General features: G+C 42.8%; 5 protein-coding genes across 13 annotated transcripts; 4 read left to right on the top strand and 1 right to left on the bottom strand.

Annotated features, from left to right (window-relative positions):
* The first annotated feature begins 8,827 nt into the window (after positions 1 to 8,827).
* Positions 8,828 to 12,117, top strand: natd1. 4 transcript variants are annotated; one of them, XM_021624354.2, is made up of 4 exons: positions 8,828 to 9,111; positions 9,881 to 9,999; positions 10,220 to 10,294; positions 10,761 to 12,117. In XM_021624354.2, exons 1-4 carry the CDS (start codon positions 8,988 to 8,990, stop codon positions 10,878 to 10,880), a joined length of 438 nt encoding a protein of 145 aa, XP_021480029.1. In that variant the 5' UTR covers positions 8,828 to 8,987; the 3' UTR covers positions 10,881 to 12,117. The 4 variants fall into 4 exon arrangements, with proteins under 4 accessions (XP_021480029.1, XP_021480031.1, XP_036793824.1 ...); XM_036937929.1 differs by having other exon boundaries at positions 8,834 to 9,084; XM_021624356.2 differs by lacking the exon at positions 10,220 to 10,294 and having other exon boundaries at positions 8,830 to 9,084.
* Positions 12,118 to 12,786: 669 nt separating this feature from the next.
* tmem11 (transmembrane protein 11) lies at positions 12,787 to 15,348 on the top strand. 3 transcript variants are annotated; one of them, XM_021624353.2, is made up of 2 exons: positions 12,787 to 12,909; positions 14,345 to 15,348. In XM_021624353.2, exons 1-2 carry the CDS (start codon positions 12,863 to 12,865, stop codon positions 14,859 to 14,861), a joined length of 564 nt encoding a protein of 187 aa, XP_021480028.1. In that variant the 5' UTR covers positions 12,787 to 12,862; the 3' UTR covers positions 14,862 to 15,348. The 3 variants fall into 3 exon arrangements, with proteins under 3 accessions (XP_021480028.1, XP_021480027.1, XP_036793823.1); XM_021624352.2 differs by having other exon boundaries at positions 12,866 to 12,959; XM_036937928.1 differs by lacking the exon at positions 12,787 to 12,909 and adding an exon at positions 12,994 to 13,660.
* A 1,691-nt stretch (positions 15,349 to 17,039) lies between these two features.
* dhrs7b (dehydrogenase/reductase (SDR family) member 7B) lies at positions 17,040 to 25,348 on the top strand. Of its 2 annotated transcripts, none has more exons than XM_021624350.2 (7): positions 17,040 to 17,160; positions 23,152 to 23,351; positions 23,546 to 23,664; positions 23,886 to 24,099; positions 24,246 to 24,338; positions 24,558 to 24,710; positions 24,815 to 25,348. In XM_021624350.2, the coding sequence occupies exons 2-7, from the start codon at positions 23,201 to 23,203 to the stop codon at positions 25,018 to 25,020; spliced, it is 936 nt and encodes a 311-aa protein (XP_021480025.1). In that variant the 5' UTR covers positions 17,040 to 17,160; positions 23,152 to 23,200; the 3' UTR covers positions 25,021 to 25,348. The 2 variants fall into 2 exon arrangements, with proteins under 2 accessions (XP_021480025.1, XP_021480024.1); XM_021624349.2 differs by lacking the exon at positions 17,040 to 17,160 and adding an exon at positions 17,270 to 17,490.
* An 18,545-nt stretch (positions 25,349 to 43,893) lies between these two features.
* On the bottom strand, positions 43,894 to 97,318 carry cramp1 (cramped chromatin regulator homolog 1). Of its 3 annotated transcripts, none has more exons than XM_036937925.1 (20): positions 97,088 to 97,318; positions 95,030 to 95,400; positions 92,607 to 92,812; positions 77,220 to 77,373; positions 76,666 to 76,749; positions 76,266 to 76,314; positions 74,534 to 74,619; positions 74,157 to 74,280; positions 71,431 to 71,512; positions 70,018 to 71,166; positions 69,370 to 69,544; positions 66,300 to 66,463; positions 62,674 to 62,748; positions 62,474 to 62,555; positions 62,064 to 62,174; positions 55,587 to 55,753; positions 55,177 to 55,369; positions 54,895 to 55,059; positions 50,705 to 50,850; positions 43,894 to 45,296 (listed from the first exon to the last, which is right to left on the bottom strand). In XM_036937925.1, the coding sequence occupies exons 2-20, from the start codon at positions 95,397 to 95,399 to the stop codon at positions 45,183 to 45,185; spliced, it is 3,696 nt and encodes a 1,231-aa protein (XP_036793820.1). In that variant the 5' UTR covers position 95,400; positions 97,088 to 97,318; the 3' UTR covers positions 43,894 to 45,182. The 3 variants fall into 3 exon arrangements, with proteins under 3 accessions (XP_036793820.1, XP_036793821.1, XP_036793819.1); XM_036937926.1 differs by lacking the exon at positions 97,088 to 97,318 and adding an exon at positions 96,775 to 97,060; XM_036937924.1 differs by lacking the exon at positions 97,088 to 97,318 and adding an exon at positions 95,773 to 96,758.
* Positions 97,319 to 98,736: 1,418 nt separating this feature from the next.
* Positions 98,737 to 122,156, top strand: jpt2 (Jupiter microtubule associated homolog 2). Its single transcript, XM_021624348.2, has 5 exons — positions 98,737 to 98,891; positions 111,163 to 111,311; positions 119,275 to 119,420; positions 119,538 to 119,586; positions 119,817 to 122,156. The coding sequence occupies exons 1-5, from the start codon at positions 98,836 to 98,838 to the stop codon at positions 120,053 to 120,055; spliced, it is 639 nt and encodes a 212-aa protein (XP_021480023.1). The 5' UTR covers positions 98,737 to 98,835; the 3' UTR covers positions 120,056 to 122,156.
* Positions 122,157 to 135,784: the final 13,628 nt, after the last annotated feature.

The following is a 135,784-nucleotide window of genomic DNA, read 5'->3' as shown; positions in this document are numbered from 1 at the left end:
AAACACTGGAGTTGCAGTAATTAACATTTACCAACAGATGGCATCACTGTGCCATCTTACACCCATAACATCTCCTTTTTATAAAATAGGACAGGAGCTGTCAATTCCCTAACAAAACAAACCTAGTAATAATTTCCAACATGAAAATAAAACTAAACTGTTCAAGTAAGAACTTATCACATTTTGATACTCTCTTCACTTTTATCTCTGTCTGTCAACAATCCCTAATGGGAATCCTACCAATTAATTATTTTTGGTGGCTGGGACAGACGCCCGCAGCGTGAAAAGACAGGGGGCTTGTCTGCGAGGACTGCGGGTTCCCGCACAGGGGTGTCACCTGACTGTCTAAGGGGGGTATTGATGGGCGAGGGAGCGGCAGACCTGTGATCCCCTGGCTCTTTCCCCCTGTGCCTCAGGCCCCATGTGACTTGCTGGGGTTCCATCTTTTGTCATGCGACCCCTATGACCATCAGGGTTCTGAGTAGACGCTGGCTCAGCAATCCGAAGGTAAACCCTGTTACGACGGTACAGTGATTCATTCACTTCGACCAAGTAGGAGCGTGGTGCCACTTTCTGTACAAAGGGTCCGAGTCTCCAGAGGCCCCTGGTAGTGGCTTCATTCGCACCGTTTCACCCACCCTGAGCTCAGGTAAGTCTTTTGCTGAATTGTCGTAGGTGAACTTGGAAATCTGTCTTCTGTGACGTAACTTTACCAGCACGTCTGTCACCACACATGGCTCCAGGAGAGTGCTGGCTACTGGCGCCGTGCCAGGAGAGTGCTGGCTTAAGCGCTGTGCCATGAGGCGTTGGGCCGGGCTGCTTTCCATACCTTCTGTCAGGGTATTGCGCCACTGCACGATTGCTTTCCAGGCATCTTTACCCTCTCGTAGAGCTTTTTTGCAGAGGTTCTTTGCGATTTTGACTACCGACTCCGCCTTCCCATTAGCTTTTGGGTGTCATGGTAATGAGGTGATGTGCTCGAATTCCCATTCTGCAGCAAATTTTCAGAACTCAAATCCGGAGAATTGGGGTGCATTATCTGAAATTACCCTATCTGGCTGGCCATAGCGGGCAAACTGAGCCTTGCAGCGTTTGATCGTTGTCTCTGCTGAGAGGTCGGGGAGGAGGTCAATCTCCCAGAAGTCTGAGTAATGATCGACTACCAGAAGAAAGTCTTTGCCACTGTGCTGGAAGAGATCTAGACTTACTATCTGCCAGGGGGGGCATCGGTAGCTTGTGGGACATCATCATCTCTCTGTTGCTCAATGGCATATTCATTGCAGATTGTGCATTTTATGACATAGTGTTTGATTTCACTCTGCATTCCTGGCCAATACAGTGTGTCACATGCTTTTCTGTAACAGGCCTCACCTCCTATGTGACTTGAGTGCAACATCGCCAACATCTCAGGGCGCAGAGACCAGGGAATAACGACTCTCTGACCATTGATTATTATTCAATTTTGAACACTGAGCTCCTCTTTGACTGGCCAATATTCTCTGACGGCTAAAGCAGTTTCTTCCTTGCAGTCGGGCCAGCCCATCAGAATCACAGACCTCAATTCCTGGAGTTGCTCGTCCCTGTCTATGTGCTGTCTGATTTGTATAAGGCGCTGATCCGTAACATTGAGGTAGTCAGCTTGGTTGATGTGCTCAACATCCACTTGCTCTGTTTGTAAGCTGCACACTGCGTGTTGTTCATGCATGGAGCGTGTGCCTGATGCAGTAGCCCTGCTGAGCGTGTCACTCACATACATCTCTGGCCCTGGCTTATACACCACCTTGAGGTTGTAGTTTTGTTGGGCCAGTAGCATGCTCTGCAGTCTTTTAGGGGCATTCAGGAGAGGCTTGCTGAATATAGCAATAAGGGGCTTGTGATCTGCGGTAATATTGTCGCGCCCGTACAGGTAGTGGTGGAAGCGTTGGCATGCAACAATGCTGAGGCACTCCTTCTCTATCTGGGCATAGTTCTACTCTGTTGGAGTGAGTGCCCGAGTGGCGAATGCCACAGGCTGGCCCTCCTGCACGAGGCAACAGCCAAGTCTATACTGGCTTGAGTCACTCTGAATCATGACAGGAGTGCTGCACTGCCTTCATGACAGATGGGGGGGGGGGGGGGGCCTTAGCTTGACCTGTCTGCATCTGACCATCAGGGCCAGCAGCTTGGCGTCATGGTCACATTCTGCCTCCTCATCACTGTCCCCACAGCCCACTACGAGGATGCCATCTGCTATGGGTTCCACACCACTGAGTCCCATCAACAGCTTGTGCCGTCTCTGCTGATACACATCTGGAGCCACAGAGACACCAACCATCTCTTCCACGGAGCTTCAACCACCTCTTCCTGCCCCAGGGTGTCCAAAAGGTAGTCATGTAGCTGCTGGGCTCGTTGAGCTTGCACTGCAGGAAGGCATCTCTGGCATCCATGAGCGTGAAGACTCTGGCCTTCGGGAGCTTGTAAAGAACATTCTCCAACGTGGTGATAATGTAATGTGAACGTCGCAGAGCCCGGTTGAGATGTTTAGGATCAATGCATATCCGTACCTTGTCTGGTTTCTTGACAATAACCATATTACTTATCCAGTCTGTAGGCTCTGTGACGGATATGATGTGGCTATCTGCTTCGTATTTGTCAAGCTGAGCCTTCGTAGCTGCTTTCATGGCCGCTGGTACATTGCGGGGTGCACACGGGACAGACTGGATTGCTGCGTCCAACTCAAAGTGGACTTCGCCGGGAACTGACTCGACTGGTGCGTTGAAGACATCATGGTACTTGCTTAGGAGTGTCTCCTTGCTCAGGGGCCCAGCATGGACTTTGTATATAATCTTAAGATCAGCTGGGATGGTGAAGTTAATTAGCCCAAGGTGCTCGCATGTAAAAACCTGGCAGTAATGACTGTTGACTAGCCTTAACTATTTCAAACTCAAGGGTGTGTTTCTGGCCACGTAAAACACACTCTTTAACAAACTCTGTCACAAACAGGCCTAAAGAGGTCATGAACTGGCCTGAATACAGTTTCAGCTTGGTGCCACTCTGTGTGAGTTTGTCTCTGGGCACGAGCATCCTTTTGTCTTTAAGGCTCATAACGTTACATGTGGCCCCTGAATCTAGTTGGCATTGCTGTGTTTTTTTATTAAGTAGCAGAGTGACAAACCACTTTTTTTCTTTTGCCCTCACTGCCCCTATGCACTCGCTAGCATATACATCATCTGTGCTGTTATTCCCTTCATCTGTGTTTGTTTCAATGGAGTGCACTTACCCTCCTTTCTCTTGCTTTTCATGCAGACCCGTGCGAAGTGATTTGCTGTACCACAGGATTTGCATATTTTTCCATAGGCTGGGCAGTGTTCTTTTCCCCGTCCATGAGAAATGTAACAATATCGGCACTTATTGGGGTTGTCTACTGCAGAGTTGGCTGTAGTATTAGCATTAGCTGTGGCAAAGGGGATCTTCTTTACTGGCTGCCTGAATGTAGCATTGACATTTTCCTTTCTAGCTCCATGGACCTTATCTGTATATCAGTAATCGGCGTGTCTCCACTGCCAAGACCAGCGTCAGGTCACGTTCTCTGCAAACGTCTGCACGTGCCCTCATCAGTTATGAAAACACTATCTTATCTCTGATCAGTTCATCTCAAATTTGCCCCGATGGCCACCAATTTTTCAACCCTTGCATTGGTCAGCCTGTTGCGTGCTTTGGTGTATGTGTTCCCAAACAAGGACCAGTTGCGCTCTTAGGCGGCTGATATTGGTGGGATTTGGAGGATGGGGGCAACAGGGGAAAGAGCCTCAGATCCACAAAGTCCCTTCCACCAGGTGGCTGATAAGATATGTTGGCACGACTGCAATATTGCATCTCCATCCCAAAGCCCTTGCTTGGAAGTGTACTTTGCCAGACTGCCAAGGACCTTACCCTCATCCAGGCCAAGGTGGCGAGACACGGCAGTGATGACACCTTAAGACTTGTTGATCTCTGAACCAGACAGAATGCTCTTGCCAGCATACTTGGGGTCCAACATGTACGCTGCGGCATGTATGGGATCCAGGCAGAAGTCTTCATGCTTTTTGATGTATTTCAGAACTGCAGTTTCCTCTGCTTGGAGCAACAGTGAAGTGGGCAGGGCAGTACTGATTTATTCTCTTACATCCGAGAGCAGAGTCTGAACATCAGACAGGATGGCATTGTCTACCTCAATCCGTGCAATGGCTACTGCTATACGTTTCAGGAGTTTCAGGCTGCTTACCACTCTCTCCCAAAATACATAATCCAGGAGGATCCTCTTGATGGAGCTGTCCATATCGGCAGACTCCAAGAAATGGCCATATAACAGAGACTCCTTCCCCTCCAGGAGAATGTCAAACAAGATGATAACACCACCCCAACGGGTGTTGCTGGGCAGCTTCAATGTGGTGCTCTTATTCTTCTCACTTTGAGCAGCACAGACAATGGGTGTGATGTGAGGGTAGGACTCCTCCACTTTAGACCAAGCACACTTCATTTTCACAGCATTGTCTGTCACCAGTGCAAATACCTTCTGTGGTCCAAGGTCATTGATGACTGCCTTCAGCTCATCTGCAATGTAGAGACCGGTGTGTCTGTTGACCCTTGTGTCTGTGCTCTTAAAGAGTACTGGTTGAGGGGTGGAGATGATGTAGTTAATTATTCCTTGCTCACGAACATTCAACCACCCATCAGAGATGATTGCAATACAGTCTGCTTTCTCTGTGATTTGCTTGACCTTCACTTGAACTCTGTGGAACTCTGCATCCAGCAAAATAGTAAAACAATCAGGTCTGGTTGAAGGGGTGTGTGCTGGGCGAAGAACATTCAGAAATCTCTTCCAAGGCCTCCCGGGTGGCGCAGTGGTTAAGGGCACTGTACTGCAGCGCCAGCTGTGCCACCAGAGACTCTGGGTTCGCGCCCAGGCTCTGTCGTAACCGGCTGCGACCGGGAGGTCCGTGGGGCGACGCACAATTGGCCTAGCTTCGCCCGGGTTAGGGAGGGTTTGGCCGGTAGGGAAATCCTTGTCTCATCGCGCACCAGCGACTCCTGTGGCGGGCTGGGCGCAGTGCGCACTAACCAAGGTTGCCAGGTGCACGGTGTTTCCTCCGACACATTGGTGCGGCTGGCTTCCGGGTTGGATGGCGCTGTGTTAAGAAGCAGTGAGGCTTGGTTGGGTTGTGTATCGGAGGACGCATGACTTTCAACCTTTGTCTCTCCCGAGCCCGTACGGGAGTTGTAGCGATGAGACAAGATAGTAGCTACTAAAAACAATTGGATAGCACGAAATTGGGGAGAAAAAGGGGTACAATTTTAAAAAAGAAGAAAAAAAAGAAGAAATCTCTTCCAATACACATTGCCTGTGAGCATCCAAGGTGAACCAGTTGCATACACAGCTCGAGCAAGACATCCATCAGTATTTCTCTGACTACGTTCCTCCATTGAGTCAAAAAAACTTATGATTGCTGGAGCGAGCTGTTGCTATCGTTAAGGTGTCTGATTCATCATTTTCACCTCGAATAGAAGTAGAGGGACTTTTGTCAGAGGTTGCTTGTTGTGAGCGAGCGCTGGGGGAACTTTATGGACATTGCCATCTTTGCTGCATCTTTGTTGAATTCTTCACATATGATTTGGCACAGTATTTGCAAATGTACACATAATTTCCTTCTACATTAGCTGCAGTGCAATGTCTCTACACATCAGATAGTGCCCGTGGCATTTTCCTGTAAAGATTAGAAAAAAATTAGTAAAATAAAACAAATACAATTCCATGTACAGATAAATAGTTAAGCAGTTAGATTAAACAACTCCTTTGTCAGATAAATGTTTTAAAATGAAACATGTATGGTAGCAGGCTCAAGCAAACTAAAACCCACATGGTAGCAAAAACTAACTAGCAGAAGTTAACAAATGAGAAATTATTGAAATACACTTTGCTGTAGGCTACTATTTACTAGTTATAACCAGCCAGCTGTATGTTGATAGTGTAGTCGTTCAGCCACGTCTACGTGAAGCATAAGATATTACCGATTTTAATGTCCCGTTGGTAGTTCAATCTGTAGTGAACAATGGGCAAAACTCCACAAATACAGATGTGCCAAGCGTGTAGCGTCATACCCAAGAAGACTCGATGCTTTAATCACTGGGAAAGGTGCTTCAACAAAGTGCTGAGTAAAGGTTCTGAATACTTATGAATGTGATATTTCAGGTTGTTTTTTTTATATACATTTTCTAAAATGTCTAAATACCTATTTTTGCTTTGTCGTTATGGGGTATTGAGGATTTTAAAAAATCCATTTTACAATAAGGCTGTGACGTAACGAAATGTGAAAAAAGTCCAGCGTGCATGGGACAGAGAAGCTGTGGAGGGGCTTGGCTGATGAAGAGTACCTGTACTTCATTGAGGCGCATGTGCTGACAGGGAAGTCTAATGTTGCCTCACCAGGTCTTATTGGGCCACCCGAGACCATCGGTGGTGACCCCCTCACCCTGTATGACAGCGTGAATGGTAAATGGTCACTAGGCCCTACCTGAATATCTGATCATCTGCAACAACAGAAAACTTCAACCCGTTAGTTTGGATAACAATGAAGTCCTATGAAGTCATTTTGTTTTAAAAGAGCGATATAGATCTTAATTTCGTTCAGTGATTGTCTACTCTATAGTCTATGCAGGAAAACTGGATTTGATACACCAATTTGTGAAATTCTGACATATTTGCATCACATGTACTGTATATTGTTTTTTGCCATGGTTTAGTTTCTGCCTCGGTGATAGCCCTAAGCTTCAGTTTATAGCCAACAAATGTTAGTGCAGTTTGAATGAGTATGTTATGAATTTAAAGTGGGTTTACATGTATATTGAATAAAAATATAAACGCAACATGCAACAATTTCAAAGATTTGATTGAGTTAAAGTTCATATATGGAAATCAGTCAATTGAAATAAATTCATTAGGCCTGAATCTAGGGATTTCACATGACTGGGAATACAGATATGCATCTGTTGGTCACAGATAAAAAAAGTAGGGGGATGGATCAGAAAACCAGTCAGTATCTGGTGCGACTACCATCTGCCTCATGCAGCGCGACACATCTCCTTCGCATAGAGTTGATTAGCCTGTTGATTGTGGCCTGTGGAATGTTGTCCCACTCCTCTTCAATGGCTGTGCGAAGTTGCTGGATATTGTCAGGAACTGGAACACTATGTTGTACACATCGATCCAGAACATCCCAAACATGCTCAATGGGTGAGTATGCAGGTCATAAATAATTTTAGACTGCAGAATGTGCCTTATTGTGCTAAACAATAAATACTGTAACTGTTTACATTTTGATACTGCCATCAAGTACATCAATAATTAAAACATGATTTTAGTTTTAACCAGACTGTTTTCACTCTATTCTAGGTGTTCCTCAACCCAACAGCAAACTATGTGATACAAGTTGTCTACACACTTTCTGTTCAGATGAAGCCAATGCTTCCATGCAAAAGAGGTTTTGACATTCAAATCCACTCAATGTCTACATACTTAATATGATCAGATCTACATATGTATATATGCAAGAGTTCAGGTGGGCCTTCGCGCTTCAGCAAACAAAGGAAAGGAGGGGTGCTCAATAACAATGACAAAAATCATGAGAAGGGCTTGTGTTTGATATCGTTCCATTCACGCCATTACACTCCATTTCAGCCATTATTATGAGCCTTCCTCCCCTCATCAGCCTCCACTGCTGTACAGGTGACGAACAGGTGACTGACGTTACTACGTCAAGCGGAGGTCTTCTTCACAGTGACCTGATCATTGCACTTATCTCCTATTTATAGCCTAGTGGCCCATTGAGACACAACAATGTAAGAAAATAATGACAATATGTTTCAAGGTAAATTAACAATTGTTGCACCTAATAATACTAATAATAAGATAATGTGTCTCGTTAATCAATAGGCCGTGTCAAAATATACATAGGTGATATTTGGGTATCTGTGAATCCGGAGACAGAGACCCAAAAAATCAAGGCAACATTATAGAGACGAGGACAGTGAAAAATCATAGTTTAGCCCTGAGGATCCACAGTTGGCTACACCAACATACTGACTCAACTCCAGCCACTTTAATAATGGAAAAATGTATGTAATAATAAATGTATCACTAGCCACTTTAAACAATGCCACTTTATATAATGTTTACATACCCTACATTACTCATCTCATATGTTTTTACTGTATTCGATACCATCTACTGGATCTTGCCATCTTGATGTAATGTATCACTACAATGCCACTTTTATATGTTCAAATCAAATCAAATTTTATTTGTCACATACACATGGTTAGCAGATGTTAATGCGAGTGTAGCGAAATGCTTGTGCTTCTAGTTCCGACAATGCAGTAATAACCAACAAGTAATCTAACTAACAATTCCAAAACTACTTACATACCCTACATTACTCATCTCATATGTATATACTATACTCTATACCATCCACTGCATCTTTTCTATGCCGTTCTATACCATCACTCATTCATATATTTTTTAATGTACATATTCTTATTCATTCATTTACACTTGTGTGTAGAAGGTAGTTGTTGCGAAATTGTTAGGTTAAAGTTTTTCTTGGTAAGCGCTTCTCATGTGTGTGTTTGTCAGATATCTGCAAATGTTGAATTAAGCCAAGTGTTTAACCTTGATCGAATGAATCCCATGAATATGTGATACATTAACTGATTATTGATGACAAGATAAACGGATTATGCGCATCTCAACTACAATGTAGGCGGCCTGGAACACGGCCATTCTCAAATGAAGAATCGCAGCAATCATTGGTCCGCTCAGACCATGTGATCTACAGTAGACTTCCTTGGAGGATGATGGAGTGTTTTGCTGGATATTGATTCTTCCTAGTTTGAGGTGGCTGTGATCTAATCGCTTTGAGATCCATTTCACCTCAATCAAATACGTTTTGGCGAAAGGAAGACGAAAGACCATGGCCCAGGCTACACAGATGAATGTCCCCGAAATCAACACTCCGATAACAGTAGAACACGATAAAAAGAAGCGACAGTTTACCATACGACTAAATGGTAATGTAACGTTAGCTACGCGAAATCGTACGTGTTTTCCCTTTTATCAATTGTTTACCAAAGAGTGTGGTTAAACTAGTTAGCTAACCAACTTTTTCATAGCGCAAAAGAGTCTTACCTGATTGCAGTCGTACTGTGATTTAGATACGGAACGTACTTTTTCCTAATGGTCGTTGTAAACAAACGGACAAAAAGCTACTAGCAAGAACTCAAGTGGCATAGCCAAGGATTTGTAGCATTAGCCAACTGGGAAAATTCTTAGCTTCCTGGCATTGAGCGGTTGAATTGAATGCTCTTGCTGTCACGCATCTAACATGGTGTTGTTCTTCTCAATTAGTTTGCTAGTTTGTGCATGCACATTCGCTCAAAAAAAAACTTCTGATTTGAAAGAATCTGCTTAACTTTCTCTAAAAACCCAATTCCTCATTTATCTGCCCGCATCCCTATATTTGATAGATCTTTATTTGAGGTCTGATGGAGAATCAGACTGATGTGTACATACCTTTTAATAGTCGCGCAAGGTGTAAGCCCTACTTATTTAGCATATAATTGCACCCTTTTAAATTCGGAGCGGCAGGTAGCCTAGAGCGTTGGGCCAGTAACTGAAAGGTTGCTGGATCGAATCCCCAAGCTGTCGTTCTGCCCCTGAACAAGGCAGTTGTTATGAACCCACTGTTCCCCGGTAGGCTGTCATTGTGAATAAGAATTTGTTCTTAACTGACTTGCCTAGTTAAATAAAGGTTACATTTAAACTTTTTTTTTTTTTTAAAGGTAACCCTTTTCTCTTTGGTTCCAGGCTCTCATGACCGTGCGGTCCTCTTGTACGAGTATGTCGGGAAGAAGACTGTGGACCTGCAGCATACGGAGGTTCCAGACGCCTACAGAGGGAGAGGCATTGCGAAGCACCTGGCCAAGGTTCGGCAGTCTGACAATATGGAATGGAACCATAGCCCAATGCAAAATACACCCTCACTCCTATTATGTCCCTAGATCTTTTTAACATTTATCTGTGCCTTTCAGATAAGCAATGGGAGTCCATAGGTCTCAATATTACTGGTTAGGCATTTGAGCCCATGGCCTTGTCCAAAAACAACTCATAATGCTACCCATCATTTGCTATAACACAATTCTGCAGGAGGACCTTCTTGCAATCTGGACCTGTGCAGCTCACTCTGTGTATGGAGAGAAGTCTTTGTACCTCTTTAACCCAGTAAGAGACAGTAAATACAGTTTCCTAAGCTGTCAGCTGATAAACTGCTTTCATTGGACATTTTGGACTCTCCCATCTAGTTCTCTTTATAACAGCTGCATGGCAATATGAATGTTGCTTGTAATTCTGAAAATCCAAGCATTGGCCTGTTTATTCAGTCTAGGCAGTGCTTTGCCAGATGAGTTCAGCTCAGAGCGCTGGTGGGTAATATCAAGGGAACAGTTATGGTAGAGATAAGAGGAAGAAGGAAATTAAAACATGGTTTGCTTGAAGATCTGTGTAGACCGGAACGTTAATATTTTTAAATCTTTATATAAAATATAATAGAGCAAGTGTCTCACCTTTTATCTGCAGTCCATGATTACTGCATGTAATTAAAATAAAACCAGAGTGACACAGGCAGTTACTTTAAACTCAAGCTACAAAACAACTCCTAAATTAAATGGCAATGTTCTGTTGATTGCAGGCTGCCATGGATTTTGTGGTGGAAGAGGATCTGAAGGCTCACCTTACCTGCTGGTACATCCAGAAATACATCAAAGAGAATCCCCAACCTCAATACCTGGAGCACATCCACCCCATGTGATCCCATGACAGAGAGGAGTGGAGAGAGACTGAGGTAGAAAGCATGGCCTCATGCTTTTGATTTGGAGGACTTTGTGCTGTTTTTTTTTGGGGGGGGGGGGGGTGTAAGGGAGAGGGAAACCATACTATAGCTATCTCTACAGACATAAAGACTCCCTGTTGGAGAGCAGTGGTAGAGGAACTGTCCGAGTGCCATTGACATTACTCATGGCCTGTCCTCCATGGGAATGGACATCAGTGTGTGTGTGTGTAAAGAAAAAAGGAATGTTGTAGAGTCTTGCTGTCTTATTGTATATACAGTGGCAAGACTGAATGCAGGATTCCTGTTTATGTACTGTAAGAAGCAATGTCTCATCACACTTTGGCCGTATTGCTTTCACTTATCCTGTCTTGGCTGGTCATTTGAAGAGGAGTGAACAACGGCAGGAGGAAAGGAACAGCTTTCTGGAGTGGAATGCAATCCTGATCATTCAGGATGTTTGTCCTCTTGTCAAAACCATCAAGACAAACAGCTGTTCATCAGGACCTTGATTAGCTGAATCAGGAGTGTTAGAGCAGCATTGGCGCAATAGTGTGCACATACAATAGCTCTCCAGGAGGGTGGACCACACCTGGTTTACTTTAGACCATCAACTTGCGGGCTATATCCCCTACATGCAGTCAGCCTGTCGTAGGCTAGTGAGGCACTTCCCTCTATTCCTGCCCAAGACTATCTGTCCCCATGTTCATCAGGACAACCACTCTTCAGTAGGCCTACCCTTCACCTTAAATGTTACTGTACAGAAAGCTGCTGTGCTATCTGACATGAGACATTGCCATAGAACCTTCATTGACCGTGGGGGTAATCTTCTACTGTCTGTAAAAGCACTAATTCAGGGCTGTTCTACAACAGTTTAAATCTTGTGTGGCATTTTCTCTATACAGTTTACAAGCATGGCTTAAGAAAACAAAACAAAATTCCAATATCAAGTAACAGGTTGTATTTTTCATTTGCTGAGTATCTTAAACTACAGTAGGGATTCTCTCTGGCTTTGACCTAGGTGAGATGTACTATTTACTAGGTGACTGAATGCATACTGGTCAGGAAGGCAGTAAAACTGATGACACAGTCTTCAGGGGATGGCTCTGTAGGCCTACTGTCTGACAGAGATGGGTATAAAGTCTGCAGACAGTCTGATTATTTACCATATCTCTCTTGTTTTAAATTAAATAATACCTTATTTGACTAATCATTGAAACATTGATTTACAATCATTTAGACGTGCCTTATACATTTTAAAGTAGTTTCCTAGTATACTTCACCTCTGAGCTGCAGAATACCAATGTGATAACATTTTAAAGGTGCACTTTATGCAATTAATCTATTGACAAGGGAGGCAGGGAGCATACTAATGGATTGCACATGTTACCGTGGTTTGCACTGGCTTGGCACAGGGTTACAACACACTTCCCAGTCTAGTGTTCTACACCGTGTGTGCGATAAGCCAGATAAACTCACTAGAGAAGCTTGGATAGGACAGGACACAATATGGGTAAGTATAGCAACCTGAGGCAGGTAAATATCACCCCCACTTCAGTGTGACAGTCCGTTGCATTGAAGTGTGAGTGTAGCCCATAATAGCTAGTGGAACAATTTACCTGCTGCGCAACCTGGCTATAGAATGGTTTATCCTACTCTTGATTCCCATAGTGTTGTCCTTGCTTGTGATTGGTCATTTCTCAACTGTTAAAAAACATAAACATGATGTGTACATTTTGTATTACAGTTTACGTCAAAATGTACTAGTGTAGTAAATTGAACTGACCTCTATATTTACATGGTATAAATAATGAGTGGTACGTCCTACATGCATTCAATTAATTATGGGAAATGTATTACGACAAAGTACATTAAGTCGTCCTCGCAGTGTATTGCAAGCATAACATACACTACACATCCTAGATTGCACTGCGTCCACAGCAGTCGTATATTGGTTCTCCAAGATGGCGTCGTTGGGAAGGAGGCGCGGTGTCCCAGTCAACAGGGAGAGGTCAGTTTGACTCAATCATTGCCATATCACGACTGTTTTTTGTGTACAAGGTCTGTTTTATGATACCTACACGTTCACTATTCCAACATATGGCCTTTAAAAGCAAAATGCAGCTGTCACTCCCGAATTCCTTCCTCCATAATTGCTAATGTGATGTTTTGATTAGCATGTTTGCTATCGTCGCTAACCTCAATAGCCTGTTCATCAAAGCTTCAAAGTCAAGTTCTGGATAGGTTAGCCATCCCAACTAAAATAGTGTGAAAACATGCCGTAACGTTACAAAGTAGATATACTAGCACATATCAAACATATCGGTCGTATAACACAATACTAACGTTTTTTTCATCGCCGCTTGTAATTTATGTACTAGCTACTTTTCAGAGCAGCTAGCTTCCAAACAGCGGTAGAGCTGACCAATGTAACGTTATGAACTGCCGTTATGCAAAGCTGCGTCCAATACAGCACAGCAGCAGCTCCCATGTTATACGTAGCTAATATAGATGTTACTGGAATTTTGAAAGTTGTGAATGATCAACATGCTCACTAACCCAGAGTTTTATTTACGTTAGCTAGCTAACAGTTAGCTACTTGACGGGTGCGTTCGTAAATTCGCTCTGGAGTGTCTGACTCAGCCAGGGTGAATTTACGAACGCAGCCTTATTTAGCATGCCGTGTTAATCTTGTTGGGGAGCTAGCTAGCGCTCTTGCGCGTGGCAAAATGTTTGCAAAGTGAGAGATTCGAGTTTTACACGTGAGTTATTTCCACTTGATATAGCTACATTTAGTTTTCTCCTGCATATTGTTTATATTGTCCATAGCTACGTTAACGTTCCCAGGCACAGTCCCTGGTTCGTATCCAGGCTGTATCACATCCGGCCGTGATTGAGAGTCCCATAGGGTAGGCCATCATTGTAAATAAGAGTTTGTTCTTATTAACTGACTTGCCGAGTTAAATAAAGTTATCACCATAGCTTATTACTAACAGGCTACTTGAGTGACTGACGACTAGTTAGTGAACTCTTGAGAATTCTAAACATGAGAAAATACCCTACTTTACCTTTGATTCAACAGCTCATATTTATGTCAAACATGCACAGGCAACACATGTCAAAGTTCCACAAAAGTGTCTTGTTTTTACCACAGTGAGCTGAAAAAACAGGTGTTGTGCACTAATCTGATATCAAGGTCATGGACTATAATGTAAAAAAAATGTTTTTTGTAAAAGTAGTTGTTCCCCTTATTTCTTCACAAGTGGTACTCATCTGTACATCATCATTAAAAACTGGTGCAACCACTTGCCTTAGGCCCCGAAGCTGCACAATTGCTATGAAGCTTGGAAAATAATTGGGAATTTAATATTGTGATTCTCTTCCTTTTCCATCTACTTTCTAATCCCTTCTCTCTCCCTCATTATCTCATCTCTCTCTGTACACAGGGGAGTGATGGCGGCAACGGACTGCTACATCGTTCACGAGATCTACAACGGGGAGAATGCGCAGGACCAGTTTGAGTATGAGCTGGAGCAGGCACTGGAGGCCCAGTACAAGTACATTGTGATCGAGCCCACACGCATTGGCGACGAGACGGCCCGCTGGATCGCCGTGGGCAACTGCCTGCACAAGACGGCCGTCCTGTCGGGCACCGCCTGCCTCCTGACGCCGCTCTCGCTGCCGCCTGAGTACTCGCGCTACGTGGCACTGCCCGCTGGTGCCCTCAGCGTGGCCTGCTCCGCCCTCTACGGAATCTCCTGGCAGTTCGATCCCTGCTGCAAGTACCAGGTGGAGTACGATAGCCAAAAACTCTCGCGGCTGCCCCTGCACACACTCACCTCCTCCACGCCAGTGGTTCTGGTGCGCAGGGACGACATCCACAGAAAGAGACTCCACAACACGATAGCGCTGGCCGCCCTGGCCTACTGCGCCAAGAAGATCTACGAACTCTATGTGGTATGAGCATACTCTGAAGAGGGTTAAACAAATAAAATAAAAAATAAAATGTAAAAAAATATAGCGGGAAAAGAAAGAATCCACCCAGTAGTAGGCCAAGTGGAAGCTGAGTCGAGGGTTTGCCCCTAACCCCCTCCACCCCACCTCACTTGCGCGGGCGCTTACTTTTGGGCTGTTTGATGGATCAGAGGGATATAGTTCAAACTAGAAGGAATTATTTTTCCCTTATTTTCTTTACTTGTAAGTGACATCACCAGTGCACTTATCCATATGGTACCCTTGCGCCTCTTCCCAATCCCTGTACCCCTCTCAATACACTAAGTTAGGGCACAAGGGTAGCTAAGTAAAAAGATTTAGACTGAATTGTGTTGCAGTTGAAACGGACAGGCTTAAGTATTACCAACATGTCTATTCCTTGTAGTTTTACTGTACCCCTTTCTTGCTGATCAGTATGTCACCCTTTCATTAAACATTAGGATATTTCAAACTCTCATTTCTGTATTTTGTTTTTCATTAAACAAATTTTACACCATGTCTTGAATCACAAAGGCAATAGCATTACCTTTGTTTTCAGACTTGTCTTTCTAGGTTTACTCAGTTTTTGGAACAAAGTCAAGACCTTTAAACATACTTGTTTGGCCATCCCTCAACAGTCAGTTGTTAAGGACAAAACAGATCAACACAAACATAGGACTTGCTGCGCATGGCCGATTTCCTTTTTGTTCCTTTCCCAACATTGTGTTTCTGTTTTGTCCTTTACACACATGCAGTTATGGGCAAAAATACTGTCCAGATGGAGCTCTTTGTGGGATTGTTAGACACTTAATGGGGACTTTCTGAGTGTAGGAGTGGGTTGTGTATGTAAGGGACATATACACTGAGTGTACCAAAAATTAAGAACTCCTGCTCGTTTCATGACAGACTAACCAGGTGAAAGCTATAATCCCTTATTGTTGTCACTTGTTAAATCCACTTCAATCAGTGTAGATGAAGGGGAGGCGACAGGTTAAAGGCTGTTGTTTAAGCCTTGTGACAATTGAGACATGGATTGTGAGCCATTGATTGGTGAATGGGCAAGACAGAATATTTAAGTGCCTTTGAATAGGGTATCGTAGTAGGACCCTGGCACACCTGTTTGTGTCAAGAACTGCAATGCTGGTGGGGTTTCCCATGTGTATCAAGAATGGTCCCACCACCTAAAGGACATCCAGCCAACTGTGGGAAGCATTGGAGTCAGCATGTATTAGGAAGGTGTTCCTAATGTTTGGAGTACACAGTGTTTATGGAGTCCCAAATGTTGCAAGTAGTCTTCTTGTGGTGTTTTTTAATCTTAAAAATCAGGTTGTTTGCTATGTAAAATAGAACATGACAACCTTGTGTACACACAACTTAGCCAGGTTACAAGAAAATTATCATTCATAGTTTTATATTTTAAATAAATTAAAAATCGCACTAAAGAGAGCAACATTAAATTTAGTGTGTCTAACCATTATGGTTTACCTGTATTTTATTTTGACTATTATTTGAAATTGTAAGGCTTTGCAGCTTGATGGGGGCCTGATTAGCCAAATACCTGTTTGGCAATCATCAATACAGGGCAACTTACCCTGTTTGCCTGTGTTTTCTTTCACATTGCTGCTTTGCAATATATTATACAAAATTAACAATGAACAACCTGGAAAGTCTTTCTTGGGACTGCAGTTAAAATACTTAGAACATGTACAATGTTTCTTTCTAGTAATTGTGCTAGCTTATTACCTCCAGCTCTAACTTTGGATCATCTTGATATGCATTTGAGAGTCATCAGTTGAGAATGGTGTGATACCAGAGAAAAGTCCCAAGTCGGTGGACAATCTCTCTCTCTCCAGCAGGTGGCGTATTGTCGTTTTGCACACCAAGCAAGGAGTTTTTATATGGAGGGCAATGAGTGTCGAATTTGGTCAACAAAAAATGAATGGCTTATTTCCTACGTGACGTTTATTTGATGAAATATAAGTTTCGTAATGCTTAAATTGTTACGAGTGTACTGATATAAGTAGGACACGTGACTTCCCGGCAATTCCGATATAAAGTGTTTTTTCTCAAGAGTTGTCTACGCATATTCATGACATGAGGCTATAGCATACAGGCAGTTGACGTCAACAACCCTAATCGAATATTCAAAACAAGATTACAATAATGAGATGTATCCACCAATCCAAAGAAAGGATAGAAGGTTGCTAGACAGCCCGCTGTGTTTTTTTTTTAGCTGTTCTGCATCGTGGACAACGACTACCATTGTTAAGGCGGAGAGACACGTAATCTTGTCAGTATATCCATAATCTTTGGTGACGCGTGGCAGTGACAGATACATATGTGTTGAGTTGAAACTATTGTAAACTAAAGAAATATAACCTGTTTCCACTGGTTAAAAACGGAATACCCCGGGTTAGCAATAATGCGCACTGATTGACAGCCTACACGTGATTGGCAGAAATACTTCCAACGTCACATACAACTGATTGGCTGGAATGAAACTTTCCTAGCTGCTTCCGGGTTACTTTCTATTGTCGGTGTTCAGATTTGAACAAAGATTACTATCAAATATTATCATCAAACCTTTATGTTGACGACGATTCAAACGGACAGGTGTCAGGTGTGTAAAGTTTTCGGCATAGCTACATAAGATATTTGCGGCACTTTGGTTAGTCATGTTGAGTTTATTAGCCATCTGTCAGTAGCTGCAGGCTCATATTTTAGAAAGAAGACTTGGTTGTGGAATATTTAAAATTATTTAGCAACTAATGTGTTAACTAGTGACTGATTCTTCTGTATTTAATGTGAGGGTTCTGCCTTGTAGCAAAGTAAACTAGCTAGAGGACCAAACTGTGTGTCATTGTATACGGTCGGAACATAACAGCAGCTGTTATTGTTGTGTGCTTCTTTTTATTTAGCCAGCAGATCCGCTTACTTATAGCTGCATTTGTGTCGATCCGCGCTCTAAAGCATGTGTGTGTAACGCATGCTGGAACGAATCTTGGACCTGCGTGAGTAGGGGGTGCAAGGTCCCCAATTTACAATTGGCTCATTCATCCCCGATAACTATTCCACGGGTCGTTGCTGTAAATGAGAATGTATTCTCAGTCAATTTACCTGGTAAAATGAAGAAAAAAAGATAAAGATTATACCAGGTATTGTGAGTCACGTGGAACTTTTTTTGCCCGTGTAAACAAGCTTGCTCCCTAACATGATGATATAGTGTGTGTTTTTACTAATCACACCCAGAAACTTTTTTAGGTGTTGTGAAAGCAAAACGTTTTGTGTAGAATTCAAACAAATACTCCAGGAAACCGAACCAGGGTAAAACATGTAATATGTGAAAACGCCCTAAGACATAGCGGAGCCGGCGGAAAACGAACCTCAACCCTGGGATGAGAAATGCATTGTACTCCGAATCAGTGGAGGCTCCTCACAGGAGGAAGGGGAGGACCATCCTCCTCAGTGAATTTCATAAAAATAGTGAAACAATAAAGTTATCCTCTTCAGATAAAACTATAATAAATATATTTAACCAAATAATTGATTAAAACGCACTGTTTCCAATTAAGTTCTACAGTAGCCTCAACAGCACTCTAGTGTAGCACCATGGTGTAGCCGGAGGACAGCTCGTTTCTGTCCTCCTCTGGGTACATTGACTTAAATGCAAAACCTAGGAGGGTAATGGTTCTTACCCCCTTCCATGGACAGACACATGAATTAAAACAACTTCTGGAGGACTTCCTCCAAACTATCAGAGCTCTTGCAGCATAACTGGCATGTTGTCCACCCAATCAAAGGATAAGATAATTAATCTAGTACTGAACGCATAAGCTACAGCTAGCTAGCACTACAGTGCATACAATGTGGTGAGTAGTTGACTCAAAGAGAGCGAAAGACAATAGTTGAACAGTTTTGAACAAATTAATTTCTTAAAAATGAAGAAGCAATAGAGAGAACTAGCTATTTGTTGTATTTTTTGCACTTTCACTTGTGCAGCTAACTCAAACAGAGAGGGATGCTATGTTAGCTAGCTGGCTATGGCTATCCAACACTGGAACTCTTCAATGTCAAGGTAATCTTTTGGTTTTATTAATTTATTGCCACAGGGGGCCCACCGGCGTAACTGCAACTGCTTGCTAACTGTACACTGTATTGCATGATTGTAGCGGGTTTACTAACGCGTTAGTTCTAGTAACTATGTTGACTATGACGTTTGCTAATATGGGGACAACGATGTAGGCTGTGTGTAGTGCTTATGAAGGTTTGGCTTGGAAATTATTATTTTTTTGCCTGGTCACAGACAGCTGATGTGTTGTGCACTGAAGTCCACAGGCGAAGGGAAAAGGTGTTATGAGAGCGCGTAGATGTGATCATGCTGTTTGCATGTGGCTGCTATGAAAGTGAACTGTGTTAGCATGTGATCGGGGGTATTCATTCTGACGATTCTGTTGTTGAAATGTTTCTTAAACAGGGATAAACATACCTGAATTTGTCCAATAAACTTTTGTTTGCAACTGTTGGGACTAATGATTACACCCTAGATCAAGCTAGATGCAGGCAAGAGTGTGCAAGGCGGAATTGAATGTGTCACTGTCTGTCACCTTGATTACTTACATTTCTCTCGACCTGTGAACCTACGTTATAAACTTTCATTCATAGGCTAGGTTGTAGCAACCTCATGATGGGTATAGGGAAAATGTTACAATCATTTAGTAGCCTAAACCTATCGATGTTACATTGAGCTCAGGGAATGGAATATGAATGACAGTCATCCAATGTGCTGTAATAGATATAAGGCCATGCTTGTTAAAAAAAAAAAAGTGTTCTCCCTCAAATAACCAAATTCAACCTAGCAAATTTCAGATTTATATGAAATTGTTTGACTACAGAAGTAGCAAAACTGTACTTCAAATCTATGCTACTCCCCCACTCTTAACATACTGCTTTGACTAGTTGGGCCCAAGCTTGCTGTACAACATTAAAACACATTCAGTCTGTCTGCAAACAGGCTCTCAAAGTCTTGATAGGAAGCCCAATAGCCATCATCACTGTTACATCCTCAGAAAGCAGGAGCTCCTGAGTTGGAAAAATCTTGTGCAATACACCGACGCATGTCTTGTATTCAAGATCCTAAATGGCCTGGCTCCCCCTCCACTCAGTACTTTTGTTAAACAGAGAACCCAAACATGGCAGCAGATCCACAAGGTCTGCCGTGAGAGGTGACTGTATAGTTCCCTTAAGGAAAAGCACTTTAGTCAATCTGCTTTCTCTGTGAGAGCTTCTCATGTTTGGAATACCCTGCCATCAGACACACAACTGCACCACCTATCACACATTCACAAACAACATGAAGACATGGCTAAAGGACAATCAGACTTTTGAACATAATCGCTAGTTGTGTATTGCTACTTTCCATGTTGTCTGTAGCTTGTTAGGTGTGGAAACACTTTGCTTTTATGGATTTTGTCTTGTTGCTTTTTGTGCTACGTTGCTTGGTGTGCATGCAACGTCTTGCCTGTCCTATGTTGCTCTGCTTGTGCTCACTGCTCATTAATTGTTTATTGTTTTTAATAACCTACCCAGGGACTGTGGTTGAAAATTTACCGTTTTTTACCGAAATGTTGATTAATGTGCGCACTCTGTAAAAATAAACTCAAACTCATCTTAAACTGCACCGACTGCCACTGCTCCAAATTGTCCCATTAGCCCATCTGAATAGAATAGACCCCCTTTTTACTGTGACACAATTTACAGAAAATGGCGTCCCCAATATGAAAAAACTATTGGACTTAAGCTGATTGGCCCCTCTTTAAGGGCTGCAGATGAGCAATGATGCTACTTGGGGTGTAAACTCTGTGTATTTGGAAATCAATCAAATTGTATTGTGCCAAATACAAAAGGTGTAGACTTTACAGTGAAATGCTTATTTACAAGCTCATTCCTAACAGTGCACAGTTAAAAAGTAGGACAAATATTTTCTAAATAAAAACACAATAAAAACCATAACGAGTACCGGTACCGAGTCAATGTGCAGGAGCACGGGGTATTTGAGGTATGTACATGTGGGTAGGGGTAAAAGTGACAAGGCAATCAGGATAATAAAGAGGGTAGCAGCAGCGTATGTGTGTGGTGTCAATATGCATGCGTGTGTGTTGGAGTGACAGTGTAGTGTATGTGAGGGTAGAATCTAGTGGGTGTGAAGAGCCAGTGCAAGGAAGTCAGTCCAAAACAATTAAGATACATAAATAATAAAGGGGGTCAGTGTAAATTGTCCGGGTAGCCATTTGATTAACTGTTCAGCAGTCTTATGGCTTGGGGGTAGAAGCTGTTCAGGTGCCTTTTGGTCACAGTTTTGGTGCTCCGGCACCGCTTGCCGTGCAGTAGCAGAGAGAAAAGTCTATAACTTGGGTGGCTGGAGTCTAACAATTTTCAGGGCCTTCCTGACACCGCCTGGTATAGAGGCCATGGATGGCAGGGCGTTTGGCCCCAGTGATGTACTGGGCCGTACGCACTACCCTCTGTAGCACCTTGCGTATGGATGCCGAGCAGTTGCCATACCAGGCGGTGATGGAGGCTGTCAAGATGCTCTCAATAGTGCAGCTGTATAACATTTAAATTATCTGAGGGTCAATGCCAAATCTTTTCAGCCTGCTGAGGGGAAGAGGCATTATTGTTCCCTCTTCACGACTGTGTTGGTGTGTATGGACCATGATAGGTCCTGAGTGATGTGGACGTCAAGGAACTTGACGATCTCGACCCCCCCCCCCCCCCCCCCCCCCCCCCCCCGTCAATGTGAATGGGGGTGTGTTCAGCCCTCCATTTCCTGTAGTCCTCAATAATCTCCTTTGTCTTGCCCACGTTGAGGTTGTTGTCCTGGCACCACAATGCCAAGTCTCTGACCTCCCCCTATAGGCTGTCTCATCGTCGTTGGTGATCAGACCTACCACCGTCGTGTCGCAAACTCATGGGTTAACAGGGAGTGCAGGAGGGAACTGAGCATGCACCCAAGTGGCATGCACCCAGTGCGTTACTGATATTTCTTGTTTAGAGTTTTTGCTTGTAAGCAGGAATCAGTAGGAAAGAGTTATGGTCTGATTTGCCAAATGGAGAGCTTTGTATGGAGTCTGTGTGTGTAGTAAAGGCGATCTAGAGGTTTTTATCCCTCTAGTTGCACAGGTGACATGCTGGTAAAAATGAGGTAAAACGGATTTCAATTTTCCTGAATTAAAATTACCGGCCACTAGGAGAACCACCCCTGGATGAGCATTCTCTTGTTTGCTTATGGCCCTATACAGCTTGTTGAGTGTGGTCTTAGTGCCAGCATTGGTTTGCAATGGTAAATACACAATGAAAAATATAGATCAAAAACTCTTAGTAAATAGAAGTGCTCCTGAGTACAATGGGACCCCCCCCCCCCCCCCCCCACACACACACACACACAATATGAAAAATGTGCTGAACATCATGCAATACCAATGGGCTAATTAACAAGTGTTTTCTAAATTTGATTATCATATTATTATTGTTATTACTATTAATAGAAGTATTGTAAAAAAAATAACATTTACTGTTACCATAACTATCTAGTAATCATTACTTTTAATGCTGTTAAACGTCAATGCAATATTATTATTTGCGCTATAAAGGCGATTAACTTAATTCCTTTTTTCATATTGTTAAACAAAATTCTAAGTCCGCTTACATTTCCTCATAAAATGTTACGAATTTCGACCATTTGTATAATTCTTTACCACCTTCATTGTGGGACTTTTATTTTGAAGGGAAATCTAAGGTCACAGCCTTATCACAGCGTTTCATAATGTACTATTATTGGCCTTATTCTGTTTTTGTTGTATTTTTTACTGAAGCGTACTAAGACAAAAGAAACATGACACAGTGTGTACATAACACATTAGTGCAGGACATTTAGAAATGGATTAAAATGCTGGAATTAAACAATGCAAAAAAATGCGTTCATTAAGGAAATAGACGCCTGGCTCAAATAGAAGTCGGTCTCTAATTAGCGCCTGTTGTGTTCAGTGATTTAAGCAAATAAACGCTTGCGCTATTAAAGAAAAGTTTTACAGTATTTGAATTTGGTGGGCAATGATTTCTGCTGATCCTCACAGGTTGGCAGCCTCTAAAATGATGCTATTTTCTACACAGTTCACTACTTCTGACCAGATTCCGATCAAAAGTAGTGCACTATATAGAAAATAGGGTGCCATTTGGGAAGCAGCTTGGAAATCCTGAAGAGAAGTGGTTGTGTGTTGTCCAGGCAGGGTAAACTGATTTGGACCGGACCACCCGACCCTATCATCCCAGCCATGGAGCGTGTAATGGGCGGAGTGGTGCCGCTGGTCCTGGGTGGGCTGGGGTTGGTGCTGCTCTACCGGCTGCTCCAGAGGCTCCAACAGGGGGCTACCATCCAGGACACTGTAGTGGTCATCACTGGAGCCAGCTCTGGCCTGGGGAGAGGTGAGTGTTATTTTGGATTAGAAAATGTAATGTCCTCAATGAGGCAGTTTCGCAGCATACACAATGTAGGCTACATGGACTTCATGGCTACATGAATCACAAAAATAAAATAAAAAAAACATTCTCAAAGGTTCTAGGTACTAGTTCAAAGTGAACTATACCTTTTAAATTAGTGTGTGTGTGTTGTGTTGCAGAGTGTGCTCGGGTGTTCCATGCTGCCAAAGCAAGGCTGGTTCTGTGTGGCCGGGACGGAGCCAGGCTACAGGACGTAGTTCAGGAGCTCATAGCCACTGCAGCAGACAGCCAGCAGCAGGTATGGAGACACATACTTACTCACTTCGCATCTCCTCTTCCTCCACTGGGCTGACATGAAAACATAAGATAAGGGAGTTGGATACTAGAAATTTGCCTTCACCAGTTCAGCTTTTTTACATCATGTCAGATGAAGGAAAGGAGACAGGGGAGAGAGGAACATTTGACTATTGAGACACCCCTTGAATTCTTATGACATGTCTGTGATGTCATCACCGGCAGACGTACACCCCCTGTATGGTGATCTTTGACCTGTCCGACACAGCGGAGGTGGTTGCCATGGCCGCAAAGGAGATCCTGAGTTGCTACGGCCACGTGGACGTCCTCATCAACAACGCCGGCATCAGTCACCGCGGCAACATCCTGGAGACGCACATCTCCGTACAGAGGGACGTCATGGACACCAACTACTTTGGGCCCATAGCTCTAACTCAAGGTAAAGGTTATGATCACCCGATTTCCAAATGTACTCTCTCTGTGGTCAAATGACAAATGCCATTCATGTCTTGAGCTCATGTAGTCTCTTGATTTCTCTCCACTCTCAACTTTTTTTGTTTTCTCCATCCCTCTCTCCAACTGTAGCCCTTCTGCCCTCCATGGTTCGCCGGCACAGTGGACACGTAGTGGTCATCAGTAGTGTCCAGGGGAAGATTGCTATCCCCTACAGATCAGCTTGTGAGTAATGTAGAGATAGTGATGCCAACCCTATAACTGAGGTTAAATAATTATCCATGAAATCACATTTTGACATTTTGATCTTTTGGAAAATGTGTAACATAACAAATCTACAAACATTTCCAAAGGAAGGTGAAACGGGTATTATTTCCACCTGCAAATAGCTCTGTCAGTGATATCTGTACTAGTAAAGGAATAAAAACAATGTGTTTTGAGCAGATGCTGCCTCCAAACACGCCACCCAGGCCTACTTTGACTGTCTGAGGGCTGAGATGGAGCGCTACAATATCCAGGTGACAGTGGTCAGCCCTGGCTACATCAGAACCAACCTGTCTCTTAACGCTGTCACGTGTGATGGCTCCAAATATGGAGGTAATGGAGAGGAATTAACTGGCCACTCTTTCTCTGCCCTTCCCCTCCCCCTCTGTAATTACATTAGTCATCTATTTATTTCTCTCCTTTCTACTCTGGTGAAGTCCTGGATGAGACAACAGCTTTAGGGCGGGAACCGAAAGATGTGGCCCAAGTGGTCCTGAAGGCTGTCCATCACAGGAGTAAAGAGGTCCTTTTGGCTGGGCCCCTGCCCACTCTGGCCATCTACATTCGCACCCTGTGGCCAGCCCTCTTCTTCAAAGTCATGGCCTCTCGGGCCCGCAAGGAGCAGAAATCCAAAGATGAGTGAGAAGTTGTAGAGGATGTGGCAAAACTATGGGAATGGATAAATTGATTAATGCACACTAACTTGCAAATTAAAAAGTTGTTTTGTTTTAAAGCCACAGTGTGATGTGTAGTGTTTCATTAGATGAAATAACTGAAAATCTTACAAACTGCTTCAACTTCAAGGTTAACATCTTGCGAAGTGTTCAGGGTAGATCACATTAACAATTATGATATTGATGTGTAATAACATTTCATAGCGACCTGAACATTGAGTACATTTCATTTGTTGAAATGATTAGCTTTGGAGTTTGTTCATGATCATTTGTGAATTAAACAAAAATACAGATGATCAATTTGATGTCGTTGTGTGCCCCTGAGCTATACCACCATTACTGGCTTAGCTCATAGACCTGTTAGAAAACTCAGTTGCTCTGTCATCTGAGTTCTTCATTAGTGAATACTGTATTATGTGATGGTTATTGTTTTTGAACAAATATGTTGATGGTGCAGATATAGTATAGACATTCAGGGATTGTTTCTAATAACCTTATTTCTCTCAAATAATATTTATTTGTGGCCTCAGGTATACAAACACATTACAATTATAAACAGGACAGGGTGAAAACATGTACAGAAGCCTAATACAATATACTACGTGGTAACACATGCTGACTGAGAATTTCAATTTACATTAATACAGAACAATTTGAGTGAACATTGATCAAAAGCATCTTCAAAAAAATCCAACAAGAAATGTAAACATTTCTGGAGCATATGACGAGTGTCAGTCCAGCGATTTTCTCAGAATGTTCTTGTAATGTAACGTTTCTAGAAGTTCTATTTTACATTAAAGCTGCAATATGTAACTTTTTGGGGCGACCTGAAAAGCATCCTCCATTCGCTAATTAAGTGCATAGATGACATGTCTTTTTTTTCACTGCCCCGAGACAGGTGCATGATAATGGGCCATTCTAAATCAAAACTAATTTCACTAATTATTTATTATATGCAAAGACAAGATTAAATTATGGGTGAGAATATCACTTGTGAATGATGCCCAGCGTGTGCAGTAACGCAAGAAACAGCACATGCCTTTTTTGCGGCTTTTTGAAATCATAGTTGCACACCTCGCGCAAGAAACAGCACATGCCTTTTTGCGGCTTTTTGAAATCATAGTTGCACACCTCACGCAAGAAACAGCACATGCCTTTTTGCGGCTTTTTGAAATCATAGTTGCACACCTCGCGCAAGAAACAGCACATGCCTTTTTGCGGCTTTTTGAAATCATAGTTGCACACCTCACGCAAGAAACGGCACATGCCTTTTTGCGGCTTTTTGAAATCATAGTTGCACACCTCACGCAAGAAACAGCACATGCCTTTTTGCGGCTTTTTGAAATCATAGTTGCACACCTCGCGCAAGAAACAGCACATGCCTTTTTGCGGCTTTTTGAAATCATAGTTGCACACCTCGCGCAAGAAACAGCACATGCCTTTTTTGCGACTTTTTGAAATCATAGTTGCACACGTAGGCCCATAGGCCTATATGTTCTGATAAGGTTTGGATCACAACTAAAAAGTGTCCAAATAACTTAAATTAAGCCTCTTTACAATCGATGTAGAGCTTAACTGGCATACATAGGCAGCACGTGAGTTTCAAGTTTGGGGAAGAAAGAAAAAATATGCACCTTTATGCATGTAATGCTTTATTATAGTCACATTTGCGGTCACTTTTGAGAACAGCTAATTGATTGCATTTTGGAACATTCGCTCTTATAGCGCATTGCTGTGCTTATGTGAAGAAATAGCCTAATAGTTTATCAACATTTTAAGCCAAACGTTCTGATAGGTTGCATCAGCCTAATTGCTTTTAGGTTTGATGCGAGTGGTATTAATTTGGGATCTATCACATGTTCTTGCACAGAATAGGTCAACCTTTGTACTATGGGCGATAGTAGATTGACATAGGCTAGTGCTTTTGCTGTTTGTTAGGCCTACTCATCTTATGTGGACCGTTCTAACATCTTCAAAACACTCCTCGGAATTCGATGAAGGACGCACGCTGTTGCATCCCCAATGTGTCTGTATTCACTTGTAGCCTACTTCAGAGTTGAGATGGCTGTGAGAAGGACCCGATCACATGAAGGGCATTGGCTAATAAGAATTGAGATATCTGAGAGAGCCATGTGAGTGAGAGGTGCTTCGGAGCAAGGCTGCTGGGAGAAGGGAATTCTTATTATTATACAGTGCCTTGCGAAAGTATTCGGCCCCCTTGAACTTTGCGACCTTTTGCCACATTTCAGGCTTCAAACATAAAGATATAAAACTGCATTTTTTGGTGAAGAATCAACAACAAGTGGGACACAATCATGAAGTGGAACGACATTTATTGGATATTTCAAACTTTTTTTAACAAATCAAAAACTGAAAAATTGGGCCTGCAAAATTATTCAGCCCCTTTACTTTCAGTGCAGCAAACTCTCTCCAGAAGTTCAGTGAGGATCTCTGAATGATCCAATGTTGACCTAAATGACTAATGATGATAAATACAATCCACCTGTGTGTAATCAAGTCTCCGTATAAATGCACCTGCACTGTGATAGTCTCAGAGGTCCGTTAAAAGCGCAGAGAGCATCATGAAGAACAAGGAACACACCAGGCAGGTCCGAGATACTGTTGTGAAGAAGTTTAAAGCCGGATTTGGATACAAAAAGATTTCCCAAGCTTTAAACATCCCAAGGAGCACTGTGCAAGCGATAATATTGAAATGGAAGGAGTATCAGACCACTGCAAATCTACCACGACCTGGCCGTCCCTCTAAACTTTCATCTCATACAAGGAGAAGACTGATCAGAGATGCAGCCAAGAGGCCCATGATCACTCTGGATGAACTGCAGAGATATACAGCTGAGGTGGGAGACTCTGTCCATAGGACAACAATCAGTCGTATATTGCACAAATCTGGCCTTTTATGGAAGAGTGGCAAGAAGAAAGCCATTTCTTAAAGATATCCATAAAAAGTGTCGTTTAAAGTTTGCCACAAGCCACCTGGGAGACACACCAAACATGTGGAAGAAGGTGCTCTGGTCAGATGAAACCAAAATTGAACTTTTTGGCAACAATGCAAAACGTTATGTTTGGCGTAAAAGCAACACAGCTGAACACACCATCCCCACTGTCAAACATGGTGGTGGCAGCATCATGGTTTGGGCCTGCTTTTCTTCAGCAGGGACAGGGAAGATGGTTAAAATTGATGGGAAGATGGATGGAGCCAAATACAAATACAATTCCATTCTGGAAGAAAACCTGATGGAGTCTGCAAAAGACCTGAGACTGGGACGGAGATTTGTCTTCCAACAAGACAATGATCCAAAACATAAAGCAAAATCTACAATGGAATGGTTCAAAAATAAACATATCCAGGTGTTAGAATGGCCAAGTCAAAGTCCAGACCTGAATCCAATCGAGAATCCGTGGAAAGAACTGAAAACTGCTGTTCACAAATGCTCTCCATCCAACCTCACTGAGCTCGAGCTGTTTTGCAAGGTCGAATGGGAAAAAATGTCAGTCTCTCGATGTGCAAAACTGATAGACATACCCCAAGCGACTTACAGCTGTACTCGCAGCAAAAGGTGGCGCTACAAAGTATGAAATATAAAAGTTTGAAATATCCAATAAATGTTCGTTCCACTTCATGATTGTGTCCCACTTGTTGTTGATTCTTCACAAAAAAAATACAGTTTTATATCTTTATGTTTGAAGCCTGAAATGTGGCAAAAGGTCGCAAAGTTCAAGGGGGCCGAATACTTTCGCAAGGCACTGTATATGGCAGACCAATCCAAACTCTTTTTTTAGGCATGTCCAGCCCACTCGTTGTCTTAGCCAATCATGGCTAGCGGGAAGGTTGCTGTCCTTTTCTCTGGCTAAACCAACTAGGCACATAATTTAACGATTTTATTCGTATTTACAGATGACATACACATTTGATATTAAGGCACATGAAAGTTCACATGTTCGAGAAGGCATTTCTGCCAAAAAGAAAACTTTTTTTTTTTTAAATCGAAATGAGTTAACGTTCAAATGGCTCTCCTGTGAAGTCATGACTTGCAACATATGCCTAGATACTCTGCCACCAGTCGACCCAGCGAGCCAGCACACCAGTCCATTCAGCAGTCCGCCCAGGTTCAGCAATGCCTGTTTTGTCCCTCCCGGATAAATATGACAGAACCCCATCTAAATGCCATGGCTTCCTACTCCAGTGCTCCCTCTATTTTGCACACCAGATGGGAGTCCCCACCACCGAGAGGTACAGAGTTGCTATGGTTATTTCTCTGCTGACTGGGCGGGCGTTGGAGTTGGCAACGGAAGTCTGGGAGAGTAGGAGCTGGCTTCGTATGAGGGGTTCATGGCTCTGTTCAGAGGTATCTTTGATCATCCACTGAAGGGCAGAGAGGGGGGTGAGCGCCTACTCCAACTACAGCAGGATGACCAGACCACTGCCGAGTACGCGCTCACCTTCCAGACAGTAGCAGCATCCTGCGGATGGAATGAGACTGCGCTCCGTATACTATTCAGAAGACTGGGCGAGGAGGTCCAGACGGAACTGGCATGTCGAGGCGACAACCTCTCTATGGTCGCACACATTGCGATGGCCATCCGTCTGGATAACCTATTTCGGAAGCGTCGGTACCCTCATCTCTTCTCTCCCTCAGTGAACACTCTGTATCAGAGCCTGAACCCATGGAGGTAGGGGTCACACGCCTCCCCGTGGCGGAGCGAAGCAGATGGAAACAGCTGGGTCTCTATTGTGGTCAAGGAGGGCACCAGCTTCAGCAGTGTCTGATACATGCCAACTCAGGATCCACAAGAGCAGAGGAACGGTCATGTGACCTTACACCTCCTGGGGCAGGTGTGAGTATCCCATCTTCATCACTTTCTGCCGAACCCTTTTTAGTGTCGATCACACTAGCAGACTAGACTGTCCTTCGGGTACTGTTTCTACAGCGCTAGTGAATTCTGGTGTCGCGGGGAACTTTACTGACCAGACCCTTGGCTCCTCTCTTAACATCACCTCATACCCGCTCTCCTCTCCGTTTCTGGTTCAAGCCCTTGATAAATCGGCCACTAGGATTCGGGACCATCACACACACATCACCACACCACTCACCCACACCGTGCAGTCCATCCATCAGGAGAACATTCCCTTCATCATTAGTGCACCAGCTCACATGATCATCCTCGGCCTCCCATGGCTCCAACTCCCACCATCTCATGGTCGAGGATGAAAATCAGACTGGGCACCCGAATGCCGGAGGACCTGCTTTCCCGTCCCCTGTGGTTCCATGTCAATTGAGAGTCCTGTGGTTGCCCCTCAGCCCAACATACCGGAGGTATACCTGGACCTGCGGGAGCTATTTTCCAAAACCCTGTCTCCCTCCTCGTCGCCCCTGGGACTGGGACATCGACCTGCTTGCAGGCTCTGCGCCCCGTGCAGATGCATCTACCCTCTGTTGGTGGCCGAAACCAATGCCATGGGGGAGTACATCCATGAGGCGCTCCAACAAGGTTTCATCCGCACGTCCACCTCGCCTGCGTCTGCAGGCTTCTTCTTCGTGGCGAAGGATGGAGAATTACACCTTGTGTATTGATTACAGAGGACTGAATGAGATGACCACCAAGTACCGATACCCTCTCACGTTGGTGCCGGCAGCTATCGAACAGCTCTGCGGAGCCCGACTCTTTACCAAATTGGACCTGCGGTGTACATACAATCTCATCCGCATCCGGGAGGGAGATGACTGGAAGACAGCTTTCAGCATAATGTCTGGTCACTACGAGTACTTGGTGATACCTTTCGGCTTAGCAAATGCTCCGTCAGTATTCCAGGCATTCGCCAACGAGGTGTTCCGGGACATGCTCGGATGCCAGGTGGTCGTGTATATCGACGACATCCTGGTCTACTCGGCTTCCTTGAAGCATCGCTCATGTCCGAGTAGTCCTGGAACGCCTTCTGGCCAACCAACTATACAGTGGAAAGAAAAGGTATGTGAACCCTTTGGAAATACCTGGATTTCTGCATAAATTGATCATCATTTTATGATATTCATCTAGGTCACAACAATAGACAGTCTGCTTAACTAAACAAACAATTATGTGTTCATGTATTTATTGAACACACTGTAAACATTCACAGTGTAGGGTGGGAAAAGTATGTGAACCCTTGGATTTAATAACGGGTTGACCCTCCTTTGGCAGCAATAACCTCAACCAAACATTTTCTGTAGTTGCAGATCAGACCTGCACAACGGCCAGGATACATTTTGGACCATTCCTCTTTACAAAACTGTTTCAGTTCAGAAATATTCTTGGGATGTCTGGTGTGAACTGCTCTCTTGAGGTCATGTTACAGCATCTCAAATCGGGTTGAGGTCAGGACTCTGACTGGGTCACTCCAAAGGCGTATTTTCTTCTGTTGAAGCCATTCTGTTGATTTAGTTTTGGGTTGTTGCCCTGTTGCATCACCCAACTTCTGCTGAGCTTCATTTGGCAGACAGCCTTACATTCTGCTGCAAAATGTCTTGATAAACATGGGAATTCATTTTTCTGTCTGATAGCAAGCTGTCCAGGCCCTGAGGCAGCAAAACAGCCCCAAACCGTTATGCTCCCTCCACCATACTTTACAGTTGGGATGAGGTTTTGAAGTTTTTTTTCTCCACACACTGTTCCTTCCAAATAACTCAACTGTAATTCCATCTGTCCACAGAATATTTTGCCAGTAGCTCTGTGGAACATCCAGGTGCACTTCTGCAAACTTCAGACTTTCAGCAATGGGTTTTATTGGACAGCAGTGGCTTCTTCCATTGTGTCCTCCCATGAACACCATTCTTGTTTAGTGTTTTACGTATCGTAGACTCGTCAGAGATGTTGGCATGTTCCAGAGATTTCTGTAAGTCTTTAGCTAGGCTTCTTCTTAACCTCATTGAGCATTCTGCTCTGTGCTCTTGCAGTCATCTTTGCAGGACGGCCAGTCCTAGTGAGTAGCAACAGTGCTGAACTTTCTCCATTTAGACAATTTGTCTTACCGTGGATTGATACTTTTGTAACCCTTTCCAGCTTTATGCAAGTCAACAATTCTTAATCTTAGGTCCTCTCATCTCTTTCGTTCGAGGCAAGGTTCACATCACGCAATGCTTCTTCTGAATAGCAAACTCGCATGTTGTGAGTTTTTTTTTTACAGGGCAAGGAAGCTCTAACCAACAGCTCCAATTTCATATCATTGATTGGATTCCAGGTTTGCTGACTCCTATTAGCTTTTGGAGAAGTTCACATACTTTTTCCAACCTACACTGTGAATGTTTAAAATATGTATTTAATATAGACAAGACAAATTCAATAATTTGTGTTTAGTTCAAGTACACCGTCTATTGTTGTGACTTAGATGAAGATTAGATCAAATTTGCTGACAAATTTATGCAGAAATCAGGGTAATTCCAAAGGGTTTAACATACTTTTTTACACTGTACTGTAAGTTGTGGCAGAACTGAAATTATTTGGGTAATATAGATAAGATGTCTTATCTGCACCATATAATATACTTTTTATTAGAATGTATCCCTTCGGACTCTGGTGTTGGCAGTTGCACTTCTTCCCTCAGCTGGGTCTCAGAGAGAGGGGAGGTCAGGCTTGTCTTTCACATGTCCCTGGTGCTATGCAGAATATCAGAAAGGGAAGAGGACAGGAGGGAACATTGTCTTCATATGTGAATGTCTTTACCTATTCTTTAAATGTGAAGGGATGATGTGATTAATGGGGAACCAATTACTTGTCTTCATGTCTGTGTGCCAGTCACTCCCTCCTTTGGCGTTGGGGGAGATAAGGTTTGAGACAACAGATGTGTGTGATAGTGTCTGGAACCATTGTATGTCATCACTGATGTTGCACTTATCCTGGGATAGTGTATGACCTAGATGCTCACTCCCCTCAGTGAGCATGTCCAGGTGTGTGGTCAAGAAGGGTTTTTACTTGAGATGGGAGTATCTGGAGTTGACAATAGATTTATGCCAGTGGATGAGTTGGTATTGCTGTGCTATGAAGTATCAGGAACGAGATCGGAACCTTGTCTTAGGGGCCAAACTGATAATTTATAGCGAATGCTACGGGATAATCCTTTCTCATTTAAAAAGTCTCACCTTGTGACTCGTTCCAAACATCTGGTTTGTTATGTTGACTTGGGGGTGGATCTTTGCTATAAAAGATCTCAGTAGCCTTTGTTGTCGCTCTCAACGAATCATCTGAGGGTGATTCTTCGACCAGCCATCGCTATTGCAAAGCTCTCACTAATAAAGATTCAGTATAACTCTGACTTGTGTAATATGTTCGCTCCTCATTTGATAATAAAGAAATTAACCACCACATTGTCAAGGCAGAGAAGTGACAATTTCATCAGGAAGCTGTGTCCTTTCTAGGCTACCAGATCAGCCTGCAAGGAGTGATGGACATTAAGGTAGATGCGGTCAGATCATGGCCAGTCCCAACTACCATTAAGGGCTTACAACGGTTTTTGGGATTTGCCTCTCCTCTCTCATCAAGGGTGGTCCCTGTAGGTTGGGCTGGAGTCCAGCAGCTGACAAGGCCTTCCGCCTACAGAAGGGACGTTTCACCTTCGCCCCAATGCTCAAAACACCCAGATCCTACACTACCCTTTGTGGTGGAGGTGGATGCTTCAGAGGTGGGTGTGGAGCTGTCCTGTCTCAACGACAAGGTAATCCACAAATTGTATCCTTGTGTGTATTAGTTTCTTAAAGTAATGTCTCCTGCAGAGCAATTATTACGTCGGCGATCGAGAGCTCCTGGCGGTGAAGTTGGCATTAGGAGTGGAGACACTGGCTGGAGGGTGCCAAGGACCCATTCGTCATCCTCACCGATCATCGGAACCTGGAGAATATATGGACAGGACAGCGAGGTAGCTGAACCCGCGGCAAGCAAGTTTGGCCCTTTTTCTTTGCTAGATTTGACTTCACGCTGACCTATCGCCCAGGTTGAAAGAACACCATCTCTACGATTCGGGAAAGGTTCCTGTCCTCAATACACCTATCATTCCTTCCTCTCAAGGATTTTGGTGGTTGTGGATAGATTCTCCAAATCCTGTCGTTTAATCCCTCTCTCTGGTCTCTCTACTGCTCTCCAGGTCGCTGAGGCACTGTTCCAGCAGGTCTTTGGCATTATGGCCTTCCGGAGGACAGTCTCCGACCGTGTCCCCAAATTTACATCAAGGGTATGGAGATCCTTCATGGAGTAGCTCGGGGTCACTGTCAGCCTCACTTCCAGGTATATGCCTCAGTCTAATGAGCATGTGGAGAGGATGAACCAGGAGCTGGGGAGGTTCCTGAGGAGCCACTGCCAGGACAGGCATTGTACAACGAACCACGGCGGAGTTCGCCAACAGATCAAATCAAATCAAATGTATTTAAAAAAGTGTGCCCATGTCAGTTCTGAGCCCTAATGCTAGCAGTAGCAGAGCTAGGGAGTTGATCCCCCTCTAGTGCTGTAAGTAGCAAGCAAAGATATAAAATATTATTTCATCTGCAATTTCACCATGTTAAGTCTAATATTTAATTGTTGCATGTAAATAGGCTCACAATAGCCTTCCTAGTTTCTTTGTTTAGTTCAGGCTATACTCAAACCCAACACCCCAACCCTGAGCACTCCATTCTGCCACCTCTGGTCTCTTGGTCCTCCCACCCCTATGGGTGGACAGCTCCCACTCAGCCCAGTCCAAGCCCATCTTTCTCAAACATCTGAAACCCTACCTCTTCAAAGAGTATCTTAAATAATCCTACAGGAGCCCCCCTTTTCACCCTGACAAAAATAATGCCCTTCATGAACACTCACACTTTACTTTCTTCCACCCTTACTAGCTCTGACTTTGCTGATAGCTACTTTATGGAAAGATGTACTTACCATGACTGTGATATGTGGCTGTCCCACCTAGCTATCTTAAGCTGAATGCACTAAGTCGCTCTGGATAGGAGGGTCTAAATTACTAAAATGTAAATGTATTTTTTTAAATTCATCACGGCATTCAGTTCAATGGTACTCTGCCATGTGAATGAGTTAAATAAACTTGTTTAGGTGAACATTTGAGTCTTGGTGATCTGTCCTGCACAGGAAGTTACTTGGTGCTGGACTGACATGTCGACTTACGACTACAGCAACTGTAGGCTTTATATTTATATTATATAGCATACAAAAGGTGTTCATAAGCACTAATGGTTGCTTCACAGCGCAACCTAGATCTGTATGGAGATTAACTATAAAGGTACGTTAATTTCGGTAGTTCCACAACCTACTCTCATATAAACAAATTGTTTATTTGCATCCCTAGATAATGACGCGCCGATGCTAGTATAGACTACTTTTCGTATGTTTCAGGAAACTCCGACTTTTTGAATGAAGATGTTGAAGACGTTTTCTGACCACTATGTTCATTCCAAGCGTTCTGCAAAGATGCACCGCTGGTGTTACTATGTTAATGTTAGCATGTCCTTGTTTTTATATTTTGAAACTACAGCTGTGTGGTAATTAATAATCTATACTTACATTTGTATAATGTTGTGTAGGTATTTATTTTCCTGTCAACATTGTGTTTAATGTTAATCATTTTGTATACATTTTCATTATTTTGTTTGTCAATAGTGCTGTTTGGTCCAACCAGCTCAACCTGTCATTCTACACTGAACAAATATATAAATGCAACATGTAACAATTTATAAAGATAATACTGAGTTACTGTTAATATAAAGAAATCAGTCAATTAAAATAAATTCATTAGGCCCTAATCTATGGATTTCGCATGACTGGGAATACAGATATGCATCTGTTGGTCACATATCTTAAACTGTTAGTATCTGGTGTGACCACCATTTGCCTCATGCAGCGCGACACATCTCCTTCGCATAGAATTGACCAGCTTGTTGATTGTGGCCTGTGGAATGTTGTCCCACTGCTGGATATTGGCGGGAACTGGAACACGCTGTCGTACACGTCGATTCAGAGCATCCCAAACATGCTCAACGGGTGACATGTCTGTTGAGTATACAGGCCATGGAAGAACTGGGACATTTTCAGCTTCCAAGAATTGTGTACAGATCCTTGCGACATGGGGCCTGCCTGCCCATACCATAACCCCACCGCCACCATGCGGCACTCTGTTCACAACGTTGGCTTCAGCAAACCACTCGCCCACACGATGCCATACTATCTGCCCGGTACAGTTGAAACCAGGATTTATCCATGAAGAGCATGCTTATCCAGCGTGCCAATGGCCATCAAACCCTGGTGAGGATGACAAGCACACAGATTAGCTTCCCTGAGGTGGTTTCTGACTGTTTATGCAGAAAATCTTGGGTTGTGCAAACCTAGTTTCATCAGCTGTCCGAGTGCCTGGTCACAGACTATCCCACAGGTGAAGAACCTGGATGTAGAGGTCCTGGGCTGGCGTGGTTACTCATGGTCTGTGGTTGTGAGGACGGTTGGATGTACTGCCAAATTCTCTTAAACGAGGTTGGAGGCGGCTTATGATAAACATTTACATTAAATTCTCTGGCAACAGCTCTGGTGGGTATTCCTGCAGTCAGCATGACAATTGCCCGCTTCTCCAGGTCTGACGAAGTTGATGTGTTGGCCTTTGTTGGTGGAAGTTCTTTTTTTGCTCCAATCCTTCGAGGATGTCGGCCAGTTCCCTCAAAACTTGACATCTGTGGCATTGTGTTGTGTGACAAAACTTCACATTTTAGAGTGGCCTTTTATTGTCCCCAGCACAAGGTGCACCTGTGTAATGATCATGCTGTTTAATCAGCTTATTGATATGCCACACTTGTCAGGTGGATGGATTATCTTGGCAAATTAGAAATGCTCATTAACAGGGGACAATGCTCACAACATTTGAGAGAAATAAGCTTTTTGTGCATAGCGAACATTTTCGTGATCTTTTATTTCAGCTCATGAAACATGTAACCAACACTTTACATGTTGCATTTATATTTTTGCTCAGTATAAATAAGACCCAAGTCAGTGTGTCAAGTCAATGGCTGTGTCCGAAATCTTTGCCTACTACTCAAACTGCATACTAGTCGTACTATATACTATTTAGAACATTATGTTAGGTAAAAACTAATGCAGTAAGCAACAAAAATTAGCATACTAGGCTCATCTTTTTGGTAAAGCGCATCCCCTCAGCTGATTATCAGCTGTTGTCAAACACACATGGGTCTCAAGACAATTCTCTTCCTCAATAGTGTGCAGCAATTCTACTAGATGAAAAGACGAAATTAGTATGACACCCTAGCATTTAAAACATAAGTTTTAGAAATTTCACACATACTTTAGTTGTCCTGAGTTTGCACAGAACTCCGACCAATGAAGACACTCAAGTTTTTTTTTATTCTCTCGATACATTCACAAAAATAGTCCTGGCCTCTAAACCTTCCAGCTGTCTACTGGACACTATTCCAACTAAACTACTGAAAGAACCACTTCCAGTGCTTGGCCAATATTAAACGTTTCCCTATTCTCCGGATGTGTAAAAATTGAAAAAGCTGTTGCTCAGCAACTCACTACCTTCCTGAAGACATAATGTATACGGAATGCTCCAGTCTGGTTATGTACGCCATCATAGTACTGAGACCTCACTCGTGAAGGTGGTAAATTACCTTTTAATGACGTCAAGGCTCTGCATCTGTCCTCCTGCTCCTAGACCTTAGTGCCACTTGACGCCATCGATTGCCACATTCTTTTGGAGATGGCAAACCCTAAACTGGTCTAGTTTTCTTGCATGGTTTAGATCTGTCGGAAAGATATCAGTTCATCTCTGTTTTGGTTTATCCTCTGACAAATCATTGGTCAGTTTCTGTGTTCCTCACAGTTTCGTTTTAGGACCACTATTGTTTTCAATATACACTATATGCTACCTCTTGGTTATGTCATTCGGAAACACAATGTCAACTTTTACTGCTATCTAGACGACACACAGCTGTACATTTCTATGGAACATGGTGAAGCCCCAAAATTGCCTATCCTGGAAGCCTGTTTCAGACAAGGAAGTGGAAGGCGGCAAAGGTTTTTCTTTTAAACTCAGACAAAACAGAGATGCTAGCTCTTGGTCCCAAAAAAACAAAGATTCGTTGTCAGATCTGACAATTAATCTCAATTATAATACACTGGTCTCAAATAAAACTGTAGGACCTCGGCGTTACTCTGGACCCTGAACTCTCTTTTGACGAACACATAAAAAAATATTTAAAGAGCATTTTTTCCCCCATCTTTGTAACATTGCAAAAATCAGAAACTGTTTGTCAAAAAATGATACAGAAAAGCTTTTGTCACTTCAAAAATTAGACTACTGCAATGCTCTACTCTTCAGGTTACCCAGATAAGACACTAAATAAAACTTAAACTAGTGCTAAATAGGGCTGCTAGAATCTTGACTGAAACCTACAAATTTGAACATATTACTCCAGTGCTGGCCTCTCTAAACTGGCTTCCTGTTAAGGGTAGGGCTGATTTCAAGGGTTTACTGCTAACCGACAAAGCATTACATGGACAAAGCATTACATGGACAAAGCATTACATGGCTCCTACCTACAGTATATCTCCGATTTGGTTCTGCCGTACATACCTACACCTACGCTCATGACGCAGTCCTCTTTATTGTTCTTAGAATTTCTAAGCAAACAGCTGGAGGTAGGGCTTTCTACTTTGGAGCTCAATTTTTATGGAATGGTCTGCTGATCCATGTCAGAGACGTAGACTGTCTCAACCTTTTAAGTCTTTACTGAAGACTCATCTCTTCAGTAGGTCCTATGGTTGAGTGTAGTCTGGCCCAGGGGTACGAAGGTGAACAGCAAGGCACTGCAGTGACGAACCACCCTTGCTCTCTCTGCCAGGCCCGCTCCCCTCTCTCCATTGGGATTCTCTGCCTCTGATCCTATTACGAAGGCTGAGTCACATGCTCGCTCGTGCTCTCCCATGCCGTCTCTAGAAGGGGTGCATCAGATCGTGCCAGGCTTTTTTCACAATACTTGAATGGGTTGAGTCACTGGCGGGAACTTCTTGTCCGGTTTTGTGGCTCGTGCAGTGGGGGGAGATCTTCGTGGGCCATACTTGGCCATGTCTCAGTAGTACGTTAGTGGTCTGTTGATTACCCCTTTGGTGTGGTGGCTGTGCTTTGGCAAAGTGGGTGGGGTTATATCCTGCCTGGTTTGCCCTGTCCGTAAGTAACTTCAGACTGGGCCACAGTGCCACCCCCCTCCCAGTCTCCAGTAGACCCGTTGCACTCTCTATAACCACTGACACTGGTGGTCATTTATGAACATCTGAACATCTTGAAGAAAAATCTTGGCTTAACGTTCATGTACTCTTATCTCCAACCAGCACAGCCAGAAGAGGACTGGCCACCCTTCAGAACCAGGTTTCTCTCTAGGTTTCATCCTTTCTAGGGAGGTTTTCCTAGGCACTGTGCTTCTACTACTGCATTGCTTGCTCTTAGGGTTTTAGGCTGGTTTTCTGTATAAGCACTTTGACAACTACTGATGTAAAAAGGGCTTTATAAATACATTAGATTTTTTTACATACCTAAAATGCCTACTATTTAGAACGCAAGCACGGGTATTCGGACACAGCGGCAGCCGACTTCAACTGGGTAAACGCAGACACTCCATCCCTTTCCTTGCACCTCATTTGCCAGGATTGCATACTTTGCCATCTTGCGCTGGTATACCTCTTCGCACCTGTACTCGCAGCTTTTTTGCCTTCTCTGCCAATATCATGGTGTGGACGGAGAGTAGTGACAATGTCAGGGGGAAGCTTAGCAGTCTGTCCAGGTCAGCACGCATTTCCCACTTCCTGACTTGTTCTAGGATGCCATCTTTCTTGGCTCTGCCTGCTCCCAGTTCTCCAAGCCTGACAAAGTTGATGTGGTGGCCTTTGTTGGTGGGAGTCAATCTTTTTCCTCCTCTCCTTCGAGGATATCGGCCAGTTACCTCAACTTGGTCATGCCTCCATCTGTTTTTTAACCTTTAACTAGGCAAGTGAGTTTCATTTCTTCCATAGCCTGCATAGGAGTTTAGGGTACATTTTGTAGACCTTGTATGGAAATCCATTTGGACTAGGCACCGATCTTGCTCTGGCCTTTTTCACCACGACTTCCTTCCATGTTGGAACTCGGGTTGGTCGACTCTCAGGCACGGTCCAAAAGGTTAGTTCCTTCTATCTCCACCTTAATTGCCTGAAGACTGCCAGATCTCTCCCCTTCCAGTGTAAATGAAATTAAGTGGAAGGGGTTGGAGATAAACTTGGCCCTCTCCTTTGCTGTCTCCCGTCTCCTTGTTCTTGCCCTTTCCGCATTCAGGAGTGACTTCACGGTTACTCTGTGTCCTGCAGTTCCTTTCGCGCTTTGTGGCATCTGCCTCCCTGAAGCGCTTTACGAGTGACTGCAGTTCTTTGCAAAGCCTTAACCTCCACTTTCTGTCTGTTGGGTTGCCCGTTGCTCTCTTGGCCTCTTCATTGTCAAATCTTTCACTGCACAAGCTTGGACAGGGAAGTGAGTGTCTTCTCCACATTTCCCAAGTGTTATTTCGAAGATGTTGTCCATGTCATCATCTAGCTGTTGCCAGACTGCTTTGTTGTTAATCTGTGGCCACTTGACATTCCTTGCTCTGGGTTCCACATCCTCTGGGGTCTCTGACTTTCTCCTCCTCCTCTGAAGGCGTGGCAGCCTCCAAGTTTTTCAGCTGCGGAGAGGTCTTCAGCACTGTGGTGCGTTTCCTGACTGGAAACCTCCTGTGTCTCACCAGATACCAAGTCTGTGCACTGCTGCTTTGTTGGCTCAGGTCAGCACTTCGCCTTTGTTTGGTGGATTTGTAGTTCTTTTGTTCCTACAGTTTTATGCAGGGGCATCTTGTTACACTTTCTACAAGCCTTGTCGTTAGTGTTATCTGTCCACCTAAACCCCTCTCGGGAGGCCCTGGGGGTATGGTTCCTTTTGGCTTGCTTGGGGTTGCCGCCTCGCAGAGTTGCTAGCCCAACTCACCCCGCACTAGAATTTCCTATTACACATCGGTCACTCCAGCATCACCATTCTCTAAAATGGATTGAATGTTTTTTTCTCTCAATCGACACACATCACCCCATAACGACAAGGGAAAAATAGTTTTGAAATATTTGCACATTTAAACTGATATCACATTTACTTAAGTATTCAGACCCTTTACGCAGTACTTTGTTGAATCACCTGCGGCAGCGATTACAGCCTAGAGTCTTGGGTATGACTCTACAAGCATGGCACACCTGTATTTGGGGAGCTTCTCCCATTCTTCTCTGCAGAGCCTCTCAAGCTCTGTCAAGTTGGATGGGGAACGTCGCTGCACAGCTTTTTTCAGGTCTCTCCAGGGGTGGTCGATTGGATTCAAGTCCGGGCCACTCAAGGACATTCAGAGACTTGACCTGTTGGAAGGTGAACCTTCACCCCAGTCTGAGGTCCTGAGCAAGTTTTCATCAAGGATCTCTGTTCTTTGCGCCGTTCATCTATTCCTCGATTCTGACTAGTCTCCCAGTCCCTGCTGCTGAAAAACATCCCCACAGCAGGATGCTGCCACCACGATTCACTGTGGGGATGGTGCAAGATTTCCTCCAGAAAGTGACGCTTGGCATTCAGGCCAGAGTTCAATCTTGGTTTCGCAGACCAGAGAATTTTGTTTCTCATAGACAGAGGCCTTTAGGTGCCCTTTGGCAAACTCCAAGCGGGCTATCATGTGCCTTTTACTGAGTAGTGGCTTTTGTCTGGCCACTCTACCATAAGAGCATTATTGGTGGAGTGCAGCAGAGATGGGAGAACCTTCCAAAAGGACAACCATCTCCACAGAGGAACTCTGGAGCTCTGTCAGAGACCCTTGGGTTCTTGGTCACCTCGACACAATCCTGTCTTGGAGCTCTACGGACAATTCCTTTGACCTCATGGCTTGGTTTTTGCTCTGACATGCATTGTCAACTGTGGGACCTTGTATAGACAGGTGTGTGCCTTTCCAAATAATTTCCAATCAGTTAAATTTAACACAGCTGGACTCCAATCAAGTTGTGGAAACATCTTAAGGATGATCAATTGAAACAGGATGCACCTGAGCTCAATTGAGTCTCATAGCAAAGGGTGTGAATACTTGTGTAATTTGCAAAAATGTCTACACCTGTTTTTGCTTTGTCATTATGGGGTATTGTGTAGATTGAGCAAAACAATTTAATACACGTTAGAATAAGGCTGTAATGTAACAAAATGTGGAAAAAGGGAAGGGGTCTGAATACTTTCCAAATGCACTGTATGTGTAGAATGTCTCACCCATGTGGAAGCTAAGTGAATATAAACAACTTACCGCGTTTTAGCAACTAGGTAATGTCAGGGCAATTTCTGCCATTGATTCTGCTTGTGAAATAACCACACCTCTGAGTAACACTGATGGAATAGAAAAGAGCGGGAGGCTCATCTGTTGACCTTCAGACACACAGCCTTTGGAATGCAAAGAACTCAGTTGAGTAAAAAAATAAAAAATAAACTTGTCCTCTGAAGAGCATGGATGGACTAATAATTACTATTATTTTTGTAACTGCACATTTCCATACAGCATTTACCCCAGTGTTTCACCCAAAAGGCTCAGATTTTTCTGTTTTCAGCTATGCAGACCGGCATCTGTCTCACTGGCTCCGGCGGACCTGCTCTCACTTAGGGCCAAAGCCAGACCACTTGTTCTTTTCAGATAACAATAGCTAACTGTGAACTAAACACCTTTGATTATGCAGAGGTTGTTGATTCTGCTCTTCACAAGTCCTCACCATCAGCCCTAGCTACGTAAATACAATTTCTCTCATATAACATAAGGTTGTATATACTAGTGAGGACCTGAGCTCTGCCGTACCCCTTACACTGTAAAGAGCTTTGGTGTCTAGAAAAGTGCCATGTAAGTCTAATTATGAAAGTGTTTTGCCATATTCCATGCCTTTATACAAATGGAAACTGGTACAAAATACCAAAAAAGTGGACTGCAAGGCAACGTTAAGTGGCTAAAATAAATCTAAAATCAAGATGTCAATTTGTTTTGTCTACATGCCATTTTAAAAATACAGATATTGAAGTAAACCTATTTTGGGTTAAGAAAAGTAACCAGGAGTACGAGAAAACATAAGCTTGCAAGCAGACTTTGAATTACCCTTTTCATTTTGTTGGTTTTATGAATAATTTACGAATCATTGATGGAACACTAGATAAAAGAAATGCATGGCTCTCGTCTCCCCCGCAAGCCGGTTGGCATACGCACACCACCTCATCTGATTGGTTATTGCCCGCGAACCATAAACTGCACAATATCACACTAACTCTGACTTTGTGGCTAAAGTAACTAATGACGACCAATTTTGTATGGGCCCAATTTTTAACATTTTTTATTAAACATTGTTAAACACTCCAATATTACTGCTGATATATTATGGTATTTCTGAAATTACAATGTAAAAATATTACATAGCTCATTTTAAAACAATTGTTTTTCAACCTGTTTACAATAAATAGTCCAAATAAGAATAATTTACAGTATTATGTTACAAAAGCGCAGTGAATACTGGAATTGTTATAGATTAAAGTTACACAAAGAGAAAAGGACTCCATGCCCCAATTTAAAAGACATCTGCTACAGAAGTCTTTAGACATAATCCACATTTGTAGCTTGAACATTTTAGTGTGTTAAAAAATAAAAATGACATTTAGTATTTGAACATTGTGTCAATGTGATTACTCATATCAAAATGCTTAGCTGACATCTAGGCATTGGGTGTGTCCGAATTGGCAACCTATTCCCTACATAGCATACTTCTTTTGACCTGGGCCCTATAGGCTCTGGTCAAAAGCAGCGCACTATATAGGAAATAGGGTGCCATTTTGGACACAGATAGTCCTGGAAACAAGCTTCATAATTTCTGGCATTTGCTGCAATGTAGTCAGGCAGGAACTCGAGCGTAGTAATCTGATGCCGGACTGCATAGTTGATGATACAAACATTGGTTGATGCAATGCAACATCTCCAATTTAGTCATCCTGGAGCGTGACCATATTTCTGTGTCTAAAAACCCTCGTAATACGATTGATCCTTTAGTCAGCTGGGGACCTCAAACACACCCCTCGACTGACAACCAACCAGGCATCATAGGATAGAGTGCCGTGTGGTGTTAAACAAAAGCACACAAGGGTTGCATTCAGTAGGGCGCAAAGTTACAAAACACTTTGCTACAGAAAACTGAAATGAGCTTTTAGGAAGTTTCAAAGCATTGGTTGAGAAGAAAACACAGGGTGAGTTGGAGTAGATGTTCAAGTGGAGTCAAACTTTTTTGCATTGATATGGAGGGAGGGACACGAATGCTTGGCCTGGGATACAAATGCATATCAGTTCCACTCATATGGCTTGTTCAGTTTCAACAGATTAAATTATTAAGTGGTGTTAGTTCACGTGGACGTATTAAACTGACAAGACGGAGAAGGACACGCTACCAGCAGTTCAGAAGTTCATCAGTAGTTATTTTCAAGTTTGTCTGACATTTACATTTTGCATTCAAATGTCTTCGGTTTGATATTTCTCAGAGGGAAGAGGGAGACAAGAGGACAAGGACAGACCCCGTCTTTTGTTCATATATGGCATTGTTTTTTTCTTTACATGAGGTTGTGTTTTGTAAACGGGATTCATATTTTAAGTTTTTTTTAATTTTTTTTTTAAAGGGTGGCTCGCTAGGCAGAACAGACAGAATGGTCCAAACAAACAAGCCAGATGGAACCCATCAGAATCAGTTGAAATCGATTCCAAACCAATCAGAACCAGTTAAAACCGGTCCACAGGCCTTCAGAACCAGAATAAACCATTTCGGAACCCATTAGAAACCATCAAAGAGCTTAAACCTGTTCCAGTTGGACTGTGCCAAGGTAGATCTGAGTGCTTCTTCTGTTCAGGCCAATGGCCTTGGTTATTGCACTTTCTTTCACAAACTATATAGGTGAAGGAGTGTCTCTCCACCCCCAAAATCCTTGCACTTCTGAAGGAGTGGGAGGGGCAACTCTGTGACAGACAGATCCTAAACCCTGCCCCAGATTATTTCAAATTTATGAGGGTGTGAGGTGCGGCTCTGTGACAGCCAGCTCCTGTGCCAAATCGTTGAAGCGGGCGATGTAATCCACGCTGCTCTCACTCATCATGCAGGCCAGCTGGGTGTCTACCTGCAGGGATAAAGATAACCACATATTAGATAGTCACTGAATGGCTGAAGAACATGCTTCCAGAGTAGTGACAAGGGAGTGACCAACATTTGAATCTTGTTTTTGATAAACATGCCCAAAAATAATGAATTTATTGTTATAAAAAAAATACTACAATATAATGGATTCAAACTCTAAACAAGATGCCCAGTGACACAAGCCTACCAGACGAGATAAGTGACTTGCACTCTGAGGCAAGCAACAAACACTGAAGCATGCATGAGAGCACCCGCTGATCCGGACGACTGATCACACTCGCCGTAGCCGATGTGAGTAAGACCTTTAAACAGGTCAACATTCGCAAGGCCAGACGGCTTGCCAGGATGTGTACCCCGAGCATGCGCTGACCAACTGGCAAGTGTCTTCACTGACATTTTCAACCTGTGTTTCAAGCAGTCCCTGCGCTCAAGAACACCAGGGTAACCTGCCTAAATGACTACTGACCCGTAGCCATGAAATGCTATGAAAGGCTGGTCATGGCTCACAACAGAAAACACTGTTCATTGACTGCAGCTCAGCGTTCAACATCAGTGCCCTCAAAGCTCATCAATAAGCTAAGGACCCTGGGACTAAACTAGAGGGCGGCCGATTAATCGGAATGGCCGATTAATTAGGGCCGATTTCAAGTTTTCAAAACAATTGTAAATCTGTATTTTTGGACACCGACTCTGCCAATTTTTTTTTACACCTTAAATCTTTATTTAACTAGACAAGTCAGTTAACACATTCTTATTTTCAATGACGGCCTAGTAACAGTGGGTTAACTGCCTCTTTCAGGGGCAGAACGACAGATTTTTACCTTGTCAGCTCGGGGATTCAATCTTGCGACCTTACAGTTAACTAGTCCAACGCGCTAACCACCTGCCTCATTGCACTCCACGAGGAGCCTGCCTGTTATGCGAATGTAGTAAGCCAAGGTAAGTTTCTAGCTAGCATTAAACTTATGTTATAAAAACCAATCATAATCACTAGTTAACTACACATGGTTACTAGTTTATCTAGCATGTCCTGCGTTGCATATAATCGATGCGGTGCGTATTCACAAAAAAGGACTGTCCTTGCTCCAATGTGTACCTAACCATAAACATCAATGCATTTCTTAAAATCAATACACAGAAGTATATATTTTTTAACCTGCATATTTAGCTAAAAGAAATCCAGTTGTCGATGTGTTCCTGGTTCGAGCCCAGGTAGGAGTTACACTGGCAATACTGTTACACTGGCAATACTAAAGTGCCTATAAGAACATCCAATAGTCAAAGGTATATGAAATACAAATGGTAGAGAGAAATTGTCCTATAATTCCTACAACCTAAAACTTCTTACCTGGGAATATTGAAGACTCATGTTAAAAGGAACCACCAGCTTTCATATGTTCTCATGTTCTGAGCAAGGAACTTAAACATTAGCATTTTAACATGGCACATGCACTTTTACTTTCTTCTCCATCACTTTTGTTTTTGCATTATTTAAACCAAATTGAACATGTTTCATTATTTATTTGAGGCTAAATTGATTTTATTGATGTATTATATTAAGTTAAAATAAGTCTTCATTCAGTATTGTTGTAATTGTCATTATTACAACATTATTATTATACCGATTAATCGGTATCGCTTTTTTTGGTCCTCCAATAAATCGGTATCGGCACTGAAAAATCATAGTCGGCCGACCTCTCCACTAAACACCTCCCTCTGGAACTGGATCCTGGACTTCCTGAAGGGCCGTGGTAAGGGTAGGCAACAACATCTGCCATGCCGATCCTTAACATGTGGGCCCCTCAGGGGTGGTGCTTAGTCCCCTCCTGCACTCCCTGTTCACCCATGACTGCGTGGCCAAGCACAACTCCAACACCATCATTAAGCTTGCCTGATCACCGACAATAATGAAACAGCCTATAGGGATGTGGTCAGAGACCTGGTAGTGTGGCAAAAACCTCTCCCTCAACGTGATCAAGACAAAAGGAGATGATCATGGACTACAGGAAAAGGAGGCCGAGCATGCCCCCATTCTCATCAATGGGGCTGTAGTGGAGCAGGTTGAGAGCTTCTGTCCACATCACCAATAAAACTATCATGGTCCAAACTAGGGCTGGGCAGTATACTGTATTTTTCTATATACCGTTATTGATGCACAGACCGGTTTGGGTTTTTACTTTACCGTCTATAACGGTATTTGAATGTTTGGTTTGTTAAATGTGATACGGCGTGTGTAACGTCCATTTGTATAGGTTTATGCCGCAACTTGAGTCATCCCTCTCCGCTCTCTTTCCATGCTGCTTTCCACACAGACCTAGTCCCAACCCGTCACTCAAAGAGCGCATTTGTTGTCGCTTGACAACGAGACACATTCGTTCAGTCTGCATGGTCAATGCAGCACATGCAACAATGTTGTTTTCAATTTAATCTTAATATAAATCCACAAGTGTTCTATAATTCCAATATTAGTTTGTGTTAGCCACTAATGCTAATCGCTAGTTAGCTGGCTAGCTAAGCTAATAAATGTACTGAGTCAGAGCAAATGTAGCTGGCTAATACAGCCTGATACCAGTGTTGGTGGAGGCCTAAATCAGCATGTTTGTGTAACAGTATCTTCTAAATCAATGAGGAATAGGCAAAACATGAATATGTTGGCTACATGAATAAATATTTAATGTAGCCAAAGATTATAGGGTCCACGGAACATCACTTCGGATCCTACCCTGTCACATTAACTCGTCCATGGCATTTTCATTCGTTGTCATGTCAAACACTGCATTCAAAGTGCCCCCTATTATTTATATTTTAACTATAGAATTAGAATAAACATTTCCATGATTCCAAAAGTTCACCCAAGTGTTTATCTAAAATCGCAATTGCAACATTTGGTAAAATTAAGGCCTAGTTTTTTTGCCCATATATCATGGCAATGACCTCAATTGAGTGCAAGAAATTCAGAAATTGATGGAAATGCAGGAAATTTTAGGTTGAATTGAGCAGTATAAAACAATCAGAATGGAGAAAGCCCCACTGAAATAAATGTGTGTGTGGCCACACTTTTATTAAATCAAAAACATACTGTCAAATTAGAAAAATACTATACGATATATTTTGGCAATATAGCCCAGCCCTTGTCCAAACACAACAAGACAGTTGTGAAGAGGGCACGGCAACGCCTATTCCCCCTCAGGAGACTTCAAAGACTAGAAATGGGTCCTCAGATCCTCAAAAAGTTATTCAGCTGCACCATTGAGAGCATCCTGACCGGTTGCATCCCCGGTAAGTGCTCGGCGCTACAAAGGGTAGTGCGTACGACCCAATACATCTCTGGGGCAAAGTTTCCTGCCATCTAGGAACTCTATACCAGGAGGTGTCAGAGGACGGCCATAAAAATTGCCAAACACTCCAGCCACCCCAGTCAGACTGTTCTCTCTGCTCCTGCACGGCAAGCGGTACCGGAGCACCAAGTCTGGGTCCAAAAACCTTAACAGCTTCTACCCCCAAGCCATAAGACTACTGAACAGCTACTCAAATGGTTTCCTGGACTATTTGCATTGACCCCACTTTTTTTTGTTTACGTTGCCACTACTCTATATTTATGATCTATTAACTAGTCACTTTACCCCTACCTACATGTACAGCACCAGTCAAAGGTTTGGACATGCCTACTCATTCCAGGGTTCTTTATTTTATTACTCTTTTCTACATTGTAGAATAATAGTGAATACATCAAAACAATGACACATATGGAATCATGTAATAACCCAAAGTGTTAAATCAAAACACATTTTATATTTGAGATTCTTCAAAAACAGCCACCCTTTGTGTGATGACAGCTCTTGGCATTCTCTCAACCAGCTTTATGAGGTAGTTACCTGGAATGCATTTCAATTAACAGGTGTGCCTTGTTAAAAGTTATTTTGTGGAATTTCTTTACTTCTTAATGTGTTTGAGCCAATCAGTTGTGTTGTGACAAGGTAGGGGTGGTGTATAGAAGATAGCCTTGGTAAAAGACCAAGTCCATATTATGGCAAGAATTGACAGTCCATCATTACTTTAAGACAAAGGTCAGTCAATGTGGAAAAATTCAGGAACTTTGAAAGTTTCTTCAAGTGCAGAAGCAAAAACCATCATGCGCTGAGGAAACTGGCTCTCATGAGGACCACCACATGAAAGGAGCAGCCAGAGTTACCTCTGCTGCAGAGGACAAGTTCATTAGAGATAACCCAGCCTCAGAAATTGCAGTCCAAATAAATGCTTCCGAGTTCAAGTCACAAACATCAACTGTTCAGAGGAGAATGCATGAATCAGGCCTTCATTGTCAAATTCCCACAAAGAAACCACTACTGAACAACACCAATAAGAATTAGAGACTTGCTTGGGCCAAGAAACACAATGGACATTAGACCAGTGGAAATCTGTCCTTTGGTCTGAGGAGTCTAAATTTGAGATTTTTCGTTCCAACCACCAAGTCTTTGTTAGACGCAGAGTAGGTGAACGGATGATCTCCGGATGTGCGGTTCCCACTGTGAAGCATAGAGGAGGTTGTGTGATGGTGCTTTGCTGGTGACACTGTCTTGTCATTTATTTAGAATTAAAGGCACACTTAACCAGCAAGGCTACCACAGCATTCTGCAGCGATGCGCAAACCAGTTGGGATGGCGTTTAGTGGGACTATCATTTGTTTTTCAACAGGACACTGACGCAACACACCTCCAGGCTGTGTAAGGGCTATTTGACCAAGGAGAGTGATGGAGTCCTGCATCAGATGACCTGGCCACCACAATCACCGGACCTCAACGCAACTGAGATGATTTGGGTGAGTTGGACCGCAGAGTGAAGGAAAAGCAGCCAACAAGTGCTCAGCATGTGGGAACTCCTTCAAGATGGTTGGAAAAGCATTCCAGGTGAAGCTGGTTGAAAGAATGCCAAGAGAGTTCAAAGCTGTCATCAAGGCAAAGGGTGGCTATTTGAAGAACCTGAAATATATTTTGATTTGTTTAATACTTTTTTGGTTTCTACATGATTCAATATGTGTTATATCAAGTTTTGATGTCTTCACTATTATTCTACAATGTAGAAAATAGTAAAAATAAAGAAAAACCCTGGAATGAGGTGTGTCCTGAGTAGGTGTGTCTTCGACTAACCTGTACCCCCTCACGTTGACTTGGTACCCCTTGTATAAAGCCTCATTCTTGTTATTTTATTGTTGTTCTTTTATTTTTTTACTTTAGTTTATTTAGTAAATATTTTTCTTAAAACTAGTGTTGGTTAAGGGCTTGTAAGTAAGCATTTCACAATAAGATCTACACCTGTTGTATTTGGCGCATGTGACAAAAAATCGTGCAAGGGAGGGATGTAGTAATATGCTTCCTACAGGGGTGGTCTTACCTCCGCTACGTCTGGCAGGCCGCGGGACTGAAAGGAATCATGGGAGTTGCAGTCCAGAAATCTGGGTCCGAGGAGGGCTGTTCCACTGGAGGGGCCAGAGGGAGTCAGGGAGCTTCGTCTGCCCTTATCAGGGGACACCAGGCTCGCTGTTGGGGGGGGGGGGGGGGGGGTTCATCAGGTTCAGTTCAATAGAAAATCATCATTGCCAGAGACTGGTGATAATGGCTGCGTGTGCGTATATACTGTACATGTGTCTGGATTCATGCAGTTGAAGTTGAAAGTTTATACATACACCCCCCCCCCAAGCAGACACCTCGACGGCCCAGAAAGAACATTGGACTCTATGAAGACTGGAAACCACATATCCTGGGGCTGCGTTTATTGTAGCTGGGGATTTTAACAAGTTTAATCTGAAAACAAGACTCCCTAAATTTTATCAGCATACTGAATGCGCGACCCGGACTGGGAAAATTCTGGATCATTGATTGTTACCAACTTCTGCGACACATACAAAGCCATCAGCCGCCCTCCTTTCGGCAAATCTGACCACGACTCCATTTTGTTGCTCCAAGCCTATAGACAGAAACTAAAACAGGAAACGCCCATGCTCAGGTCTGTTCAACGCTGGGCCGACCAATCTGATTCCACGTTTCGATCATGTGGACTGGGGTATGTTCCGGATAGCGTCGAACAACGATGTATACACTGATTCGGTGATTGAGTTTACTAGCAAGTGCATCGGTGATGTTGTACCAACAGCAACTATTAAAACCTTCCCCAACCGGAAACCGTGGATTGATGGCAGCATTCGCACAAAATTGAAAGAGCGATCCACTGCTTTTAAATCAGGGCAAGATGACCGGAAACATGACCGAATACAAACAGTGTAGCTATTCCCTCTGCAAGGCAATCAAACAAGCTAAGCGTCAGTATAGAGACAAAGTAGTCGCAATTCAACGGCTCAGACACGAGAGGAATGTGGCAAGGTCTACAGTCAATCACGGACTACAAAACGAAAACCAGCCCCTGTCGCGGACCCCAATGTCTTGCTCCCAAACAAACTAAACTTCTTTGCTCGCTTTGAGGACAATACAGTGCCACCGACACGGCCCATAACCAAAACCTGCGTACTCTCCTTCACCAGAGCCAACATGAGTAAAACATTTAAAACGTGTTAACCCTCGCAGGGAAACCAGCCCAGACGGCATCCCTAGCCGTGTCCACAGAGCATGCACAGACCAGCTGGCTGGTGTGTTTACGGACATATTCAATCAATCCATATCCCAGTCTGCTGGTCCCACATGCTTCAAGAGGGCCACCATTGTTCCTGGTCCCAAGTGCTTTGAGAAACTAGTCAAGGATCATATCACCTCCACCCTACCTGACACTCTAGACCCACTCCAATTTACTTAATGCCCCAATAGGTCCAGACGACGTAATCACACTGCCCGAACCCATCTGGACAAGAGGAATACCTATGTAAGAATGCTGTTCATCGACTACAGCTCAGCATTTAGTGCCCTCCAAACTTGTCATTATACTTGACACCCTGGGTCTCAACCCGCCCTGTGCAACTGGGTCCTGGACTTTGACGGGCCACCCCCAGGTGGTGAGGGTAGGAAACAACATCTACACCCCGCTGATCCTCAACACTGCAGACCCCCCAAAAGGGTGCGTTCTCAGCCCGCTCCTGTACTCCCTGTTCACTCATGACTGCGTGGCCATGCACACCTCCAACTCAATCATCAAGTGTGCAGACGACACTAGTGGTAGGCTTGATTACCAACAACAACGAGACGGCCTACAGGGAGGGGTGATGGCCCTTGGAGTGTGGCGTCAGGAAAACAACCTCACACTCAACAAAACAAAGGAGATGATCGTGGACTTCAGGAAACAGCAGAGGGAGCACCCCCCTATCCATATTGACGGGACAGTAGTGGAGAAGGTGGAAAGTTAAGTTCCTCGGCGTACACATCATGGACAAACTGAAATGGTCCAACAACACTAGGTCCTTTGCTGTTCTGCGATTGATTTGCACTTTTCGCACCAAAGTACATTAATCTCTAGGAGACGGAACGTGTCTCCTTCCTGAGCGGTATGATGGCTGAGTGATCCCATGGTGTTTATACTTGCGTATTGTTGTTTGTACAGATGAACAAGGTACCTTCAGGAGTCTGGAAATTGCTCCCAAAGATTAACCAGACTTGTGGAGGTCTACAATTGTTTTTCTGAGGTCTTGACTGATTTCTTTTGATTTTCCCATGATGTCAAGCAGAGGCATGAAGGTAGGCCTTGAAATACATCCACAGGTACACCTCCAATTGACTCAAATGATGTCAATTAGCCTATCAGAAGCTTCTAAAGCCATGACATAATTTTCTGTAATTTTCAAGCTGTTTTTTAGTATATGTAAACTTCTAACCCACTGGAATTGTGATACAGTGAATTATAAGTGAAATTATCTGTCTCTAAACAATTGTTGGGAAAATTACTTGTGTCATGCACCAAGCAGATGTCCTAACCGACTTGCCAAAACTATAGTTTGTTATCAAGAAATTGACCAACCTCCAACAGTATGTAAACTTCTGACTTCAACTGTACATTCATATAAATAAACACAACTGTACATATACATACATACACATACATACAGTGGGGCAAAAAAACATTGTCAGCCACCAATTGTTTAGGTTCTCCCACTTAAAAAGATGAGGCCTGTAATTTATCATCATAGGTACACTTCAACTATGACAGACAAAATAAGAAAAAAAATCCTGAAAATCACATTGTAGGATTTTTAATGAATTTTTTTTGCAAATGATGGTGGAAAATAAGTATTTGGTCAATAACAAAAGTTTCTCAATACTTTGTTATATACCCTTTGTTGGCAATGACAGAGGTCAAACGTTTTCTGTTAGTCTTCACAAGGTTTTCACACACTGTTGCTGGTATTTTGGCCCATTCCTCCATGCAGATCTCCTCTAGAGCAGTGATGTTTTGGGGCTGTTGCTGGGCAACACAGACTTTCAACTCCCTCCAAAGATTTTCTATGGGGTTGAGATCTGGAGACTGGCTAGGCCACTCCAAGACCTTGAAATGCTTCTTACGAAGCCACACCTTCATTGCCCGGGCAGTGTGTTTGGGATCATTGTCATGCTAAAAGACCCAGCCACGTTTCATCTTCAATGCCCTTGCTGATGGAAGAAGGTTTTCACTCAAAATCTCACGATACATGGCCCCATTCATTCTTTCCTTTACACGGCTCAGTCGTCCTGGTCCCTTTGCAGAAAAACAGCCCCAAAGCATGTTTCCACCCCCATGCTTCACAGTAGGTATGGTGTTCTTTGGATGCCACTCAGCATTCTTTGTCCTCCAAACACAGCGAGTTGAGTTTTTACCAAAAAGTTATATTTTGGTTTCATCTGACATTCTCCCAATCTTCTTCTGGATCATCCAAATGCTCTCTAGCAAACTTCATACGGGCCTGGACATGTACTGGCTTAAGCAGAGGGACACGTCTGGCACTGCAGGATTTGAGTCCCTGGTGGCGTAGTGTGTTACTGATGGTAGGCTTTGTTACTTTGGTCCCAGCTCTCTGCAGGTCATTCACTAGGTCCCCCCGTGTGGTTCTTGTGATCATTTTGACCCCACGGGGTGAGATCTTGCATGGAGCCCCAGATCAAGGGAGATTATCAGTGGTCTTGTATGTCTTCCATTTCCTAATAATTGCTATTTCTTCAAACCAAGCTGCTTACCTATTGCAGATTCAGTCTTCCCAGCCTGGTGCAGGTCTACAATTTTGTTTCTGGTGTCCTTTGACAGCTCTTTGGTCTTGGCCATAGTGGAGTTCGGAGTGTGACTGTTTGAAGTTGTGGACAGGTGTCTTTTATACTGATAACAAGTTCAAACAGGTGCCATTAATACAGGTAACGAGTGGAGGACAGAAGAGCCTCTTAAAGAAGAAGTTACTGGTCTGTGAGAGCCAGAAATCAAATACTTATTTTCCACCATAATTTGCAAATAAATTCATAAAAAAATCCTAAAATGTGATTTTCTGGATTTTTTCCCCTCATTTTGTCTGTCATAGTTGAAGTGTACCTATTTTTAAGTGGGAGAACTTGCACAATTGGTGGCTGACTAAATACTTTTTTGCCCCACTGTACATATAAAAGTATGTGTGTCCGTCTTACAAAGCAGGCAGCCAAATGAAGAGTCAGTGGAGTCGTTGGGGTACCACTGAGGGTCGTGGCTGGGGGAAGGGATCCAGCCTCTGGAGGGGCTGACTGAGGTACAGGGTAGGAGCTTAGAGCACTCACTACCATTCAGCTTGGCAGGAGAGAGGGATGCCTCATCACCTGAGAGAGAGCGACAGCACGAGAGAGCGATGTATACAGATCAGGCTACACTACAAAAACAGTACAAAATCTTATTTTAGAAGCACACGCACCTCTGACAACGCCCCCTTCACTTACCGTAGTGTGCCGAGTTGATGGCCAGCTCAATGATTGAGTCACTGATGTGTGTTTGTGGCCCTCCAGGAGCCATCGCTTCCTCTGGGGGTCCCGGGAGAGAGATGTCCAGCAGAGAAGCCACGCTGGGCGGGGAGAGGAGCGAGTCACCTGCTACTCCTGGAGACGGAGGGGGGAGGCCGTTCTGCAGCGAAACCTGGTGGAGGGTTAGGGAAAGAAAGATACAGGGTTAGAATTAATGTGTAAAAATATACGAAAATCTGTGCTCTTATTGGACAAGTTCCTGTAGCACCTCCCTTGTTCAAAACAGTGTCCGGCCTTTTGAACACGACCCAGGTAGAGATAGGGTACATTGTCTTTTAGATCTCTCCATATGACCATCTCTCTTTCCCTTCTTTCAGCGTTCCACTCACCTCAGAGGCCTGCTGGAGGAGCTGTGGCTGGGGAGGACCAGGACCAGCATACACCACTCCAGGGTGAGAGGTTGAGATGGGCCTTCCGTCTGGACTGGGGGCCTCCAGCTCTCGACAGGGGCTGCCTGGGATGATGCCTGCTGACTTGGCTGCCAGGTCAATGGCACCTGGATGGAAAAACATAGAATCATCACCCGTTAAATTGTCAAGAGTCTGAGGGCGCTAATTTCCAGCATCAGTGGGCCTGGCCTAGATGGGCCTTAAAATAGAAGATGGACTAAAAAGGTGAAAAACAAGAGAAAAATAAAACATGACCAGAGCCTAAACCGAACACCCACCACCTGCCAAATTAGAGTAGATTTTGGCATTGGCGGGTAAGAGGTCTATTTCACCAGCCATGTTAGTGGGTGGACAGGGCTCCACAGTGCGAGAATTTCTCTCGCATTTGTTAATGAAATAACCAAGTATGATCACATTTATTGCAATATACTCTACATGACCAAAGCATGTGAACACCTGCTCGTCAAACATATCATTCCTAATTTATGGGCATTAATATGGAGTTGGTCCCCCCTTTGCGACTATAACAACCTCCACTCTTCAGGGAAGGCTTTCCACTAGATATTGGAACATTGCTGAGGGGACTTTCTTCCACAAGAGCATTTGTGAGGTTGTAGCGGTATTGTAAGAGACGTGTAAAGATAATGATTTTGTTCGGGCACCAGGCGGGTATTAATCCTCCTGAAAGGAAAAGAGTAGGATCGAGAAAGTAACACTGCCAGACCCATACACATCAACAGAAGAGACTGCCTAGAGTGTAGCCTGTTTGCAGATATCTTTACTCTTCACTGGCTAAGACACATAATAATAAAAATAAATGGCAGAGCAATTGAACGGCAACGTCATAGAAACAATTTACAAGAAAGAACCCAGTCATCAACATTTGAGGATTTGCAATAATCTCTATTACTTCCCAATGGATGAGTGCAGAGGCTATGAATGTGGGTGTGTTCATTTACAAAACAAAGGCCTTAAAATGTCCAAAATCTTCTCGGCCACATATCATTAGTACCACACCACTTCAATACAGTTCAAATAACAATACACAGACTTGCAAGCAACCTCCCCTTTAACTAAAACGTCAACCCAAATACTTCTGGCATGGCAATAATAGTCCGACAATGAACATCAACAGGAAGCGCATGGGAAAAATAGAAAGTCTGCTGCAGTGTAAAGCAATGGAACAATAGAGGTAAGAGAAAGAGGGAGCAGGAGAGATCTTAGCTGTTGACTTCAGGCTTGCAGTTGAACTGTCTGTCCGTCTGATGGTTTGTATGTCAAAGCTTAGCAACAATGTTGCTACTAATCTATGCGATCCATAACCAGTGCGGTCTCAAACGATAACAACCACGACCTAGAGCGGTCACACCGATGATTGAGTTAACTTCTTATGGCTGGGGGGCAGTATTGAGTAGCTTGGATGAATAAGGTGCCCAGAGTAAACTGCCTGCTACTCAGGCCCAGAAGCTAAGATATGCATATTATTAGTAGATTTGGATAGAAAACACTCTGAAGTTTCTAAAACAGTTTGAATGATGTCTGTGAGTAAAACAGAACTCATATGGCAGGCAAAAACCGGAGAAAAAAATTCAACCAGGAATTGGGAAATCTGAGGTTTGTAGTTTTTCAACTCTTTGCCTAGCCAAGATACTGTACATTTTGTCCAATTGCACTTCCTAAGGCTTCCACTACAGTATACAACAGTATTTAGAACCTTGTTTCAGACTTCTACTGTGAAGGAGGAGAGAATAAGAGCTGATTGAGTAAGGGGTCTGCCAGAAGGCCATGAGCTCAGTCAGGCGTGCTCCCATCAGAGGTAGCTGCGTTCCATTGCATTTCTAAAGACAAAGGAACATTGAAGATTTATGATAAAAACATCCTAAAGATTGATTCTATATCGTTTGACATGTTTCTACGAACTGTAATATGACTTCTCGTCTGAACTTTCCCCTGGACTTGACCACACCTCCCGAGTTCGGATTTGTGTACTAAACGCACAAACAAAAAGGAGGTATTTGGACATAAATTATGGACTTCATCGAACAAATCAAACATTTATTGTGGAACTGGGATTCCTGGGAGTGCATTCTGATGAAGATCAAAGGTAAGTGAATATTTATAATGATATTTCTGACTTCTGTTGACTCCACAACATGGTGGGTATCTGTATGGCTTGTTTTTGTGTCTGAGCGCCGTACCCAGATTATTGCATGGTGTGCTTTTTCCGTAAAGCTTTTTTGAAATCTGACACAGCGGTTGCATTAAGGAGAAGTGAATCTATAATTATAGTGGATCTATAACACTTGTATCTTTTATCAATGTTTATTATGAGTATTTCAGTAAATTGATGTGGCTCTCTGCAAAATCACCGGATGTTTTGGAAACAAAACATTACCAAACGTAGATTTTTGGATATAAATATGCACTTTATCGAACAAAACACACATGTATTGTGTAACATGAAGTCCTATGAGTGTCATCTGATGAAGATCAAAGGTTAGTGATTGATTTTCTCTCTATTTCTGCTTTTTGTGACTCCTCTCTTTGGCTGGAAAAATGGCTGGGTTTTTCTGTGACTAGGTGCAGACCTAACAATCGTTTGGTGTGCTTTCGTCGTAAAGCCTTTTTGAAATTGACACTGTGGTGGGATTAAGTTTATCTTTAAAATGGTGTAAAATATGTGTATGTTTGAGGAATTTTAATTATGAGATTTCTGTTTTGAATTTGGCGCCCTGCACTTTCACTGGCTGTTGTCATATCAATCCCGTTAGCGGGATTTCAGCCGTAAGAAGTTAAACACTTTACAAACTAAACGAGCTGAAAATAAACAAGACTTCTGCAGCATTGCACACACAATCAAACTGCAGCGCCAACCAAGAGATCACACCCAGAGAGCCGGAAGAGCTGTCTTTATTTCCTCCTTCCTTACTGCTGATGTGCTCTTAAAGTGACAGCGCACAGTGAAGGCTCCATGCAGGATTTCACCACAAGGTTGGGAACTGATGTTGGGCGATAAGGCCTGGCTCACAGTCAAATCAGTCCAAATTATCCCAAAGGTGTTCGATGGGGTTGAAGTCAGCACAGGCCAGCACTGTCGAGGAGGAATGGGACAAAATTCACCCAACTTATTGTGGGACGCTCGTGGAAGGCTACCCGAAACGTTTGACCCCAATTAAACAATTGAAAGGCAATGCTACCAAATACTAATTGAGTGCATGTAAACTTCTGACCCACTGGGAATGTGATGAAAGAAATAAAAGCTGAAATAAATGTATACACACTGTATGTATGTATGTATGTATGTATGTATGTATGTATGCATGCATGCACACGTCATATATAAAAATATAATACGTGTATATATTAGAGGTCGACCGATTAATCGGAATGGCCGATTAATTAGGGCCGATTTCAAGTTTTCATAACAATTGGAAATCGGTACTTTTGGGCGCTGATTTGCCGATTTTTTTTTTTACACCTTTATTTAATCTTTATTTAACTAGGCAAGTCAGTTAAGAACACATTCTTATTTTCAATGACGGCCTAGGAACGGTAGGTTAACTGCCTCGTACAGGGGCAGAAAGACAGATTTTCACAGTCAGCTCGGGGATCCAATCTTGCAACCTTGCAGTTAACTAGTCCAACGCAATAACGACCTGCCTCTCTCTCATTGCACTCCATAAGGAGACTGCCTGTTACGCAAATGCAGTAAGCCAAGGTAAGTTGCTAGCTAGCATTACACTTATCTTTAAAAAAAAAATAATAATATTTAACTAGGCAAGTGAATTAAGAACAAATTATTATTTTCAATGACGGCCTAGGAACAGTGGGTTAACTGCCTGTTCAGGGGCAGAACGACAGATTTGTACCTTGTCAGCTCGGGGTTTATAATGCATCAATAAAATCAATTTAGCCTCAAGTAAACACCTTGTCAGCTCGGTTACTAGTCCAACGCTCTAACCACTAGGCTACCCTGCCGCCCCAATCATAATCACTAGTTAACTACACATGGTTGATGATATTACTAGATATTATCTAGCGTGTCCTGTGTTGCATATAATCTGACTGAGCATTACTAGATATTATCTAGCGTGTCCTGTGTTGCGAGCAAGGAACTGAAACGTTAGCTTTCTTACATAGCACATATTGCACTTTTACATTATTCTCCAACACTTTGTTTACTTGAGGCTAAATTGATTTTATTGATGTATTATATTAAGTTCAAATAAGTGTTAATTCAGTATTGTTTTAATTGTCATTATTACAAATAAATAATATATATATAATTTTAATTGGCCGATTAATCGGTATCGGCTTTTTCGGTCCTCCAATAATCGGTATCGGCGCTGAAAAATCATAATCGGTCAACCTCTAGTGTGTGTATATACAGTGCATTGCGAAAGTATTCGGCCCCCTTGAACTTTGCGACCTTTTGCCACATTTCAGGCTTCAAACATAAAGATATAAAACTGTTTTTTTTTTTGTGAAGAATCAACAAGTAGGACACAATCATGAAGTGGAACGACATTTATTGGATATTTCAAACTTTTTTAACAAACCAAAAACTGAAAAATTGGGCGTGCAAAATTATTCAGCCCCCTTAAGTTAATACTTTGTAGCGCCACCTTTTGCTGCGATTACAGCTGTAAGTCGCTTAGGGTATGTCTCTATCAGTTTTGCACATCGAGAGACTGAAATTCTCTCCCATTCCTCCTTGCAAAACAGCTCGAGCTCAGTGAGGTTGGATGGAGAGCATTTGTGAACAGCAGTTTTCAGTTCTTTCCAAAGATTCTTGATTGGATTCAGGTCTGGACTTTGACTTGGCCATTCTAACACCTGGATATGTTTATTTTTGAACCATTCCATTGTAGATTTTGCTTTATGTTTTGGATCATTGTCTTGTTGGAAGACAAATCTCCGTCCCAGTCTCAGGTCTTTTGCAGACTCCATCAGGTTCTTCCAGAATAGTCCTGTATTTGGCTCCATCCATCTTCCCATCAATTTTAACCATCTTCCCTGTCCCTGCTGAAGAAAAGCAGGCCCAAACCATGATGCTGCCACCACCATGTTTGACAGTGGGGATGGTGTGTTCAGCTGTGTTGCTTTTACGCCAAACATAACGTTTTGCATTGTTGCCAAAAAGTTCAATTTTGGTTTCATCTGACCAGAGCACCTTCTTCCACATGTTTGGTGTGTCTCCCAGGTGGCTTGTGGCAAACTTTAAACAACACTTTTTATGGATATCTTTAAGAAATGGCTTTCTTGCCACTCTTCCATAAAGGCCAGATTTGTGCAATATACGACTGATTGTTGTCCTATGGACAGAGTCTCCCACCTCAGCTGTAGATCTCTGCAGTTCATCCAGGGTGATCATGGGCCTCTTGGCTGCATCTCTGATCAGTCTTCTCCTTGTATGAGCTGAAAGTTTAGAGGGACGGCCAGGTCTTGGTAGATTTGCAGTGGTCTGATACTCCTTCCATTTCAATATTATCGCTTGCACAGTGCTCCTTGGGATGTTTAAAGCTTGGGAAATCTTTTTGTATCCAAATCCGGCTTTAAACTTCTTCACAACAGTATCTCGGACCTGCCTGGTGTGTTCCTTGTTCTTCATGATGCTCTCTGCGCTTTTAACGGACCTCTGAGACTATCACAGTGCAGGTGCATTTATACGGAGACTTGATTACACACAGGTGGATTGTATTTATCATCATTACTCATTTAGGTCAACATTGGATCATTCAGAGATCCTCACTGAACTTCTGGAGAGAGTTTGCTGCACTGAAAGTAAAGGGGCTGAATAATTTTGCACGCCCAATTTTTCAGTTTTTGATTTGTTAAAAAAGTTTGAAATATCCAATAAATGGCATTCCACTTCATGATTGTGTCCCACTTGTTGTTGATTCTTCACAAAAAAATACAGTTTTATATCTTTATGTTTGAAGCCTGAAATGTGGCAAAAGGTCGCAAAGTTCAAGGGGGCCGAATACTTTCGCAATGCACTGTATATAAATGTATATATTTAAATATATATAAATACATATATAAATAGTGTAAATGCTGCAGTAGCTGGTTTCAAGGTATTTCTGCCGTTTTGTTACTTAGCTGGTAAATGAATCGCACAAAGTTAAAGAACTACGAATCATGTATAGCGCAGCAGCACAGCTGCGCACAGGCATCAAGGTAGGTCTAAAGTCTACTCAAATGAGACTTTGTCCTCGTGTGTCTTGGCTATTTAATAGTAATACATTTGTTTTAGAAACATCAAAGCATGCTTATCGGTTTTATTTTATAATTTCTGTGTAATTTTAGAAAGAAATCTGAGTAGCTGGTAGATTTTTTAAATCTACCTGCCACAGTGGCTGATGGACCAAAAAGTTAGTTTCAGGCCCTGAACAGGTAGAGAGAAGCGGTACGTACTGGAGAGCTGACTGGACATCCCAGGGCCAGAGGTAATAGGCGGAGTTCTGGGGAGGAGGGGACGGGTGGAGGGAGAGAGACGGGGCTGGATTGGCCGGAAGGAGCCTGTTCCTGGGGGGAACAGTAAGAAGAAAAAAGTCAGTCAAGTCCAAACTATGGGAGGTGAGTGTGGTTGAGTACTTCTAGCCCTGTTCAGATAGTTGGATAAAACATTTTTGGGCCTGAACACAAAATATTACTGCTCCCCAGTGCTTTTTATTCCTGCAGCATAATTACAAAAAAAATAAAATGTTTCTCCGATACTTCAAAAATTCCTACTTCCTTCCTGTGATTAGGTAAGTAAAGCATGTTTTCGAATTAATTTATCATTTTTAAACTAGGTGTATGGGTTATGTTGACAGGTGGCATACCTGTGGCAGATGAGTTGGATAGGATGGAGAAGGAGCAGACGTGTTGAGGAGTGTCTCCAGTGGTGCGGGGGAGCAGAGTTCTCTGAGGAACAAAAACAACAATTTCACATTAAAACATTCTGTTCAGATTTCAAGCTGTCCTAAGAATAACTGTCAATTCAATAGGTGCACCAAACAATGGACTAAGATGAAAGACTTACCTGGACCACGAGGGGCTTTCTAAGTGGCCGGCTTCGGTTTTTCCTTTGTTTCGGCAGGAAAATGTCTGACTGCATCTGTAAGAGGCAGTGATGCAAATTGATGAGGCCCCAAAAAGGTTAAAAAACAACTAAACTGCAAGAAAAACGGGCCTTTTTCAGAATGAGGTTGTCGTAACACCAACATTTACTAACGATAGGATACCAAACCAAGTATCACGACACAGAGTAGAATCATGACTGTCGAAAATAGCTGAAAGGCACATATCCAAAAGGCCTACCTGTGATTAGGCAGGAGGAATGTAGGAAGGAATATAACATGTATAATGATCTGCAGTTTCATTGTGGCAGTAAGGGTTACACTCAGGTTTGGCCTAAATGAAATCATCTTTAGCTTACAACTTTACACACACAGCCTACACTCTCACAATCACACCACACACACACACCTCCCAACAGTTAGGCACCAAAAATAATTTAAGGAACACCTGAAGAAAAACAGATATGATTCAGATTTAGCTTAGAATTACATTGATTAGGCATATGCATCCTACCTTTGAAGCATCTCTTTGAGTAGGCTATCTATCCCTTTCACATTTTTCCTGTACCATCCAAACATGTGCATAGCCAAGGTACCATGTTGATATCTAACTAGCCAGGTAACATTACTAAACAAGGTAATTTGTTATCAAACCAAACACTTGCGGCCCACAAGTAGTTTAAAAAGGGCCTGCAACATGGTTTATAAAATGTAACGTGCACCAATTCACTGTAGAAAAGGGTTTGGCCTAGAAACTTGTGGCATTAACTGTTGAAGACATATTATTTTAGCTGTCTACCACAGCATGAGTTGAAATTACATTTTTAATATGAGCTTAAAGTGCAGACTTACAGCTTTACTTTGACGATATTTACATCCAAATCGGGTGAATGGTGTAGGAATTACAGCACTTTTTATATGTGGTCATCCCCTTTTTAAGGGACCAAAAGTAATTGGACAATTGGCTGCTCAGCTGTTCCATGGCCAGGTGTGTGTTATTCCCTCAGTTAATTTACAAGGAAGCAGATAACAGGTCTAGAGTTGATTTCAAGTGTGGCATTTGCATTTAGAATCTGTTGCTGTTAATATTGAGATATGTCCAAAGAGCATGCATTGAGAAGTCCAAAGAGCATGCACTGCCAGTGAAACAAGCCATCATTAGGCAAAAAAAAAAAAAAAAACGACCACAAAACTCATTAGGTGTGGCGAAAACTATTTGGTACATTCTTTAAAAGAAAACACTGGTGAGCTTAGGAACACTAAAAGTCCAGGAAGGCCACGGAAAACAACTGTAGTGGATGACAGAATAATTATTTCCCTGGTGAAGAAAAAACAATTCACAGGTGGCCAGATCAAGAACACCCTCTAGAAGGTAGGCGTATCTGTGTCAAAGTCAACAACCAAGACTTCACCAGAGTAAATAGAGGGTTTACCACAAGATGTAAACCATTGCTATGCCTCAAAAAAAAGACCAGATCAGAGTTTGCCAAGATAAAAAAACAAAACAAAAAACACCTGATCTATGAAACATGGTGGTGGTAGTGTTATGACGTGTGCATGTATGGTTGCCAATGGAACTGGCTACCTTGTATTTATTGATGATGTGACTGCTGGCAAAAGCAGCAGGATGAATTCTGAAGTGTTTAGGGCTATATTATCTGCTCAGATTCAGCCAAATGCATCAAAACTCATTGGACGCACTTCACAGTGCAGATGGACAATGACCTGAAGCATACTACGAAAGCAACCCAATACCATTTTAAGGCAAGGAAGTGGAATGTTCTGCAATGGCTAAGTCATTCACCTGACCTGAAACCAATTGAGCATGCATTTCACTTGAAGGTAAAACACCGCAAGAACAAGCAGGAACTGAAGACAGCTGCAGGAAAGGCCTGGCAAAGCATCACCAGGGTAGAACCCCAGCATCTGGTGATGTCTATGGGTTCCAGACCTCAGGCAGTCATTGACTGCAAAGGAGTTACAACCAAGTATTAATACACACAATTTAAATGCATGATCATGTTATTTGTCCAATTACTTCTGAGCCCCTTTAATTGGTGGGCTACGTAAAAAAAAATGGTTGTAATTCTGATACTTTTTTCTTTTTACAAAACCTTAAATTAAAGATGAAAGTCTACACTTAAAGCACAATCTTGATTGTTTCCTTTCAAATCCATTTTAGGGGTGCACAGAGCCAAAATGATGGAAATTGTGTCACTGTCCAAATAGTTATGGACCTGACTGTACGTATGCACTTCACTTATGCAGCGAGCTGCTCCAATGATTGAACAAATGTAACATAAATCCCATCAGTTTGCTAGCCCCAGCTCGTCATCACAGTAAATAACATTTGAAAACTGATGGCGGTGTGCCGAAAGAACGGATAGAGAGAAGCAGCTGAGTAAGCTAATGGCTGGTTAGGGGATGCAGTTGGCTGCTCACAACGTGATATTGGAATAACAGTGGGAGAATCTGTTGCACACTCCTCGCATCCTCTCCTCAAAACCAATTGGATGAGATAGCCAGATGTCTCTCTTAGGGCTGGGCGGTATTTTACTATATTCCAGTATTGATGCACGGATCGGTTTGGGTTTTTAACTTTACCTTCTATAACGGTATTTGGATGTTTAGTGTGTTAAATGTGTTATGCTGTGTGTAACATCCATTTCATAGTTTACACTGCTTCTTGCGTCATCCCTCTCCACATGCTGCGTTCTACACAGACCTAGCCCTGCCCCGTCACTTAAGGATCACATTTATTGTTGCATGACCATGAGGCTCTGTCGGGTTGGATGGGGAGCATCGCTGCATAGGTATTTTTAGGTCTCTCCAGAGATGTTCGATCAGGCTCAAGTCCAGGCACTGGCTGGGCCACTGAAGGACATTCAGAAACTTGTCCCGAAGCCACTCCTACGTTGTCTTGGCTGTGTGCTTAGGGTCATTGTCCTGTTGGAAAGTGAACTTTCGCACCAGTCTTGGGGACTTTCAATGCAGCAGACATTTTTTAGTACCCTTCCCCACAATTCTGTCTCGGTGCTCTACAGACAACTCCTTCAACCTCATGACTAGGTTTTTGCTCTGACATGCACTGTCAACTATGGGAGCTTATATAGACAGGTGTGTGCCTTTCCAAATCATGTCCAATCAATTTAATTTACCACAGGTTGACTCCAATCAAGTTGTCGAAACATCAAGGACCATCAATGGAAACAGGACACACCTGAGCTCAAATAGCAAACGGTCTGAATAAGGCATTTCTGTTTTTATTTATTTTTTTATACATTTGCAAGAATTTCCAAAAGCATGTTTTTGCTTTGTCATTATGGGGTATTGTGTGTAGATTGATGATTTTAAAAAGTAAATGTATTCCATTTTAGAATAAGGCTGTAACATAATTTGGTAAAAGTCAAGGGGTCTGAATACTTTCCGAATGCACTGTATATCAAAAAATCTACAAAAGTGACAAGTTTGCATCCCTGAAGAGGGAAAATAAAAATATTGGAAGGAATGAAGAAATATGGATAGAGTCCAGCTAGTTTATTTTTCTGAGACAGACAAAATATGGAGAGAGTATGCAAAACGTCCTTACGTTGATTGAGTCGAGCTGTTGTCGGAAGGCGAGCTCGGCCTCCTTGTTGGGAGAGAACATGCGGGAGTGTCGGGAGCTGTTGGGGGGCAGGGTGGTGGGAACGGCAAACACCCCACCATCTGAGTCCCCCGCAGACACCAGCAGAGACCGCGGGAGGTTACGACCTGAGGGGTTCAAAGCAAAGGTTACAGTTAATTAGTATTGGTGTACATGAGATGTCATACAAAGATACAGGTAAAAGACAAACAATACTTCAAGAATTGGTCCTCTGACCTAAAACTTGAGTTACTGGAGAAGATTCGATAAGTGTAGGTTGTGTGTGTTAGAGGTCGACCGATTAATCGGAATGGCCGATTAATTATGGCCGATTTCAAGTTTTCATAACAAATCGGTACTTTTGGACACCGATTTGGCCGTTTTTTTTTTTTTTTACACCTTTATTTAACTAGGCAAGTCAGTTAAGAACACATTCTTATTTTCAATGACGACCTAGGAACGGTCAGGTTAACTGCCTCGTTCAGGGGCAGAACGAGATTTTCACCTTGTCAGCTCAGGGGATCCATTACTAGATATTACCTAGCGTATCCTGCGTTGCATATATTTTGACTGAGCATACAAGTATCTAAGTATCTGACTGAGCAGTCGTAGGTAGAAGCAGGCGCGTAAACATTCATTCAAACAGAACCTTCGTGCGTTTTGTCAGCAGCTCTTTGTTGTGCATCAAGCATTGCGCTGTTTATGACTTCAAGCCTATCAACTCCCGAGATGAGGCTGGTGTAACCGAAGTGAAATGGCTAGTTAGTTAGCGCGCGCTAATAGCGTTTCAAACGTCACTCGCTCTGAGCCTTGGAGTGGCTGTTCCCCTTGCTCTGCATGGGTAACGCTGCTTCGAGGGTGGCAGTTGTCGTTGTGTTCCTGTTTCGAGCCCAGGGAGGAGCGAGGAGAGGGACGGAAGCTATACTGTTACACTGGCAATACTAAAGTGCCTATAAGAACATCCAATAGTCAAAGGTTAATGAAATACAAATGGTATAGAGGGAAATAGTCCTATAATAACTACAACAGAAAACTTCTTACCTGGGAATATTGAAGACTCATGTTAAAAGGAACCACCAGCTTTCATATGTTCTGAGCAAGGAACTGAAACGTTAGCTTTCTTACATAGCACATATTGCACTTATACTTTCTTCTCCAACACTTTGTTTTTGCATTATTTAAACCAAATTGAACACATTTCATTATTTATTTGAGGCTAAATTGATTATTGATGTATTATATTATATTTTTTACACTTATTATATTAAGTGTTCATTCTGTATTGTTGTAATTGTCATTATTACAAACAAATAATCAAATTTAAAAATACAAATATTATATAAATATTGGGGCAAAAAAGTATTTAGTCAGCCACCAATTGTGCATGTTCTCCCACTTAAAAAGATGAGGCCTGTAATTTGGTTCATAGGTACACTTCAACTATGACAGACAAAATGAGAGAAAAAAATCCAGACAATTACATTGTAGGATTTTTAATGAATTTATTTGCAAATGGTGGAAAATAAGTATTTGGTCAATAACAAAGGTTTATCTCAATACTTTGTTATATACCCTTTGTTGGCAATGACAAAGGTCAAACGTTTTCTGTAAGTTTTCACAAGGTTTTCACACACTGTTGCTGGTATTTTGGCCCATTCCTCCATGCTGTTTTGGGGCTGTTGCTGGGCAACACGGACTTTCAACTCCCTCCAAAGATTTATGGGGTTGAGATCCAGGACCTTGAAATGCTGCTTACAAAGCCACTCCTTCGTTGCCCGGGTGGTGTGTTTGGGATCATTGTCATGCTGAAAGACTCAGCCACGGTTCATCTTCAATGCCCTTGCGGATGGAGGTTTTCACTCAAAATCTCACAATACATGGCCCCATTCATTCTTTCCTTTACACGGATCAGTCGTCCTGGTCCTTTTGCAGAAAAACAGCCCCAAAGCATGATGTTTTCACCCCCATGCTTCACAGTAGGTATGGTGTTCTTTGGATGCAACTCCGCAATCTTTGTCCTCCAAACACGACAAGTTGAGTTTTTACCAAAAAGTAATATTTTGGTATCATCTAACCATATGACATTCTCCCAATCTTCTTCTGGATCATCCAAATGCTCTCTAGCAAACTTCAGACGGGCCTGGACATGTACTGGCTTAAGCAGGGGGACACGTCTGGCACTGCAGGATTTGAGTCCCTGGCGGCGTAGTGTGTTACTGATGGTAGGCTTTGTTCCTTTGGTCCCAGCTCTCTGCAGGTCATTCACAAGGTCCGTGTGGTTCTGGGATTTTTGCTCACCGTTCTTGTGATCATTTTGACCCCACGGGGTGAGATCTTGCGTGGAGCCCCAGATCGAGGGAGATTATCAGTGGTCTTGTATGTCTTCCATTTCCTAATAATTGCTCCCACAGTTGATTTCTTCAAACCAAGCTGCTTTCCTATTGCAGATTCAGTCTTCCCAGCCTGGTGCAGGTCTACAATTTTGTTTCTGGTGTCCTTTGACAGCTCTTTGGTCTTGGCCATAGTGGAGTTTGGAGTGTGACTGTTTGAGGTTGTGGACAGGTGTCTTTTATACTGATAACAAGTTCAAACAGGTGCCATTAATACAGGTAACGAGTGGAGGAAAGAGGAGCCTCTTAAAGAAATTACAGGTCTGTGAGAGCCAGAAATCTTGCTTGTTTGTAGGTGACCAAATACTTATTTTCCACCATAATTTGCAAATACATTCATAAAAATAATCCTACAATGTGATTTTCTGGATTTTTTTTCTCATTTTGTCTGTCATAGTTGAAGTGTATCTATGATGAAAATTAGAGGCCTCATCTTTTTAAGTGGGAGAACTTGCACAATTGGTGGCTGACAATACTTTTTTGCCCCCCTGTATTTATGCATGTATATAAATAATAATAAATTGGCCGATTAATCGGTATCGGCTTTTTTGGTCCTCCAATAATCGGTATTGAAAAATCATAATCGGTCAACCTCTAGTGTGTGTGTGTGTATGCATTTGCATGTGATAAGAGTGGTAAGCTACCGGAGGACCCAGTGTTTGGTAACATCAGCTTTGTCGCTCGGACCCCCAGGGGCTGTGGTCGTCCACAGTTGGGGCTCCGTACCCCCACAGCCGGGGCCTTGCCTGGGGGGGTGAGGGACTGTTCCTCCTGGGATGGCTTTACCGGAGACGTGGCTGTGGAGCACAGCTCTGGGGCCTGAAAGAGAGGAAAGGAGAGGGGAGAGGGCATTAGAAGAAAACAAAATGACTTAAGGCTATTAAATCCCATAATCTGTTTACAAAGTCTCCTACAAAGTGTCTGCATTCCGATTCTCTACCCTTCTCCAGAAGTGTGCACTCGATCCCTCCACCTCATGCATTTAAATGTTTGGTGTAAGCATGGCTAGAGGGCGTTTGCACCATAATCCTCACACCAAAGACTTAAATGTCGATTATGGCAGCCCCCCACACCTCTCTGATTCAGAGGGGTTGGTTTAAATGCGAAAGACACATTTCAGTTGAATGCCTTCAGTTGTACAACTGACTAGGTATCCCCCTTTCCCTTTCCAGTCGATTACTTTTAAATCCATGAGGGAGAGTGCAGGAGTGCACACTTCGGACGAAGTGTAGAGAATTCAAATGTGGCCAGTGGCTATGAAGAATTTGCATCACTAGGCGGTGTTGACTCACAGGTTTGGGATTGACCTCTGATGACACCAGCCGGAGCAGACAGCGCAGGACGCGGTGGGTGGAGGGCGGGGGCAAGGGGCGTGGTGACTGTAGCTGTGGGCATGTCTGCCCTGGTCCCTGTAGCCCCTCGTCCCCCATCTCCGGGATTGCAACAGCAGCCGGCTGCCACTCGTACTCCAGCTGCAGTTTCCCAGGTTTCCCCAGCATCAGGTACAGCTCTGCCAGAGTCACGTTGCTGTCTGACCCTCGCGAGCTCCAGCCCTCATCACAGATCCGCTGGGCCGACCGACCACAGGACACCAGGGTTGGTGTGCTGCTTCCTCCTCCACCACCAACCCCACCAGACTCTTCCTTTCCTGGGGCTGCTGCGCTCCCCTGCCCCTGGTCTGGAGGGACGTCCTCCACCTGTCGCAGTGCCGGTGGAGGTGTGGTGGGAACCAGGGGGTCCAACAGGGGGAGGGAGTTCCTCTCTGGAGAGGCACCGTCACTGCCATTTACCCCTGTGGTCCGCTCTTCAAGCCTGTACGGAACAGTTGCAGAGCAAGAACTACCCCCCTGGTCCTGAGAAATGGAGTCCCCATCTCCTCCCTTGGCCCCCAAGGCCTCCCCTACCCCTGGTCCTTCCCCCAGCCCCTTCTCCTGTTCCACCTGCCCCGCGGCTACACCACCCTCCTGTATCTGAGTCATAGACAACAGCAGCGAAGACGAAGGAGGAGGAAGTGGAGGTATAGGAGATGTTATCTGGTTCAGATTCTTGTGCTCTGGCCCTGCTCCCCCTCCCAACGTTCCTCCTTCAGGTGTGGATATGGGGGTCTCAACCCCAACACGCCGAGCATCCCCACCGCCACGTCCAGGTTTGGCCATGCCCCCCCGGGGGAGGAGGAGCGGGGCGCCCTGGATGCCCAGAATCTGGGCGGTGGGGATCAACTCCTTGGGGCCGGGCCGGGGCTTGCCACTCTCCTGCCAGTGGACAGTGCAGGAGGCCTTGGAGTGAACCACACGGGCTACGCTGGGCAGGGGGGTCAAGGTGCTGGTCTCAGCTGGGTATAGGAACAGGTCCTCATCTTCTCTACAGGGGAGAGCAGGGCTGCCGCTACCACTGTGCTGCTGGGTTCCCCCTAACGCCTCGCGCTCCTGCAGGCTCTTCAGCTGAACACAGTACGGTCAAGGAGGGTCAGCAGAGATGTCAAACAAAAACAAGAATTGAGCATCAACTTGGCTAAATATTATCGGTTTATCTCTTGAAGTTCTATGGATCAGCTCATTTGAGACTTTTTTTTTTACCAGCATGTTGTGTCTGGTGCTAATTTCATGCGATTCTATACTCGTCCAGATAAAAAATATAATCAGTTAGGTTGTGGTCTAAGTGCTATAAGACGGACATGACATAACTGTTGTGATGTGGAAGGATACGATCCGCTGGTCCTGGACGGCCCACTTCTGTTTCAGGAACTCAATCAGGCTGGACACCTTCCTATGTAGCTCTACCACCATCCTACATCACCACACAGAAGAACAAACAATGTTAGAAAATACTAAATTTCTCAGCAAAGACAACTCCTGTAGACAACACACACCTCAAAACACTGACAGGGGCATGTTCAGCACGACACAACCTAGCAAAACCCAATATGATAATGACAATATGCTTCATGTAATGGCCGCTATGTTTAGGGATCCAAACAGTCAGGGTTGGGTGTCCCAAAAGCATAAAGATTTTTCTGCCCATCTTGATTTTTTAAAAATCTATTATTTATTCAAGGAAAACCCATTGAGACCAGGCACTCATTCTCAAGGGTGCCCTGATCACAGTAATACAACAATCAAATGCAATGTGAAAGGAAAAAGCAATCAATACAAATGTAAAATAAAAATATAGCACAACACAGAATTTGGGGAAAAAAAATTGATTTAGCGCTGTCACGTAACCGTATTACAGCCACACCAGCGGTCACGGGTCATGACCGTTTAGTCACGGTAATTAGGCTTCTCCAAGCGCTGATGCTGCATTAGTAGCCTACCAAACTTGCTAACTGCCTGGTATTCAGCACAGTTGTCCCTCTAATCACTCTGACATCAATGCAAAATCAAAACGAAAATTTTGTTGAGTCTATGCTCATGTTTCTATAGGCTATGCAATTAAGTGAGAAAACAGTTTTGATAGCCTCTATTAAAAAGAGGATACCATCAACTTTCTATAGGCTAGGCCTACTTTATTTAATTGTTCTAATAGTAAGCACATTTCTTCTCTTTACAACAGTATAGCCTACCTCATGGCATGAAAATGAACCACGGGAAAAGCATCCTCCATTCACTATTTAAGTGCATAGATGACATGTATTTTTCCCCCTGCCCCTGTTCCAAGACAGGTGCATGATAATAGCCGATTCTAAATCAAAACAAATTTCACACATATACTAAATTATATGTAAAGACAAGATTAAATTAAGAATAGTCTGATGGGTGGCAATATTATCACTTGTGAATGACGCCCAGTTTGTGTGCAGTAAAGCAAGAAACAGCACTCCTTAAAAAAAACTTTTTCAACTCATAGTCGCACACATCATGTAGCCTAGCCCATTAGGCATATATTTTTTGATAAGGTTTGTGTCACAATTTAAGTGGACAAGTAACTTAAAATTAAGAATATTAATCTGCTTTACAACGGGTATTTAGCCTAACTGGCATACATACACGCACGCAGCACTAGAGTTTCAAGTTTGGGGAAGATCATTTTAAAAATAAAAATGCACCTTTATGCATGTAATGCTTTTATTATAAATCGCATGTGTGGTGATTTTTCAGAATGTCGTTTCCTGCTAATTGATTGCATTTTGGAACATTCACACTTATAGCCTACTGCCATGTGCACATTGCTGCACTTTTAATGTGAAGAATTAGCCTAATAGTTTATCAACATTTTAAGCTAAATGTTCTGATCTGTTGTGTCACCCTCATTGCTTTTTTGAAGCTAGTAGTTGTATTAATTTGGGATCTATCGCATCCCACAACTGTCCCAGATTATGTTTGAAATATTTATTTATCGCACAGAATAGGTAAACTTTTGTACTATGGGCATAGTAGATTGACATAGGCTAGTGCTTTTGCTGTTTGTTGGGCCTACTCATCTTGTTAGCTGACGAAAAGTTAATGTGGACAGTTCTTCCAACATCTTCAACATGCGCCTCGGAATTCGATAAGGACACGCACAGTTGCGTCCCCAACGTGTCGGTCTTCACTTGTAGCCTGTGAGAACGACCCGATCACGTGACTGGCATTGGCTAATAAGAATTTAGATATCCGAGAGGTGCTTCGGCGCACGAAGCCGGGAATTATTATTTTTCAGGCCAGGGGCACAACTGGCCAAAACATTTTTTTAGGGAGCATTACGGCCACAAAAAGGGGATGCCGGCGGGAAATTCGAGGCATTATCAAGTACTTGTCAAAATGTGAATGAGACGGATCAAGCGTATTTAGCCGGCGCAAAAAAACTAAGCAGAGTTCATGCCTTTCATGCTATTTTTTCCCAAATTATTAGACGCGTCATGCAGCCTTAGAATGTATTAAAAATCAAAACATATAGCAAGACTTGTTTCTTTCTTAACAGTGCAACACAATAGCTGCATGTACACACCCTCATATCGTTTGGAGAAAATATCCTTTTGATTTTATTTAGCTACGTTAAGCTGTACTCTTCATACTATAAAACAAAACAACGCCATGGATTTCATCAGTATGTTTCTTCAACATTAAGTGCTGATCAATCCAAATGCCCAGACATTTATAGGCGGGAACCCGATCTATGGGCAAAACACTCAATGAATAAATATGTAGTCCATCTGAAAGAATTAGAGAACATGCATTTAGTCTAGCCCGCATTATGTACAAGTTTTAAACCAACCAGTGCTTGTTGTAAGGCAACAAAGTCAGATTGCAGCTCACCATCTACAGTTGGGGCAATAGCATGCATAACAGTATCGTCTGCATACAGATTAATATCACGTTTCAACAGTTTTATTTACATAAATATTAAAAGAGAACTGGTACCAATACTGACCCTGCAGTACACCTTTCATATACAGGAAGTTATCACAAAAAAATATCTGAAATGATAGTCTTTATAGTTAGCTGACACTGACCTGAGGCGGGGATTATGGGCAAGACTCTGAACACGGGCCCAGGAGTGGTTGCTACGCGGCTGCAGCTCCACGGCAACCTTCAGAGGTAGACGCACAGGCTTCTGGTCTTCTTCATCACTCACTCCTAGAGAGAGTGAGTGAGAGGGAGGTGTAAAGGAAAGAGGGATAACATTTGTAAGATGATCAGCATCATTACCACCACCACTTACTCTCCCCTACTCATCCGCCCCCTTCCGATTATTGCCATGGAAATCCATCCCCTCCTACCCACATGTATGACTCAACGTCCCCATTCATACACTTCCGCCCTCTCCCTGCTGTGTGAGTGTCTGTCAATGTGTGTTTGTGCGTGTGTGTTTGTGCGTGTGTATACTCACCATCTGGGTCACATAGCCTCTTGAGCGCACGGCACATGGGAGCTTTGATGCGTAGGTTCCTGCCTTTAGAACGCACCGTGGTGGCCCTGGGAGAATAGAGCAGAAACATGAGATAAACACAAACTACAACAAAAATGACAATTACAAAATATCAACCATCTACACTGAACAAAAACTCAACATGTAAAGTGTTGATAATCCATCCACCTGACAGGTGCGAAATATCAAGAAGCTGATTAAAGAGCATGATCATTACACATATGCACCTTGTGCTGGGGACAACAAAAGGCCTCTCTAAAATGTCCAGTTTAGTCACAACAAAATGCCACAGGTGTCTCAAGTTGAGGGAGTGTGCAGTTGGCATGCTGACTGCAGGAATGTCCACCAGAGAGAAATGTTAATGTTAATTTCTTTACCATAAGCTACCATCCGTCATTAGCGAATTTAACAGTAAGGAAATCAGTTAATTTAAATAAATAAATTAGGCCCTAATCTATAGATTTTACATGACTGGGCATGGGCGCAGCCATCGGTGGGCCTGTGATGGCATAGGCCCACCCAATTTGGAGCCAGGCCCAGCCAATCAGAATTTGTATTTTTTCTTTTCACAAGAGGCCTTTATTACAGACAGAAATACTCCTCAATTTCATCAGCTGTCCTGTTGGTAGGTCTCAGACGATCACGCAAGTGAAGAAGCAGGATGTGGAGGATCTGGGCTGTTCTGATTACATGTCGTCTGCAGTTGAGAGGCCGGTTGGACATACTGCCAAATTCAATAAAACGAAGTCAGAGGCAGCTTTTCTTGACCCCAGCACAAGGTGCACCTGTGTAATGATCATGTTTAATCAGCTATTTGATATGCCACACCTGTCAGGTGGATGGATTATCTTGGCAAAGGAGAAATGCTCACTAACACAGAGGGAAACAACTTTACGCACAAAATGAGGGAAATACGTATTTTTTGTATATTTAACATTTCTGGGATCTTTTATTTCAGCCCATGAAACCAACGCATTACAGTTTATTACCTACACCACCCTGTTCATGAAAATGGCTCGATGCTACAGACAGTGAGTCACGTGGCCGTGCTTTGCTATATAAAGCCGGCAAACAGGCATCAAGTTACTGTTTGAACATTAGAATGGGCAAAGCGAGTGACATAAGCGACTAAGCGTGGTATGATCTTCTGTGCCAGGCACGCCGGATCCAGTATCTCAGAAACAGCCACCCTCATGGGCTTTTCATGCAAGACTGTTTCCAGGGTTTCCCCGAGAATGGTGGGACAAAAAACATTGACAGTGCCAGTCCCGATTCACGATTATTGTTGCATCATGCTGATGGCACAGGAAGAATTGGGCGTAAGCAGCATGAGTCCATGGACCCATTCTTCCTGGTGTCAACAATACAGATTGGTGGCGGCAATGTACCGCCGTCCAATTTATAGCAACTGCGCAATGCCATCGCATCAAAATGGACCAACATCCCTGTGGAACGTTTCCGACTTGTAAAACTAATGCCCTGAAGAATTCAAACTGTTCTAAAGGCAAAGGGGGTACCGACGAGGTACTAGATGGGTGTACATAAAAAACAGGTGTATATAATGGTTCATTTCAAATGTGTAAACTATTTATAAACAAATCAACTACTTTTAACCCTAAAGTCTTGGAGAAAAGAGGTGGTATATTTCTAAAAGCTGTGGTTACATTGTTATCATTTTTGGTCTCAGTCTTACCCCTGTTGGATGAGCTCGTTAAGCTTGGCCACGTTCTTATCGTCCATCACTATGAACAACAACAGAGTTAGAAAAGCTAGTGCGTACCTCCTTGCTCTTGCTTTGTGAAGACAACACAAACATTAACATATCTAAAAATGTCCTCCAACAGGAGTTAGCTAGCTTTTCTATCTTTGGACACAAGATTAACACAGACATAGAAACATCACATCCTTCATGACCTTCGCCACACTTAACTGTCCCTCATGACACCGGCCCTGTCCAGCGCAACAATTAAAATCAGCTCCATTGTGGCCAACCAGCCCCAGAAACAGAGCCAGACTGAGGCCAGTGTCAAACACACCATCCAAGACAAGACGGATACAGCCCCCCCACCCCACACACACCCTGTTTGACTTACATCCTCCAACCTTCTTCCTGAGTTCAGCGTAGCAGATGAGACCATACAGCTCCTGAGAAGACTTCTTCAGCACACGAGAGTACACTGTGGGACAGGAGGAACTGGGCATGTTATGGGATAAAAGTGAAAAGAAAACTGCAGCACACCAGTGATCTTGGGTGCGCCACAACCAATTTAAAGACAGGTCTCACACTGATGGTGAGATCAAAAGACAGTTTCGCTCTTGCACATTTAATGAGTTGCTTGCAGGTGTGTGTGTGGGTGTGTGTGTGTGTGTGTGTGTATCAAACATGATAGGATTCAAAAGAAGAAATGAACGCAGATACCAAGCAACCTACTTTTTATGAAGACCAGTTGGCATTCGCAAATTAAACTTTGCATACAGGTCGCAGGCAAAGTTTCACACTGATTTTGAAGGTCAATGTTTTAGTCAACAAACCGAAACACGGGCATAAAAAAAGAAAATACTGTGTAAACAAGCAAGAGGTGAGTGGAGAGTTCTATTTGAAAAATAACGAGAGAAGGGAGCGAAACAGAGAGACAAGCTAGCTTACCGTTGGCGAAGTCGATGTGCTTGGAGATCTTGTGCCAGGTGCGGTAGTAGAAGTGTCGAACTTGCTCTTTGTTCTTCACCATGCTGGCTGGCTTCCCCTTCTTCTTATGCTTCAAAGCTATGTTCGTCTGGATCGCCTCAAAGTCCTTCCCATGCTACAGAGAGCGAGAGAGAAAGACCGACACTATTAGAGATATGGAACTTGTGTTGGAGTAGGGGGCACTCTTCCCTCCGGTCTATGGGAGAACATAGGACATAAAGTGCAGTCTCGGTGGTCATTAAAAACCCCATGGCACTTTCTGTAAGAGCAGGGGTGTTAACCCTGGTGTCCTGGCTAAATTCCCAACCTGGCCCCTTTCAAATCACGGCCACTTAAATTTCCAATTGGCATACAACACTCCTAGTATTTCCACCATAATAACTGATTTATGCTGAGTGTTCTGGCACAAAATGGTTGCAGTGCTACATGTGTGGTGGAACAGGTGTTTCCCCCCTTGTAATGATAAGCACTGAGCACCTACTGTAGGTGGAAAGTTGCTTTATAAAATGCAATCAATTATTAATAGTGGGGCTTGCAAAGAAAGAGTCCCCACTTTAAATCTCCAACAAACTTCGACTTGTAAGGCTTGCGACAGCAGCAACACTAGATATTCTAAGAATTATTTTGGACTTATAGCTTATTTTTTTTTATTTTTTATACAAAGCTAATCCTCTTACACTGTTTACGCTAGAAACGCTGTTCAAACTTTAAAACGTGTAGACTAGTCTGGAATAGTTTGAGCTATTTTTAAAATACTAAACTGCCATTTTTGTCCTCCATCCACGTACGGGAATTTCTCAGCATTCTGAAGGTTCCATTGTGATAGTCACGCCAAACATCGCATTCTATTCACTGTAAACAATGTAACTCGACACAAAAATCAGCTACTTTTAATCTTAAAATCGAAATAGAATTATCTGCTACCGATCAAACTTAACAGCTGTTTAAAGGGAAACCTCTGGATTTTGGCAATGAGGCACTTTATATTCTTCTCCAGAGTCAGATGAACTTGTGGATACCATATGTATGTCTCTGCGTGCAGTTTGAATTTAGGGTTTGCATTTTGCCTGCATGTCATGGAACTTCTGAAAGTACAGACCCATCCTGCAAAGGCACAACGAACACTGAAAGGAGGTTTCTATACATCTCCCACTCTTTGCCCTGCGTACACTCCGGATGCAAACCCTCACAACTGGCCTTCAAACGAGTTACAACTCTGTCCACACGCATTGGTACAACACTCTTGGCTCTCCTCTACCCGTCACTGTTGCCACATCAAAAAGTGAATGCACAAACTGCATTTTGAATGCCTTCAGGGACCAGCACCTTCAGATTAGCATAGAAAAATCCCCATTAAAATCAGTAGGTATAAGGAAGAGAGTTTTTTTGCATTGGATGTCTCAAATCGTTGATGTCGCACTTATGCGTCTGAGGTGAAAGGTAAGAGCGGTGTTCGTCAGACCATGAGACATCCCAAATACCGGTCTTCTCACAAAATAGTCCGCATCGTCCTAACGGTTATGACGCCGCTATGGAAAGACTCTCAAACACGTAAATGTCGGTTATTTTGCTCTAGGAAGCCCACAGGCCTCACAAGAAAATAATGAAGGTCCACCGGTACGAGTTGAATATTTAAAAAATGAATGGCAGTACAGTACCAGTCAAAAGTTAACACCTACTCATTCAAGGGTTTTTATTCGTACCATTTTCTACAATGTAGAATAGTGAAAAAAATCAAAACTATGAAATAACACATTGAATCATGTATTATCCCAAAAAATTGTACAAATCAAAATATAATTTAAGATTCTTCAAAGTAGCCACCCTCTCCCATGATTACAGCTTTGCATTCTCTCAACCAGCTTCATGAGGTAGTCACCTGGAATGCATTTCAAGCAACAGGTGTGCCTTGTTAAAAGTCGATTCTTAATGTGTTTGAGCCAATCAGTTGTGTTGTGACAAGGTAGGGGTGGTTTTCAAAAGACAACCCTATTTCGTAAAAGACCAAGTCCATATTATGGCAAGAACAGCTCAAATAAGCAAAGAGAAATGACGGTGCATCATTGCTTTGAAAGTTTCTTCAAGTGCAGTCGCAAAAACCATCAAGTGCCATGAGGAAACTCTCTCTCATGAGGACCGCCACAGGAAAGGAAGACCCAGAGTTCTCTGCTGCAGATAAGTTCAATAGAATTAACTGGACCTCAGATTGCAGCCCAAATAAATGCTTGACAGAGATCAAGTAACAGACATCAACATCAATTGTTCAGAGGAGACTGCGTGAATCAGGCCTTCATGGTCGTACTGCTGTAAAGAAACCACTATTTAATAACACCAATAAGAAGTGACTTGGGTCAAGAAACACGAGCAATGGACATTAGCTTGGGGGAAATATGGAGTGCTGTATCAGATGACCTGGCCTCCACAATAAGGCTGGGGCTATATGGCAAATAAAATAAAGATAATTTCTCATTCAATAACGATAATTATCACAAAATGAATAAAATAATGTTTACAAGGGACACTTCTGCTTCAGAATAAGAATGCCTGAATAAACCAAAGGCTATGTTTATTTTAATTCACCTTTATTTAACCAGGTAGGCCAGTATATAACAAGTTTTCATTTACAACTGCAACCTGGCCAAGATTAAGCATAGCAGTGCGACAAAAAAAAGTTAAACAAAAGTACAGTCAATAACACAAAAGAAAGACCTATGTACCATGTGTGCAAATGTAGAGGAGTCGGGAGTTAGGCAATAAATAGCCCATAGAAGCTCAAATAATTTCAATTTAGCATTAATACTGGAGTAATATATATGCAAATGATGTGCAAGTAGAGATACAGGGGTGCAAAAAGAGCAAGAGGGCAAGTAATAATAATATGGGGATGAGGTAGTCGGGTGTGCTATTTACAGATTGGCTGTGAACAGGTAGTGATCAGTAAGCTGCTCTGACAGCTGATGCTTAAAGTTAGTGAGGGAGATTTAAGTCTCCTGCTTTAGAGAATTTCGCAATTCATTCCAGTCATTGGCAGCAGAGAACTGTAAGGAGAGGCGGCCAAAGGGAGCGTTGGCTTTGGGGATGACCAGTGCCATATACCTGCTGGATCAAGTGCTACGTGTGGTTGTTGCTATGGTGACCAGTGAGCTGAGATAAGGGGCTTTACCTAGCAGACTTGTAGATGACCTGGAGCCAGTGGGTTTGGCGACAAATATGAAGTGAGGGCCAGCCAAAGAGAGCATTGAGGTCGCAGTGGTGGGTAGTATATGGGGCTTTCGTGATAAAACGGATGGCACTGTGATAGCGAACTGGATGCAGTCTAAGTAGAGTGTTGGCTATTTTGTAAATTACATCGCCAAAGTAAAGGATCAGTAGAATAGTCAGTTTTACAAGGGTATGTTTAGCAGCATGAGTGAAGGATGCCTTGTTGTGAAATAGGAAGCCGATTCTAGATTTAATTTTGGATTGGAGATGCTTAATATGAGTCTGGAAGAAGAGTTTACAGTCTAACCAGACTCCTAGGTATTTGTAGTTGTCCACATATTCTAAGTCAGAACCGTCCAGGGTAGTGATGCTAGTAGGGCGGGAGTGCGGGCAGCAATCGGTTGAAGAGCATGCACTTCGTTTTACTAGCATTTAAAAGCAGTCGGAGGCCACAGAAGGGGTGTTGTATGGCGTTGAAGCACGCTTGGAGGTTTGTTTGCACAGTGTCCAAAGAAGGGCCAGAAGTATACAGAATAGTATCGTCTGGTGGATCAGAGAATCATCAGCAGCAAGAATGACATCATTGATATGTAGAGAGAAAAGAGTAGGCCCGGGAATTACACCCGGTGGCACCACCATAGAGACAGCCAGAGGTCCGGACAACAGGCGGAGGGCCTGTTTTGACACACTGAACTGTCTGAGAAGTAGTTAGTGAACTGAAAGAAGCAGTCATTTGAGAAGCCATGGCTATTGAGTCTGCCAATGAGAATGTGGTGATTGACAGAGTCGAAAGCCTTGGCCAGGTTGATGAAAACAGCTGCACAGTACTGTCGTTAAATCGATAGCAGTTATATTGTTTAGGACCTGGAGCGTGGCCGAGGTGCACCCATGACCAGCTCTAAATCCAGATTGCATAGTGGAGAAGGAACGGTGGGATTAGAAATGGTCGGTGATCTGTTAATGAACTTGGCTTTCGGAGATTTTAGAAAGGCAGGGCAGGATGGATATACAGTTGATGTCGGAAGGTTACATACACTTAGGTTGGAGTGATTCAAATTCCTTTTTCAACCACTCCACAAAAAATTGTTGTTAACAAATTACAGTTTTGACAAGTTGGTTAGGACATTTACTTTGTAAACATTTTTTGGAAAAAAGACTTGTCTGATGCACAGACATTATTTCACTATCACAATTCCAGTGGGTCAGAAGTTTACATACACCAAGTTGACTGTGCCTTTAAACAGCTTGGGAAATTACAGAAAATGTAATGGCTTTAGAAACTTCTGATTGACTCAAATGATGTCAATTAGCCTATTGGACATGTCCATGTGGATGTATTTCAAGGCCTACCTTCAAACACAGTGCCTCTTTGCTTGACATCATGGGAAAATCAAAAGAAATCAGACAAGACCTCAGAAAATAAATTGTAGACAGCCACAAGTCTGGTTCATCCTTGGGAGCAATTTCCAAACGCCTGAAGGTACCACGTTCATCTGTACAAACAATAGTATGCATGTATAAACACCATGGGACCAAGTAGGCGTCATACCGCTCAGGAAGGAAACACGTTCTGTCTCCTAGAGATGAACATACTTGGTGTGGAAAGTACAAATCAAACCCAGAACAGCAAAGGACCATGTGAAGATGCTGGAGAAAACAGATAAAAGTATTTATATCCAGAGTAAAACGAGCCCTATATTGACATATCATGAAAGGCCGCTCAGCAAGGAAGAAGCCGCGGCTCCAAAACAGCCATAAAAAAAAGCCAGACTACGATTTGCAACTGTACATGAGGACAAAAATCATACTTTTTGGAGGAATTTCCTCTGGTCTGATCAAACAAAAATAGAACTGTTTGCCCATAATGACCATGGTTATGTTTAGAGGAAAAGGGGGAGGCTTGCAAGCCAAATCACACCATCCCAAACGTGAAGCACGGGGGTGGCAGCATCATGTTGTGGGGGTGCTTTGCTGCAGGAGGGACTGGTGCACTTCACAAAATAGATGGCATCATGTGGGAGGAAAATTATGTGGATATATTGAAGCAACATCTAAAGACATCAGTCAGGAAGTTAAAGCTTGGTCGCAAGTGGGTATTCCAAAAGGACAACAACCCCAAGCATACTTCCAAAGTTGTGGCAAAATGGCTTAAGGACAACAAAGTCAAGGTATTGGAGCGTCCATCACAAAGCCCTGACCTCAATCCTATAGAAGATCTGTGGGCAGAACTGAAAAAGCATGTGCGAGCAAGGTCTACAAACCTGACACAGTTACAACAGCTCTGCCAGGAGGAATGTGCCAAAATTCACCCAACTTATTGTGGGAAGCTTGAAGCGTTTGACCCAAGTTAAACAATTTAAAGGCAATGCTACCAAAAACGAATTGAGTGTATGTAAACTTCCGACCCACTGGGAATGTGATGAAAGAAATTAAAGCACACTCTAGTATTATTCTGACATTTCACATTATTAAAATAAAGTGATCCTAACTGACCTAAAAACAGGGATTTTTACTAGGATTAAATGTCAGGAAATGTGAAAAACTGAGTTTAAAATGTATTTGGCTCAGGTGTATATAAACTTGCAACTTCAACTGTAGGTCTATAACAGTTTGGGTCTAAAGGTGTCTCTCCCCCTTTGAAGTGGGGGATGACAGCGGCAGCGTTCCAATCTTTAGGGATCTCAGACGATACGAAAGAGGTTGAACAGGGTAGTAATAGGGGTTGCGGCTGATAATCTTAGAGAGGGTCCAGATTGTCTAGCCCAGCTGGTTTGTAGGGATCCAGATTTTGCAGCTCTTTCAGAACATCAGCTGTTTGGATTTGGGTGAAGGAGAAGCAGGGGGATATTGGTAGATTTAAAAAAGGTAATGACAGTGTTTCCTATCCTCAGTGCAGTGGGCAGCTGGGAGGAGGTGCTCTTATTCTCCATGGCCTTTTCAGTGTCCCAAAACTTCTTGGAATTGGTGCTACAGGAAGCAAAATTCTGGTTTGAAAAAGCTAGCCTTTGCTTTAACTGACTGAGTATATTGGTTCCTGACTTCCCTGAAGAGTTGCATATCACAGGGGCTATTTGATGCTAATGCAGAAGGCCACAGGATGTTTTTGTGCTGGTCAAGGGTAGTCATGTCTGGGGTGAACCAAGTGAACCATCTGTTCTTAATTCTAAATTTTTTTAATGGGTCATGCTCATTTAAGATGGAGAGGAAAGCTCTTTTGAAGAGCAACCAGGCATCCTCTACTGACGAGATGAGGTCAATATCCTTCCAGGATACCCGGGCCAGATCGGTTAGAGAGGCCTGCTCGCTGAAGTGTTTTAGGGAGCGGTTGACAGTGATGAGGGGTGGTCGTTTGACCGCGGACCCATTACGCACCCAGGCAATGAGGCAGTGATCGCTGAGATCTTGGTTCAAGACAGTAGAGGTGTATTTAGAGGGCAAGGAGGTCAGGATGATATCTATGAGGGTGCCCATGGTTACGGATATAGGGTTGCACCTGATAGGTTCCTTGATAATTTGTGTGAGACTGAGGGCATCTATCTTAGATTATAGTACGGCTGAGGTGTTAAGCATGTCCCAGTTTAGGTCACCTAACAGTACTTACTCTGAAGATAGATGGGGGGTGATCAATTCACATATGGTGTCCAGGGCACAACTGGGGGCTGAAGGGGGTCTATTGCAAGCAGAAACGGTGATAGACTTGTTTCTGGAACGGTGGATTTTTGTTGTTTGGATTGTTTGGGCACAGACCTGGATAGTATGACATTACTCTGCAGGCCCTCTCTACAAGTGATTGCAACTCCGCCCCCTTTGGCAGTTCTATCTTGTCGGAAAATGTTATAGTTAGAAATTTCAGGATTTTTGGTGGCCTTCCTAAGCCAGGATTCAGACACGGCTAGGACTTCCGGGTTGGCGGAGTGTGCTAAAACAGTGAATAAAACGAACTTAGGGAGGAGGCTTCTGATGTTAACATGCATGAAACCAATGCTTTTACGGTTACAGAAGTCAACTAATTAGAGCGCCTGGGGAAACACAGGGCCTGAGTTAACCTCTACATCAGGGGAACAGAGGAGGAGTAGGATAAGAGTACAGCTAAAGGTTCAAAGAACTGGTCGTCTAGTGTGTTCGGAACAGAGAGTAAAAGGGGGCAGGTATCTGGGCACAGGATAGATTCAAGGCATAATGTACAGACAAGGGTATGGTAGGTTGTGAGTACAGTGGAGGTAAGGCATTGAGAGACGATGAGAGGTTTTGTCTCTAGAAGCACCACTTAAGCCAGGTGTGGTCACCGCATTTGTGGGAGGTGGAACAACAGGGCTAGCTAAGGCATATTGAGCAGGGCTGGAGGCTCTACAGTGAAATAAGACAAAGACTACTAACCAAAACCGCAATAGACGAGGCATATTGACATTAGGGAGAGGCATGTGTTGCCAAGTAATCATAGGGTGATTCAGACCACTAGCAGGCCGGGGCTAGCAGATGGGCCTCGGGGAAGTCGCAACGGGGGAGCCTGTTGAAACCCCCTTGGACGGTAATGTCGGCAGACCAGTCGTGATGGATCGGCGGGGCTCTTTGTCGGTAATTGAAGCCCAGGGATTATCTGATGGATTTCTTCAGCTAGCCGGGAGATGGGCCTAGCTCGAGGCAAACTCCAGGCTAACTGGTGCTTGTGTTGGGACAGACACGTAAGGAGTAGCCACTCGGATAGCAGCTAGCTAACAGACGATCCAGAGTAAAGGTTCAGAGCTTGCGGTAGGAATCCGGAGATACTGTGGAGAAAAGCAGTCCGAAATTCTCTGGGTTGATATCGCGCTGTGCAGGAGTTGATCGGGCTGAAGCTGGAAAATGTCAGAGTTAGCGGTGATGACCGTTAGGAGTGGCTAACTGACTACTAGCTAGTTAGCTGGCTAGCTTCTGACGGGGGTTATGGTTCTTAAGTATAAAAAAAATTTGCAGATCCATACCACATTGGGTGAGGCGGGTTGCAGGAGTGTATGTTCAGTCCGTAGATGTAAAAATGAGATCGTTTCTTTCTTTAAAAATATATACAATAGATACAAGGACAAGACAATCAAAACCTCCCACTGCTACGCCATCTTGGAAGAGGTAGGCCATGACAGAAGTAGAACAGGAAATGTAAAAACAAATAGTTATAATACACAGACTTGCACTGTTAGACTAATGGCACATCACAGTTGAAGTAGTTGTCTTACAAGTTAGAAGCAAGACAGACAAGTCTGTCTACGGTCTCTGGCTTTAAAGCTACCCTATGGCAGGTCACCATGTTGCCACCTGTGCTAAAAACACGCTCTGAGGGGGAGCTGGTTGCAGGAATGCACAGGTAGCGCATTGCCAGGTTGCTGACTTGGGGAAAGTTTTGGGGGGTGGATCTTCCACCAGTCCAGTGGATTGGTTTCAAGGTCAGCATCAAGAGAAAGTAGCAGCTGAGTTCCTTTTCTACCAGCTGGATTTCAGTAAGACCTGTGGTGGTGGAGCATGACTTTTTGAAAAAAAACTGCCCAGTGACTCTCTTTTTAGCTGGCAGTTGTGGTGAAGGAGCAGCAACATCTCCCTGTGCTGGGCTTGGGATTTCATGTCCTTCATTGACCATCAGAGACAGCTCTTGCTTTTATGTGGCCCACCTTCTCCTCTTGGAGGTAATGTGTTTAAAACCGAGGGTCGACCAACGAGGCCATCATATTTCTCATTCAGAGGCCATAACTATCGTTTTGATGATTTGGGTGAGCTCTGTTTCGCCATCATCAGGTTTCATGACCTCTGTATTGAACAGGTGTAGTATTGGCTTCAGGTAAGAACCACTGGCATGACTCACCGGACAGAGCATTTGCAAATTCTAGGAGTGGGGTGAATGCCTGGATGATGGACTCAAGAACATCTACAGTTAAAGTTGGAAGTTTACATACACCGAAGCCAAGTACATTTAAACTCAGTTGCACAATTCCTGACATTTAATCCTCGTAAAAATGTCCTGTCTTAGGTCAGTCAGCATCACCACTTTATTTTTAGAATGAGAAATGTCAGAATAATATAATTATTTATTTCAGCTTTTATTTCATTCAAAGTGGGTCAGAAGTTTACATACATTCAATTAGAATCTGGTAGTATTGCCTTTAAATTGTTTAACTTGGGTCAAATGTTTCCCACAATAAGCTGGATGAATTTAGGCACATCCCTCCTGACAGAGCCGGTGTAACTGAGTCAGGTTTGTAGGCCTCCTTGCTCCCACACGCTTTTTCAGTTTTGCCCACAGATTTTCTACGGGTCAGGGCTTTGTGATGGCCACTCCAATACCTGGACTTTGTTGTCCTTAAGCCATTTTGCCGCAACTTTGGAAATATGTTTGGGGTCCTTCTCCTTTTGGAATACCCATTTGCAACTAAGCCTTAACTTCCTGACTGATGTCTTGAGATGTTGCTTCAATATATCCACACAATTTTCCTCCCTCATGATGCCACCTATTTTGTGAAGTGCACCAGTACCTCCTGCAGCAAAGCACCCCCACAACATGATGCTGCCACCCCCGTGCTTCACAGTTGGGATGGTGCTCTTCTGCTTGCAAGCCTCCCCCTTTTTCCTCTAAACATAAATGGTCATTATGGCCAAACATTTCTAGTTTTGTTTCATCAGACCATAGGACATTTCTCCAAAGAGTACGATCTTTGTTCCCATGTGCAGTTGCAAACCGTAGTCTGGCTTTTTAATGGTGGTTTTGGAGCAGTGGCTTCTTCCTTGAAGAGCGACCTTTCAGGTTACATCGATATAGGACCTGTTTTACTGTGGGTATAGATACTTCTGTACCCGTTTCCTCAAGCATCTTCACAAGGTCCTTTGCTGTTGTTCTGGGATTGATTTGCACTTTTCGCACCCAAGTACGTTCATCTCTAGGAAACAGTCTCCTTCCTGAGCGGTATGACAGCTGTGTGGTCCCATGGTGTTTATACTTGCGTGCTGTTGTTTGTACAGATGAACGTGGTACCTTCAGAGGCGTTTGGAAATTGCTCCCAAGGATGAACCAGACTTGTGGAGGTCTACAATTGTTTTTCTGAGGTCTTGGCTGATTTCTTTTGATTTTCCCATGATGTCAAGCAAAGAGGCACAGAGTTTGAAGGTAGGCCTTGAAATACATCCATGATAACAAATCAGCGGAAGATTTTCAAAAAGTAAGTGAATATTTAAATCGCTATTTGTGATTTTATGAAGCCTGTGCCGGTGGGAAAATATTTTGATGTGGGGTGCCGTCCTCAAACAATTGCATTTGCTTTCGCTGTAAAGCCTACTGTAAATCGGACAGTGCAGTTAGATTAAAACTTATTGTGACTCTCAAACCCGGATCCGAGAGTGTAATCATCGCCTGACACAAATTAGCATAACACAACGGACATAAATCTTCCTAGAAAATCTTCCTATTCATGAAAATCACAAGTGAAATATATTGGAACACAGCTTATCCTTTTGTTAATCACCCAGTCATCTCAGATTTTCAAAATATGCTTTACAGCCAATGCTAGACAAGCATTTGTGTAAGTTTATCATAGCCTAACATAGCATTATGCCTCGCTAGCAGCAGGCAACCTTGTCACGGAAATCAGAAAAACAATCAAATTAAATCGTTTACCTTTGATGAACTTCAGATGTTTTCACTCACGAGACTCATAGGTACATAGCCAAAGTTAATTTTTTCCCAAAAATATTATTTTTGTAGGCGAAACAGCTCCGTTTTTTCTTCACGTTTGGCTGAGAAATCGCCTGGAAATTGAGGTCACCACAACGCCGAAAAAGATTCCAAATTAGCTCCATAATATCGACAGACACATGGCAAACGTTTAGAATCCATCCTCAAGGTGTTTTTCTAATATCTATTCGATAATATATCCGTCGGGACAATTAGTTTTTCTCTAGGACCGATTGGAGTAATGGCTACCTCTGTATTTTATGCGAGAATCTCTCTCGGAGCCACCATGTGACCACTCACGCAATGTGGCCGCCTACGGCTATTCTTCAACAGAAATGCGTAAAACTACGTCACAATGCTGTAGACACCTTGGGGAATACGTAGAAAGCGTAAGCTCGTTGATGGTACATTCACAGCCAAATAGGGAGTCATTGGAACGCAGCGCTTCAAAACCTGGGGCACTTCCGGATTGGATTTTTCTCAGGCTTTCGCCTGCAACATCCGTTCTGTTATACTCCCAGACAATATCTTTACAGTTTTGGAAACGTTAGTGTTTTCTATCGAAAGGTGTCAATTATATGCATATTCTAGCATCTTTTCCTGACAAAATATCCCGTTTAAAACGGGAACGTTTTTTTTATCCAAAAATGAAAATACTGCCTAGTACCAACAGGTTAACAAGAATTTAAGCTTTTAACTGATATAAATAATCGTATAAATTATGGATAGTAAAAAAAATTTTTTTTTTAAATATAAAGAAATTATGGATAGTACATTTTTTTTTGCTATCCATAATTTTTACGATTATTTATTCGGATTGCACGCCATCTAGTTTCACTGGAAGTTGTCCCACTAGCGGAACACCGAGCCCAAAGTGAAGTGGCAAAAGTAATGGGTTAAATATACACTGCTCAAAAAAATAAAGGGAACACCAAAATAACACATCCTAGATCTGAATGAATGAAATATTCGTATTAAATACTTTTTTCTTTACATAGTTGAATGTGCTGACAGCAAAATCACATAAAAATGAACAATGGAAATCAAATTATTCAACCCATGGATTTGGAGTCACACTCAAAATTAAAGTGGAAAACCACACTACAGGCTGATCCAACTTTGATGTAATGTCCTTAAAACAAGTCAAAATGAGGCTCAGTAGTGTGTGGCCTCCACGTGCCTGTATATGACCTCCCTACAACACCTGGGCATGCTCCTGATGAGGTGGCGGATGGTCTCCCGAGGGATCTCCTCCCAGACCTGGACTAAAGCATCTGCCAACTCCTGGACAGTCTGTGGTGCAACGTGGCGTTGGTAGATGGAGCGAGACATGATGTCCCAGATGTGCTCAATTGGATTCAGGTCTGGGGAACGGGCGGGCCAGTCCATAGCATCAATGCCTTCCTCTTGCAGGAACTGCTGACACACTCCAGCCACATGAGGTCTAGCATTGTCTTGCATTAGGAGGAACCCAGGGCCAATCGCACCAGCATATGGTCTCACAAGGGGTCTAAGGATCTCATCTCGGTACCTAATGGCAGTCAGGCTACCTCTGGCGAGCACAGAGGGCTGTGCGGCCCCCCAAAGAAATGCCACCCCACACCATGACTGACCCACTGCCAAACCGGTCATGCTGGAGGATGTTGCAGGCAGCAGAACGTTCTCCACGGAGTCTCCAGACTCTGTCACGTGCTCAGTGTGAACCTGCTTTCATCTGTGAAGAGCACAGGGCGCCAGTGGCGAATTTGCCAATCTTGGTGTTCTCTGGCAAATGCCAAACGTCCTGCACGGTGTTGGACAGTAAGCACAACTCCCACCTGTGGACGTCGGGCCCTCATACCACCCTCATGGAGTCTGTTTCTGACCGTTTGAGCAGACACGTGCACATTTGTGGCCTGCTGGAGGTCATTTTGCAGGGCTCTGGCAGTGCTTCTCCTTGCACAAAGGCAAAGGTAGCGGTCCTGCTGCTGGGTTGTTGCTCACCTACGGCCTCCTCCACATCTCCTGATGTGCCTGTCTCCTGGTAGCGCCTCCATGCTCTGAACACTACGCTGACAGACACAGCAAACCTTCTTGCCACAGCTCGCATTGATGTGCCATCCTGGATGAGCTGCACTACCTGAGCCACTTGTGTGGGTTGTAGATTCCGTCTCATGCTACCACTAGAGTGAAAGCACCGCCAGCATTCAAAAGTGACCAAAACATTAGCCAGGAAGCATAGGAACTGAGAAGTGGTCTGTGGTCACCACCTGCAGAACCACTACTATATTGGGGGAGTCTTGCTAATTGCCTATAATTTCCACCTGTCGTCTATTCCATTTGCACAACAGCATATGACATTTATTGTCAATCAGTGTTGCTTCCTAAGTGGACAGTTTGATTTCACAGAAGTGTGATTGACTTGGAGTTACATTGTGTTGTTTAAGTGTTCCCTTTATTTTTTTGAGCAGTGTATACATACACGCAAAAATATCGGTTTCCTGACCTTTCATGCATCTCTCAGAATATGTCAGATACTTCAGAGCAAACATCACTTAGATAATTTTGGGGGACTGTTGTTCCATGTTGTGAATCTGTTATTCAATGCGTTTGAATGGGCAGTAAGGCCAAATAAAATGTATCAAATTATTTTAATACTTAAAAGGTGTTTTAATTCAAAATCAAATAGCAAAATGATCATTGGTATGACCTTCTTAAAACAATTCCATATATGCTAGCAGAACGCCCACAGCTTAGACTGTAACAGGTTTTAACAAACGTCTATACTTAAACTAACAGGCACCATCAGATTTCTCTCCCCAAGTGATAGCCTAAAATGTTCTAATTCCTTATGAGTAAGTACTTCAGTTTGCATATACTGTGGTTTTCTAGTAGGAGAGTACATAGTAGTGTAGTAGTCTTAGTGATGAATTACTCTGTGATCCAATTGCCCCACACACACACCAAAGTAATAAGGTTGATATAAACTCAGCAAAAAAAAAAAAAGATACGTCCTCTCACTGTCAACAGCGTTAATTTTCAGCAAACTTAACGTGTAAATATTTGTATGAACACAACAAGATTCAACAACTGAGACAAACTGAACAAGTTCCACAGACATGTGACTAAGACAAATTGATTGTGTCCCTGAACAAAGGGGGGGTCAAAATCAAAAGTAACAGTCAGTATCTGGTGTGGCTACCACCTGCATTAAGTACTGCAATGCATCCCCTCCTCATGGACTGCGCCAGATTTCCCAGTTCCTGCTGTGAGATGTTACCCCACTCTTCCACCAAGGCGCCTGCAAGTAGCCCTCACCCGCCGATCCAACAGGTCCCAGACGTGATCCGGGCTCCCAGACGAGATCCGGGCTCTTCCCTGGCCATGGCAGGACACTGACATTCCTGTCTTGCAGGAAATCATGCACAGAACAAGCAGTATGGCTGGTGGCATTGTCATGCTGGAGGGTCATGTCAGGATGAGCCTGCAGGAAGGGTTCCACATGAGAGAGGAGGATGTCTTCCCTGTAACGCACAGCATTGAGATTGACTGCAATGACAACAAGCTCAGTCCCATGATGCTGTGACACACTGCCCCAGGCCATGACAGACCCTCCACCTCGATCCAGCTCCAGAGTATAGGCCTCGGTGTAACGACAATTCCTTCGACGATAAATGCGAATCCGACTATCACCCCTGGTGAGACAAAACCACAACTCGTCAGTGAAGAGCACTTCTTGCCAGTCCTGTCTGGTCCAGCGAGAATGGGTTTGTGCCCATAGGCGACGTTGTTGCCGGTGATGTTTGGTGAGGACCTTCCTTACAACAGGCCTACAAGCCCTCTGTCCAGCCTCTCTCAGCCCATTGCGGACAGTCTGAGCACTGATGGAGGGATTGTGCATTCCTGGTGTAACTCGGGCAGTTGTTGTTGCCATCCTGTACCTGTCCCGCAGGTGTGATGTTCGGATGTACCGATCCTGTGCAGGTGTTGTTACATGTGGTCTGCTACTGCGAGGACGATCAGCTGTCCGTCCTGTCTCCCTGTAGAGCTCTCTTAGGTGTCTCACAGTACGGACATTGCAATTTATTGCTCTGGCCAACATCTGCAGTCCTCATGCCTCCTTGCAGCATGCCCAAGGCATGTTCATGCAGATGAGCAGGGACCCTGGGCATCTTTCTTTTGGTGTTTTTCAGAGTCAGTAGAAAGGCCTCTTTAGTGTCCTAAGATTTCATAACTGTGACCTTAAAAGCATACCGTCTAAGCTGTTAGTGTCTTAACGACCGTTCCAAAGACACATGTTCATTAACTGTTTATGGTTCAATGAACAAGCAAGGGAAAGGGTGTTTAAAACCTTTACAATGAAGATCTGCAAAGTTACTTGGATTTTTTGAATTATCCATTTAAGACAGGGTCCTGAAAAGTGACATTTATTTTTTGCTGAGTTGATTTATATTTCGTACTACTCAAAGTTGACTTACCTCGTAGAGCCCTTCGAAGAAGCTGTTCTTGTCCTCTGCACTCCAGGACTCCCACTGTCTCCGGGGTCTCTTTTGGCTGCCCACCGGCTCCTCCTTGACCCCGGGTCCTTGGCCTCTAGGGGCCGCCTTACCCGAGGGCCCCATAGAGCCTGACGTGGAGCCGGAGTGACCAGCTGACACTTGGTGAGAGGGACCATTCTCTGACCCTGTGTGAAAAAGGGAAAGAAGGTGAGGAAAAGTACAATTAACATAAATACAAATGCAACCAATCACATGCGCCGAATACAACAGATGTTGACCTTACCGTGTAATGCTGACTTACAAGCCCTTAACCAACAATGCCTTCAATAAAATACAATTGTGTTCGTTGTCTGTAGCTTATTCCTGCCCATATCATAACCTCACCATGGAGCACTCAGCAAACCGCTCACCCACATGACACTATCCACACTGTCTGCCATCTGCCAGGTAGTTGAAACAGGAATTTATCAATTTAGAGCACACTTCTCCAGCGTGCCAGTGGCAATCGAATGGGAGCATTTGCCCACTGAAGTCAGTTACGACGCCAAACTCATGTCCAGACCCTGGTGAGAACGACGAGTATGCAAGACAAGCTTCCCTGAGATGGTTTGTGACAGTTTGTGTGCTCAGTCCCCTCCTCTCTCTCATGACTGCATGGCCAGGTATGATTCCAACACCATCATTAAGTTTGCCGATGACACAACAGTGGTAGGCCTGATCACTGACAACGATGAGACAGCCTATAGGGAGGAGGTCAGAGACCTGGCCGTGTGGTGCAAGGACAACAACCTTTCCCTCAACGTGATCAAGAGAAAGGAGATGATTGTGGACTGCAGGAAAAGGAGGACTGAACACGCCCCCATTCCCATCGACAGGGCTGTAGTGGAACAGGTTGAGCGCTTCAAGTTCCTTGGTGTCCACATCAACAAACTATCATGGTCCAAAACACACCAAGAGTCATGAAGAGGACACGACAAAGCCTACTACCCGCAGGAGACTGAAAAGATTTGGCATGGGTCATCAGATCCTCAAAAGGATTTATACAGCTGCACCATCGAGAGCATCACCGCCTGGTATGGCAACTGCTCGGTCTCTGACCGCAAGGCACTACAGAAGGTAGTGCGTACGGCCCAGTACATCACTGGGGCCAAGCATCCTGCAATCTAGGACCTCTATACCAGGCAGTGTGCCATGTCAGAGGAAGGCCCTAAAAATTGCCAAAGACTCCAGCCACCCTAGTCATAGATTGTTCGCTCTACTACCACACGGCAAGCGGTACCCGAGTGCCAATTATACGTTCTAAAGGCTTCTTAACAGCTTCTACCCCCAAACCATAAGATTACTGAACAGCTAATCAAAGGGCTACCCAGACCCCTCTTTTACGCTGCTGCTCCTCTGTTTATTATCTATGCATAGTTACTAACACTACCAACATGTACATGTTACCTCAATTACCCGGTGCCCCAGCACATAGACTCTGTACCAGTACCCCATGTACATAGCCTCGCTTGTTATTTTATTGCTGCTGTTTAAATATTTGTGACTTTATTTTTATTGTTTTTAACTTAACCCTTAATAAAAAATAATACATCTTAAAAAAATCTTAAAGCATTGTTGGTTAAGGACTAGTAAGCATTTCACTCAGACCTGTTGTATTTGGCGCATGTGACAAATAAAATGAGACCAATAGCTTTTTTTTTTAAAACTTAGAATATCTGTTTTAGCACAAACAGTCAGACTGAGGCCAGTGTGTCACATACAACATCATTGTCCTACAAAAACACACCACAGAGACCCTCCCCTCTTGTGGCTGAAGTGCTGGCAAAGTGAGGCAGCAGGAAAACAAGTCTGTTCCATTTGCCAGGCCTGCAACGAGGAGTGGAGCGAAGTTCCAAAAACAACACTCAAGGCTGGCTTGGAGCAACACTGGCCTTCACCTCACAATGTGCAGGTCAGGGGGGACAGACACAACCCAATCCTCAACAGAGTGAGCACTGCTTCTAAAAATAATATGTTGAGTCATAATTAGTACTGAGTTGAGTACTATTCCAATAACACAAAATTAGCATTTAATAAAATATTAATTAATGCTGACAACTCATAAAGAGTTATCCTATATGAGCTCCCTCTCATAAGCAATAATATGGGATGGCCTCGCAACTTGAATGCAGTTAATGATGGTTTCCAGGCTCCTGCCTAGAAACAATTAATGTCTCAGTTTTGTTTAGATAGTGCCAGCATAATTGCAATATCCTGCATTCTAAACACTGACCATATTCAACCATCATCAATGGATTAGCAAAAGTAGCTAAGTCCACTACCAACGGGGAGACGAGGGATGGGGTACTCCTGTAACACAGACAAACATGTGACCCCCAAGCACAAACACTTTCACGCCATACCTTTCGATTTTGCCCCGCTGTGACCATTGATAGTTGGGGCGATGGAATCCTTCCGGATTCGTTTGCTCGGCGGTCGAACGCTGGATCTCAAAAAATGATGCTGGTCGTGATTCGGTGGGGTGGGTGTTGTCGAGGACGGGGGCTGTCGGCTCGAGCAAGGTCCAGATGGGTTCGATACGGAGGTGGTAATAACCGGTGCTGAACTGGAGCAACCCGTAGTTGAAGGATTAAGAATTTCCACTTCGTCTCTCTTTGTACTACGCTCCTCGCTCCCCTGATCTCCGCTCTCCTCCTCGTCACAACCTTCAAGCTTTCTGCCCGAATTATTCGGGCCATCGACACCGATGCCGTCTCTCAGCCCAACTGTCATCCTGGCAAAACACAATCAACACACATGATTGAAATTTAAAAGACATCACAACGTAAATCAACTTAAAAAAGACGACGTTCTCTTTCTCTCAACATGGCCGCCGCTGTTTGTTTCAAATCCCCTCTCACCGTCCCATCGAAACACGAAAATTTGGTCTGTGTTTTCATTTACATTTTGAAAGCCAAAATATGAATATACATTGCTCGTGTGTTTTTGTTAGTTATCTTAAACTTCTAACAGTTTACATGGTTTTATTTTTATCCGAAATTCAAATACGAGCGCCCCTGAGTTTAGCGCCCGCTGAAACGACAACGTAAAACCTTGCGATACATTCGACCTCTATTTAAAGTGCTTCTTTATCAGACAAGGTTACCCATTTTCATGCTCTTCGACAGCAGATGATGTCTTCTTTCTTTTCACCATCGAACCGACGGTTTTGGTATGCAACAGTATATAAAATTGGGCATATTCAAAGCACGAACAGGGTCTAGCCGCGACTGTCTTCTCCTCGCTCAAGCTTCGACTGAATTGAACTCTCTGCGCAGCTCAACTGTTCACTATCGGAGTACCACAATATTACTCAATTTATTGCCTTAAACAAAGTGAATATTATCGGTATAGGCTGAAATATTTGACCAAAATGTAACTATATAACACACTTTAAACGCTAAAAGTAATCTGAATAACAAGCTAGCTGGTTTTAGTTTTTATTACAGCCACAAAAGAGCAGAGAACGCTCGCAGCCTCAACTTTGCTTATCACTACGTCATCATCACCAGAATTGTTTTCATCATTAAGATGTTCGACGACATTATGTTAACTGCATCAAAAAGTTGTTTCTGATATTAACTCAGCTTCATAAAGCAAAAACAGATACCTTATACATCATATTAAATAAAGTACACTTGGAGAAACTAACCACAAGCATTCGAATCAATAGAATATTATGAGTGTTCAACTACAATAATGTCATACCATATACATATAGATCGAACACTGCATTTAACGTCTCTATAATTTGCAAGTAACATATTACTTCTAACATAATGACACGCACGGACACAGGTGTTTCATCCTTTTTATGATTCACCCATCTCCAAATATTTTGAGGGCAGGAACATTACTACTGTGCCTACACCTTTAAAACAACTGGCACGTCTCACATATTCAAGAATAAGCACCCTTAATTATTTGAAATACATTCACATTAAGGGAAACAAGACACAAACAATAATGTCGTATTACTGTCAGATGTGTTCTCTAATCATGATTGTCCAACCTAATAGTGAGCAAACTTATCAAACTAAAATGTTCCTGCAGAAGTATAGCAGTAGCTAATTGATTGATTGCTTTATTTTGTGGTTGCTATCCTCACCTCCTCAGATGATAAATCAGTAGACAGAATCAGCTGTTATCTTTCCTCTTGTAACCCGTGTCATTTCGATAGGTACATTTTAGGAGGAGCGGGTTACACACTCCAAAAAGCAGCTGCACGGGTGCTAGCTACTAGCTAACATTAGATAGCTACGTTTTTTTTGGCCACGTTTGCTAGCGATGTGCGGCCAAAACCCAGCCAACTAACGTTACTTACTAGCAAACAAAGTCTCAAGCACAAATTCACACGACATTATGCACAGTATTGAATTCAGTTTTTGTGAGATATAGAATTTAAGCAATTCATACATTACCTTTTCTTGACTTTAGTGTTCACGTCTTCATAAGAAAACGTTGCAAGCTAAACTAACTCCGATTGACAGTCCCTCTCTTGCACAAGCACGCCCACTTCAACTCGAAAACAAACCTCCTGATTGGTCAGTTGAGGGAGAAAGACATATGATTGACATCCAAGAGCTCAAATTGTTGATGAGAAGCATGATGCAAATGAACCAATTGGATATCACAATCTACATACGTTGTTGAGTGAGCAGGGAGTTATTTTACATTCGCCCGGGTTAAACCGGGCCAAAACATGTGACGTCATCGGGCGAAAGCAGGGAGGAGTGCCCTTCTCAAATCGAACAGTAATCTGCGCCATTCGGTCATTTTGACAACAAGGTGCATCGTCAAAAAATCCTAAAATAAACGTTTGCATTTTCTCGCTAGTTTTCATAGGGAAGACAGATTAAACGTTTTTATCAAAAGCAATCACTTTCGCATTGGAACACCCAGAATCCATGGTTGCCATTGGAGCCGTGAGGTCGCCAAGGCAGAAAGCTCTAAATATTGTACATATTTTAATCGTTTTGGGTGTTTTTTGACGGAATATTTTTTAAATAAACTCTTATTTTGCCAGCTATGTTTTGATTGATTGATCCACAACAGTGCAAGACTGTAAAGTCAGTTATTTTACCAACTGGCTTCTGACTTGTTTCCCCCCTGCTCAACCGTCCATCTGGGCCTCAGTCAGAAGAGACGTGGACCCAGTGGGGACTTTCACCTGCCTCTGCTCTGTGGATGGCCGTAGAAGATCTTCCAGACAAAAATGTAAAATGGGCTCACTGAAATGTTTTGTTGTTTTACGAGCTACTTTGAGATTCTTGCTGTAATTCAAAGCGCTATACAAATTACCACACATGCTTAATTGAGCCGACTTCGCTGTCGCCGGACAGAGCCCGGAACCTACTAGTTCAAGCCCGGGAGGCTACCAGACTAAACGTGAAGTACTGACAAAACGTAATATTGTATCACTAACTTGTCTTATAACTAGTTAACGTTACTCTCATCAGTGTCATCTAGCAAGCTACATTGCTTGCGGGCTCGCGGCCAATGAACATACGGTAGTTTTCAAAAACATCATAGCTAACATTAGCTAGTTGCTTGAATCGAATGCAATCAACTTTTTGCCTTTTTGTCAGTGCATAACACGCCTACACGGGCACCCGGGTGAGATTAATCGAACCCCTTCATCTGCAAGGTTGGGTATAGAAATGGGCCATATAAATATAATCTAGTCTAGATAGATAGATGATTTGACATGCGCCACCAATTTACTATCAAGTCAAGGGGATTTATTGGCATGGGAAACATATGTTTACCTTGTCAAAGCAAGTGAAAGACATAAAATAAACAAAAGTTAAATGAAAACTGCATACCTGGAACCGTTTCAACTTTTAATGTTGGTTCGTTTTCCAGTTATGGAAATGCCGCTCAAAGACTGGGCCATTCCAGGCGAGTAAAACCTCGTGCACCCAATTTGACAGACATGCGGAAAGCCAAATCACAATTGAAAGAGGGCGTTATAGCCTTAGTAATTTAACCAATGAAATTAGTCATACCTTTAGACTGATCATGTTTTTGACCATTGAGGCTCTTCCCATTGCTGGCTCATCCTATTGAATGGGAGGGGGCTTTGCCCGGTTTCTGAAAGGCAACAAAACTTTTTTTAAATTGAGCTAGCTACGACATCTATCTCGCCCACACGAAGACAGCCATCACAATGACTTCGACGAACATGTTTTCAGGACTCGATAATGGCGCAAAGCCAAGTTCAAGGTAACATGGAATTGCACCCACAGGTTTTATTTGCAGCAGGCAAAATTCAAGCATCTAGCTAATGTTAGCTATGATGTTTTTGAAAACTACCGTATGTTCATTGGCCGCGAGCCCGCAAGCAATGTAGCTTGCTAGATGACACTGATGAGAGTAACGTTAACTAGTTATAAGACAAGTTAGTGATAGAATATTACGTTTTGTCAGTACTTAACTTTTAGTCTGGTACAGGTAGTTAGTTAGCTTCTATGGGTTTTGGTCCCGACGTAGCAGGGCGAGGTTTTTTGGGGGCTGCGGAAATGGAAGCTCGTGGAATCTTTTTTTTTTTTGTTGTTGCAGCGTAGCCAGCTAATTTATTTGACGCTCATTGTTCTGTTGCTTGCATTTTCAAAATGGGCACGATCACCCACACCCAGTTTACAACAACCTATTTCTAAACAGTTTGGGTAATTGGATATATTTCACTTTTTTTTTTTTTTTTTTATCTTTCAACTATGGTTGTTTAGCCCCACTGCGAACTTTTCAAGAACAGCCAGCTAGCTAACTGGCTAAATACGGCTTCTGTCACTCTTGAGTTGTGTGATCAGCTACACAGCTAAATGTGACTTTTAAACAGTACTTAAGTCAGTAGGCCTATGTAGCCTGCAGTCATACTGTGGTACAATTAGTAGATAACTCGATTATTTGGTCTTTAGCCACAGCTAATGTCTTAACTGTCTTAACTGCTGTCTTAACCCTCCTGTTGTGTTCCGGTCGAATTGGACCGATTTACGTTTTCTCTCAGAAAAAATGTAGTTAATTAAACCTTATTGACATAAGGTTCCATGACTTTGTCCACACAGGGCATCTGAACACACAAAATACATTTTGATGCTTATCATTAAATTTTAGCTGTTTAATTTAACTTTTGTACACCTGTGGTGTTCCTGGTCAAAAATGAATGGGTGAGACTACAATTAGTGTATAAAATTGAGTTCAGGCACATGCCCATCAGATATGGACACTTCCTCTCCCAGACTCCCACATGCATGCGTGTTTGAGCACACACACCTCACTCTCCTTCTTGGCTTTCATGGCTACCCCCACGTGAACCTTTCCCCAATAGAATCTTTCCCCCACAGGAACCACACCTGTTGGTTTTCTCACAAACAATCAGAACATTGTTTCAATATTATAACTTTTCTCGCAGCTCTGATATATAAAGCTTTATTGAGGCCTTGCTCACAATTCATTCTGGCAGCGCAATGACCAAACAATATACTGTATTTGAGGCTCTTGATCATATCTTTGATCATGACACTGGCGAGGAGGAGAGAGTGGTTGTTAAACTTTGACACAAAGAAGTCTGTGATAAATAGCACTTTCATCTGAGTATTTGTTATAGTCAAAACTATCCATACATTATGCTTTTTTAAAACTCAAACGAGTCATATGAGCTCAGGTCAATGAGGCCTAAAGGCCATACATGGCAAATAGAACTTCAAAACCTGTAATGTTCACAAGAACTTAAGTTGATAAAGATTTAACACAACATTAGGTGATAATGTATGGATTTTTATGGATTTATGATCAGCTATAATGAGGTGGTCATTTTGGACCGGGGACACATAATTATTTAACATGAAACTAACACAACAGGAGGGTTAAATAAGAAGTTGTGCATGCAGCATATTCTATTCCTAGATTTTGCTATATGCACCTTTTCGTTATGGTACATTCTCCATTTAAAAAAAAAAAAAAAAAAAAAAAAACACTTTATTGAACATTTGAAACATACAATGTACTTGCAGTGAAGCCGCTCAATAACTACATCATACCAGTCATCCAACAGATTCCCATTCAGAGCGACACACAGACGCATCCAGGGTCAATTCCCTGCTCAAGGGCATGTTGACCAATCTCCCACCAGGCTAAAAAAACGTGAACCCGAACCCTCCAAGATCCACCCCCCCCCCAGGAAGAAAATATAAATAAAATACAGTTAATTCCATTTCCCACCCCCCCAATAACCCCCTCCCAATGCACCAACAACCAAGGGAATGAACTAAAAAAGAAAAGACAAAAGAAAACAATGAAGACATTTGTATTTTTATTTAAAACAAAGGACATTAAGGACAACTGAAATCATAACCGCAATGCCAACTTTATACATTTGTGTGCATGTCTGGCGCTATTACATGTATGTGTGTGTTGCATGTGCACATTTTCACAAAAACAAGAAAAGCATTCAAATAAAATCATTTACCTTTGAAGAACTTCGGATGTTTTCAATGAGGAGACTCTCAATTAGATAGCAAATGTTCAGTTTTTCCAAAAATATTATTTGTGTAGGAGAAATTTTGTTCATCACGTTTGGCTAAGAAAATAACCTGAAAATTCAGTCATTACAATGCCAAACTTTTTTCAAAATTAACTCCATAATATCGACAGAAACATGGCAAACGTTGTTTAGAATCAATCCTCAAGGTGTTTTTCACACATCTATTCAATGATAAATAATTTGTGGCAGATTGGTTTCTCCTCTGAACCAAATGGAAAAATGCACGCAGCTGGAGATAGGCATAATTTTGACGGAGGACACCAAGAGGGCACCTGGTAAATGTAGTCTCTTATGGTAAATCTTCCAATGATATGCCTACAAATACGTCACAATGCTGCAGACACCTTGGGGAAACGACAGAAAGTGTAGGCTCATTCCTGGCGCATTCACAGCCATATAAGGAGACATTGGAACACAGCGCATTCAAAATCTGGGGTACTTCCTGTATGAAATTTCATCTTGGTTTTGCCTGTAGCATTAGTTCTGTGGCACTCACAGACAATATCTTTGCAGTTTTGGAAACGTCAGTGTTTTCTTTCCAAAGCTGTCAATTATATGCATAGTCGAGCATCTTTTCGTGACAAAATATCTTGTTTAAAACGGAACATTTTTTTATCCAAAAATTAAGAGCGCCCCCTATATCGAAGAAGTTAACTGCCTCGTTCAAGGGCAGAAGGACAGATTCTCACCTTGTCAGCTCGGGGGATCCAATCTTGCAACCTTACAGTTAACTAGTCCAACGCAATAACGACATGCCTCTCTCTCGTTGCACTCCACAAGGAGACTGACTGCCTGTTACGCGAATGCAGTAAGCCATGGTAAGTTGCTAGCTAGTTAAACATATCTTATAAAAAACAATTATAATCACCAGTTAACTACACATGGTTGATGATATTATCTAGCGTGTCCTGCGTTGCATATATTCTGACTAAGCATACAATATCTGACTGAGCGGTGGTAGGCAGAAGCAGACGCGTAAACATTCATTCAAACAGCACTTTTGGGCGTTTTGCCAGCAGCTCTTCGTTGTGCGTCAAGCATTGCGCTGTTTATGACTTCAAGCTTATCAAACTCCCGAGATGAGGCTGGTGTAACCGAAGTGAAATGGCTAGCTAGTTAGCGCGCGCTAATAGCGTTTCAAACGTCACTCGCTCTGAGCCTTGGAATGGTTGTTCCCCTTGCTCTGCATGGGTAACGCTGCTTTGATGGTGGTCGTTGTGTTGCTGGTTCGAGCCCAGGGAGGAGCGAAAAGAGGGACGGAAGCTATACTGTTACACTGGCAATACTAAAGTGCCTATAAGAACATCCAATAGTCAAAGGTTAATGAAATACAAATGGTATAGAGGGAAATAGTCCTATAATAACTACAACCTAAAACTTCTCACCTGGGAATATTGAAGACTCATGTTAAAAGGAACCACCAGCTTTCATATGTTCTCATGTTCTGAGCAAGGAACTTAAACGTTAGCCTTTTTACATGGCACATATTGCACTTTTACTTTCTTCTCCAACACTTTGTTTTTGCATTATTTAAACCAAATTTAACATGTTTCATTATTTACTTGAGGCTAAATTGATTTTGATGTATTATATTAAGTTAAATTAAGTTTTCATTCAGTATTGTTGTAATTGTCATTATTACAAATACAGTGAAAAAAATTGTCCGATTTAATCGGTTTCGGCTTTTTTGGTCCTCCAATAATCGGTATCTGCATCGGCGTTCGACCGGTCGACCTCTAGTGTATATGCAGGTGAACAAACACCTGCACGGCATCAGCCTCAGGCAAACTGGCATTAGTTCTAAAAACACTGCCACTTCGTGTAATTCAAATGTACTTTTTAGTATGTTTTTTTTTTTTGTACTTTTATCTTAGAATGATGGTCAATCTCTCACACAGCAACTTCACTCCCTCTTGTCTCCAATTCCATATATCAACCCTCAGCTTCCCTCAGCCCATTCTATCTATCTCTGCTGGCCACCCACTTTGGGTTTCTACGCAACACATCTTTCAAATATGCTGTGATGTTTAACGTACAATCTATCTAATCGAATAGAATCCACAGATTGTGAGTTGAAGATAAATACTTTTACTAAGAGTATTAGTAATTGACTGACCCGGTCTCTCCAGATCTCCTAACAGTACTATTTCGAGGGTCAATTTTAGATCAATGCTATGCATTTTCAGCCATTCCTTAACCTGAGACCAGAAACAGGCTACCCGAGGGCAATACAAAAATAAATGGTCTATTGATTCTGTATCCTCCCTCTCCACAAAATCTGCAGAGCTTTGATGATTTTATGCCCCAAATATTCAACATTTTGTTGGTGGCAAGAATTCTCTATAATAATTTTAGCTGAAAAACACGGAGTCTTGAATCTTGCGTTTTTATATATCAACACATACCATGGAATCGGTACATCAACAATCTCTTCCCAACTATTTTGCAATCTGTTTGGCACAGTTGTCAACATCCTGGTCCTCAATTGAAACTTGAATACTTTCCAATTTATGCTATTTTTATTCCTCTGCCAGTTTTGATCCTTTATATTGGACAGACAGACCAGTTCCCTACCTCCTCCCGCTGCCACCCGCCTCCATTTTTTGGGGCAATGCTGTAATCAATTGGTTGTACTCTTGGATTGAGCAGACCTTTCCGTACAATTCTGCTAACTCCATGAAGGACATAACTCTACTATTCCAATTTACAATATAATTTAAGAACAAAATACCCCTTTCAAACATATTTTCCATAAATACAGGTATTTTATCATCCAGCACATTTGAGTTTAGCCATAATATTTTTTCTATCTTTTCAGGGGGGTGAAATTGTAGCCAGCTCTGCAATGCTTGTTTGAAAGAGAGATACTTTGAAAAAGTATTATTTTCAATTAATCGTAATTGACACATGGCCATCTGCAAAAAGGCATTTTTTTTTAAACAACGGATGAGCTTTTCGTAATCTACTTGAGAACCATTTAGGGTTCAAATAAATCTTTTGAAGGAGTGAAGCTTTTAGAGAGGGGGTTTAGTGATTTTTATATTTAATCATCTCAACCCACCCTATTCATACTCATTATATAGATAGGCACGTTTTATTTTGTCTGGTTTAGCGTCTCAGATAAAGCAAAATATTTTTTGCTCATGATTTGAAAAACTTAATTATCAGAGTTAAGCAGTGCCATAAATGAGTAAACTGAGATACAGTGGGGCAAAAAAAGTATTTAGTCAGCCACCAATTGTGCAAGTTCTCCCACTTAAAAAGATGAGGCCTGTAATTTTCATCATAGGTACACTTCATTTTCATCATAGGTACACTTCAACTATGACAGAGAAAATCCAGAAAATCACATTGTATGATTTTTAATGAATTTATTTGCATATTATGGTGGAAAATAAGTATTTGGTCAATAACAAAAGTTTATCTCAATACTTTATTTACCCTTTGTTGGCAATGACAGAGTTCAAACGTTTTTCTGTAAGTCTTCACAAGGTTTTCACACACTGTTGCTGGTATTTTGGTCCATTCCTCCATGAAGATCTCCTCTAGAGCAGTGATGTTTTGGGGCTGTTGCTGGGCAACACGGACTTTCAACTCCCTCCAAAGATTTTCTATGAGGTTGAGATCTGGAGACTGGCTAGGCCACTCCAGGACCTTGAAATGCTTCTTACGAAGCCACTCCTTCGTTGCCCGGGCAGGGTGTTGGGGATCATTGTCATGCTGAAAGACCCAGCCACGTTTCATCCTCAATGCCCTTGCTGATGGAAGCGGGTTTTCACTCAAAATCTCACGATACATGGCCCCATTCATTCTTTCCTTTACACGGATCAGTCGTCCTGGTCCCTTTGCAGAAAAACAGCCCCAAAGCATGATGTTTCCTCCCCCATGCTTCACAGTAGGTATGGTGTTCTTTGGATGCAACTCAGCATTCTTTGTCCTCCAAACATGACGAGTTGAGTTTTCATCTGACCATATGACATTCTCCCAATCTTCTTCTGGATCATCCAAATGCTCTCTAGCAAACTTCAGACGGGCCTGGACATGTACTGGCTTAAGCAGGGGGACACGTCTGGCACTGCAGTCCCTGGCGGCGTAGTGTGTTACTGATGGTAGGCTTTGGTCCCAGCTCTCTGCAGGTCATTCACTATGTCCCCCCCGTGTGGTTCTGGGATTTTTGCTCACCGTTCTTGTGATCATTTTGACTCCACGGGGTGAGATCTTGCGTGGATCCCCAGATCGAGGGAGATTATCAGTGGTCTTGAATGTCTTCCATTTCCTAATAATTGCTCCCACAGCTCTTTGGTCTTGGCCATAGTGGAGTTTGGCTGTTTGAGGTTGTGGACAGGTGTCTTTTTATACTGATAACAAGTTCAAACAGGTGCCATTAATACAGGTAACGAGTGGAGGAAAGAGGAGCCTCTTAAAGAAATTACAGGTCTGTGAGAGCCAGAAATCATGCTTGTTTGTAGGTGACCAAATACTTATTTTCCACAATAATGTGATTTTCTGGATTTTTTTTTCTAATTTTGTCTGTCATAGTTGAAGTGTACCTATGATGAAAATTAGAGGCCTCATCTTTTTAAGTGGGAGAACTTGCACAATTGGTGGCTGACTAAATGCTATTTTGCCCCACTGTATGACTAAGGAGAGTTAATCAGGGGAATTTTCCATAAATAGACAGGTATTCATATTCTCCATGGTTGCAGGATCTTGTCTATTGTCACAAGTTTTCTATTGAAATTCATTGTGGAGAGCTTATTTATATATTTTGTGATATGAATACAGAGAATGTCTACTTCACCATCAGCCCATTTTTATTGGTAATATTGTACACTTATCAAAATTAGTTTTTAGTCCAGAGAGTACATAAAAGTCATCTAGATCTTTAATGAGACATTGCAGGGATCTAGCTTGCGGACTTAATATAAAACTTGAGTCATCGGCATACATGGACACCTTTGTTTTTAAGCCTTGGCTTTGTAATCCCCAATGTTGTTATTGGATCTGATTTTAATAGCTAGCATTTCAATGGCCATAACGAATAGATATGGTGACAGCGGACACCGTTGTTTAACTCCTCTTGACGATTCAAAACTCTGAGAAGTAGCCATTATTTACTATTTTACACCTGGGGTTGCTATACATAATTTTTAGCCATTTTATAAGAGAATTACCAAAATTGAAAAAATCCAGGCATTTCTAAATAAAATCTAGTCTTACTTTATGAAATGCCTTTTCAAAATCTGCTATAAATACCATTCTTGGCTTCTTATGTTTCATGATGTTCTATTATTTCTAGTAGTTGTAGTATTTTTGCATCACAACATTGAAGTGTAAGGGGCCTCCAGTTTTTTAGACTGGGTCTTTATATTTGCCATCTGGGTCTTGTTTTAATAATAGAGAAATCAGACCTTCCTGCTGAGTACCTGACAGACTACCATTTCTACAGGAGTAGTTAAAACAATCTAACAACGGAGCTTTTAGTATATCAAAAAATACTTGATATACCTCTATGCCGTCAAGCCCTGGGGTTTTTCCAGACTAAGGATTTAATAGACTCAAAGTTCTTCCTCTGTAATTTGGCCTTCGCATCTTTCTGTACATTTGTTAATTTTCCATTTAGGAAAATTAGGACAAAATAGCTAGCAAGTGCAAGCTAACTAGCTAAATTGCCATACATGTTTAATGCTTTTTGACCTGTCCCCAAATTAATGTAATTGGTTCAGAGTTTGTTTTGATATGTTAACCTGCGTTAACCTGTTTTTATATTATTTGGAAAGAACTCCTTACCATAATCTTCATTGTGGGAGAGGATGAGACGGAAAAGAGAACATCTGTCTAAAATAATTAGCTTCCTCTTTTAAAATATAATTCAGAGAATCATAGGCGACTGTCTTCAGTAACTAGTTTCTACAAATTATTTTTGTTAGCGTTCCTGTATTGGAGAGTAGGGTAGAATTTAGCATTTTTCTCTATATTCCATCCAGTTTGCATTATTTTTGCAATAGATTACATTAGATAATTCTTGAATAAGTTTCTCTCAAGTTCTTTTTGTTTTTCCTCTAACTTATTTTGTATCTCTGTAGTATTGTTTTTATTGCTATCTACCTGTGCTATTAGTTCATGGATTTCCCTTGTTAGTCTTGTCTCTTTAGCCAGAAACTGTTTTGTTATTATTGATGAATGTTGAATTGAATGACCCCTGAAGGTACATTTGATCGTGCATAAATGTATTTTTTTCCACCTACACCAAACGCGATCACGACACGCAGGTTAACATATCAAAACAAACTCTGAACCAATTACATTAATTTGGGGACAGGTCAAAAAGCATTAAACATGTATGGCAATTTAGCTAGTTAGCTTGCACTTGCTAGCTATTTTGTCCTATTTAGCTAGCTTGCTGTTGCGAGCTAATTTGTCCTGGGATATAAACATTGAGTTGTTATTTTACCTGAAATTCACAAGGTCCTCTACTCCGACAATTAATCCACACATAAAACGGTCAACCGAATCGTTTCTAGTCATCTCTTCTCCTTCCAGGCCTTTTCATCTTTGAACTTATATGGTGATTGGCATCTACACTTTCATAGTATTACCACGACAACCGTCAAAACAGTTAGTCTTTCAATCACCCACGTAGGTACAACCAGAGTAGATGCCATGTGGGTACCTACTTCTATAAACCAATGAGGAGATGGGAGAGGCAGGACTTGCAGCTCGATCTGTGTCAGAAATGGGAGTGACTTCTATTTTAGCCCGTGGCAATGCAGACGCTCGTTGGTGCGTGCGAGCAGTGTGTGTGCAATAATTGAATACCATGGATTTCTACAGTTATTTTGCAGCGCACGCGATGTGTCCGGTCTGGTCAGCATGTTAGTTAAAAATAAGTTGTCCTCCGGTAAACTTTGATTACATTTCCAATATCCCTGTCCACGTGGGAAATCTATAAGAGTTATGTGAATGCCAATTAGATGATGATCTGATCTCATTCTGTCTCCTATTAAAACTGTTTTATCCTTTGATGCAAGAGAGAGATGAAGTAGTCGAGACGATTAGCTTGATTAAGTCTCCTCCGTATATCTCACTAGGTCGGGGTTTTTTAGTCTCCCAAATATCCACTATTTCTAATGTCCATAATATTTGTGATTTCCTTAAGGGCACGGTGATGATAGTTTGTAGAGTGATTTCCTTTACGGTCCATTGAGGTACTTAACACTGTTAGTCTCCTACCATAATGATTAGATCATTTGTTGCCTGTAAGTTCAATAAATGTTTTCGAAGAAGTGTGGATCATCCTGATTTGGACCATATAGATTAATGAGCTAAATGTCTTTTTCGTCCACTTTCATATTCAAAAGGATCCACCTTCCTTGCGAATCAATCCTGACTATTTGCACATTCAGATCGAAATGTTTCTGAATTAATATAATCACACCCTTTGAGTTCCTTTGTCCATGACAGAAAATTATTTCACCACCCCATTCCTTTTTCCACAGAACTTCATCTAAGGATGTAGAGTGAGTTTCCTGTAAACAGTATGTTATATTCATTTTCTTTTAGCCATGTAAAGACCGATCTTATTTTTTATAATCTGCCGTTACCGTTACAATTATAACTGGCTATATCTATTTCACCCGTTACCATAACTAGATACTATTCTCAGTCTAAATTGACCATAATTAGTGCTTGTAAAGTTACTGCCATCAGAGGTATTATGAATGTCAAATCTAGAGCTTTCAAATGTCTGATATTTAGAATTCAAGAAATAGGTTCTAGTAATATTTGTTTTATTCCCTTGCCTGTTTACCTGTGAGCCAATGCCACAGATGTTAGAAAATTGAGACCAGATATTGTCTGTAGCAAATCTAAGTAGGTTGTGTATGATATTGGATGTGAAATAGTGAGTGTGTACGATGTCTGTAATGTGTGATAAATAATAACAATGTGTGATAAATAATAATCCAAATACATAATAACTTTGCCAATTTGTATGGTTACGTGTCTGTATGTAACATGTAGTGCGTATAGCCTTAATATTCATGATGATAATTGTAATCCATATCGTATCACCATCATAGTTGCCTATTAATTACTTATAACATAATTGGTAAAACATCCCAGCATTCCCATAGCAATTGACATTTCACATGATCATGAAAGAGACCTTGCATTACTCTAGAGATGGCTTCACTACAGTACAAATGTATTCCGTACAATATGTTATTTTTCCCCAATGCCCCTATTCTGATATCTTCCCCTTGCTTGTTGAAAACACACAAACTTGTATACAAATACATAAGAAAGATAGACAAACAATAAACACATTAAATTATAAAACAGTTCTTGACAATGGTGAGAGAAAGAAGAGAGCGAGATCAGGTGTGTGTATGTGTAAGCAAGCATGTAATTGAGTACGTGTGTTCATATCCACTTCATAATGTTCAGATATTTTTGCAGTTCCCATACCTTCTTTTTTTTCGTAACCTGAAGTCCCCTGTAGAATTTAGTACAGCCATGGTGTTATGGAGCCGTCTCGGAATAGCTGTCCATCTATAAAGAGTTTGTCCACAATGACAAAGGCACGCCTACCATCCTTCCTTTGTTGTCTTTGCACCAGATAGTCTCTTACAACGTTCGTTTATCTCCCTTGGAAATTGGACATTGAGAACGAATTTAGTCCCTTTGAGCTCCATTCCTCTGCTTTTGATCAGCTCCTTTTGTTGGTAGTGTTCAAATTTTGTGATCGGTCGGGGACACTTGGTCTTGTCACTCCAAGTCTGTGTGCTTGGTGGAAAACCACCTTGTTCAGTCTCTATAGGAAGTTTCCAGGCGGATTGCATGAATTCTCTGATCGCGCCCTCTGGATTATTGAATGCGTCTTTAGGAATCCCAGGAAAAAAATGATTTTTCACGCATGCTACAACTTTGTATATCTAGTAGCGACTCCTTCATCACCCTGTTTTCCACAGAACTTCATCTGATGTACAGTGAGTTTCCTGTAAACAGTATGTTATATTTATTGAATGTTGGAATCGTGAATTTTTACCTTGGATGTGAGTGTCTTGTTTTCTCTTTGGAGCATGAGAATTTCACTCTGGCTGAAGTCCAAACTCCCCCTCAGCCCTGCTACCTCCTCATACAACTTTTTCAGTGTTGCATGGATTCCAGCCAGAGCACTAGCCTCTACCTCAATGGTAAGTAAATCATCCGTGTCTGTAGATTCATCTTTTTTTATTTTTTTTTATTGTTGGGTTTAAAGTTATTTTGAAGTGGTCAGATCTTTCCATGATGGACTATGTTGTTCCTCCATAGCGTAAAACTGTTGGTACTTGTCGATTTCCCTCAGGATCTCCTTCGTATCCAGATTGGCTCTTTACTGCAACCGGTTGTTTTACGAAAAGATAATGAGTCTTTCCCACGATGATGACAGGTGTCTGTAGTACAGCCAGCTTGCACTCGCAGAATCCACACACAAACTTGCAGTCCCAGCCGTAAAGACTAACCGTGTCGTGGAATCCTTAGCAACAAAACTTTAGTTCGGAATAAAATCGATTTTAATGTAAACAGCAAACCGAGAGTAGACCATACAATGTCCTGTTGTGCGCTCTGATGATGTATAATGACATGTCTGGATCTGAAACATCTCTATTAATTTTATTAACCCCAGGCACTGACTTCCTTTGTGTATGATGAATGCTGACTGTGGAGTTTGGCCGACAGGCTATATAGTCTACATCAGTGCTTCCCAACCAGGAGTACAAGGAAGCCCTGGTGTATTTGGCCTATCCACAGGGGTTTCTTGCGAAGACTCATGAGACCATAGGCCTACTGATAAAACACATGAGGGGGTACTCCGTTCAGAGCAAAATCCATTTGGTGGTGCAGTAACCAAAAAAGGTTGGAAACCACTACTCTACGTGAACCAACATGATTCTGATGTTTTCTTTTCAGAGTCTTGCGTCCCCCCGGAGGTGGCTCCAGCGACCTGTTCGGTGGCTACGAGGAAGAAGCAGCTGCGTCGAGACGGCCCCACAAGATGGCCTCCAACCTTTTCGCCCCGCCAGAGCCCCAGGGTGTCATCAGACGAACCAACCCCCCAGGTGAGAAATCAAAGGCCCCTTACTGTGCATACAAATTCCCTTTTCACACTACTGGGCTGAATTGATCAAAGCTGCTTTGCACTGGCCTGGTTATGGTTCCAAACCATGGGTGGCAGTCTGTTCTTTAAGTCATTAATACAAAATAAAGTTTACGCATCCACCATAGATGCTGGAACCATGATAGAAAGGACTATGTGAAAGGAAAATATCTGAGCCAGGAAAGTACAGTTCATGTCAGCACAATAGTGGAAAGGGAAGATTCTTCCTACAAGTCTAGAGGGCTCCCTGGTCCTGGAGCTGTCAGAGCCTTTTCAGGTCTATGTGGTGTGAAAACTGCCACTAAGGTGCTACGTTAGCCTTTTTTAGGTTCAGAAAAGGAGACATTGAGTGTGAACTTATTCACAATCTCTTCCCCAAAACCTGTTTGGATTGTATTGGCGTGTGTGTGTGTGTGTGTGTATTGAAAAGGGCAACAGGTCATTTCTTATGTGGTCACTTCTGTGTCACAAGACTCAACCAGCCAAATAAAATTGAAATATGTCACATACACATGTTTGCCAGATGTTATTGCGGGTGTAGCGAAATAATTGTGTTTCTAGCTCCAGCAGTGCAGTAATATCTAACCATTCACAACAATGCACACAACCTAAAAGAATTGCGGTCTTCTGGTCAGACTCCGGAGACGGGCACACCGTGCACCACTCCCTAGCATTTTTCTTGCCAATGTCCAGTCTCTTGACAACAAGGTTGATGAAATCCGAGCAAGGGTAGCATTCCAGAGGGACATCAGAGACCGTAACGTTCTTTGCTTCACGGAAACATGGCTCACTGGAGAGACGCTATCCGAGGCGGTGCAGCCAACGGGTTTCTCCACGCATCGCGCAGACAGAAACAAACATCTTTCTGGTAAGAAGAGGGGCGGGGGCGTATGCCTTATGGCTAACGTGACATGGTGTGATGAAAGAAACATACAGGAACTCAAATCCTTCTGTTCACCTGATTTTAGAATTCCTCACAATCAAATGTAGACCGCATTATCTACCAAGAGAATTCTCTTCGATTATAATCACAGCCGTATATATCCCCCCCCAAGCAGACACATCAATGGCTCTGAACAAACTTTATTTAACTCTTTGCAAACTGGAAACCATTTATCCGGAGGCTGCATTCATTGTAGCTGGGGATTTTAACAAGGCTAATCTGAAAACAAGACTCCCTAAATTTTATCAGCATATCGATTGCGCAACCAGGGGTGGAAAGCCCTTGGATCATTGTTACTCTAACTTCTGCGACGCATATAAGGCCCTGCCCCGCCCCCCTTTCGGAAAAGCTGACCACGACTCCATTTTGTTGATCCCTGCCTACAGACAGAAACTAAAACAAGAGGCTCCCACGCTGAGGTCTGTCCAACGCTGGTCCGACCAAGCTGACTCCACACTCCAAGACTGCTTCCATCACGTGGACTGGGACATGTTTCGTATTGCATCAGATAACAATATTGATGAATACGCTGATTCGGTGTGCGAGTTCATTAGAATGTGCGTTGAAGATGTCGTTCCCATAGCAACGATTTAAAACATTCCCTAACCAGAAACCGTGGATTGATGGCAGCATTCGCGTGAAACTGAAAGCGCGAACCACTGCTTTTTAATCAGGGCAAGGTGTCTGGTAACATGACCGAATACAAACAGTGCAGCTATTCCCTCCGCAAGGCTATCAAACAAGCTAAGCGTCAGTACAGAGACAAAGTAGAATCTCAATTCAACGGCTCAGACACAAGAGGCATGTGGCAGGGTCTACAGTCAATCACGGACTACAGGAAGAAATCCAGCCCAGTCACGGACCAGGATGTCTTGCTCCCAGGCAGACTAAATAACTTTTTTGCCCGCTTTGAGGACAATACAGTGCCACTGACACGGCCTGCAACGAAAACATGCGGTCTCTCCTTCACTGCAGCCGAGGTGAGTAAGACATTTAAACGTGTTAACCCTCGCAAGGCTGCAGGCCCAGACGGCACCCCCAGCTGCGCCGTCAGAAGAAAGGCACAGACCAGCTGTGTTTACGGACATATTCAATCAATCCCTATACCAGTCTGCTGTTCCCACATGCTTCAAGAGGGCCACCATTGTTCCTGTTCCCAAGAAAGCTAAGGTAACTGAGCTAAATGACTACCGCCCCGTAGCACTCACTTCCGTCATCATGAAGTGCTTTGAGAGACTAGTCAAGGACCATATCACCTCCACCCTACCTGACACCCTAGACCCACTCCAATTTGCTTACCCCCCAAATAGGTCCAGACAATGCAATCTCAACCACACTGCACACTGCCCTAACCCATCTGGACAAGAGGCATACCTATGTGAGAATGCTGTTCATTGACTACAGCTCGGCATTCAACACCATAGTACCCTCCAAGCTCGTCATCAAGCTCGGGACCCTGGGTCTCGACCCCGCCCTGTGCAACTGGGTACTGGACTTCCTGATGGGCCGCCCCCAGGTGGTGAGGGTAGGCAACAACATCTCCTCCCCGCTGATCCTCAACACTGGGGCCCCACAAGGGTGCGTTCTGAGCCCTCTCCTGTACTCTCTGTTCACCCACGACTACGTGGCCACGCACGCCTCCAACTCAATCATCAAGTTTGCGGACGACAACAGTGGTAGGCTTGATTACCAACAACGACGAGACGGCCTACAGGGATGAGGTGAGGGCCCTCGGAGTGTGGTGTCAGGAAAATAACCTCACACTCAACGTCAACAAAACTAAGGAGATGATTGTGGACTTCAGGAAACAGCCGTGGGAACACCCCCCTATCCACATTGATGGAACAGTAGTGGAGAGGGTAGCAAGTTTTAAGTTCCTCGGCATACACATCACAGACAAACTGAATTGGTCCACTCACACAGACAGCATTGTGAAGAAGGCGCAGCAGCGCCTCTTCAACCTCAGGAGGCAGAAGAAATTCGGCTTGTCACCAAAAGCACTCACAAACTTCTACAGATGCACAATCGAGAGCATCCTGGCGGGCTGTATCACCGCCTGGTACGGCAACTGCTCCGCCCTCAACCGTAAGGCTCTCCAGAGGGTAGTGAGGTCTGCACAACGCATCACCGGGGGCAAACTACCTGCCCTCCAGGACACCTACACCACCCGATGTTACAGAAAGGCCATAAAGATCATCAAGGACATCAACCACCCGAGCCACTACCTGTTCACCCCGCTATCATCCAGAAGGCGAGGTCAGTACAGGTGCATCAAAGCTGGGACCGAGAGACTGAAAAACAGCTTCTATCTCAAGGCCATCAGACTGTTAAACAGCCACCACTAACATTGAGTGGTTGCTGCCAACACACTGACACTGACTCAACTCCAGCCACTTTAATAATTGGAATTGATGGGAAATGATGTAAATACTTAGTGCCTTGCGAAAGTATTCGGCCCCCTTGAACTTTGCGACCTTTTGCCACATTTCAGGCTTCAAACATAAAGATATAAAACTGTATTTTTTTGTGAAGAATCAACAACAAGTGGGACACAATCATGAAGTGGAACGACATTTATTGGATATTTCAAACTTTTTTAACAAATGAAAAACTGAAAAATTGGGCGTGCAAAATTATTCAGCCCCTTTACTTTCAGTGCAGCAAACTCTCTCCAGAAGTTCAGTGAGGATCTCTGAATGATCCAATGTTGACCTAAATGACTAATGATGATAAATACAATCCACCTGTGTGTAATCAAGTCTCCGTATAAATGCACCTGCACTGTGATAGTCTCAGAGGTCCGTTAAAAGCGCAGAGAGCATCATGAAGAACAAGGAACACACCAGGCAGGTCCGAGATACTGTTGTGAAGAAGTTTAAAGCCGGATTTGCATACAAAAAGATTTCCCAAGCTTTAAACATCCCAAGGAGCACTGTGCAAGCGATAATATTGAAATGGAAGGAGTATCAGACCACTGCAAATCTACCAAGACCTGGCCGTCCCTCTAAACTTTCAGCTCATACAAGGAGAAGACTGATCAGAGATGCAGCCAAGAGGCCCATGATCACTCTGGAAGAACTGCAGAGATCTACAGCTGAGGTGGGAGACTCTGTCCATAGGACAACAATCAGTCGTATATTGCACAAATCTGGCCTTTATGGAAGAGTGGCAAGAAGAAAGCCATTTCTTAAAGATATCCATAAAAAGTGTTGTTTAAAGTTTGCCACAAGCCACCTGGGAGACACACCAAATATGTGGAAGAAGGTGCTCTGGTCAGATGAAACCAAAATGGAACTTTTTGGCAACAATGCAAAACGTTATGTTTGGCGTAAAAGCAACACAGCTGAACACACCATCCCCACTGTCAAACATGGTGGTGGCAGCATCATGGTTTGGGCCTGCTTTTCTTCAGCAGGGACAGGGAAGATGGTTAAAATTGATGGGAAGATGGATGGAGCCAAATACAGGACCATTCTGGAAGAACCTGATGGAGTCTGCAAAAGACCTGAGACTGGGACGGAGATTTGTCTTCCAACAAGACAATGATCCAAAACAAAGCAAAATCTACAATGGAATGGTTCAAAAATAAACATATCCAGGTGTTAGAATGGCCAAGTCAAAGTCCAGACCTGAATCCAATCGAGAATCTGTGGAAAGAACTGAAAACTGCTGTTCACAAATGCTCTCCATCCAACCTCACTGAGCTCGAGCTGTTTTGCAAGGAGGAATGGGAAAAAATTTGTCTCTCGATGTGCAAAACTGATAAAGACATACCCCAAGCGACTTACAGCTGTAATCGCAGCAAAAGGTGGCGCTACAAAGTATTAACTTAAGGGGGCTGAATAATTTTGCACGCCCAATTTTTCAGTTTTTCATTTGTTAAAAAAGTTTGAAATATCCAATAAATGTCGTTCCACTTCATGATTGTGTCCCACTTGTTGTTGATTCTTCACAAAAAAATAGTTTTATATCTGTTTGAAGCCTGAAATGTGGCAAAAGGTCGCAAAGTTCAAGGGGGCCGAATACTTTCGCAAGGCACTGTATATCACTAGCCACTTTAAACAATGCTACCTTATATAATGTTACTTACCCTACATTATTCATCTCATATGCATACGTATATACTGTACTCTATATAATCGACTGTATCCTTATGTAATACATGTATCACTAGCCACTTTAACTATGCCACTTTGTTTACATACTCATCTCATATGTATATACTGTACTCGATACCATCTACTGTATCTTGCCTATGCTGCTCTGTACCATCACTCATTCATATATCCTTATGTACATATTCTTTATCCCCTTACACTGTGTACAAGACAGTAGTTTTGGAATTGTTACTTAGATTACTTGTTGGTTATTACTGCATTGTCGGAACTAGAAGCACAAGCATTTTGCTACACTCGCATTAACATCTGCTAACCATGTGTATGTGACAAATAAAATTTGATTTTAATATACCTAGCCCAGAACATAGAACATATAGTTTATATTCAATCCTCAGGTTGTTTTTAGCCTAAATTATCTATAATATTTCAACCGGACAATAACGCCTTCAATATAAAAGGTAAACAAGAAATGCACTCTCTCGGGATTGCGCATGAAAAAGCTCTGCGACACGGTAGTGTCCACTCATTCAGACTGGTCTTACTCTCTCATTTATAAGAATACAAGCCTGAAACAATTTCTAAAGACTGTTGACATCTAATGGAAGGCATAGGAACTGCAAATTGAGTCCTAAGTCAATGGATACTGTAATGGCATTGAATGGAAAACTACAAAACCAACAACAAAAGAACACTTCCTGAATGGATTTTTCTCAGGTTTTCGCCTGCCAAATCAGTTCTGATATACTCAGACACTATTTTAACAGTTTTGGAAACTTTTAGTGTTTTCTATCCAAATCTACCAGTTATATGCATATCATATCTTCTGGGCCCGAGTAGCAGGCGGGTTAATTTGGGCATGCTTTTCATCCAAAATTCAGAATGCTGCCTACCCGAGAGGTTAAAGTAGTCAGTTATTTCAAGTCTATGTATATGGGGCAGCAGCCTCTAATTTGCAGGGTTACGTAACCGGGTGGAAGCCGCCTAGTGATGGTTATTTAAGTCTGATGGCCTTGAGATGGAAGTTGTTTTTCAGTCTCTCGATCCCAGCTTTGATGCATGCTGCCCCCTACTGTCCTCGCCTCCTGGATGATAGTGGTGTGAACAGGCAGTGGCTCGGGTAGTGGTTGTCCTTGATGTTCTTTTTGGCCTTCCTGTGACATCGGATGGTATAGGTGTCCTGGGGGGCAGGTAGTTCGCCCCCGGTGATGTGTTGGGCAGACTGCGCCACCCTCTGGAGAGCCCTGCGGTTGTGGACGGTGCAGTTGCCAAACCAGGCTGTGATACAGCCCCACAGAAGGCTCTCAATTGTGCATCTGGAAAAATGTGAGGGTTTTAGGTGCCAAGCTGGTTCTTCAGCCTCCTGAGGTTGAAGAGGCACTGTTGCGCCTTTTTCACCACACTGTCTGTGTGGGTGGACCATTTCAAATTGTCAGTTGTGTACGCCGAGGAACTATTCTAGCCTAGTATCGATCAGTGTTAGGCCATTGTCATTCCATGCAGTGAAATAACTGAATGCTTAAGAGCCACAGCCCAACCTATTCGTTGTTGATCCCAGTGTAGGATTACACCCTGGTCAGGGATTCCGTTAGCCGGTAAATGCTGTCTTTTGGCAAAAAATAAACAAGTGAAAAGCCAATAAATGAAATGGTTGCCAGCCAAATTGTCAGAATTTTCAAAAATAATCCATTGCAAAACAATATTGATTATCCCCGTTTATAGTGTTCACACCGAGACGGAATTATTTCTCCAAAACAGAGTATAGATGGCCTTAAGATCACACCTTCTTGAGGACAAAGTAACGAGGCTGATGCTCATCGCAAGCTGCTCCAAGGAGTTGGACAGTTTTGACTTCCAACAGCAGCGGCTAACTTTGAGCAGGCCAAGGTCCGCCGCAAATGCGAGTAAATTAGATAAATAAAAATTATTTCAGGCCCGGCCTTAGTAGTTCTGCTGCCGCCCTAGGCAAGATCAACATACACTACATATGCTGTCGTATAGTATAAAGATTTGGAATGGATTGATAGACTAGAGTAATGATGTGTATCATGCACAGTTGGTGTATTTTAAATCGAGCTTATTCAGTAGCACTTGGAAGCGAAACATCGTTACAGGCTAATTTCTATTCTGTTAAGATTAATTACAATCTAAATGTTATTTTGAGTATAGTGGGTGGATGCCCTAATGCGGTACACACTGGATGCATATGGATATCCGGTTAATTAAAATCTCTGCTGCAAAAATGTTCCTGATGGAACCCGCGACCGAGATTTTCATTAGTTAAAAGAAGTTTGGACCACATGTAATCTAATGACATCACATGACTGGATCAATATGTCTGAATTGAGGCCAAGGTTCAGATGGTTAAATTTAAAATGTTATGAGTTTCTATTGTTTCTCTGCACATTGAGCTGGTTGGCTTCCAGCTTTCAGCCTTTCTGCCCCTGTGGTAGAATGTTCTAGGTATAATTATGACAGCACACACCCAGATATTCAAATGTTACTGTGAAATGTATTGCCTCATGTCAGTCCAGGCTGTGCAACAAGCTCTTCACAATAACCATAGCTGTAGCATAGTGAAAGTAGGACTGAGCTTTGTGTGTATGTTGAGGTTTGTGGCCTGGTTCAATTTGGTTGGAGGGGGTGTAGTCGTCATGTTGCAAGTAATGGGTCAGATAAGAGGTGAAATGTTAATCGCAAAAAAAGTGGTTGGAGTATAGAGATTTGACTTGTTCGTCCTTTTCCTCAATGCCTTCAATAATCTTCACTTTTTAATGTAAGATGTAGACAGAGCCATTTCACCAGGTAAAATTCCTGGTGAATGTAAAAAAATAATAATAATATTTGACTCGCTGTCCTTACTGCAGGAGGTAAAAGCAGTGGGATATTTGGTTCTCCAGATGCCCCAGCCGAGCAACGGAGACCCGTACCCTCAGGCGGCAACACCAGCAACATATTCGGGGGGTTAGAGAGCGCCCCTCCCTCGGTCAAGGCCCATTCCAACAAGCCAAAGGTAATCCAGACCACCCTTATCCCCCTTGTCTCTCCCATTCCAGATTACTAATGGTTATGGATTGCTAATTTACACGATGTGTAGGCTATATTGACATGTTATCCCTATTATTCCCAGGACAATATTTCTGTTGGTGAAAGTTCCATGCCCATACCCGAGCCCCCAGGTGAGTTTGACACTGATAATGTGTTATGGCTAACACTTTACAGCCCGCTGTCAACCGGGCAGTTACTAGAAATTACTTGTTGACCGAGCTAATAATAATGACCTAATAATTGCATAGTAATTAACTACACATCGGTTTCTTTAAGATGCATTGACTCCAAGTCTAATGTACCAGGTAAATCTCTCTTGGTTTCATCTTTTTTATTTTATCTCTTTCCGTTTTGCTCTCAGCTCCTCTGCCAAAGGCGAGCCTGGCCAAGGAGGTGAAGGAAGAGAACGTTGCCTCCCCTCCCCCCACACCCACCAAAGTAGCAGTGGAACCTGTACCTGCTCCCTTGGCCAAGGAGCCAGAGGCCTCCCTTAGTGAGCTCTCACTGAAGGACCACGAGCCCCACCTCGGCCCCCGCCCCCGCTCCCACAACAAGGTCCTTAACCCCCCAGGAGGGAAGTCTAGCGTGGTCTTCTACTGAACCAGCTCCTCCATCCCATCTATTCATGTATGCATCCCAAAAGGCACTCTATTCCCTATATAAGTAACCCATGTCCGAGCCAGAACGGATCTCTTGTTTCTGTTGCGTGAGGCTGCTTGATGTACAAGTACATCCCCTGGACAGGACGCTAGTTTATGGGCCCTGGTCAAAATTTGTGGACTGTATATGAACAGGGTGCCATTTGGGGCACAACCTATGCCCACTATTATTCTCTGTTCTCTTAATTTTCCCTATTCACTCTGTCCTTCCCTCCCTTTTCATTTTATTTTCCGTGGCTATGAAGCTGGAAGAAAATTCTCAACAATCATTTTTACAGGCTAAATTCCTGTCCAATCATTCAAAATGGTTACATTTGTTTCATTGCAAGGGTTCTATTTCCTGCTGTAAATTTTTTTTTATTACATGGTTTTGAATGTTGTGTTGATTACAAAGGCAGGGTGAGTTCATTTAGTAAGTTATACCAAAAACATTTATAATTAAATTATAAATTCCATTTAGAATTCAGTGTATTTGTGTCGGCATTGAGACCGCTGTTGCCCATGCACACAGTTGTCATAGTAAGCCCTTAAGTGATCACAATCACTCTTTACTGTCACTTTGTTGACAATAACACATTATGTTCATTCTGTCCTCCATTTCATCCCACTCCTTTTCTCTCTCTCCTCTAATAATCAAACCTATCTTGAGTCTCTGTCTGGAGCCAGAAACAAACTCTTGTTCAGGGAGAAAAAAAGCAAAAAATCGACTAACTAGTGAGTGCAAAGCAAAGAGCCACAGGAAGTACCCATTATGTATTGCCCACCCCCAAAGTTCTTGTTGTTCGGAATAAATTCCATTATGATTTTATATATCGCCCATGCAAATGGCCGAATGTATTGTATGTTGTGGTTGTTTCCTGCTCTGTTACCATTGCTTGCTGTTATCAGAGGATGGTGTCCACTCGGAGGCCTCTATGTTTTAAATTAAAACGGCTGCTGTACACAAGTGAACTCTGGAATAGTACATGACCGGGCAAAATACGGGTGGGGACTTGGAGACGTTAAGTCACCCCTAGCCAACCACACACCGCACCACGTTCCAGGCTGCCTACGTAGCAGTTGCACACCAAATCTTACCATGCCTGGATAAGCCTTTTAATGTCAGTAACCAGTATGACTAGTTTCTCGTCAACTTATACACCTTTTAATTAACACTTTGGTTCAGCATATATTTGGAGGGTGTTAGCTTTTGGCCTAGCCCGGATAACAGATTCAACCGATTTTCATGCGAATAATTCAATCTGCATAAAAACAATATTTGCATGTTCCCACGATGTTTCTATCAAATTGACTTGTTGTGGATAAAAGACTGTGCGTGATGTCGTACTGCACATAAATATTTATTTTGCTATTAAATTCCCATGTACTGAATAAAAAATACGTTAAATGGGACCTACTTTACTTGCATAAAAAGGTGGAAACCTGGTTAGTAACGGCATCAACTGACTAGATGGCCCGGTATTAAATTGATTTGTGTTGTGTGGCCGGTTTGCAGGCAGTCTGGAACGCAAAAGGTCTCCTGGTGCCATCTTAACCCCTGAGTGTTGGAGTGTTGGCAGGCAAAATTCACAGCAGAGGAAAAGCAAAAAGAACCTGTGTCTTGCAATAAAACTTATTTTCTGACTGTCTTTTGTCTATTTTGCTGTTTCCGGGGCTTAGTTATTGGCTGTGTCAATATATTGATTAAATCATGGAATCGTGAATCATCACAATTTGCAATTTCAGCATAGTGTTGGTGCACAATAGCAAAGGTTTTGCAGTGAAAAACTAGTTATTGGATAAGTTCAGGTGGTCCCTTCCTGTTTTGGCCCATTTTTCTTTCTGGTGTTTAGTGAATACAACCCAGACGAATACGTTGGGAGGGTTCATCCTCTGTTAGCTTTTTGAAATAGGATATTGACCGCACCCCTTTTATTGTAGGCGTTGTCAACACTCTGAATGCAAGAAATGTCATGATTTGAAATTCCATTCACTTATTCTTCACAGTTGATATGTTCAATCAACCTTTAACAACTATAAAATTAAAGTGCTTTATCAATTTACATGTGATTTTTATTGCTGTGTTTATGGCTGCTATATGCTAATTTCCCCCTTTGGTGGTTGCTAAAGTCTAATTTACCCTTGTGTGTAGTGTCAGGGCATGCTTTAATATTCTAAACACAAACTAGGCATTTATCACTTACATAATCACATGCATATTTGCACCACACTTAGTGATCCCTTTTGTTTGGCTCTGCTCATGGCCATTGACTTCTGTTGGAGTAAGACGGTTCCTCTCACATGACCCAAATGGCGCTATGCCGGCCACCCTCGTGAATCGAGGTAGTCTAATACATCTGCCTGGCCTTAGGAATTTGGGCTGCTTTCTAGATCAATTGAGAGAGTTTACATCTTATTTCCGTTTACTGTAGGTACCATTGTACATGTTTGGCATGACAAGGTGTTGCATGATGGCACAAACAGACAGGTATCCAGGCTAGCCACAAGGAGGATAGTTCCAACGGGCCAACAGAGGGTGCTGCTTTCCTTAACTACACTGCTTTTATAAAACTTGGACTTAACAAATGTGGCTGCTCAAGTGGAGGAGGAAGGTGAGGACCGTCCTCAGGGAATTTAATACAAATAGTGAAACATTAAGTTATACTTTCTTTAAATAAAACTATACTAAATATATTCACATGGCACCAAATTATTAAAACACACTTTTGCTATGGTTTACAATAGCACTGCAGGGTAGTTCCATGGTGTAGCTGGATGACAGCTAGCTTCTGTCCGCTGGGTACATTGACTTCAATACAAAACCTAGGAAGCTCTTGGTTCTCACCCTCTTCCAAAGAAGGTTGGAGGACATCCTCCAACCGATCAGAGCTCTTACAGTATGAACTGACATGTTGTGGACCCAATCAAAATATAATAGAATGAATCTAGTACTGAAAGCATAATCTACAGCTAGTTAGCACTGCAGTGCATAACGTGGTGAGTAGTTGACTCTGAGAAAGACAGGAGTTGAACGGTGTAATTTCATCCAAATTAAGAAGAGGGAGAGCTAGCTATAGAAAAAATACTTTCACTTAGCTAGCTAGTTTAGCATACTCAAACACCTGGCTATGGCTATCCAATACTGGAACTCCCAAGGTAAGCTTTTGGTTCTATTAGTTTATTACCACTGGGGTCCGCAGGTGTAATTGCTAAACTGCTTGCTGATTGTAGTGGCTTTACTAACACGTTAGTCCTAGTAGCTATGTTGACTGAGGGGTAAACGATGTTGGTTATGTGTAGCAGTCATGATATTAAGGTTTAGCTTGGAAAGATTTTTTTCGCCTGGTCACAGACAGTCGCATGGTTGAGGTCACTGATAAGGGTAGAAAGCTGTGGATTAGTGAGCAATGGGGGCCGAGGTCAGGTCACATGAAGGGAAAAGGAACAGTTTAACCACATCACTTAACTTCCTGCATAGCAACAAATATGTAATGTTTAGAGAAAAGGAGGAGACCACCTAAAGGGGGTTATAAATACTTGTGCTGGTGGGGACATGTCTTTGTCTAATGCAGCTCTGTGACCCAGTGGGTGCATAAACTTGGTTTGAATTTTACTAGTCGTGTGTGAGTTTTTACTCCGTTTATTCACTCTAGACCCAAACTGTTAGACCGATATCCATCTTGCCCTACCTTTCTAAAGTTTTCGAAAGCCAAGTTAACAAACAGATCACCTACCATTTCGAATCCCACTGTACCTTCTCCGCAATGTAATCTGGTTTCCGAGCTGGTTATGGGTGCACCTCAGTCACGTTCAAGGTATTAAACTATATAACTGCCATCGATAAAAGACAGTACTGTGCAGCCGTCTTCATCGACCATCGGCTTTCGACTATGTCAATCACCTCATTCTTATTGGCAGACTCAACAGCCTTGGTTTCTCTAATGACTGCCTTGCCTGGTTCACCAACTACTTCTCCGATAGAGTTCAGTGAGTGTTATCGGAGGGCCTGTTATCTGGACCTCTGGCAGTCTATGGGGGTGCCACAGGGTTCAATTCTTGGGCCGACTCTCTTATCTGTATATATCAATCATGTCGCTCTTGCTGCTGGTGATTCTCTGATCCACCTCTATGCAGACGACACCATTCTGTATACTTCTGGCCCTTCTTTGGACACTGTTAACTAACCTCCAGATGAGCTTCTAAGCCACACAACTCTCCTTCCGTGGCCTCCAACTGCTCTTAAATGCATTAAAACTAAATGCATGCTCTTCAACCGGTCGCTGCCCACGCCCGCCCGCCCGCCCAGCATCACTACTCTGTGCGGTTCGGAATTAGAATATGTGGACAACTACAAATACCTAGGTGTCTGGTTAGATTGTAAACTCTCCTTCCAGACTCACATTAAGCATCTCCAATCCAAAATTAAATCTAGAATCAGCTTCCTATTTCGCAACACAGCCTTCTTCACTCATGCTGCTAAACATACCCTTGTAAAACTGACTATCCTACTGATCCTTGACTTCGGCAATGTAATTTACAAAATATCCTCCAACACTCTACTCAGACTGCATCCAATTTGCTATCACAGTGCCATCCATTTTGTCACCAAAGCCTCACATACTAACCACAACTGCGACCTGTATGCTCTCGTTGGCTGGCCCTCACTTCATATTCGTCACCAAACCCACTGGCTCCAGGGCATCTATAAGTTATTGCTAGGTAAGGCCCCGCCTTATCTCAGCTCACTCAGTCACCTTCGCAACTCACACCCGTAGCACGCACTCCAGCAGGTACAGTTGAAGTCGGAAGTTTACATACACTTAGGTTGGAGTCATTAAAACTAGTTTTCCAACCACCACAAATGTCTTGTTCACAAGCTATAGTTTCTACTTTGTGACAGAATACATTTTTTCAACTGTTTACAGACAGATTATTTCACTATCACAATTCCAGTGGGTCAGAAGTTTACATACATTAAGTTGACTGTTCCTTTAAACAGCTTGGACAATTCCAGAAAATGATGTCATGGCTTTAGAAGCTCCTGATAGGCTAATTGACATCATTTGAGTCAATTGGAGGTGTACCTGTGGCTGTATTTCAAGGCACACCTTCAAACTCAGTACCTCTTTGCTTGACATCATGGAAAAATCCAAAGAAATCAGCCAAGACCTCAGAAATGAAAATTGTAGACCTCCACAAGTCTGGTTCATTCTTGGGAGCAATTTCCAAACGCCTGAAGGTACCACGATCTGTACAAACAATAGCACGCAAGTATAAACACCATGGGACCACGCAGCCGTCATACCGCCCAGGAAAGAGACGTGTTCTGTTTCCTAGAGATGAACGTACTTTGGTGTGAAAAGTGCAAATCAATCCCAGAACAACAGCAAAGGACCTTGTGAAGATTCTGGAGGAAACCAGTACAAAAGTATCTATATCCACAGTAAAACGAGCCCTATATCGACAAAACCTGAAAGGCCGCTCAGCAAGGAAGAAGCCACTGCTCCAAAACCGACATAAAAAAGCCAGACTACGGTTTGCAACTGCACATGGGGACAAAGATCGTACTTTTTGGTGAAATGTCCTCTGGTCTGATGAAACAAAAATAGAACTGTTTGGCCATAATGACCATCGTTATGTTTGAAGGGGAAAGGGGGAGGCTTGCAAGCCAAAGAACACCATCCCAACCGAGATGCACGGGGTGGCAGCATCATGTTGTGGGGGTGCTTTGCTGCAGGAGGGACTGGTGCACTTCACAAAATAGATGGCATCATGAGAAGGAAAAGTATGTGGATATCTTGAAGCAACATCTCAATACATCAGTCAGGAAGTTAAAGCTTGGTCGCAAATGGGTCTTCCAAATGGACAACGATCCCAAGCATACTTCCAAAGTTGTGGCAACATGGCTTAAGGACAACAAAGTCAAGGTATTGGAGTGGCCATCACAAAGTACTGACCTCAATCCTATAGAAAATGTGTGGGCAGAACTGAAAAAAGCGTGTGCGAGCAAGGTCTACAAACTTGACTCCGTTACTCCAGCAATGTCAGGAGGAATATGCCAAAATTCACCCAACTTATTGTGGGAAGCTTGTGGAAGGCTACCCAAAACATTTGACCCAAGTTAAACAATTTAAAGGCAATGCTACCAAATACAAATTGAGTGTATGTAAACTTCAGACCCACTGGGAATGTGATGAAATAAATAAAAGATGAAATAAATCATTCTCTCTACTATTATTCTGACATTTCACATTCTTAAAATAAAGTGGTGATGCTGACTGTCCTAAGACAGGAACTGTGGAAAAACTGAGTATAAATGTATTTGGCTAAGGTGTATGTAAACTTCCGACTTCAACTGTATATTTCACTGGTCATCCCCAAAGCCATTTTCTCCTTTGGCCGCCTTTCCTTCCAGTTCTTTGCTACCAATGACTGGAATGAATTTCAAAAATCTCTAAAGCAGGAGACTTAAATCTCCCTCACTAACTTTAAGCATCAGCTGTCAGAGCAGCTTACCGATCACTGCACCTGTACACAGCCCATCTGAAAAAGCCCACCCAACTACCTCATCCCCATATTGTTATTTACTTTTGCTCTTTGCACCCCAGTATCTCTACTTGCACATCTATCACTCCAGTGTTAATGCTAAATTGTAATTATTTCGCCACTATGGCCTATTTATTGCCTTACCTCACTAATCTTACTACATTTGCATACACTGTGTATAGATTTTTCTATTCTGTTATTGACTGTACATTTGTGTAACTCTGTTGTTTTTGTCGCACTGCTTTGCTTTATCTTGGCCAGGTCGCAGTTGTAAATGGGAACTTGTTCTCAACTGGCCTACCTGGTTAAATATAGGTGAATTTTTATTTTGTTTATTTAGAACCTAACAGTTGGCGCTGTGAGCAGGGTTCACCACGAGTTAGTCAAACTAGAGAGTCCGAATCAGTGTCACTAGCCGGCATCAAAAACAAGGTAGGCACAGTTCCTGCACCTATTACCACTCATTCCGACATCTTGGGGAGATGAGAATTGTAGGCTGAACAATTAATAGGTTAGGTTAGGGGTTGGAGTGTCTGTAGTATTGGCGCATCCATGTACTAGTAATATAGGTTATAGAGAAGTCCATGTAGAGGGACAAAGGTAGGAAGTTCGGTGGGGAATAGGAGATATCTGAGAATATTTGCTTAAAGATTAAACATTGTCAGTGAGTGGAAATGTGTATGGTGATAAAAGGTTGCCAATAAATTCTGGAGGAGAGCCACATTCATGGTTAGAAAAGCAAGGAGATATTCGAAAATTGTTTGAATATGATTTGTGTGTTAGCAGTAGCAATAAAGGAGAGGTTGGTTTATGCCCTGTTGTGGCGGGGAACGGTGACAGATTATGTGGAAATAGGAAGACAACAGTGAATAATTTTGGTAATGTGTGTTGTCAACAACAGTGATATTTGAGGTTTAACACTAGAATAAGACATTAGGTCACCCGTATTCTTCAATAATATATTTTGGCACACACTTTAATTTAGGCTCTAATACAGTGCCTTGCGAAAGTATTCGGCCCCCTTGAACTTTGCGACCTTTTTCCACATTTCAGGCTTCAAACATAAAGATATAAAACTGTATTTTTTTGTGAAGAATCAACAACAAGTGGGACACAATCATGAAGTGGAACGACATTTATTGGATATTTCAAACTTTTTTAACAAATCAAAAACTGAAAAATTGGGCGTGCAAAATTATTCAGCCCCCTTAAGTTAATACTTTGTAGCGCCACCTTTTGCTGCGATTACAGCTGTAAGTCGCTTGGGGTATGTCTCTATCAGTTTTGCACATCGAGAGACTGACATTTTTTCCCATTCCTCCTTGCAAAACAGCTCGAGCTCAGTGAGGTTGGATGGAGAGCATTTGTGAACAGCAGTTTTCAGTTCTTTCCACAGATTCTCGATTGGATTCAGGTCTGGACTTTGACTTGGCCATTCTAACACCTGGATATGTTTATTTTTGAACCATTCCATTGTAGATTTTGCTTTATGTTTTGGATCATTGTCTTGTTGGAAGACAAATCTCCGTCCCAGTCTCAGGTCTTTTGCAGACTCCATCAGGTTTTCTTCCAGAATGGTCCTGTATTTGGCTCCATCCATCTTCCCATCAATTTTAACCATATTCCCTGTCCCTGCTGAAGAAAAGCAGGCCCAAACCATGATGCTGCCACCACCATGTTTGACAGTGGGGATGGTGTGTTCAGCTGTGTTGCTTTTACGCCAAACATAACGTTTTGCATTGTTGCCAAAAAGTTCAATTTTGGTTTCATCTGACCAGAGCACCTTCTTCCACATGTTTGGTGTGTCTCCCAGGTGGCTTGTGGCAAACTTTAAATGACACTTTTTATGGATATCTTAAAGAAATGGCTTTCTTCTTGCCACTCTTCAATAAAGGCCAGATTTGTGCAATATACGACTGATTGTTGTCCTATGGACAGAGTCTCCCACCTCAGCTGTAGATCTCTGCAGTTCATCCAGAGTGATCATGGGCCTCTTGGCTGCATCTCTGATCAGTCTTCTCCTTGTATGAGCTGAAAGTTTAGAGGGACGGCCAGATCGTGGTAGATTTGCAGTGGTCTGATACTCCTTCCATTTCAATATTATCGCTTGCACAGTGCTCCTTGGGATGTTTAAAGCTTGGGAAATCTTTTTGTATCCAAATCCGGCTTTAAACTTCTTCACAACAGTATCTCGGACCTGCCTGGTGTGTTCCTTGTTCTTCATGATGCTCTCTGCGCTTTTAACGGACCTCTGAGACTATCACAGTGCAGGTGCATTTATACAGAGACTTGATTACACACAGGTGGATTGTATTTATCATCATTAGTCATTTAGGTCAACATTGGATCATTCAGAGATCCTCACTGACCTTCTGGAGAGAGTTTGCTGCACTGAAAGTAAAGGGGCTGAATAATTTTGCACGCCCAATTTTTCAGTTTTTGATTTGTTAAAAAAGTTTGAAATATCCAATAAATGTCGTTCCACTGCATGATTGTGTCCCACTTGTTGTTGATTCTTCACAAAAAAATACAGTTTTATATCTTTATGTTTGAAGCCTGAAATGTGGCAAAAGGTCGCAAAGTTCAAGGGGGCCGAATACTTTCGCAAGGCACTGTACAAGGTATCAGGTCCTGTGACCAAATTATTAGGCACCTACACCATAACTACTCTCAGGGAAGTGGGTATCACTACCTGAAAAATTGTTAAAGTTGGCATGTATTAGAGACGTGGGTGACGAGATCTAAACACCCATGACACCGTCCGGAGAGGTGTTGGAAAAATAACTATTGAAATGACAACCAACTGCTACGATTCTCCTTTTTAAAACGGGCTAGAAGTTGGAAAGTTTAATAAAGCCATGGATGCGCTAAACCAAGCGCACAAGCAATATAACAATTCGGCTCGAATATGGATTTTTTTTTTGCAAACGGGTTAAAATTGGTTAGCATTTTCCTGCTGACTGAAAATTCCAATCAAATAAAGAACTCGGATGTTGTATGGCTCAATGACATCAATGCGAAATCGCAAGCTCAATATACAAGTGTTTTGATGTCAGCGTTTATCAACAAAAGAGTATAACCGATAAAGCTCAAATGAAAGGCAGGGTCATCTTGTCCAGGCAACTGACAAGTATGAGGCAACTAATAAAACATTTGAAATAGCAGCTGGACGGGCTCATGAATTAGATGAAAAGAACCAAGACCTCACGAGTGCTCTGGAAAATAATCTAAATAAAGTCCAACAATTTACTGCTGTCCTCCAGCAGTATCAGAACACTTTTGGGGGGGGGGTACATAATCTTGCAACTTCCCCACTGTTCACCACGGGATATAAAGTATCCCAGGCTAAACAGGTCATGTCTCCACTATGTCCCTCATACAGTGCCTTGCGAAAGTATTCGGCCCCCTTGAACTTTGCGACCTTTTGCCACATTTCAGGCTTCAAACATAAAGATATAAAACTGTATTTTTTTGTGAAGAATCAACAACAAGTGGGACACAATCATGAAGTGGAACGACATTTATTGGATATTTCAAACTTTTTTTAACAAATCAAAAACTGAAAAATTGGGCGTGCAAAATTATTCAGCCCCCTTAAGTTAATACTTTGTAGCGCCACCTTTTGCTGCGATTACAGCTGTAAGTCGCTTAGGGTATGTCTCTATCAGTTTTGCACATCGAGAGACTGACATTTTTTCCCATTCCTCCTTGCAAAACAGCTCGAGCTCAGTGAGGTTGGATGGAGAGCATTTGTGAACAGCAGTTTTCAGTTCTTTCCACAGATTCTCGATTGGATTCAGGTCTGGACTTTGACTTGGCCATTCTAACACCTGGATATGTTTATTTTTGAACCATTCCATTGTAGATTTTGCTTTATGTTTTGGATCATTGTCTTGTTGGAAGACAAATCTCCGTCCCAGTCTCAGGTCTTTTGCAGACTCCATCAGGTTTTCTTCCAGAATGGTCCTGTATTTGGCTCCATCCATCTTCCCATCAATTTTAACCATATTCCCTGTCCCTGCTGAAGAAAAGCAGGCCCAAACCATGATGCTGCCACCACCATGTTTGACAGTGGGGATGGTGTGTTCAGCTGTGTTGCTTTTACGCCAAACATTACGTTTTGCATTGTTGCCAAAAAGTTCAATTTTGGTTTCATCTGACCAGAGCACCTTCTTCCACATGTTTGGTGTGTCTCCCAGGTGGCTTGTGGCAAACTTTAAACGGCACTTTTTATGGATATCTTTAAGAAATGGCTTTCTTCTTGCCACTCTTCCATAAAGGCCAGATTTGTGCAATATACGACTGATTGTTGTCCTATGGACAGAGTCTCCCACCTCAGCTGTAGATCTCTGCAGTTCATCCAGAGTGATCATGGGCCTCTTGGCTGCATCTCTGATCAGTATTTTCCTTGTATGAGCTGAAAGTTTAGAGGGACGGCCAGGTCTTGGTAGATTTGCAGTGGTCTGATACTCCTTCCATTTCAATATTATCGCTTGCACAGTGCTCCTTGGGATGTTTAAAGCTTGGGAAATCTTTTTGTATCCAAATCCGGCTTTAAACTTCTTCACAACAGTATCTCGGACCTGCCTGGTGTGTTCCTTGTTCTTCATGATGCTCTCTGCGCTTTTAACGGACCTCTGAGACTATCACAGTGCAGGTGCATTTATACAGAGACTTGATTACACACAGGTGGATTGTATTTATCATCATTAGTCATTTAGGTCAACATTGGATCATTCAGAGATCCTCACTGACCTTCTGGAGAGAGTTTGCTGCACTGAAAGTAAAGGGGCTGAATAATTTTGCACGCCCAATTTTTCAGTTTTTGATTTGTTAAAAAAGTTTGAAATATCCAATAAATGTCGTTCCACTGCATGATTGTGTCCCACTTGTTGTTGATTCTTCACAAAAAAATACAGTTTTATATCTTTATGTTTGAAGCCTGAAATGTGGCAAAAGGTCGCAAAGTTCAAGGGGGCCGAATACTTTCGCAAGGCACTGTACAAGGTATCAGGTCCTGTGACCAAATTATTAGGCACCTACACCATAACTACTCTCAGGGAAGTGGGTATCACTACCTGAAAAATTGTTAAAGTTGGCATGTATTAGAGACGTGGGTGACGAGATCTAAACACCCATGACACCGTCCGGAGAGGCGTTGGAAAAATAACTATTGAAATGACAACCAACTGCTACGATTCTCCTTTTTAAAACGGGCTAGAAGTTGGAAAGTTTAATAAAGCCATGGATGCGCTAAACCAAGCGCACAAGCAATATAACAATTCGGCTCGAATATGGATTTTTTTTTTGCAAACGGGTTAAAATTGGTTAGCATTTTCCTGCTGACTGAAAATTCCAATCAAATAAAGAACTCGGATGTTGTATGGCTCAATGACATCAATGCGAAATCGCAAGTTCAATATACAAGTGTTTTGATGTCAGCGTTTATCAACAAAAGAGTATAACCGATAAAGCTCAAATGAAAGGCAGGGTCATCTTGTCCAGGCAACTGACAAGTATGAGGCAACTAATAAAACATTTGAAATAGCAGCTGGACGGGCTCATGAATTAGATGAAAAGAACCAAGACCTCACGAGTGCTCTGGAAAATAATCTAAATAAAGTCCAACAATTTACTGCTGTCCTCCAGCAGTATCAGAACACTTTTGGGGGGGGGGGTACATAATCTTGCAACTTCCCCACTGTTCACCACGGGATATAAAGTATCCCAGGCTAAACAGGTCATGTCTCCACTATGTCCCTCATACAGTGCCTTGCGAAAGTATTCGGCCCCCTTGAACTTTGCGACCTTTTGCCACATTTCAGGCTTCAAACATAAAGATATAAAACTGTATTTTTTTGTGAAGAATCAACAACAAGTGGGACACAATCATGAAGTGGAACGACATTTATTGGATATTTCAAACTTTTTTTAACAAATCAAAAACTGAAAAATTGGGCGTGCAAAATTATTCAGCCCCCTTAAGTTAATACTTTGTAGCGCCACCTTTTGCTGCGATTACAGCTGTAAGTCGCTTAGGGTATGTCTCTATCAGTTTTGCACATCGAGAGACTGACATTTTTTCCCATTCCTCCTTGCAAAACAGCTCGAGCTCAGTGAGGTTGGATGGAGAGCATTTGTGAACAGCAGTTTTCAGTTCTTTCCACAGATTCTCGATTGGATTCAGGTCTGGACTTTGACTTGGCCATTCTAACACCTGGATATGTTTATTTTTGAACCATTCCATTGTAGATTTTGCTTTATGTTTTGGATCATTGTCTTGTTGGAAGACAAATCTCCGTCCCAGTCTCAGGTCTTTTGCAGACTCCATCAGGTTTTCTTCCAGAATGGTCCTGTATTTGGCTCCATCCATCTTCCCATCAATTTTAACCATATTCCCTGTCCCTGCTGAAGAAAAGCAGGCCCAAACCATGATGCTGCCACCACCATGTTTGACAGTGGGGATGGTGTGTTCAGCTGTGTTGCTTTTACGCCAAACATAACGTTTTGCATTGTTGCCAAAAAGTTCAATTTTGGTTTCATCTGACCAGAGCACCTTCTTCCACATGTTTGGTGTGTCTCCCAGGTGGCTTGTGGCAAACTTTAAACGGCACTTTTTATGGATATCTTTAAGAAATGGCTTTCTTCTTGCCACTCTTCCATAAAGGCCAGATTTGTGCAATATACGACTGATTGTTGTCCTATGGACAGAGTCTCCCACCTCAGCTGTAGATCTCTGCAGTTCATCCAGAGTGATCATGGGCCTCTTGGCTGCATCTCTGATCAGTATTTTCCTTGTATGAGCTGAAAGTTTAGAGGGACGGCCAGGTCTTGGTAGATTTGCAGTGGTCTGATACTCCTTCCATTTCAATATTATCGCTTGCACAGTGCTCCTTGGGATGTTTAAAGCTTGGGAAATCTTTTTGTATCCAAATCCGGCTTTAAACTTCTTCACAACAGTATCTCGGACCTGCCTGGTGTGTTCCTTGTTCTTCATGATGCTCTCTGCGCTTTTAACGGACCTCTGAGACTATCACAGTGCAGGTGCATTTATACGGAGACTTGATTACACACAGGTGGATTGTATTTATCATCATTAGTCATTTAGGTCAACATTGGATCATTCAGAGATCCTCACTGAACTTCTGGAGAGAGTTTGCTGCACTGAAAGTAAAGGGGCTGAATAATTTTGCACGCCCAATTTTTCAGTTTTTGATTTGTTAAAACAGTTTGAAATATCCAATAAATGTCGTTCCACTTCATGATTGTGTCCCACTTGTTGTTGATTCTTCACAAAAAAATACAGTTTTATATCTTTATGTTTGAAGCCTGAAATGTGGCAAAAGGTCGCAAAGTTCAAGGGGTCCGAATACTTTCGCAAGGCACTGTATATCACCAGTCCAGACAGTAGTCCCAGACTGGATCAAGGAAACCATAGATAGGTGTTCCCGGTTTGTACTCATGCAGTTGCAATGATTTATTATCCCTGGCAGAGACTCCCAGAGGGATGGAACCCCATTCTGCCAGATGGCCAATCAATAACAAGATTCCAAATTCAACACCACCATCAGCTGCTGAGTATTGGTGAAATGCGTAGTGTTAGAGTTGCGTCAATTCGAATCTGGTATCAGGATAAATATGACAATGAGTCACCGATTGTATGCTATGTATTTTTTATTAGCTAAGCAATAAGTGGTAAATGCAATTTTCGTATATATGGGCTCTCTGTCCCACCTCGCAGGGCAAAACAGAGAACTGCCTTGTTCTTGACAAAGATATTATAAATATACCCTGACAGAAAAAGTTCCTACTTCTGAGCCGGCCTGTCAGAGTAGAGACTGGGCGTGGTTTAGACTCACCCAGCCTATCGTTGATTGTTGTTGTACGAGCTGGTACCAGCCTCCGGGCGCTCCAGTTGATAGATGTAACTTGCTGTGTCGAGTATCTATGCGCTCATGCTCGATACCGTTATCTCACACCTGGCTCCTGTTATCTAACAAAAGACCGTTTGTTCTCGCAACACTGCATTCTGAATGTGCCTCCCCCCAACTCATTGCACAGTTCCTGTCTTCATGTTATTCTGTATTGTTCCATCACGAGAAAGGCCCACGGCCCTGAAACTGTTAACAATGTTTCAAGTCAGCTATGTTGCAAAACACATACATACATCCACACAAGCCAACAGCAGATAATATTCAATCACATATATGGTAACAGTGTCACACCCTGACCATAGTTTGCTTTGTATGTTTCTATGTTTTGTTTGTTTGGTGTGATCTGAGTTGGCATTCTATGTTACATGTCTAGTTTGTCTATTTCTATGTTTGGCCTGATATGGTTCTCAATCAGAGGCAGGTGTTAGTCATTGTCTCTGATTGGGAACCATATTTAGGTAGCCGGTTTGGTGTTGGGTTTTGTGGGTGATTGTTCCTGTCTCTGTGTTTGCACTAGATAGGGCTGTTTTTTTTTTTTTCACATTTCTTGTTTTGTTAGTTTATTCATGTATAGTGTCTATATTAAAGAACCATGAATAACCACCACGCTGCGTTTTGGTCCGCCTCTCCTTCACCTCAAGAAAACCGTTACAGAATCACCCACCACAACAGGACCAAGCGGCGTGGTGAAAGGCAGCGGCAGCAGGAGCAACAAAGTCTGGATTACACGACGTGGGAGGAAATAGACAGGTGGGCGGTTGACCCAGGGAGAGTGCCGGAGCCCGCCTGGGATTCGCTGGAGCAGTGCGAAGAAGGTTATAGGAGAATGGAGTTGGAGAGACGAGCACGGCGATGCGGACGGAAGCCCGAGAGTCAGCCCCAAAAATGTATTGGGGGAGGCACACAGGAAAGGAGACCTGCGCCAACTTCCTGTGCTTACCAGGGGGCGAGAGAGACCGGGCAGGCACCGTGTTACGCTGTGGAGCACACGGTGTCCCCAGTGCGGGTGCATAGCCCGGTGCGGTACATACCAGCTCCTCGTATCGGCCGGGCTAGAGGGGGCATCGAGCCAAGTGCCATGAAGCCGGCTCTACGTATCTGGTCTCCAGTGCGTCTCCTTGGGCCGGCGTACATGGCACCAGCCTTGCGCATGGTGTCCCCGGTTCGCCTGCACAGCCCAGTGCGGGCTATTCCACCTCGCCGCACTGGCA

This window comes from Oncorhynchus mykiss, chromosome 12 (genome assembly GCF_013265735.2).
Source record: "Oncorhynchus mykiss isolate Arlee chromosome 12, USDA_OmykA_1.1, whole genome shotgun sequence".
In the NCBI taxonomy this organism is placed as follows: domain Eukaryota; kingdom Metazoa; phylum Chordata; class Actinopteri; order Salmoniformes; family Salmonidae; genus Oncorhynchus; species Oncorhynchus mykiss.
The sequence above is the reverse complement of the archived record's forward strand: the minus strand, read 5'-3'. Positions and strand labels throughout refer to the sequence as shown.

Bases quoted from the DNA above. Each gene is read 5' to 3' on its own strand.
- dhrs7b (XM_021624350.2), top strand. From the start codon at position 23,201: ATGGAGCGTGTAATGGGCGGAGTGGTGCCGCTGGTCCTGGGTGGGCTG. The intron at 24,339-24,557 runs GTGAGTAATGTA...TGTTTTGAGCAG, and splicing joins TATCCCCTACAGATCAGCTT to ATGCTGCCTCCAAACACGCC. The intron at 24,711-24,814 runs GTAATGGAGAGG...ACTCTGGTGAAG, and splicing joins TGATGGCTCCAAATATGGAG to TCCTGGATGAGACAACAGCT.
- jpt2 (XM_021624348.2), top strand. From the start codon at position 98,836: ATGACTTCGACGAACATGTTTTCAGGACTCGATAATGGCGCAAAGCCA. The intron at 119,421-119,537 runs GTAATCCAGACC...TATTATTCCCAG, and splicing joins CCCATTCCAACAAGCCAAAG to GACAATATTTCTGTTGGTGA. The intron at 119,587-119,816 runs GTGAGTTTGACA...TTTTGCTCTCAG, and splicing joins GCCCATACCCGAGCCCCCAG to CTCCTCTGCCAAAGGCGAGC.
- natd1 (XM_021624354.2), top strand. From the start codon at position 8,988: ATGGCCCAGGCTACACAGATGAATGTCCCCGAAATCAACACTCCGATA. The intron at 9,112-9,880 runs GTACGTGTTTTC...CTTTGGTTCCAG, and splicing joins AACGTTAGCTACGCGAAATC to GCTCTCATGACCGTGCGGTC. The intron at 10,295-10,760 runs GTAAGAGACAGT...TGTTGATTGCAG, and splicing joins CTTTGTACCTCTTTAACCCA to GCTGCCATGGATTTTGTGGT.
- cramp1 (XM_036937924.1), bottom strand. From the start codon at position 95,822: ATGGTGAAAAGAAAGAAGACATCATCTGCTGTCGAAGAGCATGAAAAT. The intron at 95,401-95,772 runs GTAACCTTGTCT...GTGTTTTGCCAG, and splicing joins GTCGAAGAGCATGAAAATGG to GATGACAGTTGGGCTGAGAG. The intron at 74,281-74,533 runs GTGAGTATACAC...CACTCTCTCTAG, and splicing joins GAGGCTATGTGACCCAGATG to GAGTGAGTGATGAAGAAGAC.
- tmem11 (XM_021624353.2), top strand. From the start codon at position 12,863: ATGGCGTCGTTGGGAAGGAGGCGCGGTGTCCCAGTCAACAGGGAGAG. The intron at 12,910-14,344 runs GTCAGTTTGACT...CTCTGTACACAG, and splicing joins GTCCCAGTCAACAGGGAGAG to GGGAGTGATGGCGGCAACGG.